This window comes from Salmo salar, chromosome 15, assembly GCF_965601325.2.
Source record: "Salmo salar chromosome 15, fSalSal1, whole genome shotgun sequence".
NCBI lineage: Eukaryota > Metazoa > Chordata > Actinopteri > Salmoniformes > Salmonidae > Salmo > Salmo salar.
In genome coordinates, this window is record NC_138305.1 from 74,855,877 (window position 1) to 74,984,690 (window position 128,814).

The 128,814-nt window shown below is 41.5% G+C and overlaps 2 protein-coding genes and 1 non-coding gene across 5 annotated transcripts; 1 reads left to right on the forward strand and 2 right to left on the reverse strand.

The window, feature by feature from the left end:
* The first annotated feature begins 319 nt into the window (after nucleotides 1-319).
* Nucleotides 320-374, forward strand: LOC123727460 (U7 small nuclear RNA). The gene has a single exon (XR_006759456.1). It is a non-coding gene; the product is annotated as a U7 small nuclear RNA (small nuclear RNA).
* A 1,508-nt stretch (nucleotides 375-1,882) lies between these two features.
* On the reverse strand, nucleotides 1,883-66,937 carry LOC106572214 (paired box protein Pax-7). 2 transcript variants are annotated; one of them, XM_014146200.3, is made up of 10 exons: nucleotides 66,698-66,937; nucleotides 66,403-66,497; nucleotides 64,956-65,191; nucleotides 64,229-64,358; nucleotides 63,804-63,932; nucleotides 37,697-37,896; nucleotides 26,895-27,060; nucleotides 26,332-26,531; nucleotides 7,129-7,384; nucleotides 1,883-4,913 (listed from the first exon to the last, which is right to left on the reverse strand). In XM_014146200.3, exons 1-10 carry the CDS (start codon nucleotides 66,721-66,723, stop codon nucleotides 4,798-4,800), a joined length of 1,554 nt encoding a protein of 517 aa, XP_014001675.1. In that variant the 5' UTR covers nucleotides 66,724-66,937; the 3' UTR covers nucleotides 1,883-4,797. The 2 variants fall into 2 exon arrangements, with proteins under 2 accessions (XP_014001675.1, XP_014001674.1); XM_014146199.3 differs by having other exon boundaries at nucleotides 64,214-64,358.
* Nucleotides 66,938-99,955: 33,018 nt separating this feature from the next.
* On the reverse strand, nucleotides 99,956-108,848 carry LOC106572213 (ERBB receptor feedback inhibitor 1). Of its 2 annotated transcripts, none has more exons than XM_014146197.3 (4): nucleotides 108,483-108,848; nucleotides 105,526-105,730; nucleotides 104,910-104,998; nucleotides 99,956-103,687 (listed from the first exon to the last, which is right to left on the reverse strand). In XM_014146197.3, exons 2-4 carry the CDS (start codon nucleotides 105,621-105,623, stop codon nucleotides 102,588-102,590), a joined length of 1,287 nt encoding a protein of 428 aa, XP_014001672.1. In that variant the 5' UTR covers nucleotides 105,624-105,730; nucleotides 108,483-108,848; the 3' UTR covers nucleotides 99,956-102,587. The 2 variants fall into 2 exon arrangements, with proteins under 2 accessions (XP_014001672.1, XP_014001673.1); XM_014146198.3 differs by lacking the exon at nucleotides 108,483-108,848 and adding an exon at nucleotides 106,051-107,391.
* Between the last annotated feature and the right edge of the window lie 19,966 nt (nucleotides 108,849-128,814).

Here is a 128,814-nt window from a genome sequence, read left to right on the forward strand (position 1 = left end):
TGTATAGAATTTTGAACTGTAGTGTACTGTAGAATACTATAGTAAATACTACAGGATTATCCACACAAAAAAAACACTGTAGTAAATACTACAGAAATGTCTGCAAAAGCACTACAGTCCAAAGAAACTCTAGTAAATACCACATTATTTAATTTGCATATATCCTGCCAATCCCCCTCCCCCATATCCCAATTTGTGCCACCGGTAAGTGAGAAACCTTCATGCCAAGTTTAGACAATATATTGTGTTCCCTATGGTTATAGGAAAGAGCAAAAGTGCTAAACTCTGTTCAGGAACCCAGTTATGCCTACAGGATAAGGAACATTTGCTCTTTTAGTATTTCTCCAGTAGGTATCCTCAAGGAGAATGCCCCGCACTTCTATATCAAAGATAAAAAAAATGTAATTCACCAAAAACACTACAGTAAATACTACAGTATACTATAGTTTGCAAAAACACTACAGTTATTGCTATACATATTGTACTATTTTTCTTACTACAGTATTTATACTATAGTCAAGTGTAAATACTACAGCATGCGCTGTAGTGTTTTTGCGGACTGAAGACTGCAAAAACACTTTAGTGAATACTACAGTAAAGTCCGCAAAAACACTACAGAGAACACTATAGTATTCCTATCATAGTATACACTATATAATTCAACCATCAAAAGTTGCAATGGTAAAATGTTTGAGATCATTTTCGCCTGATACGATCAATTTGTTGGTATGCTTAACCTTTTTTTAACAAATTCTGATAGTTGTTAAAAGTGGAATTTTGATAGTATTACCGTTATACTACACTCGTCACTCTCGTCACTTCAGTTTAACAACTCTAAATTGCTTTGGCACGGTAGGCATCAAGTCACAACCTATTTTTTTAACAATGTGATATTGTCCTCCAAAAGGATAACTTGAAATAACATGATGTGTGTTAAATAAATCATCGATAGAAAAATATTTGATTATTGATTAGCCTAGCTAGAGGTTATAAGTATTTAGGCATATCATGTGAATTGTCACAAGTGCAAAACATTATTTTAACAACTCCAAAGCAATTGCATGTGGCGCAAAACACACTGCCTTTTTCTATTATCAAGACACCTCCTGGTAACTCTCAACTGGTTTGGACAGCTCATGAGGTCTCCTAAATATCTGTTGACTAGGTGGGACTCATAACTAAAGAGGCTTTGTGCATAGGTTTTATTTTTACCCGTAACAGTAGGAGTAAAATGTTTCTATTCTCAGCCCCAATTTTCTACTCTAAGATGCTTTGTCTATATGGGCCCAGGTCTGAAAATTTGATTTGATTTATTAGGATCCCCATTAGCTGACGCCAATGGCGACAGCTAGTCTTACTGGGGACCGACACATAACGAGGGCCCCAATGCCCCGAGGGCCTAACATCCCCATACTGCCTCCTCTATGAGGTCACGAAGAAAGTCCCCGCTGTAGTGATGCCCCTGGTAACACTGGCTCATTCAACTCTGGATTGTACAAACGGGGATTCTTGGGATCTTAAATCACTGATCACTGTTACTTTATAGATGTACTTGACATCAAAGCTTTCTGGAATGTAGTAGAAAGGGGATATTATGATCGGGTATTTTGTCCTATGAGCTAATGTGAATTTCTGAATGTAAAATGCCTGAATTAAATTGCTATTCTATTCTGCCTATTATGATTACAGATTTGATTATAATGGGGAAAATAACAGTATATTTGAGAAGCAGAGGTCAACACTATTTGATCACAGTAAACCCCAACCAGATCCCATATGAAATATACAGCAGTACTTATACAAATGTATAGTACTTAGATACTGTATAAAGTACTAAATAAGTATAAAGGACACTGAAATAAAAGAGTCGACCAAGCAGTGGTCTTGGTCCAGTTTTAGAGCTTTAATTGATAACAGTTACGCCAGTGTTACAGTCAACACACCAACAGGCTGAGGGTAGTAAATGCCAATACAAGTTTCCCACTACTCTAATACTTCATACAGTAGAATAAATTATGCCATGGTAATATACACACATGCTGAACAGAAATCGAATAAAGCAAGAGTAAAAAAAACTACAGGTAGGCGGGGGAGCTGATGTAGAGGGGGAGGTCAGGGACGTGTGTTTTTTCTCTCTGTTTCTTTTCGTAGAAAATACACGAATTGGAAGGGTTGTGGCGAGCACTGATTGGCACAGCAGCCGTATAGTCTGTGTGGGTTTCCTGAAAATACTGATTGGACTGGTTTGGATGAGAGGGTGTGATACTTCAGGATTTTGGCAATGATCTACTTCCCAGGAGTCAGATGAACTCGTGGATACCATTTTTATGTTTCTGTGTGCTGTTTGAAGGAAGTTGCTAAATTGCTCTAGTGCAATTGCTAAGTAGCGTTAGTGCAATGGCTGGAAGTCATGCTAGCAGATACCCATAGACTCCCAGTCATTGTGCTAACGCTAGTTAGCATTAGTTCACAATACTACCTCTACCTTCCTTCATATTGGACACAGAAACATAAAAAATGGTATCCACAATTTCATCGGACTCTGGGGAAGTAAACAAAGGGCCTCATTGCCAAAATCTCTAAGTATCCCTTTAAGGTCCTGGAAAGTCAGATCATTCAGGTATGTGTGTGTCCAAAATGAGCATATGAGGCCATGTTACCCCACAGAAAGTTCAAGAGTCAGTGTCCGCGCCTCATGTTATGCCCCAGGAAGAGATAGGTAAGTGGGGGAACGTAAGATGTTGTCTGTGAGGGTTGACAGGAACAATCCATTGGTCCCAACAGGAGGGGAATGTCTGTTAAAATGGGGGAAGAATCAACTTCCAATAGGAATGTAAATGTGAATAATGACTTTTTTTCTCTCAGGTCTGAGTTCCAATTCAATATTCCTGCTCTGATACACTTTTTCATGTGAAAATGTTTCAGCTGTTCTCTTGATCAGTGGATATTGGATAACATCCATATTTTCCAGTTACAAAAATTGGTGAATTGAGTGGTATTGTTCATTTTCATCAATCATTTTTAAGAGCAAAAGCTAAAATACAATCTGTATTTTTTTTTTTTTACATCAATACAACATAGTAAAAGGAGCAAATGAAACAAACAAATATTTAGGAATGTAACACAAATATACATTGTAAGACTTCAAGAGATGCAGCATTCACTCAACCATCAATGTCTTCTCAACCATCATCCTCATCAACCTCATCATCATCATTGATATGTTTTAGTACAAAACATGTTTTCATATAAACAAACCATACACAATCAGATTTCGAATGTAATATTCACTGTTTTTTTACTTAACCAGAATACGGTTGGTTCCAATACACTCAGATTCTACAGCTTGAATATTTACGTTTTATTTTACATCTGTTATGTATTGGGGGGCTATTTCATATTATATCAGAGTGATGTGAATACTATACCTTTTAAGAGCTTAGAGTCATTTTCTGGGATGCACAATGTGAGATACAGATAATAAAACAGATTGTATGGCACAAATATTCAATACAAATTGTCATATTTTGGAATGGTTTTCAACAAAATAATGTAAAATAAAAAATACAATGAAATTCCATAGTTCAAGTACTTTGTGATTTTGGAATGCTGCACCACTCTTGTTTTAGAGAGAAATAATGCAAATATATTGGTCATAATTTTGTAAGACACACATACATTAAGTATGACACACTAAAACCGCCACTACCCATGAAAAGACCTCCAAACAACCTCAAAATGGTAATGGCAACTAATGATTGACCTAGCGTTAGCTAAACACATGGATGTCCTTGAACATTGAACATTTTCTTCCCCTCAAAACAATCCTCTGGTCCCTGTAGCCAATCAATGCCTGGGGGAGGCTGGGTGAAGCGGACCTCTGGAATTAGGAGTTTCCCATTGGCCGTTCATTCCCAGATGATTCTGAGGAGCTCGACGTCCCACAGAGTAGCCTTTAAGTTCCTTTAGAAATGTCGGGCATGAGATTAGAGTGGGAAGGTCAAAATCCATGACATTAGAGACTTCAGTAGCAAGCTGCTATCAGACCTTCTCAACCTTCTCCCTCTCTTTCTCCCCCTCCCTTCTTTCTCTGTAAGCCCCTCCTCCCTCTCTTTCTCTCTCTCTTTCTCCCCCCTCCCTTCTTTCTCTGTAAGCTCCTCTAAATCATCTGTTCAAATAATACCAGCAAACGCCAATGAAATCTTTGACAAAATGGAAAGTAAACAACATTGTAACAATAATTATAATTTTGAACAGCAATAGGAACAGCCACAGTTATAATGACAAATAGAATTATAACACCAGTAGCTAAGTACCGTAACAAATGACATGGTCCAAAAACTTGGGAATGAAAGATAAGCTACACTTGTTCGGCCTGCATGTGCTAACTTTTGGTAGCGTCGGTCGGGCAGGCCATTTCAATATGGGCCCAAGACAGTAGGAGCTCATTCCCCTCTAGCTCTCCATAGCCCTTTAAGGGTCTCTTGGTTGAGGATGAGAGGAGGAATTGTGGAATGGTTGAGCAGTGGAAAGAGACTGTAGCTACAGCTCCTCCTGGAATGGCTGCTTCAATTTCAGTCCATTTCTCTCTTCGAGACTACAAGTGCTTTCATCTTCTGTCTCTCTCCCACAAACACACACAAAAACAGAAATACTCCTGCACACACACACACACACTTCTGGCTCTCCCGTTGGTGATGGAGGTGGCGGTGAGAGAGATAGGGGTGAGGGAGAGGCGCCGGTGGCAGGTCAAGGGGCTAGTGTGGGGGAGATGGGGGACTGTAGAGTGCGACTAATCTAGTAGGCCTGTCCCGTCTCCACCTGGAGCAGTCCCAGGACGGCTGAGTGGTCTCCCAGCTTCATCCTCCGCTGGCTGGACAGGCTAACATTCTTCGCCAGGTAGTCCACAGCAGCTGCAGATGGAAGCACAGGACAAATACACACATACTTAGCCTACTGTGAAAAGACACCATCATAATGAATGAATACAATTAAATCAAGCGATCAATAATGTTTTATTTTATAGACATTTTTACAAATACATTTGGCACATGTACTGTATTTAGCAGCAACATGGGGCTTCCTTTGGTTCCCCGCCTGCAAATGGTTTCTCTATACTCACTACCCATTTGTGTGTACGTGTGTGTACGCGTGTGTTACAGAGACAAACATTTGTGTGTGTGTGCATGTGTGTGTCCCATTCAAAACACACATCCTGTTCAACACGGCCACGGTGTGACTAACTAACTAACCCAGCCCCCAGGGTTCGGCCAATCATCCAACCAGGCAGGGCTGTGACTGGACGGATCTCCGCTCTCCTGAATTGACTGACCGATTACTAGAATAGAACTTTATCAGGAACACGTGTATACTCTCACCTGCGGGCAGACACTGGGTCATGGGGTCAAACCCCAACTACCTACATTCCCCCATGACAACCCAGGGGTTGGGTATTGATCTAGCTCACACCTCACACTGTTTCAATTTCCCCACACAAGCTAAAAAGACATTAGGAGAGGCTGATTGGTTGGGGCAGAGGTGTAGCCAATGGGCCGCAGGGCTGGGCGTCAGGGGGGACAAACAGAGGACAGGAGAACTATGAAGGAACAAGGGGGCAAGACTAAGGAAGCCCTCCATTTAACCCTCTATCCTAGTGATGGGTCATGTAGGGAACAACGTTATGGAACGTTCAGGTAGAAATAGATTGCGTGTAGCTCTGTCTGTCTGTCTGTCTGTCTTTTCTGTGTGCACGTCTGCATTGATGTCTGCGTCTCTACCTGTCCGTCTACTATGTGCGTGCCTCAAATGGCTCTTTTGAGATTGTGTCCAATTCAAATGACTGATATTAGGAGAAAATGTGTCATCGCCGAACAAAGGAGCCAACCGGAGGCCAGCTTATACAGCCTTAGACATGGCACAGACAGGCTGCTGAAGGTGGATATTAGCATGCTGGCATTAGGGCTTATTGGCCCGTCTTCCCTTCTTTTTTACAAACATGTCTAGTCTGTCGCTCTTTCTGATGCTCCTCCCCGCTGCAGGTGATTTGAACCCCTTCTTTTGTCGAAAGAGGAGGAAGTGGAGAGGGTGTGACAGGAGAGGGGCACAGTATGTGTGTGTGTCTGTGTGCGCTTGTGTGCGTCTTACTGTAGACCGTGCCAGACTGCTGTCAGGGGGGCTGACGCGGCTGACGGTAAGTAGAGAAAGGAAGCTGTCAGGAGTAGAGGTGTAACGGTAGGAGAGGCACACCTGTGGGCGGGGAGGACGTCCGCCGACCTGTCCGTCACCCTGACGGCTGGGGAGGGGGATGTGTGTGCGTGCGAGTGTGTGTGGTGTGTGTGTGTGTGGGGCGGGGGGCGGGGGGGAGACCTACAGTGCCGTGAACAAGTATTTGCACCCTTCCTGATTTGAGGACAAGGGAACTGGAGGTTGCATAACTTTGTTAATTAAATAAATAAAATAAGTATACCATTTTTGTGTTGTTTGCAAACTCTGGTTCCCTTTATCTAATAATAGGTTTTGGTTGAAGATCTGATAACAAAAATAGAGAAAATCAGAAAGGGGGTAAATACTTGTTCACCCTCGAAGGGAAGCTCTTTTCTCCTGTCACCCAGGCTATACATCTTAAATAACATCCAGTCAAACACACACACACACTCCAAAACTCTTCCATTAGAAGGGTGTACCCACGGAGACGTACACAAACGCACACACAAACACATATTGCATTACTCAACTAATTTGAATATACTGTATTTTATACCATTATTGCATCTTGCCTATGCCGCACGGTCATCCATATATTTATATGTATATATTCCATCCCTTTACTTAGATTTGTGTGTATTAGGTAGTTGTTGTGGAATTGTTAGATTACTTGTTAGAACTTGTTACTGTCAGAACTAGAAGCACAAGCATTTCGCTACACTCGCAATAACATCTGCTAACCATGTGTATGTGACCAATACAATTTGATTTGATTTGATACACACCTAGCCATTTTAATGGCACAAGACTAAAGCTGTCAGGCACTTCATGTCTTGCGCTACAACAGAAGAGGTGACGGTGTCTCTCAAACGACACGTATCCTAAAGCCCTGCATGTCGTTACCCCTAGTAACCCACTACTCACTCTGTCCGTATTGGCTGTACTGGTAGCCGGCGGTAACAGGGTCCACACTGTAGCTGGTGGTGCTGTAGGTGGGAGGGCAGTAGGACTGGGAGGAGGCCATGCTGTCCACCGTCTTGATGGACTGGTCTGAGGAGCGCTGGCTACAGCTGGCCGAGATGGAGTTGGCCGACTCCAGGCTGCCGTGGAGGGGCGAGATGGAGAAGTCATGCTGGGACTGTGAGGGCACGCCGCTGGGGTTACTCAGGATGCTCATCACCTGGGGAGGGGGGGGGGGGGGGGGGGGGTACAGTATGGTACAGTATATATAGGCAAATTGTTCAACTATTGCATAACAAACTTGACAAAATATAGAGAGTTTCTCAGTCTATAATATTGGGAGTTATTAAGTGGATGACTGAACTAACGTTGAGGCAAGCAGTGTTCCTTTTGACACTAGCAAGAAGAGGATGGGCAGAGAAAGAGATGTAGAGATGAAGATAAAGATTGGGGGGGGTTCTCTTGGCAGAAGCAGACACCTCTCGTACCGGGGCCTGCTCCACAACAAGCGCTTGGGGAGCCCTCCTAATCTATAGTAGCCCCTGCAGCTCTCCCAGAGCAGCTCTGTCTCCCAGAGCTCATGAATGATTCACACCATTTAAATAAGAGCCTAAGGAGTCTCCATTAGATGCCTCTGGAGACTACAGCAGACAGACACAGCAGCTATGTCTTCCTTCAGCTTTGATCGGCACAGATAACACACTGTAGGTGATGACATGCCAAACTTCCAGTGCTGCCTGGTTTGGTGTCATGAAAATACATTCTGAAATGGCACCCTAATAAAAGTAGTATAGTATATAAGGAACATGGTGATCATCACAGTGAAAGTAAGAACGCAAGGGTCAGCTGGCTGAGAGAAACAACCTGTTTTTTGGGGATCAGGATTATGAAACACTCTGGTGTAATAAGAATGGTTCTACTGAACTGTACAAACAAGTGTACTGGCGATCAGAATATTTGTTTTCAATATGCAAAACATGATGAGGGGTAGAACACACACACACACACACACACACACACACACACACACACACACACACGCACACACATGCACATATATATATATATATATAACAACCCAGCTGTTTGAACTAAACTTGACATTAGAGTATGTTGACAAGCTAAGATGAGAATGGGAAGAAGTGCATGGATAAATGGAGGGAAAGGCACACAATACAAAATAAACACACACACACACACACACACACACACTGAGCCTCCTCTAGCTACAACATCAGGTTCCTGTTGAGTCTCTGCTACGCTCTAGTGCCCTTTGGCTCCTTTACACTCCTGCTGCTAAACCAATTAGCCAGTAATAGAGCGGGCCACACAATCAAGCCCACATGCAGCCTCAGCCCAACCCAGAACCTGTCTGTTTTAAATAAGGTCCACAGGAGGTCCCTGAAGGAGGGCGAGGTCACCAGCTACTGTACCAAGACCAGGACAGATGCATCAGCCCTTCAAAGTGCACACAAAGACACTCACACTTGCATGCATTTACGTGTGCACAAACAAGTGCATATGGTGTAGGGGAGAGGGGTACAAAACATAAGAGACATAAGAGACAATGGTACACACCGTAGGTATAGGGAACAAGGTTACACTACACGTAGGGTATAAGGGGACAAGGGTACACTACATACCCAGCTAGCACATTTGATTCATTGGATGGTGTGGGAACGTATGTTTTTGGTTTCCCATTGGAAAGGGAAAGGTAAAGGGGGATACCTAGTCAGTTGTCCACCTGAATGTATTCAACTGAAATGTGTCTTCCGCATTTTACCCAACCCCTCTGAATCAGAGAGGCGCGGGGGGCTGCCATAATCGACTTCCACGTCTTCAGTGCCCAGGGAACAGTGGGTTAACTGCCTTGCTCAAGTGCAGAACAACAGATTTTTACCTTTTCATTGGTTCTTGGAACGAAGCTATATGTTTCCTGACCGGTAAAACAGAACGTTTTTTAAACATTCTGAGAAAAAGAAGTGAACATTTCACCTATTCTGGGAACATACATTTTTAGATTGCAGGGGGGTTCTGAGAATGTTTTACTATGGTTCCCTGAAAGTTTTCCTGGGAGGCTTCATTAACGTTCTGAGAAGGGAAATTCTAGGTTATTTGAAGGTAATTAAATATCGTTCTGAAAACAATAAGACTTTTAATAACACTGCTAGCTTAGTTTGGGTTAACTTTTTGAACTCCAAGCACAGATAAGACAAGGAAATGTATTTGCTTAGGCATTAATCATGGAAGATAGAGGAGTTTTGTTGATGCTGAGAACGGAATGTATATGTTTTTAAATTACATTCTTAGAACGTTCTATGAACATTACTAATGTGTTCTTGTTGTTTTTATGGAAAGTTTTCTTAATGTTCTGAGAACATGACTTTAAAGAGAACCATGAGGAAACCTGTAAAAAATGTTATGCTGAAGTACAAAAATTGTTATAGAAGCGCTCTCCCAAGCTCTAAGAAGCAAATGGTTCTCAATACGTTATGTGCTAGCTGGGTAGGGTATAGGGAACATGAGTGTATGGGGACAGGGGACTCAGCGAGGGGCTCTAGGATAGGCAAGCGGCTGGAGGGCAGAGAGAGGGACTTAACAGGCGCTTCATTGCGGTTCCATTCTCCTCCACTCTTCTCTTATCTGTCCCTTAAATTAAACGCAATGCTATCAGCGCCATGCTAAATCTAGTGGTTCCAATTAGAATTCACGCCACATTCCACGCACACTTCCTCAACAGTCATGACCCTCCTTTTAAAAAAGGGGTAATTCTTTTAATGGTGTTATACTGTATTTATAGGCCGATATACATGTTTTTATCTCATAGTTTTTAGTCTTTCTGGAGAGAGGAAAAAGTCATTAATGATGGCCAAGTATGAAATTCTCCATTTTACATTTTAAATTTTCCAAGATGGACACATCGTAACGAAACGTTAAGAACTCTTTTAGTAAAGTACCTGTAATCCTCAATCCTCATTCTTCTGCCCGACCCAGGCCGTTATTTTCTCCTTCATTTGACAGAATTTCCCCCAGCGCCCGGTGAGGGCATTAGTGTGTGTCTGAGGAGCGTTTAAGGGGCTTGAGTCTCCCCAGGAAGGCGATTTAGAGCTCTACGTGGGGTAGAGGCGACCCAGGAGGTGTCAAAGCCTCCGTGTGGGGGACGAGGGGGATGAGGTAAGGGGGCCTGACACCTCTATTCAGGGCAGCGGGTAAGCGTTCTGTCACCATGGTGAGCCCATTGTGGCGCTGAAAGCCCAAATTATTCAAATCTTCATATTTAGCATAACCTTATTGACGTCAATTAAATCGGCGACTCATAGGGGAATATTTGGAGAGTGCGGCAAGAGCTATAGCCGAAGCCTTTATGTGCGACTCATGGAGAGATGTTGTGAGATATTGTCGGCTCGGTCTCTCCAGCTTCTTCCAGCACTGCAGCCAATGGAAGGCTGTCTCTGGCTCTCTCTACAGTTGTGGAAGCCACACAGTGTAGCGACACAATCTGCTGTGACCCTAGCCACACTGCCTGTGTTCATTCCATGTTTGTGTGTGTGTAAGAGAGAGACAGAGATGGTTGGTGGAGGGGAGTGTAGGCACAGTGAGGTCCAGACCTCGGCCATGGGTTGCAGTTGTAATCTATTATTTCCTGCACTTCCACTACCACCGTCACTAAGTAAAAATCTATATTCTTTCCACATGTTTGAGTGTAACCTCTTAGTATCTGATACGACTGCTGGGAGGAAGCAGGGAACGTTTGCCAATCAACCCGGCTGACAAACAATATCCCCAGGCTCTCTACTCTCCAACTCAAAGACCACGATCAGGCCAGAGAGAGGGAGAAGGGGAGAGAGAGATAGAAGGGGAGAGAGAGATGAAGGGAGGGGAGAGAGGGGGACAAAGCTTCTCTGAAGTGGTGCAAAAATACCCCCTGGTCGAAAAACACACTTAACTTTCCCTCTTCTCTTAACAATGTGCGCCTCTCCAACCCTCTCAATCCTCGCCACCCTTCTCACTTCTATTTCCCTCCCCCTTACTTACCCCTTCACCCCCCACCCCCCCCCCCCCCCCCCCCCCACCCCTCGCTCACTCTCTCTCTCATTTTGGGAAACATCCCCTTTACTAGCTCAGTTTTCATTTGTCTGCTGTCTGTGCCAGTTCTGGAAGGGGAGATAATGTAAGCCAGGACCTAGTTTAAAGGACACTGCCTCAGGGCATTCCCTGCCTCCCACTCTCTGTCTGTCTGTCTCTCACACACACACACACACACCCCAGATAGATTACTTTATAAATAATAATAAAACAAGTAATTAATTCTCTCAACTTCTGAGCCACCTAGCCTCCGGCCGTGTAAACGGAGAAGTGTAAATTGATACAATGTGCATCCTTTTAGATAAATAAATAGCACATTTGCAACACAAAAAAGCCGCCTTTCATGCAATCCTAATTTCCTGAACTGTTAAATTATATTTTTTGTCTCTGTGTGACTGTTCGACGAGAGCTCGCTATTTGTTGGGTTTCCGGCACCGAAACAGACAGACCCGGTTGCGGCAGTTTTTTTTTCTCTCAGCTGGAGCGAAGTGGAAATGCTACGGAGGCGGAGACAGAACCAATTTAATGGCCTTCTCTTTCTAATAGCCCCCCAAAATAGAGTGGTAGTCTCACACGACTGGAACTGATACATACTATTTGCATTGTAATGAGATGTCCTATTTCATCTGGAATGAACACGATGCCGGTTTCAGTATGACGCGCTGTCAAGCCGTGCCCTCACAACTTATACGACGGAATGTCTAAATACTGCATGTACACATTTCAAGGTTGATTGATAATAATTCAACAATTAGTATCTCTTTCTACTCTGTCTGCAATCTTCTGGCATTTGAACGTGTTCATTACCTGTACTGCAACATCGTGAATATTTCACTTTGTCATTGTGAATAAAGTTCCCCTCTTCAAAACAATGCAACAGACTACATTACCCAGAGTAAGGTTTCATAGCAGGAGCCCACCTACAGAGAGACACTGTAAACTGGCAAGGTACAAAACGCTGTCTTAATAAACCACACGTGGGAGTATAGATCACACTGTGCACTAAAGACCACTACATCCCCACACAACCAAAAAACACTCCACCTGGCCCATATCTCTTCCTCCCTCTTTCCCTCTCCCTCTCACAGCACAGGTCTGATGATGGAAAGGAATGGTGAGTGGTGTAGGAGGAAAGAGGGGAGAGAAAGACAGAGAGAAAGGGATGGATGGAGGAGGGATGAGTAACAAAGGCCCCTGTAGGCCTGCTGTGTAGGCCTGCGGGCCTGCCTGCCTGCAGAGCTGATAGGACCCTCTGTCTGTCTGTAGCCAACCCCAGTGCCATCAGCCCACTCCATGCTCCAAATACACACAAACACAAACACACACACACACACACACACACACACACACACACACACACACACACACACACACACACACACACACACACACACACACACACACACTGGAGGAGACTGGATAAGCCTCTCCTCTCACCCTGACTCAAACGCCCCCGAATGGTGCCTTCATGCCCCTCAGTGGTCGGCAGGTAGAGGGGTCGGGCGCAGAGTGGGAACGATTGAACCTTCCAAATGTCACCAGGTTATCTGAACGCCACAGAATGTCTCCCACTCGACATTAGATCTTCAACCCTGATGCCAGCTTATGGGGGTTAGCTAGAGTCTTTTTCCAGGCTTTTCAATGTAGGTTGATATTATGTTAGTCGTAGGTGGAACAAAGATGGACAACTCCAAATGTCACCAGGTTCAAGTCTACAGAATGACATCTCCCACTCACCACCAGATCTCCAACCGTGATACCAGCTTATGGTGGTTTGAGTTCTTTGTCGAAGGCTTCTCAGTGTAGGTTGTAGCCTTTTACAATGTACGTTGATATGTTGGTTGTAGGTTGAACAAAGGTTGAGCCCTCCAAATGTCAACCAGGTTATCTGTATGGCCACAGAATGACTGCCATTGCCAACCCTCATACTGAGTTATTTGTTGAAGGCTTTTCAATGTAGGTTGATATCTCATTAACGTAGCATAAATGTAGAGTATGTCGCCTATATGGAAATGAAGTCAGCGACCGGTGCAACTATATGAAGCAGAGATGAAAACAGCTAATTAAGAAGCATGACAGTATTGAATTGTGAATATCTGATGCAATCATCAGTAATTACAAGATCAGCTTATACCATTCTACGGCAAGCAGATGGGTTCATTGTCAAAGGCAATAATCCTGAAATCCCAACTCCCCCATCATTGAAAAAAATAAGATTTCAATGTCATGAAGCCTGGGTTGTACGCAAACAAATCAACCCCAAATGAAAAACAAATGTATTCGTCGAGCAATGCTGCTATTGAAAAAATAGATCATTTTGGCATATCTGATGTAATCGCATGCCAATTCAAGAGACAGATAATAGTGACCTCAGATTATATTGCTGTATTCAATTGTAATGTAAATGAAGTAGCTACTATTTGCTATTTAGGAGAATCAGTCACGGCCACCAGGTGAAAGTATGTTCGCGCATTGAAAAAATATAACTTTTTCTGCTCCGTATGAACAGTTGGAAATTCTATTAAAATATTGAAATGTAAAATCTGCAAAGAAGAGGTCCATGGCATGAAAGATAGAAAATAATAAAATGGGTGTCTTCAAAAACTGCACAACTCTAATACATACTGCAACCCAGTTACAAGTTAACACCCCTATTCTAATACTGTATCCCAGTCCCCCATCAAGGTGGGTAGTCTAGGTCTAGTCACTAAGTGTCTATTTCAAAGTAAAAGCCAATGCATAAATACAATTAGCAGGTTTTGTCACCGTGGAGACAGAGCTGGGTAATTAGCATCTCTGAGCAGCCAACAGAACGGGACCTCTCTCCCTCTATCGCTCACTCTTTATCTCCCTCTCTAACTAACTTTCCCTCTCTCTTTCTATCTCTCTCCATTTCTTTATGTTCTCTCTATCCGGCCTCTCACAATTTTCCCCTTCTTGTGCTCTCTCTATTTCTTTCTCCCTCTCCATCCATCTCTCTATCCATCTCTCTGTCAGACCCAAGGGTGGTGGCAGGGTGGCAGGGAGCAGATGACAGTGCTGATTGGGGCACCCGGTCGCATGTCAGCGCCTTAATTGGCCGCAGCACATTAATTGAAAGTGAAAAGCGGAGTCGGACAAAAAAACAACAAACGATGGGAGGCGGGGTTGAGGAATTTTGAAGGGTAGGAGCTAGAGCTGGAGCTGAGGCTGGAGCTGGGGCTGAGGCTGAGGCTGGGGCTGGAGCTGAGGCTGGAGCTGAGGCTGAGGCTGGAGCTGAGGCTGGAGCTGAGGCTGGAGCTGAGGCTGGAGCTGGAGCTGAGGCTGGAGCTGAGGCTGGAGCTGGAGCTGAGGCTGGAGCTGAGGCTGGAGCTGAGGCTGGAGCTGGGGCTGAGGCTGGAGCTGAGGCTGGAGCTTAGGTTGGGGCTGAGGCTGAGGCTGAGGCTGGAGCTGAGGCTGAGGCTGGGGCTGAGGCTGGAGCTGAGGCTGGAGCTGAGGCTGGAGCTTAGGTTGGGGCTGAGGCTGAGCCTGGGGCTGAGGCCGGAGCTGAGGCTGAGGCTGGGGCTGAGGCTGGGGCTGGGGCTGGGGAAGGGAGGAGGAGATAGCGATAGAGGGAGAAACGGAGGGAGGACGGGTGCTCCGTTGGAAGTCTTTAATTGATTCAAATTAGGCGTTTGATTGACAGTGACAGGAACTGGGCAGGGACAAGCCAGGCGCAGATGACAGCGATTAGCGTGTAGCCAAACAAGCTGTCATTTTACCACAACACGTTTAGCTATGGGAAACACTGGCCATATGGCTCCTTTAACCCTCAGTGATCTGCAACACACTTCCTACCACACACTGTGACATGGGCCATGGCCGGAATCTGTCTTGCCTACTACGTACTAAAACTACATACTATGGATTAATTACTACATACTATTTAGTACGTGCTCTTTAATAAAAATGTATGCAGTAAGCAACAAATATTAACACTCTAGGCTCACCCATACCGAGAATGCCCATATGTTTTTATTATGTAAATGAGCTACCACTAAAACCATATCAGTGTGATACTGTAGCGTTGTCAATATTCATCCTTTGCTTTGGTTTGCCATGGTTTTTTATTTTGAATGTGGCATTTCTTGCCTGCACTGCTAACTGCTTTGTATGTGTGTGCCTTGGCTTAGTAGAGTGAAGCCGTGGCATAGGAGAAACCCGTCAGCGCTTCCTAACCACTCCAAAGTGTTACAAGGCCCCTCACTAACCAAAGGTTAATGCTTTCTATGGGGCTCACATCGCAGAGAAGGTGTAGCAGCAATCCGCTCTCCCTCTCCGGGTAATATGACAGAGATGGAACCGGGATAGAATCAGGAACGCCAGGAACAAGGTAAGCTTTCCTCTATTGCACCCCTCTCCACTTCTCCGTCCCCTTTTGCTCCCTCCCCACCTCTTGCCTCTCCACTCCGCCGCCTCCGCCAAATTAAACGGCAGCCTTTAATGATTTCGCCAGAGTGGGCTTTTTCCCCCGACCAGCCCGCGAGAGCCAGTGCTGCTACTGGATGGTGGGAAGTGGGAACTCACTGAGGCGAGGGAGGAAGCGAGAGAGGGGGAAGGAGGGGGGAGTTTTGTTTGCTAAAAACAGCGGGGAGTTGGCCCAGTGAAGAATGTCAGGTCAAATTGTTCTTGACAGTGCTAATATTGGAACCTCATAGCCCATAATTACATGCAAATAAATTGTGAAATGGCTCTCAGCTGGAGACCGAGTGGGAGAGGGCTGCTGTTAGCACAAGCCAGCTGTGACCGTAGTGCAGAGAGAGAGCGAGAGGGAGAGAGAGAGAGAATCAATTTCAAATCATTGAAAAAATAGGTTATTTTCCGTGTCTGAAGTTTTGTATGTGTTTCTTAAAAGAGGAGCAACGGAAAGGCTGTTCATCAATGGTGAAAAGTAAGCCTACGGTACAGTAACATCGGACCAACACCAACATGGTCTGATTGACCGGAGTGACAGTCGCACCTTTTGCTATGCTAAGGTTTATCAATAACTTACTAGCCTGGTTAAACCAGACTAAACGCTACACTCACCATCCAGGCTAATCAATCACGGCTTCCCCACCTGTCAGAGTTGTATCTGTGACCAACAGGAAGCACATGCACCCTGCTGATCTTTCACCTCTGGGTGTCTGGTGCAGGTTCACATCAGTGGCCAGAGCCCCCCTACAGTCCAGACTCAATGACCTTGCAACCTTTTGACCTTTGAACTTTGACCGGATGCTGAACTTTGACCGGACAGTTCCACCTTGTGAAAGGCTGAGGCCCAACGAGTCACAAAAAAGACCCACAGAGATTATGGCACAATTAGAACACTGATCTGTACCCATAGTTTTTTTTCTGAAATTGTTTCTGATTGAAATTGAACCCTGTTACTGGTCAATGGGACAATTGAGGTAGTGTTGTTGTCCTACAGTAGCAGGAAGACTATAGGGAAAAAGGGTGATTTAGATTGAGAAAACCACTCTCCAAGGCTGTTAGTGTATGCTGTAGCCTGCCTGCATCCCTAAGATAGGGTTATGTTTCTATTCATATACAGCCTTCCCTGTAGCTCAGTTGGTAGAGCATGGTGTTTGCAACGCCAGGGTTGTGGGTTCGATTCCCACGGGGGGCCAGCACAGAAATGAAATGTGTGAAGTTGTATGAAATGTATGTATTCACTACTGTAAGTCGCTCTGGATAAGAGCGTCTGCTAAATGACTTAAATGTAATATTCTATATGATAGCCATTGTGTACTTACTGTCTGTGGCCTAGATAAAAGGCTGTTAAAATGAACTCAGAACCTCTATAATGAAGTCTCTTATGGAAATGTACATTATATACAATGAGTATACCTTCCTAATATGTCTATGTCATGGAAAAAGATGGTGTTCTTAAGGTTTTGTATACACAGTGTATATACTATATATATGCCTATATGATCAGTATTTAAGATCCTGTTAATGTCAAGCCCATAGAGTGTAATAAAGAAACACAGCTACTGATCTAACAGGCCTTTGCAACTGTGTGGGTCCCACAGTGTGCTTTTCGGTCTCCACCACTCCACTTAAATCCTCATCTTCTAGGACTTACTGAAATTCATATTGGCTGCCTCTGCAAGATAAATGTAAATCGCATTCCCTTATATTTGCTATTTATCAGGATGCAACAGCATCCTCACTTTCAGCAGGAAAAATATCTCTCACCCGCATACAAACAACCTTGCATTTAAATAGCATTTTTATTGTCCTCCCTAGCCTTTCACCTATGAGAGGGGGAATAATGTTGCCTCTCTGGGAGGAGAGAGAGAGAGGGAGAGAGAGAGAGAGAGAGAGAGAGAGAGAGAGAGAGAGAGAGAGAGAGAGAGAGAGAGGGGGATAGGGTATAGAGGGAGAGAGATGCAAATAGAAAGAAGGAGAGGAAGACAGAGGTGATGTCAGGCCTAAAGGGAGAGAGAAAGAGTGAATTGGAGAGAATGTGAAAAGAGTGAGAGAGATGTCCAATGGTCAACAGAGAAATCTAAATAAATAATATAATAGTATCTTGAGGTCAGGAATACAAAGAATAGATTTGATAATGTCCAATAATACCAAGTACCATTTGACAACAGAAAGCCAATCAAAGTAAATGAACGAGCAACCAAGTTAACCAATGAGTCCTTATAATATCAAATTTCACATGATGCATCTCACCATGTTGTAGGTCTATCTGTATTCTCAGTAATCACAAGGACATCCTATCATTTTGATAACCATGCACCTGTCATAACCCCTATGTCTGGTTTCTCAAATTCCCATTGTTCAGTACAGTACTGTATTGTATTCTGAATTATTTTACCTCCAGACAGTTTCGGCTAGCGATAGCCCTACCTAACCACCAGGAGGCACTGCGTGAGATAACTCAAACACCTTTTAAGGGGCTTAAGGGCTATTGAGTCCATTCTTCCAATGGAGCACCACAGAGAAAGAGAAGAGGAGGACGGAGGAGGGCTTTCCACTCATCTGAACCACTGAAACTCTACTACCTACAATTACTATTACCAGACCAGGAAGACTCGTATTTTCTTATTTCCACGCTTCCAGCGCTGGGAGAAGAAGAAGAAGAAGAAGTAGAAGAAGAAGAAGAAAAAGAAAACAGCAAGAAGAAGAACAAGAAATAGCAAGAACAAGAAGAAAATAGCAAGAAGAAGAAGAAAATAGCAAGAAGAGGAAGAAGACGAAGAAGAAAATAGCAAGAAGAAGAAGAAGAAGAAGAAGAAACAAAATGAATAAATAAGTAAATGTATGCTAAAAAAAACATTCCGCCAGTGGATATGATTTAAATTCGCCTGATTTTCTTGGCAGGTCTCATCTTTTTCTCTTCTAAAGCTTCTTACTTTTTTTTTGATTCTTGCCAAATTGAAACAGCATCTGTATTTAGGATGAGTTCTAATTAACAAGTATGTACCCCCTTCTCCCCTTCCCCCCGCTTTCCCTCTCTCTAAGTATGGAAGTGATGTAAATATATGCATTCATCCTTTTTGATATGTTGACACCGGAGCTTGCCAGCTGACACGGTGCCCAGTGAAGGAGCTTAATACCCCCAAGTTTTCATAATGTAGGAGACTAAGGAGGCACAAGTCTCTCTCTCTCTCTCTCTCTCTCTCTCTCTCTCTCTCTATATATATATATATATATATATATATATTTCTCTCTCATTGACATTCAGGTGCACAGTGTCTTGTCAAAAGCAAGAGGGGGCTGGGAGAGGGAGAGAGAGAGGGAGCCAAAAACATCTCCCCTGGTAAATGTTTTTTTTTTTGGCAACTCCTGTGCAGGCTTCTTAAATATTCATCCCCTTTTTAAAAAGTGGCTGCTGTGCTAATGGAAGTGCTGTGGTGAGGGGAGAGGGAGTGAGAGAGAGAGGGAGAAAGAGAGAGAAAGAGAGAGAGAACAGGAGGGAGGGAAAGAGGGAGAGGAGAGGGCCCCCTCCCCTTATCTCGGGCAGACAGTTGTCAGGAATCACTAGTGAGGCCTGAGTTAGTGCACGCGGCGCAGGCAGGCAGGCCTGGGGATATGGATCAAAGGGAGAGCCGGGGAGCGCTACAGTGGCTCTGATCCCCTAGTGCTGAAACCCCAGCCTTATTCGCTCACATACACACACCCAAACACACACACCCAAACACACACTCCCCGACATCAAATGCTAGCCAGAGCTCTTCCGCCATTCCAAAACACAAATCTTCCTCCACCACCACAGCAATTGAAATTAAGAAGGAAAAACCTTGACTTTTTTCTCAGTATTTTTGTGTTTGTGCTTTTGTTGACTTTTATGATGAATTTATGGGTTTAGTTGGGGTTTGTTTGTGGGTAATTGTTTGTTTATCTGTGACGGGTCAACAAGTTGTGTGTCCTGACAGCGAGGGATTAGGGGACCAACATTGTGCCTGTCATCTGACGTTTCAAATAGGAAACAGTCTGACAATGGGGTGACCGAAAATAGCCAAATAGATTTTTTTTAAACTTGGTTCAATAAGATCAGCTTTATTTCATCAAGAATCCAAGGCTGTAACAGAATGACTGGGAGCCAGGCTGCATACATATCAAATGCACTTTCCCATCACAAGGCTAGCATTTTCATATTGTAATTTTCTCACTCAATAATACTTGGAATTGGTCGCATTCTACTGCTAGTTTCCTACATGAAAGTCAGTAATTCTTTCGCATTCAATTTGAAAGGGGGGAGGCACAAAACGTATTGTGTGTGCATCAGATGCCAAAAGCAATATGCACTATCCAAATTGAAATTGAATTATTGCCTGTCAGAGAGCATGGACATTATGCTATTTTCAAGCTCATTATTTGGAAATACACCCGACGTTGTTATCTCATGTAAATGATTGGAAACATGACGGAGGGGTCAAGATGGTTGATCTCGCAATGAAAACGCTAATGCAGTGATATCATAAACTGCATTTTTTTTAAATGTATTTCTCATGCTATTCCTTTCAACCCCCCTTTGCTCAGAATGAGAGTGCATGTTGTCATGTCATCAAAAACAGACAAATTATTCCATTTCAAGTAAGTTTTATACAACTATTTTGTTGTTTATGGGCTTTCTAGAGGTTAAATCCCAGGGCTCATACTTAATTTAAAAAAATGCTACAAATTGTGGTGAGAAACCTGTCTTATAAGCCTTCCCTCATTACCCTGAGCTCAGACTGGACAGGCTCATGTATAAGATGATAGGCTGTCTAACACCTACTGAGATATGGAGAGTTAGAGACACATGTTCAAGACTGGAAAATCACTCCCTACCTCTGACTGGTAGGGACAAAAGGGGCTTAATGGAACTAGTCTAAGTCTTAGCCATACCAGCCATCAATTTTACCAGGACAAAGCTAGATATAACTACAATAGAGGGTGGGGGGAGAGAGAGGGAGATTACATTTTAAATAAATAACAAACAATTTGAGTTTGGTATAAGAGAGGTAATAGATGGCAGCCTCCTGTAACATTCAATGGATGGCAGCCTCCTGTAACATTCAATGGATGGCAGCCTCCTGTAACATTCAATGGATGGCAGCCTCCTGTAACATTCAATGGATGGCAGCCTCCAGCAACATTCAATGGATGGCAGCCTCCTGTAACATTCAAGGATGGCAGCCTCCTGTAACATTCAATGGATGGCAGCCTCCTGTATCATTCAATGGATGGCAGCCTCCTGTATCATTCAATGGATGGCAGCCTCCTGTAACATTCAATGGATGGCAGCCTCCTGTAACATTCAATGGATGACAGCCTCCTGTAACATTCAATGGATGGCAGCCTCCAGCAACATTCAATGGATGGCAGCCTCCTGTAACACTCAAGGATGGCAGCCTCCTGTAACATTCAATGGATGGCAGCCTCCTGTATCATTCAATGGATGGCAGCCTCCTGTATCATTCAATGGATGGCAGCCTCCTGTAACATTCAATGGATGGCAGTCTCCAGTAACATCCAATGGATGGCAGCTTCCTGTAACATTCAATGGATGGCAGCCTCCTGCAACATTCAATGGATGGCAGCCTCAAGCAACATTCAATGGATGGCAGCCTCCAGTGACATTCAATGGATGGCAGCCTCCAGTAACATTCAATGGATGGCAGCCTCCAGTGACATTCAATGGATGGCAGCCTCCAGTAACATTCCATGGATGGCAGCCTCCAGTAACATTCCATGGATGGCAGCCTCCAGTAACATTCAATGGATGGCAGCCTCCAGTATCGTTCAATGGATGGCAGCCTCCAGTAACATTCCATGGATGGCAGCCTCCAGTAACATTCCATGGATGGCAGCCTCCAGTAACATTCAATGGATGGCAGCCTCCAGTAACGTTCAATGGATGGTAGCCTCCTGTAACATTCAATGGATGGCAGCCTCCAGTGACATTCAATGGATGGCAGCCTCCTGTAACATTCAATGGATGGCAGCCTCCTGCAACATTCAAAGGATGGCAGACTCCAGCTACATTCAATGGATGGCCTCCAGCAACATTCAATGGATGGCAGACTCCAGTAACATTCAATGGATGGCAGCCTCCTGTAACATTCAATGGATGGCAGCCTCCAGTGACATTCAATGGATGGCAGCCTCCAGTAACATTCCATGGATGGCAGACTCCAGTAACATTCAATGGATGGCAGCCTCCAGTAACGTTCAATGGATGGCAGCCTCCTGTAACATTCAATGGATGGCAGCCTCCAGTAACATTCAAGGATGGCAGCCTCCTGTAACATTCAATGGATGGCAGCCTCCTGTAACATTCAATGGATGGCAGCCTCCTGCAACATTCAATGGATGGCAGACTCCAGCTACATTCAATGGATGGCAGCCTCCAGTAACATTCAATGGATGGCAGCCTCCTGTAACATTCAATGGATGGCAGCCTCCTGCAACATTCAATGGATGGCAGACTCCAGCTACATTCAATGGATGGCAGCCTCCAGTAACATTCAATGGATGGCAGCCTCCTGTAACATTCAATGGATGGCAGCCTCCAGTGACATTCAATGGATGGCAGCCTCCAGTGACATTCAATGGATGGCAGCCTCCAGTAACATTCAATGGATGGCAGCCTCCAGTGACATTCAATGGATGGCAGCCTCCAGTAACATTCAATGGATGGCAGCCTCCTGCAACATTCAATGGATTGCAGCCTCCTGCAACATTCAATGGATGGCAGCCTCCAGTAACATTCAATGGATGGCAGGTACGCAGTATGCAGATTGCTATTGTCTATAACAGGTTCTATCAGAATCGGGGAATTAAATAAGCAATAGAATGTGGTTGGAACAGGTTTTTCATGTAGTGCACAAAAGGGAGGGAAAAGAAGGTGCAGCTGGCTTGTGTTTACATCTACAGTACAGTACTTGGCAATTCTACGTGCTGCTTACTGGTGTTGACAACATAAATGCACTTTATTTAAAGTGCATTTAGAATCGCTGCACACTTTACATTAAAACAATAATAAAATAACATATAAAGCAACAAAAGAAAAATCGCCAGCTACAAAGGTGAGGTTTTAAAAGTTATTTAAAAACCTCAATAGTATGCATTTGTACACTAACACCAACCCACTAAAATAAAGTTGTGTGGGACAGTATGGAATATGTGCAAATACCAGTATTGCTTCAAGACAAAATGCTTGTCCTGGTACAAAAATTGGGGGAATAAATATTTTGTGGGGCTGATGTTAGTTGCATAAACCACAGTTGGATCAAAGTAAAGCTCTTCCCATTGCAAGCTTTGTCAAACCAATTACAACCAACAAGACACAAACTCCCTAAAACACCTTAGTCTTGTAACGAGGAAAGGAAATGAACAAACAACCGCTTTGGAACAGAAATGTTCCTTTGGGAAAGAAGAAGCTGTAAAGGCTGGATTGGCTGAAGAGTGTTCCTCTGCTCACACCCCCAATAACACACAACAACAAACTACAACAAAAGCATAGGGGAATAAAATCATTTTATTTACACACACACACACACTCTCACGTGCATTTCCATATAGATTCCCGTGCTTTGGCACTGTATGGGCTAATCATACTGGGGAAAGCTGCATCTCCTCCCATATGTTCCTGCCTGCTGTAAAGGAAATATTCTCTCTGCTGTGCGCATATAGAACGCTTTATTAAAGGCATACAGAAGGATTGGGGAAATAGTAGCCCACACTGAGGACAGAGAAAAATACTCCACAGAGAGAAAGAGAGAGATGGGAAAAGCAGAACATTTTAGGGAGAGAGTGAGGGAGATTTAAAAGAAAGAGAAGAAGAGGAGGAATTTCGATTTAGAAAAAAAAGAGGGGGGCAGCTTCTTCAGCATATGCTATGAGCCTTCCCTGCAGAAAAGGGGGGAGACGGGGAAGGAGAGAAGGGGAGGAGAGGATAATATTTGTGTCTGCAGGGGCATGGCCAGGGGTTGCTTGCGCAGAGCGCAGTGTGGTGGTCTGGAGGGCTGAACTGTGATAGTCCTGCTGTCAGGGAGGACATTAATTTCTCCCACAATGAGAGGTTGATGGGATTGCCACATGTCACATGGGGACCTGGGCGAAGGGGTAAGAGAGAGAGAAAGACAGCGAGAAAGAGAGAGGAGAGAGCAAGAGAGGGGAGTTGAGAAGAGCTAGATAGAGCTGCTAAGACTGGAGAAATGTACAACTTTTTTACACCCACACACACCTTTACAATAGCACCCATGTAGAGCAATGTATTAGAATGGATGGGTTGTGAATCGCTGACCCATCAACTCATTTCTCTGTTGCTGACACAACTTCCATTGTTACGGATTTCATGTCTTTTTCTGAGGTGCTGTGAATTAACATCACGTGATTGAAATGTTTCTGTCACTTCAAATGCAAATGAAACACGTCTTCTTAAATTCTTAGAGTAATGTTATTCGAAATGAATTTACAAAATACAAGAGTTCAGTTATTTACTATTAGAATAAAATGTAATAAAAAAAAATCACCTTCAAATGCCTTTGCTAATACATAAATGCATACGTATGCAAAATCAAAGTAAAGGCCTCTCTTAATAGAAAAATCTCTTCTTGCCCATACAGTAGGCTTGGGAACTATAGCGTCATAATCCCTAATGTAAAACAGGGAAGTCTTGTTATTTTATCTGTTCTACCGGCGAACAAGCAAGGGAGAGAGGGAGTCACGTTAATAATCATAAGGAAAAGCCAACCCATGTCCCTGATATTTATGCAGGTTTGCAGCGCTAAACATTAGCCTCCCAAAGCCCCACCACTACGATTAACAATCAGAAAACGCTGAGGAACGTGCCTGTTATCCCCCAACTCTCCAGTACAAGAGAAAATCTCTTTTTTGTCACCCAAATCCTTCATTCTTTCTTCTCTTCTCCGCCGAAAAAAAGAGAGGAAGTATTACCAGTTTTCTCAATCTGCTTTGAGAAATATTTCAGGGGGGGGGGGGGGGCTCGCAATAAAATATGTGTGAATGCGGGGGTAATTGCGGACAAATGTGGCATTGAATTAAATTTGAGACTCTTTAAACACCATTTCAATCTTATTTTCTGCTTGTTAGTCAGATCTTGTTGCTCCGGGTGGGCTGGACTGCCCAGTTTTGGTGAGTAATTGCATATAATTTCCTCCTCACCAGTGGTTTGCATCAACATCTGTCCTATTCTCTATTCTGTGGCCGTTAAAAATCAAACCCGATCAGAAATTCTAATTTTCAATGGTTATTGTTCAAGATGCCGTGAGAGAATAAAGTGGACAATTCCTATTTGCCTCCCACACGGACGCACACACACACACACACACACACAAGCACGCACGCACACACAACAATAGCATTGCGGACGATAGAGGGGAAAGGAAATATTAAAGGCCTCTGACACCAATTGATTACAGCGGTGTAACATTCCCTTATTGAGTCCACTGTCCTCTAATAAGAGATGACCAAGAAAAGAAAGACTCTTATGTAAAGACCCGATGGACCTCCCACAGAAGAGGCAGAACAGGCTTGTTAACATCAAGTTATCACTTAGAATCTGAGGAAGAAGCTCTATAACATTAAAACGGTATACCTGTCTCATTGAATAATGCTTTAACGTTCAATGATGAATTCATCTCTATTTTCTGAGTGAAAAATACATAATGCCTAGGTCATTTACCATGCAGTATTCATCTATGGAAGTTTGTCTTGGGTAGCTAAGGCTTATTTTGTTTTATCAGTTACAATGCATTAGGACAGAGCGCTTTGACAGCGACGTCTGTTAATTCCGAAAACGATGTCGGTAGACACAGCTCGACAATTGCGTGAAAAGACTCATTAGTTGAGTGTGATTACGTCTTTTCTTTTCTAGGATATCTTCGTATTAGTTGTTTCCCTGTAGTGCCTACTGAGTCGAGCGAAGGATTTGTCTAACATGGTTGTAGGTTTGAAGTTCAAACTCTAATTCATTTAGAATCCACGTGTCGAACAATCGTCCTCATTTGATTTGAGGCTCAGGGATGTGGGATGAAATTAATTGTCAAACATTATCATCCAAAATCCCCCTGTAGCAAGAGGATATTGGTATCTTCTGTACTTGACACGTTTACAGTCAAAGCCACGAGAGACCCTCTTAATCAGAGACAAGCCACTGGGCATTACTCTATCAAAAGCAGACACTGGGTTTCCGAGGTACGACAAAAACACAACTCTTCTCCTAGTTGCGAGAATGCATGATTTGGACTTATGCAATCAACAATCATAGCATTTGTCAGAGATCCTAATAAACAATAACAATAAACAGTGGGAGAAGAAAAAACCTATCAATTGAAATTCGTTTTCTGGCGCTGTAGAAAGAATAGTCCTTCTCTTTACAGCACAAGATTTAGATTTGAATTGAATGGGACGTGGAAAAGTATACTCTCTTCAGAGTGTTTTTTTTTATAGGTTGCAGGTACGGTTCTTAGTACGGAAGAATTTTCCTCACACACCAATGTGACTTGTACACACACGACTTGTACACACACCCTCAAGAGCAGTGGAATAATACCGCCACACAAACACACAGATCCACACACCCTGACATGCCACCATATGAACCCCAGCACCTACCTGTGGGGAGAGGCCGTTGCTGACGGGGTTCATGTGGTTACTGGGTGCCGAGGGGCTCATGAAGGAGTCGGAGTAGCTGGAGAAGCCATGACGGTTGGACGACAGGCCGTAGGCTGATCCGCCGTCCCCGCCCGACAGCCCTCCCTGGTGCATGGTGGACGGTGGTAATGGCTGAGGGCGGTGAACCGTGCCACTAACGTCTGGGGTTTATACAGAAGGAGGACCAGGGAGAAATCACATTTAAGGTCATGGGTGATGATCACATACATAGCACCATAGGAATGTAATATCATCTTAGCGCTACTGGGTGTTTTGTAACAGTTCGAATCAAGTACGTGACTCAGATGTCATCTATGCGCCACGAGACCGTTAGCTCACTGACCTAAATCCTATGCATTAGCTCAAGGAGCTACAGTAACATTCGCCTTCAGATCTCAGACAAGGTTAAAATACATTAGCATTAGCTCACACTAGCACTACGTGGCTAAACAACTTTGATAATGGTACCTCAACACTACATGTTAGGACCATGTGTTCGCAGGTGGTGGTAGAGATGTCTATACCTTGTGATAGTGTGGTTGTGGGGTAGCCGGAATCTTGGAGCTGGTAGGTGGGTAGCGTGGGCATGCCGCTGCCTGGGAATCCGCCCGGCAACAGGTGATTGAACGCCGCCAACTGATTGGCTCCCGCTTGCTTACGCCACCTGGCCCTTCGGTTGCTGAACCACACCTAGAGAGACAGAGGATTTTCATGAATGAATGAGAGACTGCACGGCAGGAAGGAGGAAAAGAAAAAGAGAAAAAAATAGAAAACAAAGACTTAAAAGGGAGGAAGGCAGACCAAGGCAAAGAACCTGCAATTAACAGTTTAACTGTTCATTCAAACTGGTTGACCCAGTGTTATTTTGAGGGTGATAATCGCTATCGCGTCAATCAAACACATTTAAATCTAAATTAACACCATCAGTGTGAGGGCCCCACACACCATTGGCAAAATTACTGCAAAAAAAAACCTGCTTCAATTAACAGCGGCTTGCTGATGACTAGTTTCAGATGTGCTGGTGTTGGAATACATCAAATAAAAAAATTATGGAACGGCTGGGTTGAAAGGCTGATTCACACCGTGTGCGTCCCAAATAAAATCAATTTTCCCTATAGTGCACTACCATTGAACAGAGATCTATGGGCCCTGGTCAAAGTAGTGCACTACCTTTAAACAGAGATCTACGGGCTCTGGTCAAAGTCGTGCACTATCTTTGAACAGAGATCTGTGGACACTAAAGGGAATAGGGTGCCATTTGGGACAAAGACAAAATGAGATGAATTTGATGTGAAAATAGGAAATAGGTTTGGGCTTAAGGTTTTGCCGGCATTATACACTAAGTGTACAAAACATTAAGAACTCGCTTTCCATGACAGACTGACCAGGTAAATCCAGGTGAAACCTATGATCCCTTATTGATGTCACTTGTTAAATCCACTTCAATCAAGTGTAGATGAAGGGGAGGAGACAGGTTAAAGAAGGATTTTTAAGCCTTGAGACAATTAAGACATGGATTGTGCATGTGTGCTATTCAGAGGGTGTATGGGCAAGACAAAAGATTTAAGTGCCTTTGAATGGGGTATGGTAGTAGGTGCCAGGTGCACTGGTTTGTGTCAAGAACTGCAACGCTGCTGGGTTTTTCACCCTGCACAGTTTCCTGTGTGTATCAAGTATGATCCACCACCCAAAGGACATCCAGCCAACTTGACACAACTGTGGGAAGCATTGGAGTCAGCATTGAAGTCAACATGGGCTAGCATCCCTGTGGAACGCCTTCGAGTCCATGCGTGACGAATTGAGGCTGTTCTGAGGGCAAAAGGGGGAGGTGCAACTCAGTATTAGGAAGTTGTTCCTGATAAACAAGCATTGTATGTGTCTTTGAGCATCTAGTCAACGCTGTCTCAAACTGCAGCCATCAAGACAAACACAGGTCAGACACTCAAGGTGAACATGAATCTTGTCATGCATCAAAAATGGGCAGTAAGGGATCTTTCCCCTCCCTAACCCACCTATGTGTGTTTAAACAACCAGTTAAAGGCTCTGGGCTTGTGTACAGATGTAGGATCTTAATTTGAGCCAGTTTGCTACAGAAGGAACATAATCCTGCACCAACAGGAAATGTGAATTATTTTGTGGATTATAACTCTTCGACATTTTTATAGGGGTTGATCCATCTTTCTTAAGGGAAAATCAAGTGAAAATTACAAACTTCAGGAGCCTTTTTAAACCTCAAATACACTACAAGTTTTAAACGTCCTGCATTGCGGGAAAGTTATCCTGCAACAGGGTGATCAAATTAAGATCCTAAATCTGTTGGTATGTTTCTACATATGCGGTAGTAGACTGTAGGCCTGTGTCATTGATCTATAGCTCTTGGGGCCGATTCATCAGCACTTAATACACTGTCTGTGCAGTTAATCTCCTGTTGTCTCCCAAATGGGCCCGGCCCATTGAGAGGGCCGCTGAAAGAAGGATACAATGGAGGCTTGGCTTGAATGGGCCACAAAGAGGCCTTTTTAAACAGGCTCTCTCTCAGCCCCAGCAACGCTACCTTTCAACTGGCTCGCATGGATGGATGGATGGCCTAGGACAGGGATGCACATTTGTGCTCCACTGCTCACACACACACACACACACGCGTCCATATGGCTTGGCCAGATCAGGTCCGAAAACACAGATGCTTCTCTTGCGTGATTGCTGAATAACATTACTGTGAGAGAATCTTAACTTCAGAGAAGTGTGTCAAACTCTACATTTACACACCATTCTCCCATAGACATCAATAAATTACTTCTTCTCGACAAAAAGTTTCATCTTAATTTAACCCTACAGTTTATGCAAAAGTGATAGGCCCAAACTGATATTCCAGGTGCTAACCCCCCCCCCCCCCCCCCCCCAGACTCAGCAGGACTTCGGCCTCACCCACTCCCCCAGCTAAAGCTCCCTCAGCCCCCCGTGCCCTCCTGTCCCTCTTGTATTGTCAGCCTCCCTCTCCACTCCAATAGGCCCAGATTAAGCAGATTGGTAAATGAAAGAGCAGTGCGTGGCTATAGGCACAAATTACCCATCTTTCAACTCCACAGGAAACTAATTGCCGGGTCTTAATTAATCGTGACAAATAAAAGAGAGAAACCTTGTACAAGTACGAGCCTACACGCAGATGGATAGCCTACACACCACACCCGAACACGCACGATTAGGCACAGAAACACACACACGTGCTCGCACTTACACGCTCACACGCACATGCACACACACACACAATATGAGAATAAAAGTGAGTGAAAGTACACACACACACACACACACCACCTATACTTTGCCCCGGGCTACCCACTTTCTTCCTCTCCTCACCGACTACATTTGCAGTTTTACATTTGTGCAAATGAAAAACATGCCTTTCAAGTGGAGAATATCATTTGGAGTTCTATTTTGGAAGGGTAGACTCTAATAATTACACGAGGCAGTGTTTGCCCTAGGTGCTAAGAGTGAGAGGAGTGAGCTAAGACACTTTCAATTCACAAACTTAGCAGCCTTTTCTCTGCTTCACTTCAGAATCACCGCCAACGGTGTACAAACGGTGTACAAAAGATTCATGACAACTGAATCTCATACATACAACTGCGTAAGATATTCACGACAGGTTTTACGTCCACTCCTTATGAATACAATCATTACTGAAAGCTCATTGCATTTAACGTACCAGTCACATTGTAGGTTTTATTTTGATTTTTCACTGTGTGTGTTTACAGTAAGTCTGCTCTGTGTGAGTGTGGCAGCAGGGCTCAGTGGATTTCCTAAGAGGCTTGCTCTGAGCACCACCAAGGACTTGATACTCTGCTCTGGAATCTGACTGCAATGTCACCTTGGAAGGATTCTCTCTCTCTCTCTCTCTCTCTCTCTCTCTCTCTCTCTCTCTCTCTCTCTCTCTCTCTCTCTCTCTCTCTCTCTCTCTCTCTCTCTCTCTCTCTCTCTCTCTCTCTCTCTCATACTCCCCAGCTCCTCCCCTAAATAAAGACTAGTAAATTACTTAGCTTAGCTCACAACAGAGCTAAAAACCATTCTGTTCTATTTTTGTGTGTATGTATACCTGCCTGTGTGAGTGCGTGCCTGTGCGTGTGTGCGTGCGTATCTTCTCCAGTTGGGGAGATATCGTCTGGGATTACTGTTGGGCTGGCTGGCGGGGGGAATGACTTGGAGACGGGCACGATGACGAGTAAAACCTGGATAACGTGATTGAATTTCACAGCCAAAAAGTCCAACATAACAGCGACTAAGAGGCATGAAAAAGCCCAACATCAATCTTTTCTCTCTCTTTTGCAGTAGCCTCTTCTCTATCTCTCTGTCTCTCTGTCGCTCTCTCTCTTTAGCTCTCTCTCTGTCGCTCTCTCTCTGTCGCTCTAGGTGGCAGGGTGAGGGCGAGAGAGCGGAGGGGTTTTAGAGAGTAAAGGGCTGAGGTTACATGACATAGGCATCCAGAGGTCAAGCCCTGATAGAGGGCCGCGGGCCTCTCTCTCTCTCTTTTTCCACTGGAGATGGAAAGACAGAGATATGCTGTTTTACTGCCCACAGATGGTCCACATGAACCAGGGCACACACATATATCCTCACACACACATGCAGACACACATGAACACACACACATATGCAGACATACACACACATACACAAACTCATACACGCACGCACGCACACACACACACACACACACATACTCAGATACACATGTAGACACACACAAACACACACATGCAGACACACACCACACACGGTCACGAAGATGCTCATGTTCTTCCTATTCATGGAACTCGTCCCATTTTTGTAGGGTATTCCCATTCTAAATTATCTTGTTAGAAAAGTATAGGCCTCGATTGTGTCCAGAGTTCGCTGGATTCCATAGGGTTTAATGAGACACCACTCTACAACAGAAGGAGTGACACCAGTAACCTGGCAACGATGGTCACAGATCAGAACAAAAGACCAAGAGAGAGGATTCTCCCAGTTAGCCCCAGACTGATCATAGTCAGTCTCTCTCTCTCTCTCTCTCTCTCTCTCACTCTCTCTCTCTCTCCTCTCTCTCTCTCCCTGTATCTCTCTCCCCCCTTGTTCGATCTCTCCGTCTGCTAGCCGGGTTGGCGCTATGCTAATTAAAGTAGCTGGGAGTGTGAATCGGAGAGTGGAGGGGCGGATTAGGCCGATAAGTATCAGGAGTAAAGAGAGACTGAAAGAAATTCATTTCAACTCTAATAATAAACCCCTCTGTTTGAACACCAGCGCGGGTACACTGCCACTGCTTCCAACTCCACCGTCGACACAAATCCCATTTGTTCTTTTGTGGCGCACAAAACAAATGACTTGGAGGAGCAGCTTTGACTCTGAATGGTAGCAGCAGGGCAAGTTGCACTACAAGGCTACAAGGCTTCAGGCCTAGAGCTCCGTTTTCAGCCAGCTCCACTGCCGAGGTGATCTAAGCGAGTCAAGGTATCGTGGTATCAAGGTATTATGATATACTTTGACACTGTGTATTGTTGATTTGATGTATTTATGTATGGAATTAATAAGTAATGGAGTGAAGTATGAGTTAGGCTAACACATATTACATGGAGGTGTAACGTGGAAGGATATGACAATTGTAATCATTGATATACATTCTCAATTTCCATGTCCTCTGTCAACAACCACCGCTCCAGCCTCACAAACCTGTCACTCCCATTGACAGAAAACATACATTTGCTGTGTGGCTGGGAATCATGTTCTTTATCACTGTCTGTGGGTTGGAGAGTGTGGTTATGTTGTCAGCAATGGAACATGTTTTAAGTAAGACAGGTAGCCATGGCTCAGTTCTAAAGATCTGGTAGTACTCATCCCTGTCGTTGGGCTAGATACATATCAGTGTCGTTCATTTGTCAAACAGCGGCTGTAAAAGTATTTGTGTGTGTGTGTGTGTGCGTGTGCGTGTGTGTGCGTATGTGTGTGTGTATGGAAAGGGATAAGCTATGGTGAGTTGGTTTGATGTAATTATGAAGTGGTGGTGGCTTATGAAGACAGATGGGCTGTTTCTCTCTCTCTCTCTGTGTATGTCTCTCTCTATGAGAACCACATTAAATGAGAAATCTGTTGATGCTGAAGACTCCTCCCCTCTCATAGAAGCCCCCCCCCCCCATGACACACACACACACCACAGCAGCCCTGTTTCTCACCCTCTCCCAGACATCTGGATACCATGTCAGGCAGGCAGGCAACAGCTGCACCAGCCAGGTCAAAAATCAGGCCATGGTGTGCTGCACAAGCTAAGAGGCTCAGGCCACCTTTGTCTACCCTCTCCTTTGGCTCCCCGGGTACCTGACTCTAGGCCCCCTAGGCCCCTGTCTGCCCTGTCTCTGGCACTGTCGAAGGCTAATGTAAAAACAATTACCCCAGAAGCACCAGGTGTCGGATTCCTTCATAACAGCCCCTCTCAGTGGCGCCCTGAAAGGAGCCATTTTTAACACGCACCGAGTCATGACTGGGAGTCAATGGAGCTCAGCTTCTGGTCCCGTTAATCGTCTCCCATGAACCGCTTTACTTTGAATGAGCACTAATTCTAATTGGCACATTTGGTGTCAGAAGTGGGATCCCAATTTGTACATCCAATTAGTTTCTAAGACATACAGTAAAGTACTAACTCAGGTGGGACCTTCTTCTTCAGTCTGTTGTGGATGGAGGACTGAAAGCCCTTTGTTACTGTAAAGAACCCACCTTGGAAGGGGAGTATGCTGTTATATTTGGCAGAGATGTGTTTTAACTTGGGGTCTAGTCAGTAGTTGACTGATGCCTCTTGCATGGTCAGTTGTATATTCAAGGGTGATGGAAAAGAGTACAGAAACGTGGAAGACTTTGTCCTGGGTATACCAATAATTGACTTCAGCTCAATGTGGACAAGACTTAGAAATATGACATTTGTGTCTCACCCCTCATCCATCCATCCATCCATCCATCCATCCACCCAGCCTCCCATCCATCCATAAACCCACCCATCAATCCATCCATCCCTCCATCCATCCTCGCAATAAGACATCTGACAAAGGAACAATTTGTCAATCTTTGGAATTACTTTGTCCATTGGCCAAACTGTAAACTACATTTGTCCACAATAACTGGTGTGAGCATTACACAAGCACACCATCTTTTTTATGTTCTTTTCATGTCCTGGACATTTTTTTCAGTGACCTTTTCAAAAATTTAATTTGGACTGACCTTTTTGAGATTTTTCAAAGCCTCCCAGAATTAGATTATAAGGAAAGTCGCCTAACGAAATTACTGCCACAATTCAGATACCTCAGGCTTTCACATGACATAATTTAGCCGCATTATTGACAAAAATAAATAAAAAAATGTCCCTTTTAGTCATGTTTTTACTTGAATCAGTCAGTGAGCTATAAATATGTATAATGGCCTAATTCCCCCGTGGGGGTTGTGCTAAGAGAATGGGACATTGAGCTGACCTACTAACATGGCTGAAAGCTAAACAGAGCCTCTGATATGGACTGCCAACAACAACCACATCACATGATCCGTGGCTGACCAATCCCACTGTCCCAATGATGTTTGCTTTTGAGACAGGAGAAATATGACACCGAATGCTGTTCCGTACGGAAGTCCAGAGAGGATCACGTCATAATAAAAGTTGTTTTGTCGAGATCACAAGATAAACTCTATAAATAAGAGTGGGTGCATTGATGATGATAGACCAGAGACGATAGATCAGCGCATCCGTTTTGATTTTGATCAGTGCAGAAACTGCATTCTGTCTGTCAGTTATAGATGGCTTCCAGTTTTGTCTCCAATACAATTTTAAAGACATGTAAAAGTGTGGTTGCACTACTATTTTAAATGGATTGAATGTGGAATGTTCAGTGCAAGAAGAGTTAACATTGAGATCTCTTGTTGCAGACTACCAACGAAGGTTTACCAAAGTTTACCAGACTATCACCAGACTGTTGTATTTGAATCTCTTGAATAGTTTTAACAGGGAGGTTGGTCTGTCAATAGCGGCTAAAACACAGTCACAAACAATAATTAATAATTTGTACAGAAAAATAAAACTAGTAAAACAGCTGAACTGGATCACATGTTGAGGTAGCTAAATACTCCAACATTTAATCTAGGCTACAGTCTATTTGTCATTTCAGCCACAAATGGTGGGCAAAATCTTGTGGTGCTTATTGGTTTATTCGGATCGCCGTTAGCTTTTGTCGAAGCAGCACGACAAGTAACAAAACATTAATCAGTGGTGTAAAGTACTTAAGTAAAAATACTTTAAAGTACTACTTTAGTCATTTTTTGGGGAATCTGTACTTTACTTCACTATTTATATTTTTGACAACTTTTACTTTGACTTCACTACATTCCTAATGAAAATGATGTACTTTTTACTCCATACATTTTCCCTGACACCCAAATGTACTTGTTACATTTTGAATGCTTAGCAGGACAGGAAAATGGTCCAATTCATGCAATTATCAAGATAACATACCTGGTCATCCCTACTGCCCCTGATCTGGCAGACTCACTAAACACACGTTTCGTTTGTAATAGATGTCTGAGTGTTGGAGTGTGCCCCTGGCTACCCGTAAATAAAATAAAATAATTAAAATGGTGTCGTCTGGTTTGCTTAATATAAGGAATTTGAAATGATTTATACGTTTACTTTTACTTTTGATATGTAAGTATATTTTAGCAATTACATTTCGTTTTGATAATATAGTCAATTTAAAACAAAATACTTTTAGACTTTTACTCAAGTAGTATTTTACTGGGTAATTTTCTATTAAGGTATCTTTGCTTTTACTCCAAGTATGACAATGATAGACAAGGACAGTCACACTAATTTTAAATACAACAATATACAAACAATATAACTAACGTAACTAATAATGTATGTGTAGATTGTGTGTGTTAGAGTGTGATATAGTTTGTATGTATGTGTGTGTGTGGGTTTGTGTGTGTCATTTCAGTCCCCATTGTGCCATGAGATGTTGTTTTATCCATTTTTTAAATGTAATTTTGCATTCTGCTTGAGTAATTGGAGATGGGAGTTCCATGCAATCATAGCTCTGTATAATACTGTGCGTTGCCGTGAATTTGTTTTGGACTTGGGGACTGTGAATAGACCTCTTGTGGCATGTCTTGTGGGGTATGTATGGGATGTTTTCTCAATGACATTCAATTTAGCATCGAAAAAAGGCGCAAGTTTAAGTTTGTTCCACCTGAGCGAGTCTGACCACAAGTCAGAGACCACTATGATGACACACCAAATGCATTTGATGGATCCATTTTGTTTTCTTCTAATGCCTCTTAAGGGGAAAGTAATCCAAAAGTAACTGGAAGTAATCAGATTAGTTACTGAGTTTGGGTAATCCAGAAGTTACATTACTAATAAACATTTTGGACAGGTAACTACTAACTGTAACATATTACATTTAGAAAGTAACCTACCCAACACTGCTTATATCCAACTGCAGCACAGAGGAGTGCTACCATGTCCAATGGGAATGAGGTGTCTAAAAACATGCATTGTTTACGATTGTTCACATTGGATGGTCAGAGACAATGACTATCTTGTCGTGCCGCAGTAGACTGGAGGTCCTGAAGTGAAACACTGGCTGCAGGGAGGGGTGAGAAGAGAGTGAGGACAGAACTCACGGCTAAAGGAAAGACACTCCTGGTCCATTCTTTTTCCTCTTCTTCTTCTTCTTCTTCTTTTTTTTCTTAAAACAAGCCCTTGATTGATTCATGTTTCTGGTGGTGGACTAGGGGCTCCCGAGAGAGGGTGAGAGATCCTCTCTAATATGCAGTGAATTTTACAAGGAGCGGTGGGCTTGAAAGTGGTGGGAAGAAACGATCCCAGCCAAGAGTATAAGGAGTGAGAAATCCATCAGGAATGCAACCCCAACTTGTCTCCACCAAGCCCCCTCCTCACTCGGACCCAACAGCTGTTGCTATAACTCCACTGTATTTTCCCTTCAGTGTTACTTAGAGAAGGAAAAAGGAACTTATAGAGAACAGAGGAGGTGTCAAAACTTTACTTAAGTGCGAAGAAAGAACTGCTCTCTGGCCGGCTTGGAACAGCTGAAGTCTTACGAGACACTTTACGTATGTCGGAATAAAAAAATTGGACGCATTTGATAAATATGAAATGGTGTGCGAAAACAATAGGCTTGAAAATATGTGGACGTGCGAGAAGAACGAGGATGGTGCCAGAAAATGCCAAAAGCGGTGGCAATCCAGGCTGAGAATCGCCCCTCTACTGAGAAGGGCATAGCTGCTATTGTGGATATCCACGGGAAGCAGCCCCCCGCCCCCCCCCCAAAAAAAAATACCCTACAAAAAAATGGTCTGTGCCAAAAGAATCCAGCAATAACACTCATCAACAACAACTGGGTGCCAAAGAAAGCCAAAAAACACTATAAAAACACCATTGACTACTAAAAACCTTAAACCCTGCATAAACATTCAGCATTTAGCATGGTGCATAGGCCCACTCCACAGGCTAGTCATACAGTAATATCAAATTAGCTACATTGTGAGCTTTAGTTCCAAGACATATGAAAAGCAAACTGTTTCCCAAATTGAAATTGAATAAATGTTCTATTAATTTTACAGCCCCCCCCCAACCCAATTAAAGAATTTGGAAGGAAGGCCACAATGATGAAACATTCCCAAATAAAATTGGCACAAGCACAGCTATTTTGCATTCCATACCCCTGCATTACAGTAGATCTGATGACATTGTGTTGTGCTCTCAGACATCTCCCCTTGTGGCTGACTCTCACACTGAAAACTATACTCACTCCCTACAGAGAGGACTAATCCTATAGGGTATCGTCATCCCCGCTGTGCTCTCTCTCTCTCTCAAGTGTTGAGGAGTAGGTGCTGGCTCTGACACACTCTTCTGTTCTTCTTGACCCATAGAATCTCAGACAAGAAAGTACCACATGTGGGACTTCTGAGCTTGTGATTAGTACTAGTATAGAGGTGTGTTGAATGTGTGCGTGTGTGTGTGTGTGTGAGTGTGTGTGTGTGTGTGTGTGTGTGTGTGTGTGTGTGTGTGTGTGTGTGTGTGTGTGTGTGTGTGTGTGTGTGTGTGTGTGCGTGCGTGCGTGCGTGCGTGCGTGCGTGCGTGTGCGCGCGCGTGCGTGCGTGCGTGCGTGTGCGTGTGTGTGTGTGTGTGTGCGTGCGTGCGCGTGCTTTGTGAGCAACTGGAGGAGCTGGAGAAGGCTTTTGAGAGGACACACTACCCGGACGTGTTGGTGTGCGTGCATGCATCTACAGCATGTCCTACCTGTACACGGGCCTCTGTGAGCTTGGTCCTCTGGGCCAGCTCTTCTCTGGTGTAGATGTCGGGATAGTGTGTCCTCTCAAAGGCCTTCTCCAGCTCCTCCAGCTGTTCGGCCGTGAAAGTGGTGCGACTGCGCCTCTGTTTCCTCTTCAGGGGAAGGTCCGGCTCCGACTCCACATCTGAGCCTTCGTCCATACGGCTACCTGCATCGGGGACAGAGACAGACAGTTGGTCTTCTTGTGTAATTCAGTCGACTGATGGACACCGTACCATACTGTTGAAGTGAAATGCAGTTCAGCAGTCCAAATTATTTTTACGTTGCTTATAACACATTTATGGCAGTACCACTCCATTGAAAATGCATTTGACTGTGTGATTTCTTTATTCGGCTGTACATTCTTGGTTCTTGGCTATGATGATGCAGATTGTTGACATGCATGACTGGTCATAGCAATCAACTGCCCAAATGACCTTTGTCATGTCATAGTATACAATGCCCCGTTTACATCATTGCACATCCTATGTCATACAACGAAGCAAACCTCTAATTAACCATTATAGCAGGTGGCATATCAAGGTTGTGAAAGCAAATGTACATAGTTTGAGAATCACCATATATGAATTTCAAGTACTATAATATATATATATATATATATATATATATATATATATATATATATATCGAAATATTACATTCAAATTGACATTTAGGTCATTTAGCAGACAAGCTTATCCAGACAGACTTGCAATCAGTGCGTTCAGGTATGTAAAACAACCACCTATCACAATCAAGTAAAACCTTCAAAAGACAATTAAAACGTTCCTTAAAATAGCAGTTTTCTACAGTTTCAAGTTGACATTTTAGTCATTCAGCAGACTCTCTTATCCAGAGCAATGTCAATGCGTTCAGCTGAAGCGGGTAAAACAACCACATATCACAGTCCTTCCAAGTAAAACCTTCTTTAAACCAGCTGCTATCTGCAAAACCAGGGCTAGCGGTTAAAAAGACAAGCGTGGGTTTGAGTGCAAGAAAGACGTGTTAGTAACAACCATGGAGAGATGTTGTTCACCGAGGGAGGCAGTGGTTGATACACAGGGAGGATGGCTGTGTCCTCCAGTGACATGCCCTCCTATGGCTCCTCTAAAGGGAATACGACTGTATTTTCTTCGCTGTGTGGTTATTTATATGAGAGCCTTTTCTGTCAACACAATCCGGCATCAGTACACAGAATGCCCTGGGGCGGGTAACTCAGATTGGAGGGGGGCGCTAATCTCTCCAGACCACCTTGGCGATCCGTGTAGCACTATTCTTCCACCATGGCCTGGGGCGCAACGCGACAACAAACTGGCAGTGTGTAAATATTGCCAATATATTATTGTGTGGCGGGGATTGAATGAAATCAGTGCCACACAATATATAATATACCCATGCTGGTGTTTTAAAATAACCACAGTGACAGATTATCGGGTAAGTACAGCCATCGGTTTTAATTATGGTTCATGGTCGGCGTTGTGCTGGGGTAGAGCATGCAAAGGATAAACTGCGAAGATACGACACCATTGTTTCTAATGAAATGTGTAAATCGGGGTGCAAATAGAGCAAGTGGCTACTGGTAATGTGATGCTGTATACATAGAATTACATACATCATTTAATAGGATCTCTGTGGCCGTATGTATGTACACCAGGGACAACATGTGACTTCACAGTGGTGAGGTTCCATACAGTCCCTTGTTTGTGACATATTTGTGACGAACAGGCTGTTTGAAATGAAATGTAGGCTATTTCACCAAACACATTCATTCAGGTTGGCCAGTTGGACGTTGAATGTCGACACACTACTCAACACACTGTGCTACTACCAAACCATAATAATAATAATGATTTTTTTTTAACTGTATCAAAAACACTCATGTTCGAAGTGGACACAGTGTACACTTGAGTACACATTGACAGTCAGGTCTGTCCGTCGCCCAGCCCTTGCGGACAGCAGACGGGGTCGACAAGGGTCCCTCTTTCTCATTTCCCTGGGTGTTTAAGGCTATATATATTTATTGACAGTGTTTGGGGGCAGTGAGTGTGCATGAGAGCTGATCCTTCTCCAAATGGCCCTCCACACCCCCGGCCGCCTGAAGAGGCTCAGCTCTCCAGACACAGGGCCCTAATCCTCCCCATTGCTTCTCCCTGCATTTAAGCCATTCCACATTAGGGATGGCTGCACAGCCGCCTCTTGCTGCTCTCATAGATATGCATGGAGCTAGGGATGGAGGAAGGAGAGGGGGAAAGAGGAGGATAGGATAGGAGAGGGGAGATGAGAAGCAGAGCCTGCCCGGGGAGGAGGGGAGATAGAGGAGGAGGGGTAGAGGGGAGGGGGATGAGAGGGGTGCAGGTCCCAGGCTGTCGCATCAGTGGCCAGGCGATTATGGGGGGAGTTGACTGGTAGCAATGCTGGCTCTGCAGTGGTGGGGAGAGTGGATGGAGAGAACGAGAGAGAGGAGTGAGGGAGGGAGGGGAGAGTGGGATAGATGAGGGAGGTCAGTGTCCCTGCTTCCTCCTTGCGTCCCTCTCAGCGCTGATACGCTTCAGTACCGTGCCTCTGACCCTGTTTGCCTCCACAGCCTTCCAGCCTACCAGGACTGGGTCTTGGTCTGGGTCTGGGCAGGGTCTGGTTGGGGTCCGGGTCTGACAGACATGCCTTCTCCCTTATGACAGACTCCTTTCTCTTTTCTCTGCTCTTTCATGGCCTCAGCAACGCAGGGCGGTGGCTGCCCAGAATAATGTTTCAACATTTGATTTATTTACCAATTTAAAAACAGAACTCAACCACACATGTGGATACGTTGCATTTCAAATCATCAAGTGTAACACAATTCCTGTGCTACAGGAAAGGATGGCTATGGAGGAACTGTGACGGGCGCTCAAATCAGACCTCTCTGATAACAGGAAGTGACAACAGTCAAATGTGGACTCAAACTGGCAGGGTGATTCTGGGCGATATTTCTATACGGATCTCGGAATGACAGCTGTGATTCTACATTTGAGTCACTGTCACTGATTCTAAACTCATTCAGAATCCTCAGATGATGAATGTGTGTGTTTGTGCGTGTGGGTGGATGGTTGGGCATACGGGGTGGGTGAGTATGCATGTATTTGTTTGTGCGTGTATATTTGTGTGTATGCATTTGTGTGTGTGTGTCTGTGTGTGCATGTGCGCGTACGGTGTGTGTGTGTGTGTGTGTGTGTGTGTGTGTGTGTGTGTGTGTGTGTGTGTGTGTGTGTGTGTGTGTGTGTGTGTGTGTGTGTGTGTGTGTGTGTACCATGTGAAACCTGGGAGGTTTTCGAGCGGCAGATATGATGAGAAGCGTTGAGGTACTTGAGAGGGTTAGCAGGGCTGTATAGTAATAATGTGTCAGCCTGTGCCTCCTGTCTGCTCCTTTCTAGTGTTCTGATGAAAGCCCTGGGGGGACAATTGAGACGTGCAGAACCTGGGTGTGGCATGCAACTCTTATAGCTCTAACGCCAACAGCACTAATAAACTTCAACCCTGTGAGAAAAACAACGCTGGTATGCATTTAAAGGCTTCAAAATACATAGGTAATGACACTTGACACTTGTAAATATAGTAGTCTTACTCTGAATACAACGGTCATCAAGACACATAGGACAGGAGTGATGCAAGCAACTCTGGGGATTAGTCATAGGAGTCTGTGGGTGGATGCACATTCATTCTATGCATTTGTTTGTCCATGTGACTGTATTCCTATGAAGTGAAGTGAAGCTCCACAAGAAAAATAACCAAACACACAAAAAATAAAGGGCTCATCAACCTGGTTTGGACTCTGGGCAGGCTCGGTGGTTTAATTAAACAAGGAATTATGGGATTAGATGGAGACTCTCATTACAGGCCACTGGAGGAGTCTCACGGTGGATGTCTTTTTGTCTCTCCCCCATCCTCACACCCCCTACACAGCCCCAAAAGCTCACGCTTGACAATTCTCAACAGATTACATGTGGCCGCAGGACATGAGGCCGCATTAATTAAATAAATTCCTAGTGCCAATTTCTCTTCACATAAAGATTATAATTTTTTTTAAGTGGCCCATAGATTTTCAAGTAAAGATCTATACATACATTGTATATCCCTTTGTTGTTGTTTTGGGGGTGTTGGTGCAAAGCGATTTGCCATTAACTCGCCATGACAACATTTGAGGCTGGTGCAGTGGGCCAGCAGATCACTTTCCAGAGTCACCTTGGAGTGCTCGGGTGGCTGGTGGCCGCAGCCTTTCGTTCCACAGACGGCATGGAATTTATTTGTTCTCTTCTGCATGATTTAGGGAGGATGGGGGAGGGGCAAAATGGCACAGTATCCATCCTCTCTTTGCATCACTTTGTTTACTCTCTCACCCTCTCTATTTCCCTCCCTCTCTCTCTCCTTTTCTCACTCTCTCTCTCTCTCTTCCCCCCTCTCTCTGTGTCCCTCTCTCTCTCTTCCCCCCTCTGCCCCTCTCCCTCTCTCTCTCTCTGTCATCCCACATGGTTATCTGTGAGAGGATTTGGCCCGATGTCAGAGACCGATCTTCTTCATGTTTGGAATCACCTTAAACCACATAAGACCCCCACTTCTCTCTCTCTCTCTGTCTCTCCAATTTATTTTTCTATGTTATTGTGTGTTTGACTAAACAGAAGCTAAGGCGACAAATCTAAACATGCAACGAAGAGGCTGGCAAGGTGTTCCACCACCACATCTCCACGTTGTGTTCTGATCTGACGATAACAACCTTAACGCCACTGTACGCCCAGTATCACATGACCGTGGCGAACAACGACCGCCGAATGAAACTAAATAAAGTTTGACAGCAGCCCACTGGAACTGGAAGGTCAGCGCCTCTCTGCCGATAATGGAAAGGGAGATTATGGTAATGAAGCAGACGCTGCTGGCCGATAGAGAGGCTCAACCTGGACCTCATCTTTGTCTCCGCCAGATCCCATGATTGGCATGCTAGGTCTTATCACACAAATAGGACCATGGCGAGGCAGACGAGCAGATCCCCCCACCCCCAATACAGGGGGACAACGGGCGAATGTGCCACGGCATAAATAAAAGACATGCTGCCTTCCCCAGTATTTTGGTTTCACTAAGAAGAGCCAGTCGGTTACAGACAGTGCTAGGGCTGATTATAATGGTGACAATTTTGCCTTTTGAATGGGATACATATAGTGCCTTCAGAAAGGATTCATACCCCTTGACTTATTCCACATTTTGCTGTATTACAGCCTGAATTCAAAATGTATTAAATTGATTTTTCCCTCACCCATCTACACACAATACCCCATAATGAGAACGTGAAAACATGCTTTTAGAAATGTTTCCAAATTTATTGAAAATGAAATACAGAAATATCTAATTTACATAAGTATTCACACCCCTGAGTCAATACATGTTAGAATCACCTTTGGCAGCGATTACAGCTGTGACTCTTTCTGGGTAAGTCTAAGAGCATTGCACACCTGGATTATACAATATTTGCACATTATTCTTTATCAAATTCTTCAAGCTCTGTCATCTTGGTTGCTGATCATTGCTAGACAGCCATTTTCAAGTCTTGTAATAGATGTTCATGCCGATTTAAGTCAAAACTGTAACTAGGCCACTCAGGAATATTCAATGTTGTCTTGGTAAGCAACTTCAGTGTATATTTGGGCTTGTGTCCTGCTGAAAGGTGAATTTGTCTCCCAGTGTCTGTTGGAAAGCAGATTGAACCAGATTTCCCGCTAGGATTTTGCCTGTGTTTAGCTTCTTTTTATCCGAACGAACTCCCTACACTTAGAAAAAGGATTCCAAAATGTTTTTTTGGGGGTTCCAGGTAGAACCCTTTTTAGTTCCAGGTAGAATTGTTTTGGGTTCCGTGTAGAAACCTCTGGGAAAGGATTCTACATAGAACCCAATAGGGTTTTACCTAGAACCAAAAAAGGGTTCTTCAAAGGGTTATCCTTTGGGAACCCTTTTAGGTTCCAGATAACACCTTTTTTTCTAGGAGTGTAGTCCTTGCCTATGACAAGCATACCCATAACATGATGCAGCCACCACCATGCTTGAAAATATTTTTTGCAGTTTTTAGTGCCTTATTGCAAACAGGATGCATGTTTTGGAATATTTGTATTCGGTACAGGCTTCCTTCTTTTCACGAGGTCATTTAGGTTGGTATTGTAGAGTAATTACAATGTTGTTGATCCATTCTCAGTTTTCTCTTATCACAGCCATTAAAATATGTTACTGTTTTAGAGTCACCATTGGCCTCATGGTGAAATCCCAAACTGATCTCATAGTTTCACTGAGATTTGACATAATTGGATGAATGCCGATTTTTTTACCCATTAATTCTGCGTGGTTACAGGGTTCATTCCGCGTGATTACATGGTTAAAACAGAAACAACTCAAAGGGTTAAGTTTAGGTATTCATTTCAAGTGGTTAAGGTTAGGGCTGTGGTTTGGGGAAAGCATAATTTGTTTTTAAATTAAAATAAAAAGAATGCACTGTTTCCATTTAGTATCCTCAAGTACTCTCCCTGCTTGCTAGACAATTATGAATTGCCATGGTGCAGTGGTCTAAGCAGCACTCTCTGGCTCTGAGCAATGTGAGTTTGAGCCCAGAGCAGGGCCATTGTTTTTGGTGAGCGCCGAGGATGGCATATATCAACGTCCTCAGGACCTTTTCAAACTTCTGAAATCAGCGTCTGTTCCTAGTGACCAGCCTGGAAATCCCTGGGCGGTTTCCTTCCTCTCCAGCAACTGAGTTCGGAAGGACGCCTGTATCTTTGTAGTGACTGGTTGTATTGATACACCATCCAAAGTGTAATTGATAACTTCGCCATGTTCAAAGGCATATTCAATGTCTGCTTTTACATTTTTTTTACACATCTACCAATAGATACCCTTGGAAAACCTCCCTGGACTTTGTGGTTGAATCTGTGTTTGAAATTCACTGCTTGACTTAGGGACCATACAAATAATTGTATGTGTGGGGTACAGAGAAGAGGTAGTCATTAAAAAATCATGTTAAACACTATTGTTGAACATAGAGTGAGTCCATGCAGCTTATTGCGTGACTTTGTACAAATTTGTACTTATTTAGACTTGCCATAACAAAGGGGTTGAATACTTATTGACTCAAGACATTTCAGGTTGTCATTTTTAATGAATTTGTAAAAATGTCGAAAAACATAATTCCACTTTGGCATTATGAAGTATTATGTGTAGGCCAGTGACACACAATTTATTTTTAATCCATTTTAAATTCAGGCTGTAACACAACAAAATGTGGAAAAAGTCAAGGGGTGTGAATACTTTCTAAAGGCAGTGTATAGCACATAAATATCACATTCTACATTCGTTATACACACATGCACATGCACACACAGAAACAACTCTCATTAACACTTAGGGTCGAAATTAAAGGCAGTTCTCCATTGTTGAAGTGATCTGGGACATTTGGATGATTAAATAACGATAGCTGTAATTCCATGTGAAAGTTCTGGGGAGAGTGATAAAATGTCAGGGAGGCTCTGCGTTTATCACCAAATTAGAGGCTAATTAAGTATCTGGGAGTGTGTACACCCCTCCAGGGTCCACGGCATTCTCCAATGCCATATGTTTGCACAAAAAAATACATTTGCAACCTTCCCTCTAATTGAGGAATCAATCTGAAACAGGAATCAAAATGAACATTAGCTAAATTCTCTCATTTGACTCTAATTAAATAAGCCTGTTAATTAGCTATATTGGAGGCTGGTGTTTCCCAATGGGATCTATTGTTGTGATAAGAGCAATCAATTGGAGATACTGCTGCCTGTTAGGAAGTAGCTAGCGCTAGCGCTTTGCTTCACCTCAGACCATACTGTATTTCGGTATTTCTAGATGAACAGTTCTATCACTTAGCTTCTGGTTTGTGAAGTCCAAAGGGATACAGAACATGACTGTCTTTCTTTTAGTCTCAGTGACGCAAACGCCATTGACACATTGTCTAGAAAGATAGCGTACAGTTACCCATGTAAAGTAAATGAACTATTACATATAATACATAGTTATCAATAGGGCTGTCAAACAATAAAACAAATGTTAATCAAGTCAATGGCATTGGTTTTCTGTAGGTAACTACGATTAATTGCAATTTAAAAAAAAAAACATTTCAAATTTGATCCTAATTAAAGATGTTTTTATTTTCAACTAATTCCATTGGTTTGTTGGTATAATATATTTTGATTATAAAAATGAAAAATGAACTGTATTCTAAGACAATTATAACATATTTTACTGTATTCTAAGACAATAACAGCCAGGTCTGATATAAAAGTCTATGTAAAATATCATACAGCTATTAGATCTAGCCTAAGCTACTTCTTATCAATGTTCAACGTGAAATAGTCACAAGCTGCTACCGTACTAGAATTGGAATCATTTGCTTTAATCTTTTGACCTGAGGAAGAACAACAACCAAAACAGTAGCTTAATGGAATGGAATGGAAGTTCTGTTCTGATAAAAATCATTGTGTTGAATTTTGAGGCATTCAGCCATTCTCGTTTGGTTAGCTAGCTAGCTAACGTTAGCATAACTGCCTAGTATACTTCTGTGTAAATACATTTTTTGCTGTTATCTAAAGAAACGCATGGGAAAGTGTTTAAGGTTCGAAGTTTTCCTTTAACTTTGTTGCTCAAAGCTGAGCGCATAGTGGTTGATTTCAGCACCACATGAGAGGAAGACAGCTCTACAGAAGCTGCTAGCTGTAGAGACCGACAGCACTGAGCGCTTTGTGTGATGCGTTCAAAAGGGTCCATGTGGAAACTCAGACTGGAAATGCATGTTATTAAATGGGAGAGAAAAAATGACGGCATGAAACATTCCAAAAGTTAACTACAATTAAAATGTTAACTTTGACAGTCCTAGTTGTAATACTACAGAATACATTTTTTACACACAGCATATCATGCCGTCATATTGTATTCCCCTACACGCCAGCTTATAATATGTTTCAATCACCCTCAAATGTCACTGAGACAATTTTATTATTATTATTGACATGTGTGTGGGTATTCTTAGCAGTGTATCATGAGTGTGTTGTCAACATGATGTAAATACCTTGTAAATAAACTTCTCTGCATTTATCACCTTAATTACTTTCATGGACTTCACATCAAGTGTGCATGTTTGTTCCCACAAGAGACACATCTAATGTAAAGTAAACGTAAACATTGGTGAAACATCCATGGTTTGTTGACTGTTGACATGAGTTTGTTCGTCCCGGACGTCGACCAAGACAGAGGGACAAAGAGCGACAGAGCTCTGGAGAGAGCAACATGCACTCATTATGGGTCATTCTGAAAATCATATTAGTTCCAGTATATTTACAATCAAGGCCTGCTTTCAGTTTTACACAAGCATTGACCAGTTTCAGCTAACGGAATAACTCCACGCCATGCGTCACTGTCTACAAAGTTTTTTTTTTATTTGATTACTTCCTCAAGAATAACTGTGTATTGTCGTTGTCTATTTCCTGAACAAGTTTATCCTTATGCGTGTGTGCATTTTGTTGCCATTGTGCAACCCTTCTCTTTGTCTGACAGTTTAAAGAGAGAGAGAGAAAAAACACTGTACAAACAGGCCATTATGCTGTGCTATCTCTGACATGCATCTGTTTCTCCACAGTCTCTCAGGCCTTGGGGCTAGATTTATCCAAACCTGCGCACCCCCCCCCCACCCCCCCCCCCCCCCCCTCTTAAGTTCACTGTACTCACTGTCTACAGAACACCACAGTGGATTGGATGGGATGCAAGAGAGGATGGATGGAGGGGATCAGGAGGATTCACTTGCTATGACATATAAATTAACTTAGTGGTCATTGCACCAAATTCATTCATGTAATAATAATGTTAATTCTCAAAGTTCTCTCTTTTGATTCACATTTGTCTCATTGTATGGTTGCGGTAATACTAAGAAGAAGAAGAAGAAAATAGCAAGAAGCAAGTGAACAAGGGAAGGAAAGGACGGAGGACGGTTCCTTAATCTCTTGCTTCCACAAGAAACAATTAGGCCCCTATTCTTTCTTTTTAAAATGAAAACAAAAAGTAACGAAGGAGAGATGATGAGTAATGGTCGTTTAGGGGTCTTGTCATGTGCCTGAAGCAGACCCCTTAAAGAAAAAAATGGTGTCCGCCGCGTCTGTGTGAGGGACTGAGGGCCTCCCAGTCCTTTCAGGCCCAATAGAGGCAGCACCTCAGGGGGCCGCTTGGCCCTGAAAAGACAGCCTGACAACCCACCGGAGCTCCGTGGGGCATCAATAAACGCTGACATATTGACTCTCCTTAGCCGAACAGCACACCTAAGTGCTGACTGCATATTAAACCATTAAAAGGTTGGGAAAGAGCATGGACTGCACCAAGTGGGTTGGAGGGCGGGTGGGGTAGGGTGGTGGAGGAGAGCTGCAGGAACGTAGGCCTGGTATATTGATGTGGGGGTGGGAATTTGGCAGCTGGAAGATTTATGTGTTGCCCAATGTGTGATGCATCTCTATATGGCTAATTTAATTTGAAACAAAGTATGGGAGACAAAAGAGGGAGCTAGTAATTTAACGACAACATGTAGGGCTTTGATAGATGTACTGTATTTGATTATAATACTACTAGAGACTTATGGGAGTACTGTGGTTTGCAACAAATCTTATCTCTGTATCTAAACCTCACATATAACACATACTGTACAGTCATCCTGACATGTACAGCTGTGTAACCACTCACACTTTCATTGAAGAAAAATGCCCCATTCCAACTGAATCATTTTCATTTGCTATTGAAACTGTGAACAATGACCACCCATTTTGAAAGGAAGTGCTGAGCTAACTTTGTCAACAGAAACTGGAAAGAGTGCTAATTTGACCTGCCAGAATTAGGAAGGCTGCTTGGCGTTTGAAGAGCAGGTGTCCATTTTCAACAGATCTCCCTCCTCTGTGCCCGACGGTGCTCTTTCATTTCCTGATATAAAGACCTCGCTAATTGAGGTCAAAGTGAAAGTAATAAAATTATGAAAGAGCCACAAAAGGGAAGCTGGCAAACTCTGCCAATTGGCATCGGAATCTGATCCCTCAACAAACACCCTCAAATCCAAGCGGCCAAAAAATAGGCTAAACTAAACTGAAGCAGAGAGTAGGACCATGAATAAAAACCACAGACACTCCAAACAGAGTAGCCTACAAAGCTGTATTCATCTAACTCATTCAATATCCAATAAATAAGCCATCATCCCACAGTGACTGCAACCAAATGGCCATAATTTAGTAAAAAAACACAAAAATGTATAGTTACATCAAAACATACAGTGAATGCTGGCATAGGTTGTAAGGTTTTGTTGAATATACAGTATTGTCAAAATGTGCGTGTTTTTTTTCTATTTTTGCCAAGTAGACTAATTCAGTAGTTTCGAACGAATATTCATGCATAGCTTAAAATTCACACACACACACTCCTAACACCAAATGAGTCCCCCATCCTAACACCAAGTTTTTCCATCCAAAATCCACAATATGCTGTTAACATTTCAGAAAATTCATTATATCATGGATATCATCTCTCTCACACACACACACACACACACACACACACACACACACACACACACACACACACACACACACACACACACACACCACACACACACACACACACACACACACACACACACACACACACACACACATACAAAACACTGTATAGGCTAGGACACAGCGCAGCCCGGCTCTGTCCTCTCAGTAGATGCCGTATAGAAGTGGTATTGAACTCAATCTAGCCCTCACAAATATGTTCGCCTTATCAAGGCATTACGTCTTAGCAAACGAGCGGTTATTAAATGCAAAGTCTTTATCTGCTCTCTCTCCCCCAGCTGTGGCGTGCATATGTCTCATTTACTGATAGAAAACGGCCTTATAAATAACAAAATGCTGACTGTCAATATAACCACAGAGTTAGATTATGACGGGGTGGAAATATAATACTCAAGACAAAGCTATATTAGAGATATACAAATGCAAGCCCTTAGTGGACAGCTCGGGGCTTAAAAAAGAAAATGCCAAAAGTTTTATAAGAGCAAAGAATAATCTTATTTTGAATAAAAGCAGATTAATAATCATAGAAGAGGGTTTCCTCCCCCTGCAAACAAAATAAGTGATTTCGACTTGTTGAGTCTATTTAAAGATTACAGTTAAAAGGTGCTTTGAAATGCAACCCATGTGTTTATGTGAGAGGGGGAGATAGCTGAGAGCTTGATCTGGTGCCTTTCTGTTGGGAGTGCATCCTTTTAAAACCAAGATAAAAAATCAACAGTGTGGCAGCTGTCCTTTTCAAGCAGATCTGATATCCACTTGGTGAAACATTGGTCAAATTTAGTCTGAAACAGGAACGAGAAACTTGTCTATCACTTAGGCGGCTCAAATTAAATCGCAGAAAAATGTGTAAATAAACGATGAATAAAAATGAACACACAATGACTTGTGGGAATCGCAAGAAAGAAAACTACTCCGTTTTGGCAGACAAACCATGATATAATGAATTCTCTAAAATGTCAACAGCATATTGTGGATTTTGGATGGAAAAATTGAGTTTGGTGTTAGGAGGGGGGAATCATTTGGTGTTAGGTGTGTGTGGGGGGGGGGGGGGGGGAATCAGCATGAAGGGAGAGTGCCAGTGGATGCATAAGTAAGCCCATTAGTTAAAACTGTAAGACAAGCACCCTGTTTGAAGCTGGGGTAGAACAGCCTCACCCTCTCCCTCCCTCCCTACCCCTCTCCTGCAGCTGGCCTGCCCTACTGTTCACATACTGGCCACCGCATTCACTATTCAGGTTGGTGGGGGAAAAAATCTGAGCAAATTTCTGATTTGCAACACTCTGGGAACATGTTTATTGTCTTTGTGTGAGGGCAAAACACATATATAAATAAAGCAAGGGCAGAGATTCCGGGGTGAAGCTGCTAAGGAGCAGAAAATGGGAGATTTTATGGCCGTAAGTGGCGTAGGCTAATGGTGATTTTTCAACTATTGGACCATGGTGTTAACTACTAATCAGTGCTGTGACACTGGCCAAATGCCTGTGTACTTAATTATATATGTCATGCCCCCATTGTCGTGGAATTAGCCCAAAAGGATTGTGGTTCATTTTAAACATACTTCTTGGACAGAATGGAATGTAGACATTTGACTAGCGACTCACTAATCAAGCACACACATTCGCTGCGAGCAACTTTTTTATATAAATAGGTGAACATTGTGAAGTAATACCAAATCATAAAATTGGTTGAAATTTTTGTCCTTCATAAAATGGTTAACATTGTATTACGCCATGAATGAAATGGGAGGGACTTACCAATTGAATCCATAAAAGTAAGCCCAATAAATATTTCAAGGAAGCAATTTTCTTAGGTTATAGAAAACCTCATCTCAGGTCACTGCTGTCTTGCAGACAGTTACGGTGGAGAAAAGTGAAGATGAGGAAGAGTTAGGTGGGGTGTTAATTAATGGACAGAGGATGGACCTGGCTGTAGCCTCAAGGCCAGGATAAGTCAGTACCACAGAGACCTGTGAACCCAGCCAACTGAATTAAGCTTTGCCACTAAATATGTTAGTGACAACCCATTTTGTGAAGTAGTCAGGGCTCTCAGGAACATTATTAAAACTAGTTGTTTGGATCCTAGATGCTGATTAGACGAGCAGTGCTCCAAGCCATGCTGTATTCACCGACACTGGCACGCCTATGCCTGCTAGAAGTTCCATCTGAATTATCACTGCGTCTCCATAAGAATATCGTCATGTTCACGTTGCTGTCCAAAGCCTCTCTTGTATTTATCTCAACTCGCACATTTCCCCTTGCTTCTAGCCTAGCATTTAGTTTGGTACAACAGGAGTTAATATAAGCCACACTGTCTGCCTGTCCGACCTCGGAAAGCATTTCACTCTTGAAATGCGATCTCCCCTGTACCGTAGAGAACGAACGTTGTCCAGACGAGACCGGGCGAAATTTCACATCAACATCATTATTATTTTTATCCAAGTAAATGCCAATAGAAAAAAAAGCTCAAATAAACAAAAAGGCAGCTAGTGTATTGTCATTCCTGGTGCAATGTTTGACGCGACTGAGTTACCTGAAGTTGACTAGCTAGCTAGCAAATGACAAGAACTTTAGTCAGCCTGTATAGCAACAAAGTTTTTTAGTACCAATCCTTTTTCAAAGCAGCTATGCAAAAATAATTAACGACTAGAGCGTCTGTAGCAACATGACCAAAATAACTAACGACCAGATGTTTGTCCGGATTATATCTTCTAGTGGAAGAATGTCATTTTATGAAAATTGTATCAAAATAACGTTTTTAATGAAGATATTTCATTCACTGTTATTTGAATATGTTGGCAACCTTTTTAAAACTGCAATAAGGCACACGAGTCCGTGCGATGTAATGAATATAGTCCAATGTAAATGGGTTGACTGTCCCACCACTTTGCCTCAGGCCAAACAATGCCATTTACCTGTGAGTATATTCATTACATAGTGCCTCTTGTGCCTTGTTGCTTAAAACAGTCATCTGTAAAAATGTTCAAATTCACTTAAAATGAGCCACAAGCAAAATGTAATATGCCTATTGGTTAGTGTCTGTTGTGGCAATCTTTGGATATCCTAGAATACAGACAGGTGTTGGTTACCTTAGTTTCATCGTCCTTTTATGACTGTCTAGTAAAGCAAGTGATCTACTCCATAAGCAAGCAGCAGGTTTTAAGGGACAGGTTTACGGTCAAATAAAAGCTTTTAATTTGAGACGCCTGTTTGCACTCCTATCTGATCAACCCACGCTCCTCCGCTGAGATGTAGAATCACACAAAACAGCACAAGAGGGAAATATATTAACGCAAGTGCTCACAAGTATCTTCAAATAAATATTGACAATCCAGATAATATACACAGAATATATTTTTGACGTATATGGGTATTTAAAGGGGTTTGACACCATCAACACTAAGTACACTATGTTTATATTACCAGAGAGCGGCACCAAACATATCAATCACATTGAGTAATACTCGAATTGTTTTTAATGCAACATTTGCTCGCTCTTAAAAAACTGCTTATAAAACACACTAGGAAGTACTCATCTTTTTTAAATAACCCCTTTTTGCGAGTGATCCCAAGGATTCAAAGAGAGCACTCTTGTGGTAGTGAAAAGAGAGGCCTCTTAAAAAAATACAAATGATCAGTTTGAACAGAAACTGACTCAAACCCAGCCACCAATAAGGCTGTCCCCAGGCTTCAACACCCAACAACACAGTACTGTCAGCTCTCCACATGACTATGGCAATATCTCTTCATAAAACAAACAGACAGGGGGTTGCCCAGTAAGCCAGACTGTAGCCTAATAAAGACATTTTCAGAGTACACAAAGATAACTTCCAATTCACTGCCAATATGTTCATAACAATAACAGCAACAGTTGACACTGACAGCCAATATAAACCACAAGTGATTGAGAAATGTGCGAGAGCGGAGTGTAACCGAGGGGGCTCTGTTTGGAAAACGAACAAAGTATTGATATTTCTTCTCCACTTTTGTTTGCTGAGACGTCATCCCCTCTAATAGCTGTTTCAGAGAGTAATCAGGCACTAGTCTTGTCCCTGCTCCACATGTACCCCCTTGTGTTGTCCCCCAAGTTCCAGCCCGCCTTACACGGCTTGGTTGAACAGACGCCCAATGACCACAGGGCATGGAGACTGATTGTGTTGCTAATTGTGACACCTGCTAGGGATGGCTGCTATAGGCTGTGTCCGCAGTGCATTCAGACACCCCCCAGGCTGTCCAGGGTCACCTCTCCCGGGTGGTGCCCACTTAGGGAGCATTGGGTCTGGGCTGGATACACTCACAAATCATAGTCCCCAATTAGGTTCTAGGCTGGGGTGGAGAGGGTTTAGAAACTTTAGTTGGTGCATTTCGTAAGAGCAGTGTTTCCTCAGGTTGTTGATTCTACAGTCACTGCTCAGCAAGGTTCTAGCTGGTAAACATAATTTAACATTTCAAGAGAAGTGGTTTCTTTGCGATTATGTTCAACGACTGAACCCAAAGCGAACCAACACACTCACTGACTGATCTGGCAAGCAGGAACTACTGCTTGGACTGAGAACAAAGTTGTTTCGGCTGAAAGGAATACCATCATCGCTAAAAGCCACTTATCACCCATTCAACCTGCATGTGGATGAGAAATGCTCCGGTTCATACCGTGAAAAAGCGAGGGAGCATAAGTAAAACGTTTCTCTCCCTCACTCTCTTTTTCATTGCGATTAGCATATTTCTCTCAGTGTCGTGACACCTGCTGTCCAGAGTGGGCGTGCGGAACACAAGGCTTTACTTCAAACACAAGCAAAAAGATCAGCAAAAACCAACGCTTTGACTCGACCAGACCAACCAACCAACCCCCAGATTGGAGCCTTCCCACTGCAGATGTACATTAATGCATGGAAATACCAATCGGCACCGCAGCAGCACCGAAGAGTAAAACCCCTCCTTTTTCAACATGGCTGTTGTCTAGCTCGATTGTGTCAGTTTGAGGGAGCCCATTCAAAGGTATTCATGCATCTGCTTTTGAGGCTCAATGGAAGCTAGTTTATAAACTGTCAGCCTGTTCGCTTGAAGCCTTTGGTTTGTATTGTTTCCTTCCCCTTAATAAACTTTTGGAGGAGTTCATCAACTCGCCTGAATAGCCAATGGTGCGGGGCCAAAGACACAAAATAACAGACGGTTCTCTATCCCCATTCACTTTTTTTTCTTTCTTTCCCTTTTTAAGTGACTGCTTGTATATCAATAGACTGAGTGGGTAGACACACATCAGGGGGATTTCAGGCCAAACCAAAAAAGCTGGTTTAGCTACAAAGAGGCTTCTAAAAGGCAAAACACAAACAGTTGACGTTTATCTCCTTGGTCACTTACACTAACAGAGGGAGTTATGAACTATAACAGATTCAACCTGGATAAAACCTACAATGAGTCTCTAACTTTAATGTGTGTTCTCCTGAAAGTACATTTATATAACGCAAACAGACACTAATGATTGGGCAGACAACACACTTAACATGGCCTAGAAAGATAGTTAGGGCTCTACATTGCATAACCTCAATCACTCCAGAACTGTAGCTTTGAGTGTACAATGATAACATTAGGGTGTAAAAATACATAATTTTAATTAAAGTGAATATAAATGATTTGATGTTAGTTGGTTAAATATATTCTCACGTATATTTTTTAGGATGGCATGTAAAATAAGTGGCACAAATTACATTCATGCAAAGACTTATATAGAACCATTAATCCACTTTCAAACCTTTCAACAGCTTGAAGGTTTATTTTAGAAGAAAATTTAGGGGCTTAATGGTTGCTTAATCTCTATATATTTAGGGTCATTTCATACCCAATTAGAATGGATTTGTGCATTTTGAACAGCGTTTGCGTTTAGGGAGTCGAATCCTAGACAAAAACACTTGTAGAATGACTTTCTTGTGCCTGTGTAGACAAACTAAGATATCATTATACCTCCAATTCCTTACAGGTCCACCTGGGCAAAAGTAGCGTGGTTCCCTTGGTGTGTGAGATCATTTCAATTTCAACATTTCATATTAACATTCCTCTCTGATTCAATCCTGTTTCTGTCACTTTGAACTTGATCTACGTTCTTGGAAATGGGCCACAGCAAACTCACAAATATTAACTTGCACAGAGTGAGCTAGGTAAACATCCCAATATAGCATTTCCCCAAAAAAATTCATTATCAATACATAATTAATATTCTATCATATGCAGTACCTTTGTATTATGATCCTTTTGGCAAACACTGTAATGAACCTCTTTCATAACAGTTTGATTTACATAATAATAATAATCAAATGTTATTTTAAAGATGTTATTGTAGGTGCAGCGAAATGCTTATTTTACAGATTTTTTAAAATACTAATAATAATGTTATTATAAATGATACTACGGTTATTAAATAAATATACCGTTATTATCATTCACCATATTATAGGCTACTGTAGGCTACTTTAAAAGAGTAGGCTATATGGGACGTTCTTAACAGCTATGTTAGGTAAACTCAGCAGTCTCGACCTTAATTAACCTTGTGCTGGAATGATCTCATGGTATGATGATATGGTTTCAACCTGAGCATTGAGAGCTTGTTATGGTCCAGTTATTATAGGCTGAGATGAAAGGGTTTAAGATACCTCTCCTACCGTGGGCCTTCTCCCTAGGTTCCCCAGATGAATTACATGAGAGAGCGAAATGAGTTGGATTTAACTGAAGGTATCCAGACCCCAGGAGCCGCTGTCAAATCCCCACACATGCGGTGTCTAATAAACCAGTCATGCACAAAATATCAAGTTAACACAGCAGACAGGCAAACGAAAAGGAAACCACTGGTCTTTATTGCGTGGTCGACACTCATAGGCTATTCTGTAGGTGGTTATTTGGTCTGCTTTTCTTTGTAGGATACATGCCTGGTCTTAATGGTGCAACTTGAAACCGAGGAAAAAATGTAGATTAGTAGAATCTGGCGATGTTAATTTAACATGTTTTCCTCAAAGATACGATCCAGACCTATTTTCTAAATTAAGTACACAGTCCAAAATCCTGATTCGATATTGAACCGTTACATCACACCTTCGAGCCCCGCCACATTCTGCACCATCAAGCGTTATTCGGTAGGCTATTATGAATGGCCTAGGTGTCATGTCATTTTCGATTACTTTATGTGTTTGGTGCAATATTTTACTGATTTAAATTTTATTGATAAATCCCCAAAATGCCCCATCAGTAAAGTAGGCTACTTCAAATTTGACAAAACACCCTCGATAACCCTGCACAATAAGACATCTCCAAAAATCACTATGCGTCTCACCAAGGGCTCAATTAACCATCAATACATTTGGTGACATTGTCAATCCATTTGTTTAGCCATATTTGTATAGCTTAAGATTTTTGTGTTTTCCTTTGTCCCATTGGCTATCATTTGCAAACGGAGCTTAATGGTTGCCCAAGGCTTCTGACTGCCCTGAACCTCGTTTTGCTCATTTCTGCTTTGTGAAATGCTTCCCTTTTGTTCACTGATCAGTCTCCCATTGGGTCGCCAAACAAGATTCTTGGCATTTGTCGGCAAAATGAAAGCAGGATTAAGGAATGGCTACTGAACACTCCATGGCAAAGAAGTGGGCTGCTATTCTCTCTTTCAAAACCGCTTCCCAGTTTAGTTGCCCCTCTTTATATATTGGTTTTCTCAAAGACGCCATTGATGCAGTTGGAAGTGGTGAAGAATAAAAGGAAAATCAACAAGTAGCCCAGGCTATATTTTTCTTACTACAATAGTGACAATATTTGTGCTTCTGTTTGGTCAAATGTATTTAAATGTTTTCAATCATAATGCGGTTAAAATTATACATTAAATAACATGTTTATTCAATTGGACATAATAACAGACTAGGCTTCATCTGAATTGAATTAAACATTCGATATCAGATATGAATATAGGCTATATTAACTAAGTTTCAAAGTTAAAAGGCATATAGGCCTGTATATTTCATGAACGACCATGCACGACTAAACATAAGCCCATTTCCTCATCAACTGATGAGCGGTCTTCATTTGGGGTCAACAATAGTTCCTTGGCCTTCCAATTTTATGGGCAGCGTACAACAATAGACTGATGGCGAGTCGTGTTATCAAAAACACTATTTGCGACACCACACAGGAAGCCCGGAGGCCAATACTTTTATTGGTGTCAGCAGGAGTTTTTCCTTGTCGTTTGTCCGATTTGTTCCTCAGATCTTGCAGGGCCATGTCCCCCATCAAGCTGCCCAGTACATCCCTGACCCCAACCAACTATAACTGTTTTTCAATGTAATTGATGTCAATGACAAATGGAAATGAAATGTAACATTATACATACATTTAAAGTAAATGTCCAGTGTTTCCAACCTATATGAAATATGACCTATAATTAATTAGAATATGAGCAAAATACTTTCCCTTAAAATAAATGGTAATTAGGTATGTTAAAAAGCAGCTTTGCTCTGTTGAAATTGTTTGGGCATACCCCAACAATAGAATGGTGTGGATGTATATTGGTCATTAAAAATATGAATGCCAGTAGACCACTGATTGGCTAGCTCAGCCAATGAGGCAGGATGACATCACTCTCCATGAGGAAATAGCAAGCATTTTTTTAAATGGTCTGTTTGAGATACAAATTTGAGATGGGGTTTTTGAAGTGTTTTATCTCCAATTTATGCTTTGACCACAAATACGAGTATAAGACAAGTCAACAACATTATTTGGGTATGAGTTAACAGAATATGAACTTTTAAAAGTGAGATTTTCACTGGACAGTTAAGCCTACTTTAAAGTAAAATGAATAACTCCGTGAAAGTTCTACACCTTGAGATTTGGTGAATGTTTGGGTAGGGGGGAGTTAATTCCTTTAAAGTTATTGAGCAGGAAAGGATTATGTACTTGCCTTTATATGAGGAGAAAAAAATCCCCATGTAGTCTACAGAAGACCTTGGAATTTTCCTAAGTCGCCCAAAAGGGGAGATTGTCCCTTTAAATAACCCACCAGAGATTCGAGAAGTATTCGCTGCTGGTAGCATGTGCACCCATATAGGCCCTGTCCCACATGGCAAAAGTGCTTTAATTAATAGACAGGCAGGCTTGAAAGCAGCACTGGCAGTCTGTAATATGATGAACTCCCATTGTGTTGGTGTCACCACAAATGTTTCTGATAAGCAAAAGCACCCAAGGATCAAAGACTATAAGCCTCTCAATTTCCTCTAGCCGCTTCTACTTTTCCTCACCTACTTTTTTCCTCCTCTCTTCTCTTAAAATGTCTGAAACACACAACACGAAATCCCCTTCATGAAAACCCCAGGGTCTGCCTCAGGTTAGCGGGTCACCCGAGCATTGGGGTATAATTGCACATTAATATTCGACGTGATGAAGAGGCTTACGCTAAGATCGTTCTTTCTCTATATGCCTTATGTCTTATGAATTGGCAGGACAAAATGTGTCATCAGTGTAAGATTTCCCCCTGTCCATTTTGAAGATGCGTTCAATCAGCTGCTGTGATGTTGCTGTAGACTATAGCCTAAGTCGCGGAAGGGAAAAATATATGTCGCCATCATAATATCATTTTCCTAATCTAATGAGTGTATACTAATTTAATGCAGTACCATGGTGTTTCTTGCTTAGTAACGACCATCTAAATACATTCTAAGGAATGCTCTTGGGGGGGAATGTGAAGGTGTTGGGCTGCCTGTAAGATGCACAAAAGCATGTAAACCATGACCCCTTATTCAATGAACGTATATAAATATTGTTTGATGTCAGGGAAGCAGGCTTAACAAAACTGATTTAAATAAATTACAGAAGAATTATGTTGCCTCTTAAATCTCGTTTGGGGAGTGAGTGATTTTGACATCTCTCCATGTTTATTTTTAGTATAGGTCCTATGTGGCCTAAAAAGCACTAGGCCCTAGTTCACCCGATGAATGGGGTATCTTATTATTCCATGCATTAAAGAGATGCAACATGCTTAACAAAGACTTTTAAATAGTAAATTATGGTCATTTGTTGCTGGTTTGGCTAATTTGATTTGTTCCACGAATTATGTCACTTGGTTTTATCGGGGTTCCGTGTAATAGAGTTCCGTCTGGTCGATGGGTTTATAGCCTACCCATGCACATTTGTTAAACCTCTAAAAAACACTACATTTCTTGCCCCAACAGTGGAATTAAATGGCATATAATTATTATTTCGGTCTTGAAACGTTTAAGGGAGAAACGCCATCAATATTAACTGCATTGGTCACCGATAGGCCTACCCAATCGAAAGGTTTTAAGTAGAAGTGTACATAATATCTTAATATCAGCATACTATTAGAATGAAATAACAGTTATAGGAATATATATAAAACCAGCATACATTAGTATTATCATTATCATTATTATTATCATTATTATGTCTATTGGGCTATCATTATTATTTGTGATTATTATGACAACTGATGCAACCCCCTCTGCTATTAAAATATTCCACGCAGCCTGTTGTTTTTTGCTTTTTATAGGCTATGTTTCTTAAAAATCTCGCCATGTAAATTCCAATGAAATTTGGAGAGGCAGCGAGGGGGAAAAGGGGAGGTTAATCCGAGTTGAATACATTGATGCTCAGCACAGGACCAAGCCTGTGATGATTGTGTTATCTCTACCCAACATTTGGGTCTCCCTCAATTTCAACCCAGCCAAATAGCTGCGAGAAAGTGCAGATGGAGTCACTCTCGATGCCTTAGGACATTTTTTTTTTTATTAATAGCTAAATAACTTCCCCATACTTTCACTAAATCTCTCCCACCATTCTAGATGGATTTGTTTGAAGTGGTCTTTCGACACATCCAGGCATCCTTTTTCTTTCAATGAAGCTTAGGCTATTTCGGACTCCTAAATATAATTTTCGATTTTCTACAACTGTCTCGGAGAAAAAGCAGCACGCATGCCAGATCATGCTCCGGAATATGTAATATGGCAGCCTTTTGTTTTTATTCAGTATTGCATGACTCCTCAATGTGATGCAATATCTCCTCTTATTTCTATAACCCTTTAAATAAGTAGACCATTTATATCATGGGTTTATGGGTACTTTCGGTCGCTCTTTGAGTTGTCGGTATAGCCTATCTATCATTTCCAAACGCGTTTTCTAGGTTATATGTCTCCTTTTAAGACGCGTATTAAACGTCGTTTGAAATTGAATACAGAGAACGGCCGTGTCTGGGGCCTGGGGTTGAGTGACATCTCGCTATCTCCTTGTGGCCTCTATCATTTCCTCTGATCCCACTCACAACAGTCACAAATCCCGCCTGGCCCCTAGTTGATTAGATTGAGAACCTCAGGTAATCCGACCGTTTGTTCAAGTGTCCATTTGCCCCTTCTATCACACATGAGGGCTGAAGATGGTGCGTGTTGGTTTAATCAAAACCAATTGTTCTTTATGAATTGACCGATACACTCCTTTCAGCCACCATTTAGGTGTGCAGTTTCTCAGCACCAATGCATCATTTGAAATTAGGTCAGTCATCGACCATAGACTATAGCTATGCCAATGGGATGATCAATGCATATATCCTTATATCGGTTGAATGCAATCTTTTAAACATTGATATGATAACATAATAAATCCTTGATCTCGATCATAATTACCTACAATCTATTTGTAAACATATATTGAGACTATTACCTTATAATTAGTCTACTCTAGTGTAACAAAACGTCATGTCATAAATCTTTACATCTCAACATAAGCTCTTTGGAAGGGGCAACCTATGCCACTATCAGCAGTCCCCTTCTAAACTTGGCAAACATGTCACTCACGCAGTGTTTAAATACGTTCTAATGCAATCTGTCAATATCAGCATCCATGGAAAACATTTGGCCTGCTATTTTACGGAGCATAACTGCAGCATTTTCTTCCCCAAAACCCAAAGCTTTCGCAGTCAACTTAAAATCAGAATGGACAGCAGCGGTTATTTTTGAAAAGCTCAGACTTCAAACACGATGCCCCCTTGTTTGGTGAAACCACCCCCGCTGTATTCTAATAAGCCAATGCATCTAGCAATTTGCTTGCAATATAAACTGTACAATTTACTTAAAATTGACATTTCCATCACCAGATTCGAGTTTGGCATGTTAAGAGTTATATGCTCCAATGCAATCCCAAAATAAAAATGACATAAAACAAAATAAATATATGAATACAATCTCGACAACTATAGCCTATAAAAGAAACCTAAAATCTCATGAATTTGTGCCTGCGGCTAGCTGCAGAGTGGGCCGTTTAGAGATGAAAGTGAAAAGAAATAAAAGGCTCAATTTAATCTGCTCTAAAACCCTTCAACATAACGTTTGTGCTTGAAACTCCAAGAGTGAGGGCTGATAGGGGATAAATACATTTCTTACCATGCCTGCGAGCTATTACACCCCTCTCCAACACAGACGCCTATTCAACAGACACCGGTTTCATTACGAGCTGTAATAAGTCTTAACATTATTAAATGCCAGCCGGATGATAGAATGAAACAAGCGCAGAGATGAGTCTTTTTAAGAAAAAAAAAAAAATGGGACAGTTGGTAGCCTGGTTTCAACATGTCACCATCAAAAGCCAAACGTGGGCAAAACATTTACAGAGGGTTTGCGAGACCATTTCATGTCCAAAAGAACACAGGATCTACAACGGGGCCTATGGGTTAATGTACATTACAGGCCATATATCCATAGCCTATATAGCCCCATCTTAGTCACTTTCACACGGTGTATGTATGGGCTAGGCTACTGACAAATAGGCCTATGACAACGTGGTTTGAAGCCAATCTGGCTAAAGATTTCTAACGAAGAATTGTGGTTTAATCAAAAGCGCTACAGCCCCCGCTGGGCCCTGAATCGGGTCAATTGTTGGCGGGTCAACTGTTGGCAGTGGAACCCGTTTCAACACGGCTGTCGAGCTATCATGGAGAGGCGTTCTGTCTGCAAACGTCATGATCATACAGCGATTCGTGAAATAAACAGTAGTCCATAATGAACTGGTGTCATGTCCCATAGGTCAGTTATGTGCAGATTTACTAACAAGGTGCAGGCACTTCATGCTCGAGATAAACCAACAACACAGGCCATTTCATGACACGAGTCCATAGACAACAAACGTTAAACATCTATCAATGAATCGGTTTGTGAAATAAATTAAGAATATGTTATAGGCTAGTCTACATTCACTTACAGGCCCATTTACCCCACCCCCTTCATTGAGAAAACATCAGTAAGGGTTCAGTTAGAACACAAAATAGCTCGATTCTAAAAAGCATACGCATTTCCAAACAACAATCGAAACACATTTTGCACTGCTTAATCTATTCCAACAGACGATTTTATAATATTACAAAACTATATACCAGCAGGGTGGATTGAATAATTCATTCGCCTTTCGTTCTCCTCTTGGCCTTTTGTCCAAAGTTTTCTCCCCCTTTCTTTGCGGGTTTTTAAGTGTGAAAAAACGTCCCACTTCTCCTTTCGCTGCCCTGCTTTTGAGGGGTTTGCCTTTGTACCTCAGAATCCTTGCCTTCAATGGAGTGGAAGTCTTGAGAACTGAAGTTCATCTTCAAGTTTAGAGAGGCTGTCGCATTAGAGAAAGGCTTTTTGTGCGACCGTTTAAACAACAGATAGGCTACAAAATGGTTGATCATTTCATTTGGAAATCCCTGTCTTTTTTCAGACACAGGATCTAATGTATTTTGACTAGATAATACCGAGGTCCCTTCAAAAAAGCGCCAGGACAAAAGATAAACCCGTTTCTTTGTAGCCTAAATATTTCACATAAAAAAATATATGTTTAAAACTGACCCAAAAAATGACAACTAAAAAAGTTTAACAAATAATAATAATAAGCCGTTTTCAAACAGACCTAGGCCTAAACACAAATGAATATATCCTAATAAAAAAATACGAATTAGGCTACAATTGGGGCACGTTTATCTTTTTAGCAAATCACTAGCTTCCGGTTTATTTTAGTCTACATATTATTTAGCCTATAGGACTATGATAATACCCAGCTATGAAGCAGTATACACGCGCTACCTAAATAGGCTAATGTCCAGGATCAAGAATCGCTGCAACCTGCTGGTCGTAATTGATATTGATTGTCACATCGGTCATCTGTCAGTTGCCGTTTCAAGGGACCATTTACCAGCACCAAAGGAGTCTGTTGTGCAAATGAATGCAGTCACAAATACCCTCCGTCAAGGCTCATATAAATAATTAAGCAGGTCTAGTTACGCTTGTATTGGCAAACAGCTTAACACCACGAAAAAATCACAAATGTGTGCAAAAGAGCATGAACAAAACAAACAAACAATGCTGAACAAAATATTGCAACATATTGAGCGCACAGGATGTTGTGTATAGGCCTGTAAGAGCCTGTTTTAAAACGCGAATGTAAATCCAATTGAATTAGCCTACCTTTATCGCCAAGAATGCCATCGATGCTGTGTTTGGTTTTCTTCTCTCCGTCTTCATCTTTTTTATCACAATCTTCTTCATCATCTTTCTTCCCAAATCGAGCTCTCAGAACACGACTAATGGAACTCACTACAAGAATAAAAAAAAAACAAGGTAGGCCTAGGGTAATTGCATAGTCATTACACACAGGCTAAAACAAATGTAAACAAATCGAAATAATAACCTAATACAATGAAGTCCAGGTGACACTATAGGCCTGTTTTTGGCCGACATAAAACTATGCTGGTAGTTCTAAATATGTCATCAACATAATGTTTGTGATGGTTTTATATCGACCACTATTATGGAGAACAAGTATAACAAAATATATATGAGCAAACATCACTTGTGTAGTAAAAAGGGTTGCTTACCAGATGAGGCCTCACCTGAAGGAACTGTGCTTCTGTCACACACCCCGTCCTTCAGCAGCTTGTCTCGGATCTCCCAGCTGAACATGCCGGGATTCTCGCGCTTGTACTCCTCAATCCGTTTCTCCACATCGGGCGTTGCTACCTGCTTTTGGGTTTAATTTACGCAGAACGATAGTAGAACAGAACGAGAGAAAGAAAGAGAGCGAGAAAGAAAATGAGAAGCAGGAACAATGCAGAAAATAGAAATCGAAGAATAGAAAAGAAAATACAAAAAGAGGAAATGAGAGGGAGAAAGAGCACGAGAAAAATATCTTCAGTACAGGTTGAATGTACTGAAAAATAAAATCTGAATTGACTAATTCCGTTTTTTTTAATATATATTAGTACACTTCAAAGTCTCAAGGCACCGGAAATATATGCTACTAAATTGCTCGTTTTTGTCAATTTCAATGGCAGGTTAATAAATAGGTAAGCAACAAACATGGAATGGAATACAATATCCACAATAAATACCTTGGATGTCCAGTTACAGTTTGAATATTTGGTGGTGTGAAAACTCAGGTCCATAACGGTAAACAGTCATGATAATAAGAATAATAACTATACGAATAATTATAAGAATAGGCTAATATTAATATCATTATTAATAATAATATTATTAAATGTATTTGGATATTTTTAGGATATTGGCGTGTAATAATAATGGTTGTTGTTTTGTGAGGTCGAACTTTCTCAAACTCACTCTGGGTTTGCTTCCTCCTATTGCCCCGGGTCGGATCGATCCTGTTTCTTGATACCGACAAAGAATTTTGGACACGCAACCATGGGAAACTCGTAGCTGTCGAGAGATCACGCAGGGACGGATACCGTGGTGGGCCATCTCCACTATCTTGTGTCGGATATGATTTGGCAGTGGTCTTCCGTTGATGAACACTCCACCGAGTTGGTTTACCCGACCTTGACCCAGGGGAGTTGACACTGTGCAGAAGAAAGAAGGCCTACTGTGAAAACATTTCGTGTACACACACCAAATGCAACATTGGCATTAACATTTTTTTTCGGAATGCATATTGTTTTACAGTGCAAATGATGACTGTTTGATCGTTAGGCCTATAGGCTACATGTCTGAATATTTAGCATATTTTTGTGGCGTTCGAAAGATTTTTTGATAGGCTAATATCATATGTGGATGTGGCATGTGGATGCCTAATGCAATCGTTATTAGGCTATACGATCTAGTGGAAGGCTATTGCACAATGTAGGCTAGGCCTATATTTATGTAGTCTATATATACACATAAATGAATGTAGCCTATAGGCTATTTTATTCAGAAATTAAATGTAGCCATAAAAACGTCAACATAAAGGCCTAAACGCACTGTTACTACATTCAAACTAATTGGACACATTTCCAATAATGCGTGAAGTGAATGAATCCGTAGCCTACAGAAATTGAAAATGACAAAAATAGGCATTTTACAACAGAATCGACAAGTTATTTTGTGTAAAAATATTTGACTTGAAGGTAGAATTTGTCATTAGCCAGATGGCACTTGAGTGTCCCATCCGGTATTGAAGTGGCTGTGAAGTGTGTTGCTTCGTCCGGATTCATTATTCACCGCCATGCCGTACAAATATTGATGTAATCCTTTGATTCGTCGTTTTGATGTGTATTTTACTTTTATTTCCAGCACCAGGACACTTCAATAAATCCCGGATCTAGGATAACTTGCAAGCTTCGTGTTCTCGGAGATTTTATTGGAGCTACTTGAGCACGAACCTTGTCTGGGAGACGCTCCCACGGACGATTAATCAATGCAAATAATTTGTCCCTTTACATTTTATTCACACGTTTGTCTATTTACATAAAAATTCACATAATCGAGCACCCAGACATGGCCATTGTGAAATTCTAATATAAGTTTGACTTTCGTAAAACCTATTGTAGTCTACAAAGTCTCTCCAGAGAGGGCAAACGTGTAGAAAATAATGACTAGCCTAACTTGTCCTTTCAATTTGTATAACTATAGACAACATTTTGCTGTTTCAAATGTGATTGAGGATAAAGGCCCAAATCAAATGCACATTTTGTTGATAAACAAAGTGCTTTAACCTAGTAATAAATGTTGCTTGGAATGATACAGTAATTTCGACCGTGATGGATGTTTGTAAATTGCATGCATCACCTACCTTCCAAAGGGAAGCCAGTGCGGGGATAGTTTTGTCCAGGCGCTGGTCGCATCATTCGAGGTACTGTTCCTGGCAAAGACGACTGCATTCTACAGCTAAAAGTAGCAGGCAAAACAAGGCCAATATTTCATCGGCTACACTAAGTCGAGACTTGTTTGTGGTAATTGTTTTGACGATGAAAAAACAAGTGCAGTCCACTCAACAACAAAAAAATGAAACGGACAAATAGGCCTATACTCATCCAAACGGATGAATCTCTGAAAACGAAACCCCCAAAACCGTAAAACACACTTACTTCTGATGTAGCACGGTGGGGAGCATGAGCGAAACAGGACTGCTGAGAAAAAGGTACACTGTGTGTGTACAGAGGGAGGAGGGTGTCCCTTAATTCTCAAGTGCGCAAAGGTTACTTAATTCTTTGCAGCGTTTTCCTAAAAGCTCTGGTAGTTTTTGATGACAAAGTCTGCATGGAGGTTGGGAGTAGTTTAAGTGATAACTTTGGCGCACGGCGTAGGGGGTTGTCGCGCGCGCGGATAGGCTCTTGGTCTGAGCTTTCTTTTATTCATGAGGGGAAGCGGAGTACAGCCAAGTTTTCTCCACCAATCACAAAAAACGGCATGCGACGTAAAACACATTTTGCGCCTTCCCATTCATTGCATGCCGCATCAAAACCAACCCAACCTTTTAGATGAAACTGCCACTGGGCCCTGGAGATTATTCTTCAGTGAAAGATAAAACAGTGTGTTTTGGACGCAGAAGTAAACTCAATTCAGGATTTAAGTATGTCGTTTGTTGTTTCATTTACGCATATGAAATATAGGCTTGCATATAAAGACGCAGGCTATGTGTACAGTCATCTCTAATCTAATCGCATGATAATATAGACAGGAAACGCGTTTTGTTCTAAACAACTAGAATACATGACTGACTCATTCATTACAAAAGGTTTCCAGTTCGCTCTGAACACACCAAGTCGAAGATGTGCCCTTTTGGAAAGTAAGACATTGTTATAATAGGCCTACATGAATTGCATTTGCTTGATGAACGACTTTGGACCAATAACATCAATGATGCTTTTAAATGGCAATTATGCAATAGATTCTACGGTCTTTGGTGCCATTTGGATGTGACAGGGAACACATTCGTACGACGAATAACAATACCTCATAATAAACTAATTTGGTTAGAGATACAAGTGGCAAAGTAAAATTCCTTATAGGTTATCAAATACTAAACCGTATATATTTTATTAGAGTAATTGGAATACACATGTTGTTGTTAATCATAATTTAAAAAGGTCTCTGTTCCGAGTTTTTGTTCTACTAAAAGATCTAGGGGCTATTGACATATATACTGAGTACACCAAACATTAGGAACACCTTCCTAATATTGAGTTGCCCCCCCTCCCCTTTTCCCCTTCAGAATAGCCTCAATTCGTCAGGGCATGGACTCTACAAGGTGTCGAAAGCGTTCCACTGGGATGCTGGCCCATGTTGACTCCAATGCTTGCCACAGTTGGGTGGTGGAACATTCTTGATACACACGGGGAAACTGTTGAGTGTGAAAAACCAAGCAGCGTTGCAGTTCTTGACCCAAACCGCCTGGTACCTACTACCATACCCCATTCAAAGGCACTTACATGTTTTGTCTTGCCCATTAACCCTCTGAATGGCACACATGCCCAATCCATGTCTCAGTTGTCTCAAGGCTTAAAGATCCTTCTTTAACCTGTCTCCTCCCCTTCATCTAAGCTGATTGAAGTGGATTTAAAAAGTGACATCAATAAGGGATCATAGCTTTCACCTGTACTCACCTGGTCAGTCTATGTCATGGAAAGAGCAGGTGTTCTTAATGTTTTATATACTCAGTGAATGAGTGTACCTGTGTTGAGTTGGAGATAGGATAGGCTACATTTAGCCTATTTGTACTTTAATGCTTAGGACACCAGCATAGTCTATACACCTATAGCCTGCCCTATTCTGTAAGTTTGACCTCGATCAATAAATAGTCTATTCATAAATAGACCTAGTGACGGGCTTATACAATAATGAACATGCAAGAAAATATAGGTAACTGACAAAATAAAGGAAACACCAACATTAAGGGTCTTAATATGTTGGGCCAATACGAGCCACTTCTACAAGTGTCTAGAAATGTAGTGGAACGCCCATTCTTCCACAAGAAATTCCATAATGTGGTGTTTTGTTGATGGTGGTGGGAAACACTTTCAGGCACCACTCCAGAATCTCCCATAAGTGTTCAGTTGGGTTAAGATCTGGTCACACACACACCCTTTAAACCCCTTATGCTCTTTTGAGACCTCTTTCACTGAGATACCTTGCCATGGTAGCCAAAATCCTGGGCCACAGGGCAGTTTTATACATGACCCTAAGCATGATGGGAACCACACCTGTGTGGAAGCATCTACTTTGAATGGATTTATACTTTGTCCCATTTACTCAAGAGTTTCCTTTATTTTGGCAGTTACCTGATTGAGCAGTCCTGAAATGGGTAGTAGGGGGTGGCGGATTTAGGTAAAGGCGATATGGGCAGAGTCTATCAAATAGCGCACCTCTATCAAATAGCGCACCTCTAACTTTGTACAGTACTAATGCAATTAGTCAAATCAGTCACACTACGAAATGCTACCAAATAAACCACAATTCATTCATAATACTGTGAATATATAGTTTCACAGACATATTGTTGCATTTTTTTCTGGTCTGTGCGAAATCGTTAAAAATGATATAAAACCAGTCTGCACACCACCACGGTGAATTGGTTTAGTGTTGACTCTTGGTTGACAGTGTTGGGGGATGGGTAATGTGTTGATGCTCGAGTGCCAAATCAACACAAATTAGTTTATATTTGTCTTTGTTACGTCATTGTGATATTTATGAGTCTTATTTTTGTATATATTTTATATTTATATAGTTTTAAGTGTTATGATTATTTATTTGTGTTGTTCTAAATGTCTGAATAAAAATTACAGTTAGTGCAGAATGGTGCTGTTTTTTTGTTGGGGGGGGCTGAAGTGGTGGTTCGCCCAGTGAGCCAAACAAGCTAGAACCGCCACTGGTAGTAGGCATTTAGTTAGGCCTGTTTGTTATGTTTTTATCATACCTTGCTCATAACATTTTCAAAAACATTAGCGAAAGTGTTAACTAGGCTAGTCGAATTCGTCTTCTTAGGTCTAGCATAACAAACTTGTTGATCCATCCTCATGATTTCGCGTGGCAGGGTTGAGGGAGCAGCGAGCCGCTTGACATGCAGTGGCGCGAAAGTAGCCTATTTACATTGACATTTTAGTCATTTAGCAGACGCTCTTATCCAGAGCCACTTACAGTAGTGAATGCACACATTTCATAATTTTTTTCTTTTTTCTGTATTGGTCCAACGTGGGAATCGAACCCACAACCCAGGCATGGCAAACACCATGCTCTACCAACTGAGCCACACGGGACCTATACCTGTCAGAGGGTTTTATGGCACCAGCACACCTGTTGCCCATCACACTTTGAATATGATCATCCTGGACATATACTATCTTCACCGATGCATAGAATTTTATCCATATGCCTACATTTATGATTTTGTAGGATTTAAATATCCATACTCTTTGAAACACTGAGAGTTGTTAATAATAACACATGGACATTCTTAATTGGTGGGCCTTTTTGCAAGTAATCCAATTCATGTAATTACAAACGGGTTAAAAAACTGACGTGCACTCTTGGTATCTGGATAATCGACGTCAGTTATTTGTATTTGTTTAAGCGCCATGTCATGAAGCAACCACTAGAGGGAGACTATGTTCCAAAATATGGAGGTACAGCCACGGAATTAATTTAAATTAAACCAAGCAATACTACATAATGTTTGAAACTGTAAATAAGTCTATCTCTCTCTATCTCTCTTTTTCTCTCTCCTTGTACACCTACCCCCAAAGCGTGTTAGGGTTAGACGATGTCAACCCAGCGTGGCATGCTCACATCTGCACAATATTATTTGAATGTGTTAGCGCTTCCTGAAGAGAATTGTTTGATCAGGCCTCTGAAAGAGTGAGTGTAGAATATCATGTAAAAGGAAGTGGTCGCTGTATTCCTATAGATTCCCAGCTTAGAATTCAAGGGAGAGAGAACGTTTTTATAATACTACCCATAATGTTCCCCTAATGTTTGAGTATCCTGTTTTCCCTTATGGGAACATTCTTTCTATGTTAGCAAAAAACTTCTAGCTTAGAGTTAGGAGAACATTCCCTTAATGTCAAACAGAACATACACAGAATGTGGATACCATGTTCTCAGAATATACAATATTAATGATCTACTACACTTGTGCTATCTAGAACTTAAAAGGGTTCTTTGGCTGTCACCATAAGTCTAGGAGAACCCTTTGCAGAACCGTCTTTGGTTTCAGGTAGAACCCTTTCGGTAACCCTAACCCTGTCTTTCCACAGAGGGTTCTACATGGAACCAAAAAGGCTATCCTATGAGGACAGGTGAAGAAACCATTCGGATCCTTTTTCTCTAAGCGTGTAGACACGTTACATGGGACATTGAAATGTCATTCAAGTAACCAGTTCTGTGGGTTAGGAGAATATTCCATCAACGTCTCACCAAACATACACAGAACATGGTTCCCATGTTCTCAGAACATAAGATATTAATGTTCTACACACGTTTCATGGGAACATTGCAAGAACATTTCTGTGTATCAGTTGTCAGGACATCGGCTGATGGAACCCAAAAAAGTGTTTCATTACAAATCACACCTTGTTAGTGTTGCCAAGACAGTCATGACCCTGATTGGTGAATCACTGATCCATTCATAGCTCTTCATCTGTTGGCAAGGTTAGGGATACTCACACAGTGCATTGAACATACATATTTTGACATGTTCAATTATACAGTAATTATAATACATAAGTCCTCAACTGGGAAGTGAACTCACAACCTCTTGGTTCATAGTAGACCAATCCTTCTGCTACACCACCATGTCTGTGTTATGTAAAGGTTAATCTGACTATTTATCAGGATAAGGTAAGACCCAGCTGCAGACTGTATCGAAGTAACAATGTCTATTACAGCAACAGAGGCAAAGGTACAGGACGGCAGGCAGGGTCAGGGTCAGGTCAGGCAGAGGTCGGTAATCCAGATAGGGGCAAATGTACAGGACGGCAGGCAGGCTCAGGGTCATGGGTAGGCAGAGTGGTCAGGCGGGCGGGTTCAGGGTCAGGACAGGCAAGGGTCAAAAACCAGGAGGGCAAGAAAAAGAGAAGCTGGGAAAAGACAGGTTCTGACAGGACAAACGCTGGTAAGCTTGACAAACAAGACGAACTGGCAACAGACAAACAGAGAACACGGGTATAAATACACAGGGGATAATGGGGAAGATGGGCGACACCTGGAGGGGGGTGGAGACAATCACAAACACAGGTGAAACAGATCAGGGCGTAACACTATTCTCATCATTGATTTGATTTACTTATTTCAGCAATTTAAGGGCTTTCAGTATAGTTGTCTAATATTGGTGGGGCATGTTAGTTTTTTGTGAGTAAACTTTTAACAGAGTTGAGATTAACTTCAAAGTGACTTCACCCTATTGTTTACATCCTTACCCCAATCAATTTGTTTCAGATCTACACAAGAGTCTTGGGATAAGGGAGTAGGGTTTCTTCTGGACAGGACAGGGCCTAACTATACTGACGCAATAAGCACATGTCTTAGAGGCAATCCTTATTGGGACAGCGGTTGGAGCCAAAAAAGGTCACATTACTTACTTCAGAAAGTATTCATACCCTTTGACTTATTCCACATTTTGTTGTGTTACAGTCTGAATTCAAAATTGATTACATTTATTTTTTTCTCACCCATCTACAAACAATACCCCATAATGACAAAGTGAAAACATGTTTTTAGAAAAATGTGCAAATGTATTGTGAATGAAATACAGAAGTACCTAATTTACATAAGTGTTCAAACTCCTGAGTCAATACTTATCACTGCCATAGCAACTTTGGCAGTGATAACAGCTATGAGTCTTTCTGGGTAAGTCTCTAAGAGCTTTCCACACCTGGATTGTGCAATATTTGCCCATTATTCTTTTCAAAATTCTTCCAGCTTTGTGAAATTTATTGTTGATTATTTCTAGGCAACCATTTTCTGACTGAACCAGGTTTTCCTCTAGGATATTGCCTGTGCTTAGCTCCATTCAATTTATTTTTTAACCTGAAAAACTCCTCAGTCCTTAACAATTACAAGCACACCATAATATGACGCAGCAACACCTAATGACACAATAACTCTTCCCCCATGTGACCGACTTGATATGTGTACAGTACAGGTCAAAAGTCTGGACACACCTACTCATTTTTACTATTTTATACATTGTAGAATACTAGTGAATACATCAAAACTATGAAATAACACATATGGAATCATGTCGTAACCAAAAAAGTGTTAAACAAATCAAATGTATTTTAGATTCTTCAAAGTAGCCACCCTTTGCCTTGATGACAGCTTTGCACACTCTTGGCATTCTCTCAACCAGATTCAGCTGGAATGCTTTTCCAACTGTCTTGAAGGAGTTCCCACATATGCTTAGCACTTGTTGGCTGATTCTCCTTCACCCTGCAGTCCAACTCATCCCAAACCATCTCAATTGGGTTGAGGTCGGGTGATTGTGGAGGCCAGGTCATCTGATGCAGCACTCCATCACTCTCCTTCTTGGTTAAATAGCCCTTACATAGCCTGGAGGTGTGTTGGGTCATTGTCCTGTTGAAAAACAAATGATAGTCCCACTAAGCGCAAGCCAGATGGGATGGCGTATCGCTGAAGAATGCTGTGGTAGCCATGCTGGTTAAGTGTGCCTTGAATTCTAATTACATTACTGACAGTGTCACCAGCATTGGACATACTTTCAAAATCTTAGCTAACAAGTTAGCAGTCATTATCATGAATCAAGTCGACAATCTACTGGCAAATCCTTTTTAATCCTTGTCATATGAAGATAATTAATGAAGAGAAATTATAGATAACATGTATAGGTGCTCATCAGCTATTGGACATAAACATTACACAACAAGTTGGAAATCGCAAATTCAACAATGAGTAGTTTGGAAGGAATCAGTGGCTAACTGCAAGCATTGCAAAGCAATCACTAGCCTGCTATTCAGTGGAGTGGGTATGTGGTTCAAAGTCTGGGTTTAAGGGTCTCTTTTCCTCTTTTCCAATGATAAACATTTTACATTGGCCATAGTGTCAATCCAGCATGACTTCTGCTGCGCTCAAAACAACTGGAAACTCAGAACTGGGAAATCTGATTTCATTGAGTTCAAGACAACTGGGAATCGGGAAAAACATTTGCTTAGACTGGAAAAATATGCTTTGAACAGCCATCCAACTCGGAATTGCAAGTCGGGAACTCGGGCCTCTTTCTTGAGCTCTGACCTGAAGACAACTGACGCCATCATGATTCGACATAGTTTTTTTTCTTCAGATTTCCCAGTTGTCTTGAAAGCACCATAAATCCAGAGAATGCCAGACTTTGATGACAAAGTTTGATGACAACATTTTCCGACGAAGGACCGCCGCGCAGCCTTCCTGAGTGTAGGGCAATCACCCTGCTCTCACATTCTTAGCAAAATATGTTAATGTCATTATTTGGCAACAGTTGCAACACACCTATCTGATCTAATGAAAATGTGTTTCACATTAACCACGTTTCAATCCACAGTATTTATGCAAGTAAAGTCATACCACATAAAAAAAATATCAGGACAACTGTGATGGAAACAGGAAGTTTTGGTACCATTTTATAAATGCCGACAGATAATTTGTTTGTTCGACATGGTGGGATCTTTTTGTGTCGGTCAAATTAATTATGCGAGAAATGGCGGTGGAAATGCCTTAATGCGCAAATATTGTTATAATACCCATCATATTGAGGTAAACTTGGAGTCACGCGATGATATGGTGTGTGGTCCTCCCATTACGACTCGGGAAACCATGAAGTTTATTAGGTTACAGATTAAATAAATTATTACAAGCTTCACAGGGTGGTGAAAGTGCACAGTGACTTGATGCTCCTTTCCAATAAATACTGTATCAAGGGTCTTATTCTGGTGACATGATGATCGATGCTTGACTGCCGTTGGTCAAATAAAAATATCAAGGGACTTATTCAGGTTATCCATAATAATCTCATCATGTGGACTAGCCTACCTGCACAGCCATACCCGTACTGTATCTGCGAGCTGTTGGCTAGAGCACACCTGCCAAGACCAGAGTAGGCACATTTGCTATTTTAGACAGTTTTTGTGAGAAAACTAAAGGTTGAGTTCAAAATGGGATGGAAACACATTAAACTTTACATTTTTACACAATACAACAAAAACTTACACAATGTTATGTCATCATGCACAAATTTGTATCTGCAACAAGTCCGTTTGGTGGAAAGGCCTACACATCATTGGTGGGGAAATTAGCATATTTTCTTTATTCGTATTTTTGAATATTCGCATTAAAACCTGTAGTAAATTGTTTGGGAACCTAACTATTGAAAGATGGGAATCTGTAGGATTTCCCCTTGAGCAGAATTACGACCACATTTTCACAACTTTATAATTGATCAGTATTTATTCATTCTATATAGCTGAGCATCTAAAACAAACGTTATCTTATTTTTGAAACCTACGCCATATATACAATGTAGAACAAAGGTGTCAATAGTTCACATCCAATTGGCAAAATATTTATATGCGCATATTCTAAAATCAATATAAAAACAATATGTGCATCTCCCACCAGAGATGTGTTTCCATCAAAATTACTTGTTGCGGATAGGAGGCTGTGTGTGATGACGTAGTGCACATAAAACTACCGTCTGTGTTTAAATTCCCTTGTACCGAACAAAAACTACAAATTAAATGGGTTTCCTTTGCATTTTCAACTCAACTGATGGTTTTCTCACAAAACAATGTTGTGTTATATAGCGAATGTGCCCCTAATTTTAAATAGATCAGATAGGTGTGTTGTAATAATGATATTAATATACAGTGCATTTGGGAAGTATTCAGAACCCTTTTCCACATTTTGTTAGGTTACAGCCATATTCTAAAATTGATTAAAGTAATGACAAAGCTAAAACAGGTTTTTAGACATTTTTGCAAATGTATTAAAAATATAAAACAGAAATACCTTCTTTATGTAAGTATTCAGACCCTTTGCTATGAGACTCGAAATTGAGCTCAGGTGCTTCCTATTTCCATTGATCATCCTTGAGATGTTTCTGCAACTTGATTGGAATCCACCTGTGGTAAATTCAATTGATTGGACATGATTTGGAAAGGTACACACCTGTCTAAATAAGGTCCCACAGTTGACAGTGGATGTCAGAGCAACAACCAAGCCATGAGGTCAAAGGAATTGCCGGTAGAGCTCAGAGACAGGATTTTGTCGAGGCACAGATCTTGGGAAGGGTACCAAAAAATGTCTGCAATATTGAATTTCTTCAAGAACACAGTGGCCTCCATCATTCTTAAATTGATGAAGTTTGGAACCACCAAGACTCTTCCTAGAGCTGGCCGAGGGGCCAAACTGAGCAATCTGGGGAGAAGGGCCTTGGTCAGGGAGGTGACCAATAACCCAATGGTCACTCTGACAGAGCTCCAGAGTTCCTCTGTGGAGATGGGAGAACCTTCCAGAAGCACAACCATCTCTGCAGCACTCCACCAATCAGGCCTTTATAGTAGAGGTGACAGACGGAAACCACTCCTCTGTAAAAGGCACATGACAGCCTGCTTGGAGTTTGCCAAAAGACCCCTAAAGGACTCTCAGACCATGAGAAACAAGATTCTCTGGTCTGATGAAACCAACATTGAATTATTTGGCCTGAATGCCAAAGCGTCACGTCTGGAGAAAACCTGGCACCATCCCTACGGTGAAGCATGGTGGTGGCAGTATCATGCTGTGAAGATGTTTTTCAGCAGCAGGGACTGGGAGACTAGTCAGGATCGAGGGTAAAATGAACGGAGCAAAGTACAGAGAGATCCCTGATGAAAACCTGCTCTAGAGTGCTCAGGACCTCAGACAGGGGCGAAGGTTCACCTTCGAACAGGACAACGACCCCTATGCACACAGACAAGACAACGCAGGAGTCTTTCATTTTTCATTGCTTTGGCACAAAATGCATTCAATGACTACATCTTTCAATTTTCATGAACTCTTTTCTCACTCAGACACAACCACCACCAAAACTCTATGTAACTACAGGCCAATTTGCACATGTTTGCATACTCTTTTCAAAACTGTTAAACTTAAGTTCACAACCTAAAATAACACAACATTTAATAAGACATAAATTTGCAACATTTCTACAGTAATACCGTATTGAAATATATTCCAAATCTAAAAAAGGAAATACTATCAAAACAATTAGACCAACCACAGCTGATTCCCTTTGTAGTTGAACACCTACACAGGTGTTAGTCTTTCAATTACATTACCATCAATACAAAAGGGGACATCTTAGGAATAATGCTGTACTGTAATGTAAACATGGACCCAGCCAGAGATAGAGAAGTGGCTGACAGAGGAAGAAGAGTGGCTGGGAGAGGGAGAGGGAGAGGAGAGGGAGAGGAGTACGTACGTGGTGGAAGAAGACTGAGAGGAAGATCAAGAGCTGTAGTCTCAGATGAGATTAGGGCTACTATAATTGATCATGTAATAAATCATGGTCTATCAATGAGAGAGGCTGGTCTGAGAGTGCAGCCAAATCTGCAACGCTCAACAGTGGCATCTATTCTGAGAAATTTCTGGCAAAACAACAGGTAATATGTGCATTCTGCAAGGGCATCTGACTGAACTGCACATTACAGAAGTAAATTGAGCAAAGCCTCCAAACCTACTTGTGTGTAATTGTAATTGTTTTTGTATTTCTGCATAGGACCCAACGGTTACCTCCTACAGGCGGGAGAGGTAGGATTTTCACTGCTGTGCAGGAAACTGCAATCGTTAATATGGTCATCAGAAACAATGGCATAAAACTCACAGAGATTCGGGACGAGTGTTGGCAGACAATGTAAGCATAACAAATATTAGAGTCCTGAAACAACATCAAGTCAGGATGAAGCAGTTGTACACTGTCCCCTTTGAGAGGAACTCTGAACAAGTCAAGCAACTCAGGAACCAATAAGTCCAGGTAAGATGACTATAAAATACAGAACTGGTTTTGAACTAAACCAAACAGGGCAGAGGCACACAATGGCATGTTTTTAGGTATAATGTAAACTACCATAATAGCCTAACTCTTATGTTGCCTTGTGGATTTATTTTAGAGAGTCATGGAGATTGAAGCCAGGCAAACACCCCACATATTCATCTTTGTAGATGAGGCTGGTTTCAACTTGGCCAAAACACGGCGGCGAGGAAGGAATGTTATTGGGAAAAGAGCCACAGTGGATGTCCCGGGCCAGAGGGGTGCCAACATCACAATGTGTGCAGCAGTATCCTCTGATGGATTGCTGTTACACAAACCGCTAATTGGGCCATACAACACCGATCGTCTCATTTCATTCCTGGATGACCTCTATGGAAGGGTTGTGCCAGGAGAGGAAAGGGTTTCAGTGAGGCGAAATCTGCCAACGTTTGTAATTGTATGGGACAATGTGGCATTTCACCACTCCCGTGCAGTCACAGAGTGGTTTGCAGCCCATCCCAGGATGATGTCACTTTTCCTCCTTCCTTACTCTCTATTCCTCAACCCCATAGAGGAATTATTTTCCTCATGGAGGTGGAAGGTTTATGACCACCATCCACATTATCAAATGTCCCTCCTGGACGCAATGAATGTTGGATGCCTGGACATATCTGCAGAAGATTGCCAGGGATGGACCAGGCATGCCAAAAGATTCTTTCCAAGGTGTATTGCCCAAGATGACATAAGATTTGACGTGGATGAGAACCTGTGGCCAAATGCATAAGACAGGGTTGACTAGTATTGCTACTCTATCTGTATCGGTAGATGGTGTATATACAAATTATTGTATTTTGGAATCACTCAATGCCATAAAATAACATAAAACATATTGAAGCATATTGCATCATGTCTGATACATTCCTGTAACATATACTGCAGTGAATTCTAAACAGTAGAGAGGTGTCATTCTTGTTTTGTAAAGAAAACATTGTGTAGCGCTACATGTTGTTAGTGTTGTTTAGGTCATTGTTTTATGAGTGACAACGTGTGCTTGTTGGGTAACAACCTTTGCTAGTGTTATGGAAGAACGAGTTGATTTGAGACATGTATGAAGTGTTTTGGTAGTTTTAGGGCATTTTGAACGTGAAATTAACTGCTGTGCCAAGCTGAAATTTTGTTAGGAGAACTGTGTGAAGAGTTTTGAAAAAGTGACCTAAGTATTGAGAAATGGGTCCTAGCAATTGTAAAAAAAATGTTTTTTTAAATGTAATACATGTGGCTTGAGACCTTAAAAGATAGACAGTGGAGTTGAAGACTCACTGAAAGAGAGGATGTAAGTGCTCTGAAAAACAAAGATGGAGGATGGAAGGAACAGCCAAGAGTGTGGAGAGAGCAGGTGCCCCGAAAATCTACCCCCACATCATTGGAACGAGAGTTGGAAGCCACATGACATATTTAGCATGGGGGCCAATGGGGGCCGAGCAGGGGCCCTCCATCTGGACGTGTTAAACGGTGTTAAATCACTGGGTTCTGCCATTACACCCTTTCACAATATATCATCACCAATGGGCTCCAGGAATGTAAGTGATGTAGAACCACTATGTAGAACACACACACACACGCTGGGGGGGTGTGTGTGTGTGTGTGTGTGTGTGTGTGTGTGTGTGTGTGTGTGTGTGTGTGTGTGTGTGTGTGTGTGCTGTCTGTCTGTCTGTCTGTCTGTCTGTCTGTCTGTCTGTCTGTCTGTCTGTCTGTCTGTCTGTCTGTCTGTCTGTCTGTCTGTCTGTCACAAACTCTGTCTCCATACTACATACAATCTGCTCTCCTATTGCATTACCTCAATGATTTACCATTGAGTATGTTGGTCCCCATCAAACATTCCACAGTGAGTGGTTCTCCTCAAGATGTCATACTAAGATCATTAGAGTAAAAGTACATCTGGGTATCTGTAAAAGACAGACAGAGCGCCCTGGCTCTCATATAATCAATGTATGAAAAGGAAAAGGTTAGAGGTTTTGTCGGAGGACTTTCCAATCCTTTCCACTGGTTGGACTTTGGTTCCTAATGGAAGCACTCTGACACCTCTGTAACCTTAATGACCAGGGCCTGAATCTGCAGGCTACAATGCTCTGTTTTTTGTTTTTTATCCGTTTTGGAAGACTAACTGTCCAAACAGCAAGTTACAAGTGACCAAATTGGATTTGTATGTGTTCAGACAGTAGTCATTGCTGATATGGCTACACTAGTTGTCATTGCTGATTGATGTTGGTGCTCCTGCTTCCTCTCACTCAGAAGTTGTTATGTAGCAAGCTAAGGAACTTCCTTCCATGGAAGTTTCCCAGTTGCTTTGAATGTTCTAAATCATAGTGTAAGTACACATTTAAAGCCTCAAAGGGTAAGATGAATCAAACTTTCAAAACAAGTGCTTTTTTCGCTAGACACAATAGTCAACAAGCTAGGTAGCTGTTTAGCTTGCTAGCACACATGAACTTATTTGTTTGTAAACAAATAAAAAGGTAGTTAACTACCACATGTTCTTGTCAAATTGTAAACAGAGTAGCTAGCAAGCAACAAGATATGCCAAGTAGAGCCCCACAGTATTTCCCTTAAAATCTAGCGGTAAAACACGTAAATGGTTTAAATAATTTTTTCACCATTCATTTTTATATCTCTCTCGTACAAGGTGACTTTTATCAATATATTTGGCTCTATTTACTCTCAGATTTGAAAAACCTAATTAGCATCAAATAGACCTCATGCAAGACTACAAATCCCTGCAAGTTCCTGCACGTCATAATCTCTGACACCTTTGCTGTTAGCTAGCTACTCGCAACCTTGATCCAAAACTAAAGATATATTGAACATTTTCATTTTCTGTTCAATATTTTATTTAACAAATAGTTGTTGGCATATTTATGCATATTTATGCATTTGGTATTGTGTCTTGTACAGAATACTATCCTAGTAGCAGTCAGATATTTACAATGTGCCATGAATTCTAGGCTCATTTTTTGCAAAGAAGCTAGCTAGCTAGCTATCTACCTGGATGATATTAGCAACATGCCCTTATTTTATCAGATTCTCTTCTCCTTCAGATGGTGGGAGGTCCATATTTAATCCCTTATAATTTATGACAACTATATCAACGAGGTGAAATATATTTCAATTCATGGTGTCAGAATGCAGTACTGTATTGAAGCAATTCAGAACTAACTTGTTGACATATTATGTTGCAGATTCAAAGCATGAATTAATAAGCATATTATTAGTCAAGAAAGCCCCTAGTCACCCATCAATTACATCAAACACTTGAATTCAAGAAATCAAAATAGTGAAAAAGGAATACATATGCCTTTCATACATAACATTTTAACATCTGACGAAGCAAAGATTAAATAATTTATTGATCAATGGCACAAACCTGAGACACTCAAGAGCACCATATTAATATTACTACTATCCTAGAGCGAACAGATTCTTCTGCGTTTCCATTTTAGGAATTAGACCAGCACAAATAAGACAATATGTAAAACAACGTATTTTACAAATTGAGAAAGTTACAAATTGAGAAACAACTGAATGTGTAAGGTGGGTTTAATATAAAATATCAAGTCAACTCTAGCAAAATTATAAACATACTCAAAATAAGGAAGCCATGCTAAATGCAGCTACAGTTGAAGTCGGAAGTTTACATACCCTTAGGTTGGAGTCATTAAAACTCGTTTTTCAACCACTCCACAAGTTTCTTGTTAACAAACTATAGTTTTGGCAAGTTGATTAGGACATCTACTTTGTGCATGACACAAGTAATTTTTCCAACAATTGTTTACATAAATCATTTTATAACATTTTTGACATGCGTTTTTCTGGATTTTTTGGTTGTTATTCTGTCTCTCACTGTTCAAATAAACCTACCATTAAAATTATAGACTGATCATTTCTTTGTCAGTGGGCAAACGTACAAAATCAACAGGGGATCAAATACTTTTTTCCCTCACTGTATAGATGAATGTACTTTGGTGCGAAAAATGCAAACCAATCCTAAAACAACAGCAAAGGACCTTGTGAAGATGCTGGAGGAAATACGTACAAAAGTATCTTTATCCACAGTAAAACAAGTCCTATATCGTCATAACCTGAAAGTCCGCTCAGCAAGGAAGAAGCCTCTGCTCCAAAACCGCCATAAGCATGGGGGTGGCAGCATCTTGTTGTGGGGGTGCTTTGCTGCAGGAGGGACTGGTGCACTTCACAAAATAGATGGCATCATGAGGTAGGAACATTATGTGGATATATTGAAGCAACATCTCAAGACATCAGTCAGGAAGCTAAAGCTTGGTCGCAAATGCATCTTCCAAATGGACAGTGACCCCAAGCATACTTCCAAAGTTGTGGCAAAATGGCTTAAGGACAACAATGTCAAGGTATTGGAGTGGCCATTACAAATCCCTGACCTCAATCCTATAGAAAATTTGTGTGCAGAACTGAAAAAGCATGTGAGAGCAAGGAGGCCTACAAACCTGACTCAGTTACACCAGCTCTGTCAGGAGGAATGGGCCAAAATTCACCCAACTTATTGTGGGAAGCTTGTGGAAGGCTACCCGAAACGTTCGACCCAAGTTAAACTATTTAAAGGCAATGCTACCAAATACTAATTGAGTGTATGTAAACTTCTGACCCACTGGGAATGTGATGAAATAAATAAAAGCTGAAATAAATCATTCTCTCTACTATTATTCTGACATTTCACATTCTTAAAATAAAGTGGCGATCCTAACTGACCTAAAACAGGGAATTTTTACCTAGATTAAATGTCAGGAATTGTGAAAATCTGAGTTTAAATGTATTTGGCTAAGGTGTATGTAAACTTCCGACTTCAACTGTAGGTATAATGACGCATACTGTAGTACTTTATAAAAGTTTTTAAAAAACACTTCAGGGCAACAAAAATCTAATTTAACCTTTCAGGCACACGTTGCATGGTCAGTGCTGTTCGGGATTCTTGGGACATTCCTACCCTAAACCCTAACCTTAAACCCTACCCTTACCCTAACCTTAACCATAACCATAACCCTTACTTAACCTTAACCCTTACCTAACCCATTTTAAATGTCAACTTCAATACGGTAGGGATGTCCCAAGGATAGCACAGAACCAAGTCACATGGCCAGGAATCAGAATTCTATCTGATTTCAAAACCCCTATGAATGTGGTTTTAATCTGCTTTGAAAATGTGTAATTCCATGTGCTTTTTGGCTGTTCAGACGGCAGGGAATATATCAGATTCAAATCTGATATGCAACATTTTTTGGGGGGGATTTGAGTCACTTCAAACTGCCAGTGTGAACAAGGCTAAAGAGTCACAGAGCTAGGATCAGTTTTGTTTTTAGATCATGATTAATAGGCATATATGGACGGGGACGGCGACTCCTACATATGGACGGGGACGGGTGGGGACGGGTGGGGGGACGGGTGGTGGTGAGATGACTCCTACCCTGTGATGCTTTATGAATACAGGCCCTGGTCATGTGGATGACTGTAAAAACTGTAACTCAGCCACTCTGAAACATTCACTATCTTCTTGGTAAGCAACTCCAGTGTAGATTTGGCCATGTGTTTTAGGTTATTGTCCTGCTGAAAGGTGAATTCATCTTTCAGTGTCTGGTGGAAAGCAGACTGAACCAGGTTTTCCTCTGATTTTAACTGTGCTTAGCTCCATTACATTTATTTTTTATCCTGAAAAACTCCCCAGTCCTTAACGATTACAAGCATACCCATAACATGATGCAGCCACCACTATGCTTGAAAATATGTAGAGTGGCACTCAGTGATGTGTTGTATTAGATTTGCCCCAAGAATAACACTTTGTATTCAGGACAAAATAAACATTTTAAGTATTACTTTAGTGCCTTGTTGCAAACAGGATGCATTTTTTTGAATATTTGTATTCTGTACAGGCTTCCTTATTTTTACTCTGTCAATTAGGTTAGTATTGTGGAGTAACTACAATGTTGTTGATCCATCCTCAGTTTTCTCCTATTACAGCCATTAAACTCTGTAACTGTTTTAAAGTCACAATTGGCCTCACGGTGAAATCCCTGAGCGGTTTCTTTCCTCTCCAGCAACTGAGTTAGGAAGGACGCCTATGTCTTTGTAGTGACTGGGTGAATTAATACACCATCCAAATTGTAATTAATAATTTCTCCATGCTCAAAGGGATATTCAATGTCTACTTTTTAAAGGTTTTCCAATATACCAATAGGAGCCCTTCTTTGTGAGGCATTGGGAAAACATCCCTCGTCTTTGTGGTTGAATTTGTTTTTGAAATTCACTGCTCGGCTGAGGGACCTTACAGATAATTGTATGTGTGGGGTATAGAAATGAAGTAGTCATTCAAAAATCATGTTAAACACTATTATTGCACAGAGTGATGAAGAACATTTTCACTCCTGAACTTATTTAGGCTTGCCATAACAAAGGGGTTGAATACTTTTTGACATGTTTTTATTAATTTGTAAAAATTTCTAAAAACATGATTCCACTGACATTTTGGGGTGTTGTGTGTAGGCCAGTGACCCAGAAAATCTAAATTTAATCTATTTTAAATTCAGGCTGTAACACAGCAAAATGTGGAAAAGGTAAAGGGGTGTGAATACATTCTGAAAGCACTGTAGATAACAGTGGGAAATGGTGTGAATTGGTGGGAAACTCAACATTTACAATCCTCACCCTCTGTATTTGGATGATACGATTTTATCAAATGGGGTGACTTTAGACATAAAATGCTTTAATGTCTAAATGGTAAAACATATACAGTATATATATATATATAAAAAATACCCCCAAATAAAAGGTGACATTGTCACTTCATATTTATCATTTGATCTTAAATCCAAAATGCTGGAGTTTAGAGCCAAATTAAACTGTTTCCTTCACTTCCCAAATATACTGAACAAAAATATAAACGCAACATGTAAAATGTTGGTCTCATGTTTCATGAGGTGAAATAAAACATCCCAGAAATGTTCCATACGCACAAAAACCTAATTTCTCTCAGATTTTGGGCACACAAAACATATCTCCTTTGCCAATATACAGTAATTAATCCACCTGACAGATATGGCATATGAAGAAGCTGATTAAGCAGCATGATCATCACACAGGTGCACCTTGTGTTGGGGACAATAAAAAGCCACTCTGAAATGTGCAGTTTTGTCACACAACACAATGGCACAGATGTCTCAAGTTTTTAGGGAGCGTGCAATTGGCATGCTGACTGCAGGAATGTCCAACAGAGCTGTTGCCAGAGATGGGAACGTCAATTTCTCTACTATAAGCCATCTCCAACGTCGTTTTAGAGAATTTGGCTGTACATCCAACCGGCCTCACAACCGCATACCACTTGTAACCACGCCAGCCCAGGACCTCCACATCTGGCTTCTTCACCTGTGGGATTGTCTGATGGGGGGGTTATATTTTTGTTCAGTGTATATATGGTGAGGAGGACTGTAGTGTCTTCTTTGTGTCAACACACAGGACGGCTGGGCATCCCTGTAAACTCATTTCTGTAAAACAAAGTTAAATGTTGCTAATGGGACACTGACAAGGCAAAATAATATTCATAATCCTCCTTACTGAGTACAGATTTATCTCAAGCAAATACTACATGTCTGATTATGATTAGCATTACTGAATATCTGAATTTGCATGAATACTCATGCCACTCAAATTAGGAACCCCAATTCAGAAAGAACATATATCTATGTCCTGGGATTTCAATGGGAATTTCTGTTGGGCCAACACCTATTGTATTTCATCTATTGAACTACACTCTTAATAAGACACAGCACACTCATGCATATCATAATTAATCATGAATAAAAATATTTTATTTATGGAGCGCTCTCAAAAGTGTCAACTATAAATGCAGGTGCAGTGACGAACACAGATATTTAACATGTACTATTCTTCATGTTTTTTCAACATTATATGAAATGTTAAGACATCCGAGTTCTTGCATGTCTCAAGACGAGAGCAAAGTTGAAGACCCCCTCTCCAACAAGCCGGTCCCTGGCATGTGATAGACTAGTTGGTTGTTTTTCTATAATCAGTTAGCACAGGCTGCCTTTGAAAATGTCAGAAAGAAAGGATTCTGTTTAACAAAGATGAAAGTTACAGCCTCAATTTTACATGCTGTCTCAATTGGTTTCACTAAATCAATCTGGGTGACCAACCCATGAAAAGTGAATCAGTTGATGCCCCATATGCCTCCCACTCACTCCCAACCCAACTTTCACTTCTGCTGTATAAGTGTGTGGGTGAGTGAGTGAACACGTGATGAAATATACAATTATTTGTGTACAATACACATTTTATTTGGTGGTCATTTTATATTTTACAATTCCATTTGTTTTCCAGGTTTAAGGGTTACTGGACAATTATCCTGAAAAGATGAGAAGTACAAGTAAAATGGCCCCCAAACATGTGAAATTGATACATTTATGGAGAACATATTTCATGAAACGTGTGAGAATAGGTTGAAACCTATTAGTATGTCTTAGGCTCTTCCTCATTTCTGCAATGAAATCTTAATGGACTATAGAGTGTGTGTTGAAAGTGAGTCCACTTGCCACAACTTACACCAATATGTATAAACATTATTGCAAAAATGTAACTTTTTCAACAACCAGTTCATGCTTAGTTTAAAATGACATGTTCTGGCACAATAGCCATGCTTGTTTGACTGTGAATTGAGAGTCTGGACATGGTCACATTGTAGTTCATTGTTTCCCGTCGAGGGTCCTAGATTGAGAAAGCTGGATAGTTTCCTTTATAGTGAGTATGGTAGGCCAGACTGACATTGCAATCACAACACTGGTTCAGCAAAGAGACCAAGCCGATTAGAGAGGCAAAACATTGATTTAAATCCCACTTTTCTCCCCCAATTTTCCAAATGCGTTGGAAGCCGATGGACAGGAAGTAATCCATTGAGTCTGACCAAATTACTCTGCAAAATCGCTCTTCTCAATCTTTCGGCTGTCTCGTCATGACCGTTTGGTTTCAGAGAGCATGGAGGTCTCAGTAAACGACCTGAAACACAAATGTTAGTGCAAACCGATAATCCGATTGAAAATGGAGAAAACGATTCCCCATACAATTAAATGAGGCGTTCGCTAGATTTAGGGGCCACTGTGTCTATGGTCACCATAGACAACCCCAGTAATCTCAATTAGGAGTGCGGTATTGGATACAGAGATGGTGCATAAACCCTGCCATACCCCCTTTTAAGCAATTTGGACATCAACTTCGACCTCAGTGACAGCCCAAACATTCTTTGTGTGTGATACATCTCAGTCATTTTGCAACCATGCTTTATGATGGAAGCACTCAATGCATGACCATGACTACTACTACTACTACTACTACTACTTCTTCTTCCGAAACTTCCATCTCCTCTACAGCCACTGTCATGTTCTCATTGTTGAGCTAGTAATCTGGTTCTACATGTGTATAAAAGTATGGAACCGACATTAGGCCTACAGTATGTGCAATCCTTAGAAGCACGTAATACCATTTAGATACTTTTTGAAAATCAATCAGTCTCTCAAACATAGAAAATACCTATTTTATATTCTGCCTTTAGACCTGGTAGATTCATGCAATGGCACAGGAGTAAAATTGCATTTCTGCACATTTCAGTTAGACACTCAACAAAAACATCCCATTGCCATATTGAGAGCACTCTAAACCCAACACAAAGTTCATGTTCGCAGGCCAGTATCGTAAACATAGCTAATTTCTTATGGTGGGGTATTTTTTACCATTCTCCGGCTTGTTATCGGCCCCATCCAAGCATCGCTAACTTGTTTTTCACAGGCGATTACTGCTGGAACAGGCTGTCTCAGAGTCCAGAAGAGCATGGGACCTCCATGAGGGGCGCGAGGCACCTCTGGGATCAATGGTAGCCATTTTGTTGATCAACCAACGCAGATCCACCATGCAAGATGCATTTCGTTTGCTAAGTAATTATCTGAAGTGCCTATTCATTGGGCGATTTTTCACAGGAAAAAGTGGACAGCGTGATGATGACGCTGATGGTTTGAATAACATTTCTAGTCTTTATTTGGCACAATGTTATATTATATTATTACTGTGGACGGACTGCTGTGGTATTCTTACTCTTCCTCAACTGATCTACTTTAAAGGGTGTGTCCAGTCAGTAGGCCCAAGTCTGCATGCATGGACAACACCAATTTGGTGTCATTGAGCAAGCAAGAAGGTTATTAAAGTTCTTTAGTCTATTGACTGCTATCGTTGTAGCACAAAAACAGATATTGCTTTTTGTGTACTTTGTTCTCTTAAACTAGACGATGAAGGCAATACTTCAATTTGTCCACCTAGAGAGCCTCCACATTTCTATTGGGAACCAAAGTTTGCTATGCAATGCTGTGGCCGACAATGTTAGACATACTTTGGGTTATGAAGTTTCAACCAGATCTGGGTAAAATATGCATTGTTTTTTCATTCACATTTTGAATGTAATTTTCTTAAAGTGTTTTCCGACTATGCCTCAATTTCAATCAATTGCATATAACTAACTGTAAGTCACTCAGGATAAGAGCATCTGCTAAATGACTAAAATGTAAAATAAAGGAAAGCCCACTACAGGTTCACTCTAAATGTTTAGGTTACCCTGTATCAGGGGTGTTAAGCAGTAGTGTAAAGTACTTAAGTAAAAATACTTTAAAGTACTACTTAAGTTGTTTTTGGGTATGTGTACATTATTTTACTATGTATATTTTTTGACTACTTTTACTTTTACTTCACTACATTCCTAAAGAAAATAATGTACTTTATACCAATGGTGTAAAGTACTTAAGTAACAATACTGGAAAGTACTACTGAAGTAGTTTATTGGGATATCTGTACTTTACTATTCATATTTTGACAACTTTTACTTTTACCCACAGTACAGAATAGTGACTTAAAAGGGTGGACATCTGCAGATCTGAATGTCAGGAGTGTATATACACTTTTGTTCCCACCCAGCTCATACCTGATTACAAAACAAAGTTTATCGCCATGATTCGTGATGTTGATATTTAAGTCAGGTGTTAGAGCTAGGACAAAACCCTTTACACATTCCAGCTCTTTAGGACTTCCTGCAATGACTGAAACAGACCAAAGCAGGAGAATAGTGTTCCCGGTTGAAACAACTTACTAGTAGCTATACTAATGACCTGCTGTCCAGAGGGTAACAGCAAAGAGATGAATATCTAAAGTAAGCACACTGTTGACACACAGTGGTGTAAAATACTTAAGTAAATATACTTTGATTTGTTTTTTGGGGTATCTGTACTTTACTAGTTATATTTTGACAACTTTTACATTTACTTCACTACATTCCTAAAGAAAATTATAAACTTTTTATTCCATACATTTTCCCTGACACCCAAAAGTACATGCTACTTTTTTTATGTTTAGCAGGACAGGAAAATGGTCCAATTTACACACTTATCAAGAAAACATCCCTGATCATCCCTAATGGCTCTAATCTGGCGGACTCACTAAACACATGCTTCATTTGTAAATGATGTCTGTATGTTGGAGTGTTCCCCTGGCTATCCGTTAATTTAAAAAACAAGAAAATGGTGCCGTCTGGTTTGCATAATATAAGGAATTTGAAATGATTTATACTATTACTTTTGATACTTAAATATATTTAAAACCAAATACTTTTACTCAAATAGTATTTTACTTTGTGACTTTCACTTGAGTCATTTTCTATCAAGGTATCTTTATTTTTAGTCAAGTATGACAATTGGGAACTTTTCAACCACTGGTGTTAAGCACATTACAACAGACAATCAATTCATTTTGTGGAAATTGGCACATTACCTGTGTGATCCAAGACAGGTCACCAAGTTTGACTGACCGGGTTTTGAACCTGGGTCGTCCAGACAGCTCAAGACTATGCTAGAGCACTGAGCTAAAGTTTAGGCATTAGAGCATATACCTAAACCCATCTCTGCTACACATGCATTGATCATCTATCATATTGAAGTGCATTTGGGGTGTTGACAGTGCATATAGAACCAAACTCCTGATCTTCTTGTCCCAAAACAAACACACTAACCAGTCACTCTCCTTACCAAAAATGTAAACCAAAATTGATTGCTGGCTCTGTGAAGTCATGTATTCATAATCTACACAGAAATGGTTACAACATAAGACCGCTGTGATATTATCCTTCTAACAAATGTAATGTTGTATTTCAAAATGATGCTGATCATAAATGCAACAGCTTTGGACTATTGTGACAGTTGGGACTGCTGGAACAGTATGTCAGTTAGGTATCAAGGTGCAAAGCAAAGGATGCTCATCTTTTGTGTTGATGGCAGTCTGGAACTCTTCACTTGTGTATATAGAGTTGGGAAGGTTGCAAAGCATTGGTAATGTTTATGCCAATGTCTCGTATTTTAAGGAAGATGGCATTACTTTTTACTTGGTTGACCTGCTACAAACAATTGCTACTTTGCGGCTTGAAGCTTTCTTACTGAAAATCTTTTCATGGACTCAATGTGAAAGCAATACATTTTAATTAGGACAAATATGTTTTTATACGTGATTTGAGAAAAACGGAGACATTGTTCATCTCTCAGCTGTGAAAGGGTATGTAAACAAAAATCTTTTTTTCCACTCATTTCATTAGTGACTAGTGATCTGAAATGGCATGCAATTGCAGTTGAGACTTGTTGGGCATGATACAATCTAAACTTTCATTGATTCTAAATATCCACTGGTTTCAGATAAGTAATCTCATAAGAAAGAGGTAAAAAGGAGGAAATCATGTAAGAATATTTGGATTCATCAGATAGATCCATTTAACTGGAGTGTTGCTTCTACTTCGATTTCTGATATTATACTGCCATCTGCTGTTCACAATTTGAAAGCATCTACTTGATTGAAGCAAGGATCTTTTATAGAACAAACGAAACGCGAACGAGCATGTACACGCTGGAATTAGTATGCACAGTATTGAATGACAGAAAACAGACGGGCCGTGAGCGTCAACGCCGTCAAAAGCGTCATGTGCTTCCAATTACATGCTGGCCACACCGGCATCGTTGCGTTCGCGAGCGTTGCAAAATAAATGTACACACATTATTGAATAATTTCATCCAAACTGCTCCCGCCCATCAACAAGCATCTGCGTATGGAGGCGCTAAATCGACGCTTGATGCACTGCAAGTCCTGCCTTTCCCATCTCCTCATTGGTTTTTAGGAGCATATACCCATGTGGTGATTGAAAGATGAAGAAGGTCCACACTCCAATCCAGCTGGTTGCAGTAATGCACCTTAAAAAGTTGGTTGCCAATGCCATATAACATCCACAGAAAAAGAAGACTGAACTGGGAGAGATTACTAGAAACTAACTAGGTTTCCCATTTTCTTATTTTAAAAGAAGCTGCAATGTGGACATTGGTGTAGTGCTATTTTTTTAGGTGAGAGAGCGCAAAAAAATAATTAATGAAATCATAATTTCTCAAAGTTTGTACCAACAGATGTACACTGACCAAAATTATAAACGCAACATGTAAAGTGTTTGTCCCATGTTTCATGAACTGAAATAAAAGATCCCAGAAAAAGTACAAAAAGCTTCTTTCTCTCAAATTTGGTGTGAAAATGTTGTTACATCCCTGTAAGTGAGCATTTCTCATTTGTCAAGATAATCTATGCACATTTTTTTTTTTTTTTTTTTTTTTTTCCACCTTTATTTAGTTCTCATTTACAACTGCGACCTGGTCAAGATAAAGCAAAGCAGTGCGACAAAAACAACAACACAGAGTTACACATAAACAAACGTACAGTCAATAACACAATAGAAAAATCTATGTACAGTGTGCAAATGTAGAAGAGTAGGGAGGTAAGGCAATAAATAGGCCATAGAGGCGAAATAATTACAATTTAGCATTAACACTGAAGTGATAGATGTGCAGATGATGATGTGCAAGTAGAGATAATGGGGTGCAAAAGAGCAAGAGGATAAATAACAATTTGGGGATGAGGTAGTTGGGTGTGCTATTTACAGATTGGCTGTGTACAGGTACAGTGATCGGTAAACTGCTCTGACAGCTGATACTTAAAGCTAGAGAGGGAGATATAAGACTCAGGCTTCAGTGATTTTTGCAATTCGTTTCAGTCATTGGCAGCAAAGAACTGGAAGGAAAGGTGGCCAAAGTAAGTGTTGGCTTTGGGAATGGCCAGTGAAATATACCTGCTGGAGCGCATGCTACGGGTGGGTGTTGCTATGGTGACCACATGACAGGTGTGGCATATCAATAAGCTGATTAAACATCATGATCATTACTCAGTTGCGCCTTGTGCTGGGGACAATAAAAGGCCACTCTAAAATTTGCATTTTTGTCACACAACACAATGCCACAGATGTCTCAAGTTTCGGGGAGCTTGCAATTGGCATGTTGATTGCAGGAATGTCCACCAGAGCTGTTGCTAGATAATTTAATGTTAATTTCTTTACCATAAGCCGCCTTCGTCATTTTAGAGAATTTGGCAATACGTCCAACCGGCCTCACAACCGCAGACCACGTGTGTGGCATTGTGTGGGCAAGTAGTTTGCTGATGTGAACCGTGGGGCTATGGTGGCCATGGGGCTATGGTATAGGCAGGCACAAGGAACACAATTCCATTTTATCGATGGCCATTTGAATGCACAGAGATACCGTGACGAGATCCTGAGGCCCATTGTCGTGCCATTCATCTGCCACCATCATGTATGGCCCCATGCAAGGATCTGTACACAATTCCTGGAAGCTGAAATGTCCCAGTTCTCTTTCATTGTCTGCATTCTCACCAGACATGACACCTCTTGAGCAAGTTTGGGATGCTCTGGATCGACATGTAGAACAACGTTCCAGTTCCCGCCAATATCCAGCAACTTCGCACAGCCATTGAAGAGGAGTGGGACAACATTCCACAGGCCACAATCAACAGCCTGATCAACTCTATGCAAAGGCGATGCCGCGCTGCATGAGGCAAATGGTGGACACACCAGATACTGACTGGTATCTGTGACCATCAGATGCATATCTGTACTCCATTGATTAGGGCCTTACTGATTTCCTTATGTGAACTGTAACTCAGTAATATCTTTGAAATTGTTGCATGTTGCGTTTATATTTTTGTTCAGTGTAGTTGAGCCAACCATGTTTGTTTTACCCCGTTGTGTTGCTAAACAACCAACCCGTCTATAAGGCTGAAATTAGATTTCATATGGAGATTACAAAGGTTTATGACAGCTCTAATGCACCAAAGCTTGTTTTAGACTTTTTTTCAGTAGTCAAGTGGATGGGACTTTCTATGGGTTAAGGAAGGATCACATAATTCCATCCAGGTCATAAGGAGAGATGTTTTTATTTTTTATTATTTAACCTTTATTTAACTAGGCAAGTCAATTAATTATACTCCTGAGCAAATATTCCATAACTGCAGGTGGCAGTAAATCAACAACCTTAGCTTTACACCTGTTCAGAAAACACAATCCATGTGGCAGTATGCGCCCTTTCAGTTTGTTTACCTAGTCAAGTATAAGAAGAAGAAATGTACTACTTTAAAGAGCAACTGAACGTAATAAGCAACTTCAACTTTGGAAAACGGCCTATTGACAGACAGGTTGGCTGACATTGTCACGAAAATTATGTAAATGATGTGCGAGCATCGATGTAGCCAGAAGGCGTGCGTTGTTATGATTCTGAATGGTCAGATAGCTAGGAACAATGACAAGGAGCTGCCGTGTGGGGACTCGTAGGTGGCTCGTTTCAGCTCATTGAATCTTGTTATTGATACCATTTCTTCTTTTTTAGGTGTTTTAGGTGACTCATGTCTATGCTAATATGATTAAAATAGCTAGCTATCTAACCAACGACTGTAACAATGTATTTGAGAGACAGCAAGTGCTCATTTTGCAAATGTATTTATGTTTTCAATCAAAATTGAGACTAAATCATATTTACATGTTGTCAACAGTCTAAGCCAACCCTGTCTGTTTTGCCCCATAGTTTTGTTGCTAAACAACCAACCTGTCTATGTGGCATCAATGAGTCAGAAACATTTATTCTAGTGTCAAAATTGACTACAAAGTGTAAATAGGATAAGATTTGCAAGATAATTAGGAAAAAATGGTATGTCACGGAATGAAGGGTACGTAACAGTTTCTTCTTCAAGTTTTATTGGCGAATCGCAACCAACTGCATACACCGCCACCTACTGTACTGGAGTGTGAGGCCTGTCAGAATTTATCTATACCACTATATTCTCTTAACTAACCCTGAATTTCATATAAAATAAAATAATTCCCTACAAACCTCACTACTCCTATCACCCCCACCAAAAATACCACCCACTCCCCATTCCCATCCAACCTCTCTGACCCTGTCAAGCCTCTCCATTTCTACATCATACATTTCACAAAATAATAATACATGTTAAAACCATTTCCTCTTCCATACATCCATTACACATTCCAGTACCATGTTTCCTTATCATTTTCAAAGATTAATTCAATCCCATATGCCCTAATCTCATCCTACACAATCTCCTCCTTTATGTTCCCATGATATGACACTATCTACCATGCAGATTTCTTTGTCTCTGCCAGCAATCTAACCCATTTTTCGGAATCAATGTTTTAATTTCTCCTCTACCCAACTGCACCTGTATATCCACAATATTACTTTTCACTGCTCTTTTTGCTATTATACAGTGCATTCGAAAAGGACTCAGACCCCTTGACTTTTTCCACAAGTTACAGCCTTATTCGAAAATTGAGCAAATTACTTGTTTTCCTCATCAATCTACACACAATACCCCATAATGACGAAGCGAAAACTTTTTTTTTTTAATTTGTGCAAATGTATAAAAAAGAAAAAAACAGAAGTATCTTATTTACATAGGTATTTAGACCCTTTGCAATGAGACTCGAAATTGAGCTCAGGTGCATCCTGTTTCCATTGATCATTATTTTTCCTCATCAATCTACACACAATACCCCATAATGACAAATAAAATAAAAAATTTAAACTGAAATATGACATTTACATAAGTATTCGGACCCTTTACTCAGTATTTTGTTGAACAACTTTTGGCAGCAATTACAGCCTTGAGTCTTTTTGGGTATGACGCTACAAGCTTGGGACACCAGTATTTGAGGAGTTTCTCCCATTCTTCTCTACAGATCCTCTCAAGGCTCTGTCAGGTTGGATGGGGTGCGTCACTGCACAGCTATTTTCAGGTGTCTCCAGAGATATTCTATCGGGTTCAAGTGAACCTACGCCCCAGTCTGAGATTCTAAGCGCTCTGGAGCAGGTTTTCATTGAGGATCTCTATGTACTTTGCTCCGTTCATCATTCTCTCGATACTGACTAGTCTCCTAGTCCCTGCCACTGAAAAACATCCCCACAGCATGATGCTGCGTAGGGATGGTGCCAGGTTTCCTCCAGACATGACGCTTGGTATTCAGCCGAAGAGTTCAATCTTGGTTTCATCAGACCAGAGAATCTTGTTTCTCGTGGTCTGAGAGTCCTTTAGGGCAAACTTCAAGAGGGCTGTCATGTGCCTTTTACTGACAAGTGGCTTCTGTCTGGCCACTCGACCATAAAGGCCTGATTGGTGGAGTGCTGCAGAGATGGTTGTCCTTCTGGAAGGTTCTCCCATCTCCACAGAGGAACTCTGGAGCTCTGTCAGAGTGACCATTGGGTTATTGGTCACCTCCCTGACCAAGGCCCTTCTCCCACGATTGCTCAGTTTGGCCGGTTGGCCAGCTCTAGGAAGAGTCTTAGTGGTTTCAAACTTTTTCCATTTAAGAATGATGGAGGCCACTGTGTTCTTGGGGATCTTCAATGCTGCAGACATTTTTTGGTACCCTTCCCCAGATCTGTGCCACGACACAATCCTGAGCTCTACAGGCAATTCCTTCAACCACATGGCTTGGTTTTTGCTCTGACATGTACTGTCAACTGTGGGACCTTATTTAGACAGGTGTGTACCTTTTCAAATCATGTCCAATCAACTGAATTTACCACAGGTGGACTCCAATCAAGTTGTAAAAACATCTCAAGGATGATCAATGGAAACAGGATGCACCTGAGCTCAATTTCGAGTCTCATTGCAAAGGGTCTAAATACCTATGTAAATAAGATATTTCTGTTTTTTAATATTTTTAATACATTTGCACAAATTTCAAAAATACTGTTTTCGCTTCGTCATTATGGGGTATTGTGTGTAGATTGATGAGTAAAACAAATAATTTGCTCAATTTTAGAATAAGGCTGTAACTTAACAAAATGTGGAAAAAGTCAAGGGGTCTGAATACTTTCCGATTGCACTGTACATTGTTTGTAATTTTGTACCTTTGCGCTTCCATGGCTTTCTGTTGTACTTCACATCCTTCATATGCTGCACTGTTCTCCGTCAGTTACAACATTTAACTTTAGCATCAGGCCCACATTTCCCATACTCGTGATCCCCACCACACTTTGCTCATCTCATTTTACCTTTGCACCCATTAGCAACATGCCCCATCCATTGGCACTTAAAGCACCGAAGTGGAGTCAGCACATATTCTCTAACCGGATAACTGAGTAGTTATCCTAGCTGCACCCTATTCGGCAGGTTCCCTTCAAATTGTAACAATGCAGTTGTAGTGTCCATTCAACTCTTTTTGCTTTTCATACTTTTCGCATCAATAACTTTTCCTCCTTTCAGGGAAGCCTTAACTTCTTCCATGGTAATTTCCAATGGCATCCCAGCAATTACTCCTCCTCAATTAATAATTTTAGACATAGCACCAGGAATGTGACATTTCACTCAACCCCCATTGAGTGAGTTCAATTTTAAAACTTTCTCCTGCTGAATTTTACTATTTGCAATGATCAGGACCTTCCCGTAACCCATCGGTTTGGCATCCTTAATCACCCCAATCTCTTCCCTAATTGCCTTTGTCAATCAAATGCAAAGGATGGAAGTACTTACCTGCTGGTTCTGGGAACACTACCATAACTTTATCTGCGCTTTACAGCTCTACTCTCAACACTACTCATTGTTTCCCCAGCAGTATTCATCCCTCTATCACCCTCATTGAGATTTATCTTACTCCTGTTCCTCCTATTTACAAAAAAGGTGTAAATAACTGATCATCACTGGTTTTATCATCATTATTAATTACCCTAATGCTACCGTCTGAACTATCTGCCATGCCGACCACAGTCACAGTACAATTACACCAAACCAAGATAGCTCTTGTTTGCTCTTTTCGACCACAGGCACTTGTCAATCTGTGTCACATAACAGTTTTCCTTGGGTTGGGTTTATTTCAACCCTGCCCACAGCTGGCAGCACCCAAGTAATTATCACTTTGGAGCCCAGCTGCACGTGATATAACCATAATGCCAATGGTCAATTCAGTTTGACATCTCTATGAGGCTAGTTAGGGACCATCAGTAACTTACACAACATACATAACTAGACAAGTCAGTTAAGAACAAATTCTTATTTACAATGACAGCCTACCGGGGAAGTGTGAGTTAACTGCCTTTTTCAGGAGCAGAACGATAGATTTTTACCTTGTCAGCTCAGGGATTCGATCCAGCAACCTTTCAGTTACTGGCCCAACGCTGTAACCACTAGGCTACCTGCCACCCCATACATGGGACAAACCAACTATATTATAGAAATGAATATACAAATATTGAAAGCGTTTAATAAGACAACTAAAAGGTGTGCAACATGAAAATATTTTCCCATTTACATTGTGTCATTTTTTGACGGTCCCTAACGAGCCCCACAGATATGCTATCCAAAGTCAATCCAATTTTGCCAAGGTGGCACACCAGCTGACTGAAGCTAAATGGTGAAAGAAGTCGGCAAGCTAGCTTGCTAGATAGTCTAGGCTTCTTCCAGATACAAGACCTGGTTAGAATGTTTCAAGTTATTTAGAAGGGTGAGTGACTGTAACTGTGTACTGTTTTGGCAGGGTGAAAGTACAAACGCTTTCCACATTCGAACACACATGCGAGAGACACCCCACATCAAAGCACGCCTCCAAAATCCAAATCTCATTCTCAGTCGCATTTCCTACTAAGGGTAATTGAAACTGAGGCTAAATCAGGAAGTTCAGCCGCCCCGGAGGGTAAATCTCTCCTTATTTGCAGTCTTTTTACTCAATGTCTTTAGCTTGCTGGTGGTTAGATTTTTGGGCCAGTATCCAAAAGGTTGCTGGATCGAATCCCTGAGCTGACAAAGTAAAAATCTGTTGTTCTGTCCCTGAGCAAGGCGGTTAACCCACTGTTCTCTGGGCGCTGAAGATGTGGATGTTGTTTATGGCAGCCCCCCACACCTCTCTGATTCAGAGGGATTGGGTTAAATGCAGAAGACACATTTCAGTTGTACAACTGATTAGCTATCTCCCTTATTTCAAAATTGGCTTGCTCCGAGTTTGGTGTTTGGAACACAACAAAGGTTTTAATGACGTTCCAAAGTCACTTTACTTGCCTTATCAGAAATGTACACTAGGGGGAATCCAGAGACGTCCGTGTACATGCGCCACCTCAGTAGCATCACAGTTTTGTCACCATAGAAATATAATCTAACAAGATAATTCTTCTATGGTTGTCACTGCAAACTATTGTCCACTAGATGGTGCCTAAGACCTTGATGTGGACAGAATTTAAAAGAACTGTGTGCAACCCCTCAACCCTGCTTTTTCCCTGTAAGGGAACTGTAGCCATTAGCCTGTTAAATATCAAGTGCAGTTAGCGTAATATGGTTTTGTTATGTCTCATGTTGTTGAACTGCACATGTTTAGAAGTTGTAGTAACTCTTGATAAAACAGTAGAACCTTTAGGTTGGAATGTATTATAGTATGGATTATGGATGACCTATATTATGGATTGTGTGTAACCTACTGCAACTTTTTTTTCATATTTTTCGGATCCCTATTAGCCGATGCCAATGGCAACAGCTCATCTTACTGGGGTCCGACACATCACGAAAAAGACATAACAGACAAAAGACTTTACCATTTACATACATTTAAAAACATTAACATGTAGTGTGCGTGTGTGTGCATCTATAAGTTACACACACATGTCAGTACACACAACAAGTAGATCACATGGGGGAGAGGTGTTGTGCCGTGAGGTGTTGCTTTATTTGTTTTTTGAAACCTGATATCTACCTTGACATTTTGTATGGCTAGTTGCCTTAGTGCCAAAAGGAAGTGATGCTCTCTTACAAAACACACTTTCATAATATTCACTATCACTTGACTTAGCCAGATTAGGCTACAGCTAGTAATAACAACAACGATAGGAGATGTGTTCTTACACTAAATAATGATAACCCTATGAGAACTAGTTATGTTGATACATCAACACAAAAATGTAACACTGTGTCTCTTTTTTGGACAATGGTGTCTCTGTTTCGTTTAGTGCCATAATCAGTGGTATAAAGCACTTAAGTAAAAGTACTTTAAAGTACTACTTAAGTTTTCTTGAGGGTACCTGTACTTTACTATTTATATTTTTGACAACTTTTACTTTTACTTCACTACATTCCTAAAGAAAATTATGTACTTTTTACTCCATACATTTTCCCTGACACCCAAAAGTTCTCTTTACATTTTGAATGCTCAGCAGGACAAACATTTTTTCAAATTCACGAGAATCAAGAGAACATCCCTGGTCATTCATACTGCCTAGTGTGGAGTGTGCCCCTGGCTATCCGTGAATAAAAAAATAATTGTGCCATCTGATTTGCTTAATGAAAGCAATTTGAAATGATTTATACTTTTACTTTTGATACTTAAGTATATTTTTGCAATTACATTTACTTTTGATACTTAAGTATATTTAAAACCAAATACTTTTAGACTTTTACTCAAGTAGTATTTTACTGGGTGACTTACACTTTTAATTGAGTCATTTTTTATTAAGGTATCTTTACTTTTACTCAAGTCTGACAATTTAGTACTTTTTCCACCACTGGCCGTGATAAAATATTCTCGTTCCTTTCAGCTCATACTGAAACTAATAAAAAGTATAGATTGAAAAGAGTGTCCTGTGACAATCCAGTTGTTTAGCAATGTTCAACACTGGTAAGTTGAACCATTACTATACTACAAATGTTAGCAAAATGTGTTTGTAATAAATATCTGTGTATGTATGGGGTTAACCACTGTGCATGTTATGATGATTGTAATGGGTTAATTAACTAATTTACCATAAAGCATTATTGTATTGAATACCATATGATAGCCTGAAAATGAAACACACAAAAAACATTTAATAAATAAGATATTTATTTAAATAGATTAAGAATACATCGTTCAACATTTTTGTCCAACACAAGCACTTTTAAATACTGTAGAGAACTACCCATGAAATGACAACACTTTTTAAAGCAGAATCTAACCATGTCTGCTATGGGACAAACTTCAACGTCCGTTGATGTAACAAGTATCATATCATGTAAACAGTTTTCTGAACTTCAGAATAAAAGGTAACACTCTCATTTACAGCACCTCCATAGCCCCCCCCCCCCCCCCCAAAAAAAAACTTGGTAAATACCCCATATCCATTTGAAATAATATAGTTTGGTAATTGAAGTCATGAAATTGGCTAATCAAAATGGTTATCAATCTCATGCTCTATCCCTTAAAATAAATGTATGCTGCAATACACAATTGTACAAACTACAAAGTCACCATACATACAGTCCTTAAAAAATACTATAATGAATTATATTCCATGTTAATTGCATTGATCATATTAAGTATCCCTACCAACTCATAACAATTTAAGTACAGATTTAAATCCATAGTATTTACCTGGTTATCATTGGGTGGGAAATCACTGTATAGGGAAGTGTAACCAACACAACTAATATCACACCCTCATTCTATCTCCCTTTAATATAGGCACTTTTCAAATACATTTACAAAGAAAATACTGTGAGGTGAAATCAAGAGTTAAACTTGGCCAAATTATGATAATATAAATAATGTTAAATGAAAAAAGTAGATACAATTATGAGAGAGAGACTTATTTATAGAACCAAAAAATCCACAACATTCACTTTGTGTAATACTTGAAAACAGACCAGCTGTTCGAAATGGAGGAGCGACCCAATCTCCATAAATTGTTAAAGGCCCTGTGTTTTATATCATATTGTACAACAGCTGATGAAACTAACACTGTAAAAGTAAAAAAAAAAAAATGTGATCAGTGTTCTTTCCTGATAGTTGCTGGTTGAAAATACATTCTACACAGGAGCTTCTAATCAGCAGGTTTGCATGGCTGGGAGTTCCCACTGGGTGAAAACCTGTTGAATCAAAGTTATTTGTAAAACATTCAATGTGATGACGTTGAATCAACTCAAAAAACTGATTGGGTTTTTAAAGTCATCAATGTAAAGGATTTGTATTTATTTTTTTACCCACCTTTTAACCTAAACCCATGACACAGTGAAATGTTTAGTTGATTTCACGTTGAATTCACGTTAGTTGACAACTCAACAAAATGTAAATCAAAACTAGACATTGAACTGATGTCAGTACCCAGTGGGTTTCAGCTTTCCGAAAGAGTTCCAAACCTCTCTGCCAATAACAGCTAGTTTTCGATTTTCCCCTCCCCACTCGCGCCAGCTAAATTCTTGCTTGAGAAATAGTTTTTCGCTAAGAAGCAATTTTTGCCCATTTAAATGGAAATCTATCACAGTGAGGTACTTAATTGTTACCCAGAAATGATTTGATATTGATATAAAAACAGCTGCATTGGGCCTTTTAATGTAATCACATAGATTGTGGGGTAACTTTGATGTACAGCAAAGGCCAACAAAACAACACCCAAAAAATGCCTTTCGTGAACTAACATTCGCACTTGACCTTTTCCCCTCTTACTAGCTCTGACTTTGCTGATAGCTACTTTGTTTAGGAAACATTTACTTACTGGGATAAGTGGTTGTCCCACATAGCTATCTTAAGATGTATCTATAAGTTGCTCTGGATAAGAGCATCTGCTAAATGAATAAAATATAAAATGTCTGAGTCAAGGCCATCCACTGTAAAAATCTGTTATTGGCAGATGCCTATTAGGGGGGAAATCTTTGTGACATCCAACTCTGGTCATACTGGGTCATATTCATCAGTGCACACACTAGCAAATCATTTACCAACAGAAAACAAAAATGAATGTTTCTTATTGGACAAGTTCAGGTAGTCCCTCCCTGTTTCAGTCGGTTTTCTTCCATTTGGTGACTAGTTAATACGACTCTGGCTGAAAAGGGACGATTTCTATACATATTATTTGTGAACAGCTAATTAGTGGGCACATACTCCCTAGATTTGGAATATTATAAATAGACCTTTCCCCACATTGAGTAGAATATTTTACAGTAGTTTACACATAACCATGAACAGTAGGGACCAACTAGACCTAGATCGATTAGTTTAACACTAAACATGTCTAGTAAACCGATACCTTCAAATGAATCCCTCAACAGATTGGTCTTTCAACTGCAAAATAATGTACAACAAATGTTCCACATGCATGTCTTCAGTTAACCCATACCATTTAACAAACCACTACTCACAGAGCACAACAAAGACCACCTTATACCAATCCATTACACTGTTTTCTGCTTGAATGCAGTGACAGTACAGATCTGACACTTGAAGCCTCCAGGCATCTATGGTTTATCTTTGCGAAAATTCTGTTTGTTGCATCAAGTGAGGTGGCAAAAGTTTTAGTGGTACCACCCTAGACTGAATGACTAAGGGTTCGTCCCGAAATGGCACCCTATTTTCACTATATAGGGAATAGGGTGCAATTAAAGATGCACATTAGTGTGTGGGGGGGTCAGTCTTCAAGCTTCCCGCAATGCTGAAGCTCTATATGATGACAGGGAGTTTCTGCCTATTCTGGCAACCCCACTCTGAGCTGGGAGTGTTGCTGGACACCGTCTGCCTCCTTCTCCTTCAAGAACCTTTCTAACCTGTCCATGTAGGATGGCCGCCGGGGTAGGAGGAAATAGTGCGTGGCGCTGACTTTCCTCCCATCCTCTATGATGGGCACGATACAGGGGGAGCGTGGGCCCACCAAGGGCCCAGTGGACCACTCCCTATGCTGCTGTTGTGGCCTCTGGAGGCCCTTGCTGACATATTTGGGGTTGGGGGCAAAACTCTGCGTAGGGGGCATCACCCCATTCACGTATATAGGGAGGCTCTTGGGACTAGGGGTGCAACAGGAGCCACAAGGGGACGCTATCGGTTCCCTGGGAGGGACTTTGGGAGGCTTGTCCTTGTCTTGGTCCTCGGCAACAGACCAACGGTGGCAATTGGCAGTCTTGGAGGGGCGTGGGGGGATGGGTATGCGGGGAGGAACTTCAGGTTTGTCCAGCTGGGGGTGGCCCCTGTAGCTGCCATGGTGGTGGTGGTGAAGGTGAAGGTGGCACGACTGGCGCAGGCCGGAGGCCTTGAAGGAGCTTGCAGGGCCCGAGTGGGAGCGCCGCAGCTTGGACCATTGGGGCCGATCGGGTTGCTTGCTAGAGATGTCCCTCGTCGTTACCACCACGGCCCCTGGCCCTCTCTGTCCCCCAAACTGGGCCTGCTGCTCCTGGATTCCACTTTGGGCTCCACCCTTAGCCGAGCCGCTAGCCCCGGGGGGCCCCTCAAGGTAGGCATAGTTGACCTGGCCACAGCCCCTGAAGCTGCGTCGTCCGGTGGCTCCATAGTGGAGGGCCAGGGCCTTCGTGGAGCAGCGCTGGGGGAGTAGGTGCCGCCTCTCGTCGATGAAGAATTCCACCTCGCTGTCCGCCGCCTCATCTGAGGAGTTATCCTCTGGGTCAGGGAGAGGGGGCAGGGGCTTGGGGCCGCAAGACGGACCCTGCTCGTAAACTGATAGTCTCTGGAAGGAGGGGACCACCTGGTCCCCCTCAGGAGGTCGGGGCATAGTGGACTGAGAGGTCAAGGGATGGCTGCTAGAGTACAGTGGATGGTGGGGCTGGGGAATCTTCTCTGTAAAGACAGCAAATAGAGAGAACATTCAACATAACTTGAATGAAAGGGTCATATTTGCTAAACAGCATGAATCTGATAATGTTTTTAATACTCACAATTTACAGTCAAATTAAAAGAGAATGAGCAAAGGAGAAACATTAAATTATTGAATATGGAAAATAGAAAACAGAAACATTTTAGCCTTAGGATTATATTATCTTCACTCTTATCTCCTCCCACAAAACAACAGATTTGAGCCAAATTTCTTCAACAATAGTGTACAATACACAACCACACTACATATAAATGATACAGAGAGCATCAATTTCCATCACAAGGAAGGAGTGTCCTCCACAGACAGACCACTTTCTGAGAGGAAGCTCTGCTCTCTGTAAAACATCAGCCACAACAACACCCAGATTAGTTGACGAATAATTTATCAGCGACGCAAGTGACAATCTTTAAGAAGCTTCCCATAACCTTCTGGAGCTTCCTGAACAACATCCTCCAATGAAAACATCCGATTCTGATTCCGCCACAGAGCTCAGGGACAGCCAGTGACCAGACAGCGAGAGATAGCCTTCTTCCTTTCTCTCTGCTCCAGCCCTCCCTCTCTCCCATCCCTGAGCCCAGTGTAGACTACAGCAGACCTGGGTCCAAGCAGTATTTATTTTCTTTCAAATACTTTAGGTGAACTTGATTTAGCTTTTAGCTGACCAGGCATAATGGAACCAAACCCCTCCTACATTTCCGCTTTTGGGACTATTCCATTGTTGCCATTATACTTGGCAAAGCTCAAAAAAACAAACTACTATTTCAATCTAGGTCTGATCAGACTCAATTCAACTCTAGGCTCAATCAAATCTACAATCTAGTATTAACGCAGTGGCAAATAAAATTTAAATTCCATTTGTCGAAAAACACAACAGAACAGCTTTGGATCAGAAACAATCCTAGGTAGACACTGCCACAAGTGGAAGGTTCACTTTTCTAAATAAGACACATGGCATGTCCACAGTAGGAAGTACTTTGTAAACAAAGACACTGGGGAAATGTGTGTTTACACACGCAGCCCAATTCTGATCTTTTGCCCAATTATTGGCAAAATAACTGATCTGATTGATGGAAAAATATCAGAATTGGGATGCCTGTGTAAATGCAGCCTCAGACTGGTTGAATTGAATTGTTTTTGCTAGTGCAAAAATATTGCAAATGTCTGCCGCAAAAGTATTTCACTCACTGTCAAAGCCCTGGGACACTGTGTGGTGTTGGTGATGATCTCTCAAGTTGTGTTCCATCGCGTCGTCAGCATCCAGGCTAAAGCACAGGCTGAAACACAATGACACACAGAAGAATGCTTGAATTTAACACTTGGCCATGTAGATAGTAGATACAGTATGTAGACTGGTCCTACACTTGTCATTGTGGCTGTAATGTCATGCATTATGTATGCATTAAGCTTGAGTCCGAATTCTAACTTCAGACAACCGCACGTAATTCAAATGAACTCAAAGAGAAGTCAATGCAGGATTTTTGTGAGAGTTGGACGCTAGCTAGGATTCGTCCTTCAGTAACATGATTACACTAAACCCATTCTCATTTTTGCAATAACCATACTATGTGTGTCAATATTTGACAAGCATCAATATAACAATATCGATTACACAATTTGAATGATTAAAAAAAATATATATATTATTGCAACAGTAATAACAATATTACACATCAATACAGGGACATTCCTGTGAATACAATGACGTTACAACTGATTATCAAGTATTTCTCAACTACATGTTAAAAAAAAACTACTAATAATTCCTTAAAGTGTACCTTAATGTAAAGTGTTACCCACTCACCTGTTTGTGCCATGTGGCTGTCCCCAGTAAGCTTTGTTTCGGGCCATGCTGTGACAGAGACTGGGGGAAGGCAGGCTGCTCCTAACGGACAAGTACATGTAGATCCATAGAGCACCCAGTCCTCACAGAGACACTGTCCATCTGCTTACTGCAGTCCAGCCAACCAGTAGTAGTCATCCTGTCTCCTTGTTAGGAGCTGGCATACCTGAATAAGAGAGTGAGAGAGAGAGGAAAAGAGAGAGGGTGAGAGAAAGATAGTGAGAAGAAATAAGCAAACATTCAAGTGTTCATCAACTATGTTGCTAACCATTTTGCTAACCATTTATTTCACAGGTCTGTTTCAGCTTCCGTTTGCCTGGTATTTTTGCAGGTAAGCTACCTGGTACTAAATACATAGTGTGCCTTGTTATAATAAATCCAGTCAACAACAAAGTAATTATTAAACTATGTACTTTCCATTTGACAACGTAATTTCTCTGAAAACACCAAATAAATTACCAATAAAATGTAATCATAACCTCTTACCCCTTTAACCATAACCTAACCACTACACTCCTTGTACCAGCGGTTGCTTTGCCTTGCTTTACTGAGCTAAGCCTGTCATGTGTGTCTCTCCTTTGTAGATCCAGCTCAAAGAGCCTGACTGAGTCTGACTGAGGCATGGAGTTGCATTGCACAACCTCTGGGTCAACAGTGGGCAGGCCTAAGGACTTTCTCCACTCCTTCTTCTCCTCCCAGGCCTGTGAGGCTGTGCTCTGCTCTCTGTACTCTGAAGTCATTCTTATTGCAGCGCTGCAGCGTAGGCCCACACCAAGGGGCCACAACAGAGCCCTTTCAACAGAGGCCATTGTGCAACAAGCTCCTGTGACGCTGGAATGACAAACACTCCCAGTGTGACAGTGCGCCAACACTAACACACACGCTTTACCATGTGTGTGCGTGCGTGTAGCCGAATGTGCGCAAAGTTCCTCAAACATTTACATACAAGCGTGCACACACACACACACACACACAGTAAATACCTACTTGGTTAGGAGGAGAGCGCCACTGGCAAACAGTTCAAGTACTTTCCATGTGTCATATGAAAAAAGTGAATGTCTCCGATACCACAGAGATCAACATGTTTTTTTCAGAGCTGTACAGCCAGGTGTTCTTGTCAACTTTTTTCTTTGAACATAGTCTTCATAGTATCCAGGAAAAAAAAGGTTCAATTCCAAGTTCAAAACACTGACAGCTGACAACAGTATCGATAATGACAAGTCCACTGGGGAGGAAGACCGGACAAAGTGTCACCACATGCTACACAACCTCCTAGGCCCTTTCCTTGCGCCACGAACGGGTCATGGTCTTACGAAAAGCTGCTCTTTATGTAAACAAGTGTCAGTGTGAGAAAGGGGGATTTGAACTATAATTGTAATGGTGAAAAGTCGGTTAACGTGTGGTGTGGGAAGCGTATGCATATACCATCCATGGAACGCTCTCTAGACAAGACATAACATTTATGTACCTTTAAGTACAAGAAACAACCTTCTGTGTAATTTATGTCAAGAGAGAGCTCAGAGATGCAAGAAACCAAACAATAAGGAATTCTACCGGCAAATAACTCAGTGGTCATGAATGGGGCCACTCTGGGCCATGAATGGCCCTTTGTGTTTTGGCTGTGCGGAGAGAGGCCTGCGAATCCCAGCAAACTCTCCCATGAGGTCAGGCCAGAGACATGCCATGGAGACATCCAGGGATGGCAGAGGTGTGTGAGAGAGAGAGATTCCTGGTGAGATTATGACCCGCCATTGGCATCTAGAGATCCGTTTGAGGAAGGGGAAACTAGCCTAAAACACGGTTAGCACTAAGCCCATTAGAAGAGATATGTGTTTATCGTTTATCAGGGGCTGTAGGATAAGGGGGGGGGGGGGGGGGGTTGTAAACATTACACCATTGATAGGCCTTTCACTCTTCCTCCTTGAAACAGGTGTAAATGATGCTATCCATCACATATCAAGCTTCTCTGGCGTTCAGCCATTTGTGGACTATTGCCCAAATTAAGGTTGGCAGCAAAGAGAAAAGTGGAGAACGGTGATCGCTTGTGCAATATTACACCAATATAAACTATATTTTAAGATGGAGTAACTCACTTCTGATAGTTCTTAAGGGGTGTTATTCGTATTCAAGCCTAAAACTATCTCAATTTCATCAGACTACGTCATACTATTTTCTCTTTTCATTGAGCCCATATTGCAATTAGGCCTACAATACTGTGATTTGTTTTATAAAGTGGCAAAAGAGCAAAGCAAAGAAAATTCAAGGTAATATAGATAAAAATATATATATATTTAAACAAGACCAGAATATGGCACTTTAATATTATATTTGGCCTGGCCTAGCCTAATATAATAGGCGTGTTATTATCATGGCGTATTACAGGTCAATAGCAACATTCCTATTATACATTTCTGTCAAACGTATACTGTGACGAAATAAAATGTATTTTGTCACTGTCAAATGTTCCCAAACCTGCTCTACCTATGCAACAGGTAAAGAAGCACGAACAGAATAACACACCCTGTCCGGCAGACTCTCCCAGCTGACCGGTGACTCAGGTGCAAATTATTTCCCAAATAGAGGCCCTCTACATTATACCATTACTGTGTTCAAGTCAAGTTTATTTGTCATTTGCACAGGATACACATGGTATGCGACACAGTAGGCTACAACTAAATGCCTAATCGCTTATTTCCGACAATAGTATTAAGATATAACTTTAAAAAAAAAAAATAATAAACCTGTTGGTCTAATAATCTTCTCATTCACAAACAGGCTAGTGTCTGTTATTGACACAATACTTTCATTTCAATCGCAGCAGGCTATAGCATAGTAGCCTACTAGGTTAAAACAGCCTATTTGATTGTAATATTGTGCTACTATACTGTCATTGTAAATGAATTTAGTAGGGTACTTACCATCAAAGTAGGCTGCTGTGTAGTAGAGGTTTCGTAGTATAATAGCTCCTTCGATTTCTAGCAGGTCGATCCAGTTATTAGCCGACTGCTGACGACAACAAAACGTGCACGTGCTATATATTTTCCGACAACATTCGCTCGGGAAATTAATTTGCTCGCAGCAACGCGGTTTCTCTATCTTTTTATAAGCATGGGTCAACGCTTGAACATTTGCTCCACCCGCGCCTTGCTCTTAAAGTGACCAGTTCTTATTTCCAGTTACTTGTATCTATCCTCTCTCTTTGATATATCTCCAATACAGCACTGTTCCGAGGTGTAAAGACAGGCTACCACCCAGAATAGTCTCATATAGTAACCTGTCCGACTTCTGACACCAATTGGACACTTCTGACACCAGCATAGCAAAGGAGGGCGGGGATTCTTGGAACAAACTTTTCAACCCAACAGGAGAGGCCCGATTATCTTGTGAGGACACTACAGTAAATACTGGTCAACTGGACATGACATGTTAATAACACTGACGTGTTAAACAGTTCCAGAGTAATTAGGCTACAGTTTAATAAGTAGTTTTCGATTGTACCAATTTATATTAACATTTATTTCAGTCAGTGGGGGACGAGGTGTTGATGACTGTAGGTACTATCACCATTCACCAACTTTGTTTACCACCACATGAGGTCTAGATTTAGATTTTATTGGGATCCCCATTAGCCAACGCCAAAGGCAGCATTCGGGAAGTAGGGGTGCTGAGGGTGCTGCTTCATTTGAAAGAAATTGGCAAAATTATGTAAATGAGGTATTTCTGTATTTTAGTCACAATACATTTTTATAAAAACATGTTTTCACTTTGTCATTATGGTGTATTGTCTGTAGATGGGTGAGAAAAAAAAAATAATTTAATCAATTTTGAATGTAGACTGTAACACAACAAAATGTGGAATAAGTCAAAGGGTATGAATAGTTTCTGAAGGCACGTTACCTATACATATTCCTTATCTAGGTTTACTAGGTCAGATGTGGAGAGGCGTTGTGTTGTGAGGTGTTGTTTTATTTGTTTTTTAAAGCAAATGTTGCTGTTTGCTTGGATAATTTGAGATGGAAGGGAGTTCCAAATGATCATAGCTCTATATCAGGGTTCGCTAACTGCCGCCTGCAGGCTGAATTTGGCCCATGGGTGATTTTATTTGGTCCCCCCAAGTTTTCTGGACATAAATGACTGCAAGAACACCAGCATATCAGCATATCAAGTGATTTTAATTTCGGAAATCGGTTCCAAAGTATTCCCATGCATTATAGAGAGATATATGTGATCGTTTGGAATTCTTGTTTTAGTCAAATATTACATCTGTTTGTGCTTCTTGTGGACTACAAATGATTTGTAATTATGTTCCGGCGCCCTGACCATCCGCTCAAGAAAGAATCGGCCTGCGGCTGAATCTAGTTGATGATCCCTATTCTATATAATACTGTGCATTGCGTTGCCTTGAATTTGTTCTGGATTTGGGGACTGTGAAGAGACCCCTTGACTAAAGTACTTCCATCAGAAATCCTCATCATCACAAATACAGTATGGACATTGATTAAGTGAAGTTCTATTGCAAGTCAAATAACAATGTAGGAGTGAGGGTGTGGGGACCCAAGAGTGTGTGGGTGGAAGTTCATGGTCGAGTGTGTGGGTGGCTTTGGGCGAGTGTGTGTGAGTAAGTGTTTACAAGACAAGTACAGTACAATGTGTGTGATCCATAAAGATACAGTGGAAGGGCCATGTGAGCAGGTTGGAAACCTCTGTGTGAACTAACTTGTCTGTTGTTGTGACCAATATAATATCCATGAACTTTGTTCTACCAAACTAAACACACACACACATACTACCCACCTAACCCTTCACCCTTCCTTTTGGCCAGGAGTTTGATGTGTTGACATCATAGAGACAGGAACTGCCATATAAGGACATTTCTTACTGCACCTGCAGCCAGGCTGCAGAGGAACAGAGTGACTATACAGATCCACTGCAAATGCTCCAGCAGCACAACAGCTTAACAGCAGAATCATCTGGTGGTTTGACAGTTTGAAGTGTGAAATAGACATGTCATGTCTATCTGTGTCAGTTCTTCTCACTAATGTCACACAGTATTTAGTTAATAAATTGATCACTAGTCACTTTAAATAATACCACTTTAATAATGTGTTCATATCTTATATTACTCATCTCATATTTTATACCATCTATTGCATCTTGCTTATGCCGCTCGGCCATCGCTCATCCATATATTTATATGTACATATTCTTATTCCATCCCTTTACATATGTGCGTATAAGGTAGTTGTTGTGGAATTACTGCACTGTCGGAACTAGAAGCACAAGCATTTCGCTACACTAACCATGTGTGTGTTGCCAATAACATTTGATTTGATTTGAGTAACTGAACAGCTCACATCTGCAGTGTCATCAAAGCATCTTTGCGACCTCCACGTCAATTGGGCTTCTTTCTGCCAAGCTTTCTGCTAGGATAATGATTATTTTCCTAATAAAACAACCAGTACTTTGGTTATTACCCAGCGGGTGATGTTTGGCAGTTTTGTTTATGTATTTTTAGCAACCAGTAAAAAATATTTTTGGGACTTGTAAACTGGTTTTGTGGTTGAGAAGACATCATATAACAGATTACAAACAACTGATCTCTGTTATAACCAGGTATCTTGTCTTTTTTCATTACAAGATAAAGATGTTATTGGAAAGACGTTATATTTTGGTTGTTATCAGTCAAATAACCATATAAAAACCAGATAAGTTAATAACAAACATTTCTTATACAACCCTTACACAACCTGACCATAAAAAGATGTCATAATGACATCATCATTGCAACCGTTTTTGCCCACTGGCTGGAGCACTCAACGCCTAAACACAACATAACTATTCTCTAAGGCTTGGCTGGATTCAATCAATCAAACTGGCACTGATGTCAAACTGCACTCTGGAAAAATGCCTGTTTTCATGTCATGTGCCATTAAAATGTAAGATTATATCAAGGTAACTATTGGCAAATATAAATTGTTGGAAGTAATATGAAGTCACTTTGATTTTAATCAACAATTTTTTGCAGAACATTTTTCCATGCAGTTTTGATTGAATTTTAGCCTAAGTCTTTAATCATCTCATGGATCTTGAGGTCCACTTAGTGAGAGGACATTAACAGACATGCATGATATATGGCTTGGTCCTCTCCCCCTGTTCCCCCCTACTGCAGTTTCTAACAATGGGCCATTCCACTGAGAGCTCTGTGGGTTGTAGCTACGGTATGGGGTGGGCCCAACTGAACTCCCACAGGGGGAGGTCGAGTCACTTCCTGCTTTGAGACCTCTGTCCCTCACATCTGTTTGTGCCATGCAGATCCCCCATTTGCAACTTCCTCGACTCCATCAAAGTCTTATGATGGATAGATTGCCGTGAAGAAATCTTCAAGCACTTTGACTTCAAACAGTTGGTCTGAACTGTTTGAAGTCAAAGAGACGTTTTTTAGGTTTTTTAGCAATAAAGCTCAACATGAAATCAAGAATCTGCACATTGTAGGAATGTTGAATGTTCATTCTCTTACTGGCTGGCAGTTAGCCATGCTGACATGTGTAGGAGGTGAAATATCCCAGCTGTCTTGATTAAAGGTGTTCAACTGTACACATCCATTCTGGTAAATACATTGTGTAGGCTTGGCTTCATTACATCATGTCAAGAGGAGTTTCCTTATAGAGAAACCACCTATGAACAAACATGACACATAACAATTACATTTCCAGGACCGGACTTTATATGACTGGGATGAACTTTGAATTTAACTATAAGTGATATTTAAATAATGTCCTTGAATCTGATTGTAAAAGTTCTAATGCAGTGATTAAGAATTAATACAGTTAGTGCTGTTAAGAGAAATACATTATGAGAAAACAACATGTAGGGTGTCACGGGTGCTATCTTCGTATTCCCTGTCATAAATTAGCCAAGGCGCAGCGTGCTGGTAGTTCCACATATTTTATTTGTGAACTCGAACAAAACAAGGAAACAGGTGAAAACTGAAACAAACGTGACGTTCTGGGGCTGCTCACATACAGCTGCACAAAAACAAGATCCCACGAAAACAAAGGGAAAAACAGGCTGCCTAAGTATGGCTTCCAATCAGAGACAACGATAGACAGCTGCCTCTGATTGGAAACCATACCCGGCCAAAACATAGAAAACAAAACATAGAATGCCCACCCACCTATCACACCCTGACCTAACTAAACAGAGAAAACACAGCTCTCCTAGGTCAGAGCGTGACATAGGGAAAACGTTCATTTTGCAACATTAAATCCAACTTGATCTCAATACACTTACCAGTCAAATAGACTCCTAAAGTACGTTCAAATCAATTAAAACGTTTATTTCCAAAACACTATATCCACCAATTTTTCACATTTGTGTTTCTTCATCAGAAATGATTGCCTATGGGTACCTTCATGTATGTGTAAAATATTACTGTTCTCAGATTTTCAATTCATAGATTCAAGGTGTGTATTAAAATCTGTTTGTTTTTTTGCAAAATGCTGTATATCCATTGTTGAGCTTGAATGGAAAGGTCATATCCTGTATATTTGACTGTGGTATTTGATTTGTCTCACCTAGCCATCTTAAGATGAATGCATTATCTGTAATGTCATGTGTGTGTGTGTAGGTGGCAGGGAAGTCAGGCGCAGGAGAATCGAACTTGGTATAAATGGAGTAGTTTAATAGCGTTTAACAAAACTCCAAAACCAAAGTACATAAAAAATAAAAGTGGGTACAAGAACCTGCCGCGCACCAATCCATAATTCACGAGCATACAAACAAAACAATATCTGACAAGGACATGAGGGGGAAACAGAGGGTTAAATACACAACATGTAATTCATGGGATTGTAACCAGGTGTGTAGGAAGACTAGACAAAACCAATGGAAAATGAAAAATGGATCAATGATGGCTAGAAGACCGGTGACGTCGACCGCCGAGCACCGCCCGAATAAGGAGAGGCATCGACTTCAGCAGAAGTCGTGACATTATCTGTAAGTCACTCTGGATAAGAGCATCTGCTAAATTACTAAAATGTCAAATGTAAATGTTTTACATACAGATCTCATATTACTGTACTGATTCATAAAAAATAAAAAATAAAAATATATATATAGATGTCACATGTATCATTTGTACAGTTCTTTATAAAAATGTAGTTATTTGTTTCATTTGCTGTGTAAAACCTAGCAGTACTACTTACTTCTCTTAGAGTGAGGCGGCTATACAGTATAGCATTTAGGAAAAAATCATGATTATTTGTCTCTGTGATAGATTTCAAAGAAACACATGTCTGTCATTCAACAACCCCATGCTATGATTAGATAGTTTAAAAAAAACACCTATCCCTTCCATAAGTTCTTTAAACAATAACAACTAACCATGTAACATTTCTGAAAATGGATATATAGCGTTTTGGAAAGAAACTCTTCAATTATTGAAATATGTTTGAAAAATAATAAAATTAAAAACCTAAAAGTAAAATTCATTCACCAGCAAAAAGTAGGTCACATGTTGTGGGAAACATGACAATGAACCTTTATAGGATTAAGATAGGATGAGACAGATAGGAGTTTATGGTCATTGTCACACCCTGATCTTTTTCACCTGTCTTTGTGCTTGTCTCCACCCCCCTCCAGGTGTCGCCCATCTTCCCCATTATCCCCAGTGTACTTATACCTGTGTCCTCTGTTTGTCTGTTGCCAGTTCGTTTTGTTTCATTAAGCCTACCAGCAATTTTCCCGTGCTCCTGTCTTTCTCTAGTTCCAGGTTTCTAGCTTTCCCGGTTTTGACCATTCTGCCTGCCCTGAGCCTGCCGTTCTGTACCTTTCAGACTCTGCTCTGGACTACTGACCTCTGCCTGCCCTTGACCTGTCGTTTGCCTGTCCCCCTGTTTTTGTAATAAACTTTTGTTACTTCAAAACTGTCTGCATCTTCTCCTGAGCCTTGATAGTCGTAACTGTATGCTCCTAAGCAAACAATGTCCACACAGCCTTGCATTCCAACTCCACTACACTCAAACCTCTCCTTTGCGATATCAAATGGTATTGTGTAAAGTAGGTGTATAGTATGCAATGGGCATTTCACTATTTCATGACCACTTGAAGTGATCCGCCTCATTCTCAATGGGCGATGTCACAATCAGAATCCAGGAAATGTGCCACAAAGGTTGTGACTAAACTGTGTGATGAGGGCCATGACTAATGTCCATATTACGTTCTTACTTACTCACTTATCAATTTATTCCAGTGTTCGTATTATCCCTTTCCTGGTATGTGTTTATAATGTACTGCTTTTTTCTCTCATAAAGCCTCCTCTTGAGCACAAGATGAATCATTGTCCTTCGCAAAATTGAGGTCTATATGGGTCAGTTTCCCTATATGGATCAGTTTTCCTTACCCAGAGATTAAATGTAGCCCTGGATGAAATATCATTGTTGATATATCATTTTTTTTGTCCAGGCCAGGACTAGGCTTAAGGTCCTAGAACCCTGCCCTATGTGTGTTATATATACAGTACCAGTCAAACGTTTGGACACTGTCACGTCCTGACCAGTAAAGGGGTCATTTGTCATTGTAGTATGGTCAGGGCGTGGCAGGGGGGTGTTGTTTCTGTGTGTTTTGGGGTTTGTTTGTTTCCAGGGGATATGTTCTAGTTTTCTTTTTCTATGTTAATTTTCTATGTGTGGCCGAGTATGGTTTCCAATCAGAGGCAGGTGTCTTTCGTTGTCTCTGATTGGAAGCCATACTTAGGCAGCCTGTGTTTTCCTTTGGGTTTGTGGGTGGTTGTTTTCGGTATAGCATATGTGCCTTATGGAACTGTTGATTGTCGGTTTGTTATTTTTGTTTAAGTGTTCACTTTATTAAATAATAAAAGAAGATGAGCACTTTACCCGCTGCGCTTTGGTCCCCTTTCATCGACGCTTGTGACAGACACACCTACTCATTCAAGGGTTTTTATTTATTTTTACTATTTTCTACGTTGTAGAATAATAGTGAAGACATCAAAGCTATGAAATAACACATATAAAATCATGTAGTAACCAAAAAAGTGTTAAACAAATCAAAATAATATTAATATTTTATATTTGAGATTCTTCAAAGTAGCCACCATTTGCCTTGATGATGGCTTTCCACACTCTTGGCATTCTCTCAACCAGATTCACCTGGAATGCTTTTCCAACAGTCTTGAAGGAGTTCCCACATATGCTGAGCACTTGTTGGCTGCTTTACCTTCACTCATCCCAAACCATCTCAATTGGATTGAGGTGTGGTGATTGTGGAGACCAGGTCATCTAATGCAGCACTCCATTACCCTCCTTCTTGGTCAACTAGCCCTTGAAAAACAAATTATAGTCCCACTAAACGCAAACCAGATGGGATGGCGTATCGCTGCAGAATGCTGTGGTAGCCATGCTGGTTAAGTGTGCCTTGAATTCTAAATAAATCACAGACAGTGGGTCTTTCTTTCCTGTGGCAGTCCTCATGAGAGCCAGTTTCATCATAGCGCTTGAAGGTTTTTGCAACTACACTTGAAGAAACTTTCAAAGTTATTGCATTGACTGACCTTCATGTCTTAAAGTAATGATGGACTGTCGTTTCTCTTTGCTTATTTCAGCTGTCCTTGCCATAATATGGACTTGGTCTTTTACCAAATAGAGCTATCTTCTGTATACCACCCCTACCTTGTCACAACACAAATGCATTAAGAAGGAAAGAAATTCCACAAATTAACTAAAAGTTCACAAGGCACACCTGTTCATTTAAATGCATTCCAGGTGACTACCTCACGAAGCTGGTTGAGAGAATGCCAAGAGTGTGTAAAGCTGTCATCAAGGGAAAGGGTGGCTACTTTGAAGAATCTCAAATATAAAATATATTTAGATTTGTTTAACACTTTTTTGGTTACTACATGAATACGTATGTGTTATTTCATAGTGTTGATGTCTTCCCTATTATTCTACAATGTAGAAAACAAAAAATTAAGAAAAACCCTTGAATGAGTAGGTGGGTCCAAATGTTTGACTTGTACTGTATGTTTATTTGAAATAAAGTAAGCTTAAGAACAAATCATTCCAGGAGTGCTACCAATATGGCAACCCAGTCATTGAATGAATAACTGCTCTATTCCTCAGTGTGCTGTAAACTGAATATCCTGATAGTCTTTCCCTCTACTCACAAGTCACTTCCTTCTCTCTCAGATGTTCCTTATTGAGTTCTCCTTTATGTGTTTACTGATGTCTGCCCGTAGGCCTACATCCTCGGGTTACGCTCTGGGGAGGATGCTAGCCAGAGTAGCCAGGTGACTGTAACTTGTTCTTCCGTTCTGTGAGCTCTGGAGGGTGGGCTGCTGTAGGGATGGTCTAGCGTGGTGGTGTGGTAATGACATTACCGCGCCAGAGAGCTTCTCTGCTAAATGGTTTTGGCTTATCAGTCTTAATTTCCTCTCACCAACACTATCACCACTTACATTTCCTAATCGTTGTAGCTAACATCCAATAGTGCCACTTTTGTGGGATTTTTTTAGTTAGAATTGATATGCTGATGAAATATGTAATTAATTATGGAAATTATTTGTCTTATGCCAATTCATAGCTATATTTCCTGTATCGTATCTATTCATTGTGCATTTTCTTTAAATTAACATTATACACACCAGTATCTGACTGGGAGATCTAGGGAGATCCAACCAATCACAGCCATGTCACACCTGCAGTATGACTCAAATAATAACATGTATACCAGGGCAATATCATAGAGCCCAATCTTGTTTAAGCAGTGGAACCTGACTGGACAGCTGGATAACTTGTACTTCCTGTTGTTGTACTAAAGAAGAATTGGTACATTTGAGTCATATCCAATCAGTGAGCACCTTTTTACATGTGGCGAACCATCCAATGATCAAGCGGTCAGCTGGAGGGAGTGGTTTGTCACCCCATGGTAACACACACACATACAGTACACAATGTCAAAATACACACATACACACAATGTCAAAATGCAGACACATGCACTAATTAACGGTGTGATTTCAATAACAGAGGCTTGAACAATCGGATGCTTGTTTATCAATGTGTCATTCACATGAACGTATCTGTCCCTATCCAACTAAACTATTCATGAAATAAGCCTGGCTGAATGAAAGCTTGGCATATCTGCTTTGGTCCAACATGAAAAGGAACTGGACTCCTTAGATGTATGCGTGGGCTATACCATGACCTTTGACCTTTGACCTTGACCCAGAAGAGAACAGCTGTCACAGCAGGGTGGCGGGCTGAGACATCAACCACGGGGAGGAAGAGGAGGATGGACAGAGGATGGATGATGTTTGTTTTTCTTCTGCGAGTCAACTAGGAGGTGGGAGAAGAGCTCCGGTAGCCCACAGATGTGGAATAGGGTTGATATACCTGAACCAATGAAAGTTGTGAATAAGCACTTTATGCTGTATGCATTAGGGCTGTAACAATATCGAGTCTTTAAAGTTGATGACACAAGTGTACCAATATTCTGTGTCTGTGTTGTGTATATGCATTGGTCATTTCAACCGGATAACCTAATCAGAACACTGCACTCTATCATATTGAGGGAACTTTAATGAAGATGGGAAAACCCACTAGGCACAGACGTCGTCAGTTCAACGTCTAGTTTTGATTTACATTTGGTTGAGTTGTCAACTAACGTGAATACAAAATGAAAACCTAAAAAATATCGACATGTTATTGGATTTAGGTTAAAAGTTGGGTGAAAAAAATATGAAATTCCCTTATGTTGATGACTTTTTGCAAACCCAATCAGTTTTCCACATTGATTCAATGTCTTCACATATATTATTTTGTTGTTGAAATGTTGTGGAAACAACGTTGATTCAACCAGTATAAATGGCATTGTACTGCATATACAGCATTTCAGTTACACACATTTGTTTGCAATCATGGCCAGCTGTGGTTAGAAATGTTGAAATATGGTTCTATATCATTTTGTTGTGTTGTGTGAGTGTATACAGGGATGTATTCATTACGCCGATTCTGTTGCAAAACGTTTTGTCTGTTACAAATGTTTAGCAACATAAATCGTTTACTCCAAACGGAAACCGGTTTGCAACAAAAATGAGAGTTTCTGTTGGACAAATTCAGATAGGTCCCTCTACGTTTCGTTCTGTTTGCTTCTGTTTGGTTCATAAACGATAAACGGTTTCCATTGCAAGACGTAATGAATACACCACTGGATTCCATGGCTGGTATAAAAAGTTGGTAGTTAAACCCTAGTGAAAAGTATAGAGTATTCAGTCCGTATCGTAATCCTGGGATTCCAATAGAACAGAGTATGTTTTTTAATAAAGGATAATTGTTTTAATTGCCAGCAGGAGATTGGAAATGAAAAGATTAGCACTAGACTACATACACAAACACACACACATACACATACTTTCACAGGATGCTGAGAGAGGGTGAAACAAAGTGAGTCAGTGACTAAACAACTGGGCAAGGAAGTGGGCATGGATTAAAGTGATTTTAACACAACACAAATTATTTCATGGTGACGGCCAACTGTGAAAAGCGAGTTTAAGTAGGATCTCCTAAATGAAAGGGGTGATTCTTTGCTGTTTGCCCAGGATACAGCACTGGAGGCCTGGGCAGCTTCCCTACCCGTAGTTCCAGGCCATGGCCAGGGCAGAAGGTTTGCAGGCCCAGCAGGAGGCCTTCCGCAGCCCATTGTGAGAGAAAGGCCCAGTGCATTAATTTACCAGTGAAAGACTGGGAAAAAGAAACTCCAGCACACTGGCATTCTTGTATGATCCACAATGTTTTTAATGGGGCTACTACTACTGAAGTACTCCCAATTAAAAAGAGGAAGAGAGGGCGAGTGGGGAGACAGAGAGACATAGATAGGCTTATTTGGGATTAATTCAAGAGAGATATGTAGGCTTATGATGAGTGAGTTGGAAAGTAAAAATGTATTTCCACACCAACACTGAAAATATGATGAGCACATTCATGTTATGTTCTACCTCATTTACCTGTATACAGAAAGTACTTTGTAAAATGTCAAATGCTTATATTCATCATACTATGACATTTTTATATTTACTTGTTTTCTTTTCCTTCAGGGACGCTGTGAGTGGAAAAGGGTGACAGTGTGTACACAGCGTGTGAAATCACCTCCTGGTGAATGTGATAGTGGTGGTGCTTGTGTGTGTGCGTGTGTGTTTGTGTATGAGTGTTTGTGAAGTTCTGTTGTATGTATTCATCTGATAAAGTTAGGGGAGCAGTGACTGGGACGTCTATGTATTTTCGGCCCACAAATTTCCTCTGAGGTCCTCTGGCCTCTCTCTCTGGCAGGAACTTGTTTTGGAATCCAGAGGCATTACAAAATATAGCCGCACCCCCTCCTCCCTCCTTTCCTTCTCCCACCTACTCACTCCCACCCTCTCTTTCCATCCACCTCACACTCCACTTCCTGTTGAGTCACAGAACAAGACAGAACCATGTTTTACACTTTTACAGCTCCCCTCATCCCTTTCTCCCTCCCTTCTTTCTGCTCTGTCTTTCGTTTTGTTCAATCCCTTACAGAGGGAGAATGAGTTGGAAATATCTTTCCCTTGGCAGAAAGCTAAATCAATGAATAGCAGATGGTATGAGTGTACAGTATGTATCCATTCCTGGCAATTGAAGTTCAGCAGAGTTCATTGGTACAGTGCATGACAAAGTGGATCATTGAATTATGAGCTTTGCAGAGAATATTCAACGGCAATATTATACCGTAAAGAGAGGATAGAGGGGAATCTGTGAATTGTAACCATCCTAAGTGCTGGTATGTATCAACATAAACACATTCAAAGGCACACACACACCCTGATACATAGTTAGTGTGGAGGCACAGCAGGCAACTGAGTCAGCAGCAGTATTTTAAATGAGTCAACCAGGCAACCACTGAGCCCTTAGTGTTTCCAAGTCCTCCCACACGCATACAAGCACGTAGCCTACATTACACAGTGCCCTCCCTTTGCCTCACCATAGACCTTTCCCTCTGTCTGCCAAATTTGTTACCACCTGGATTTTATTAAATGTAATGATGCTTGTATAACGTCTAAGTATGCAATATTTTTATAGCGAGGAAAAATGTTTGAGGCAACAAAATTGGACAGAATTGGACAATGTTGTAATGACATTTCTCGCAAATGGGCTCTCTAGTATTTACTTTACCATATATGTAGCCTACATAATGTTAGGGAACGAGAAACACTGAGATAGGATGCAAACAATTTAAGGGTTTTATTTCTCAAATTTGCAAAATACAAATTAAAAGTAGAACAAAGTGCTTTAAAGTGTTTAAAAAAATGAAAAAATATATAAACGATTTATATATATTTTTTTAAACAGACCGTCCCAAAAGCCTCAATTTAAAAAATAACTGAGGATAAGGTTCAGGAACAGAGCGTAACATACAACTCACCAGAGGGGACTACACACAGAGAATTTGGGAGTAGCCAGTTCCATTCTCAGATTGAAGGGGGAAGTCTGCAAACATCGATTTTAAATACAGACTAACATTATATAAAAATGTTATGTACTGATCAGATTTGAAATACAGACATTATTTTAGCATTAGTACACAACATCAATGTGTCAAACTACTTAGCTATTTTAAACTCTTTAAGGGAAATTAATTCCCCCGTGGTGAATAGAGGGGTGGCATTTCCCAACATTTCTCCAGATCCCTTCTTCAGTATTCGTACTTCAGTATTCCTTTACCAGAACACAACCGGCATTCATGCTGCGGGTACATGTTGCCGGTGTGGTGATACTGATGGTTTGTTGACAGCAGTAGCATTTTAGCTAAGCCTAACCTACTACGGACAGAAGTGACTTTTCGCTGCAGTTTATGAGAACAACGCAGCAGGTTAGGGGAATTAGCGTAGCAGATTAGGAAAAATATAAGGGTTAGGTTTAGCAAAAATTATTATCCCGGACGTGACAACTAGATAGAGCTGTACTGGTAGCCACAACCGTACAAACCTGAGTCTCGACAAACCATCAGTATCATAACACTGGTAACTCTGAAGAGACATGGAGGTGAAGACATTATGGGTAACTTTTACTGTTTATTGATAATGATAATGTTTAAATGATAAAGTTAGATGATTAAGTTAAATTATAACAGTGACTGTTAACGTAAAACTATGAAGCAGGCATTCAAGAAAAGCTGTTAACAAATGTCAAGATTGCGTTTTCGAATTTCTGCGATAAAGTTATGTGATATAAGAAACAAAATATATTTGTCACGTTGCTATTCATATATTATGTGTTAGTGTATCGCCATGTGGACAGTGCAAAGTGAGTGTTGTGTATAAATTATAAATAATATCTGTTTGGCAGTTTTTTACTGTGCAGTGCAGCCGTCACACATACAGACCTGGGTCAATAGGTACTTGATTTAGCTTGCCTGGCGTGACAGTTTGACTGATTTTGCACTTTTGGGAATATTCCATTGGCTCCATTTTGCTGGGCAAGCTAAATCAAACAAATCTATAATATTTGAATGACAACAAATACTATTTTGACCCAAAGAAGCCCCTGACTTGAGCCAGGCTAGAGTATTTCCTCTGATTCTATCCCTCTTTAGTGACTTAATCTGTTTACACTATACCCACCCACGTATATTGTCACAGCCATGTAGGAATTGTGTCAATTGCTTCAAGAAATGAAATGTGGTTCTACTGGTAATGTAGACATTGTGACGTAGCTAGGATTACTCACACTAGAAGTGTGATCACTCACATCGACATTCCCAGCACTGTAGACAATGACATTAGGTCATGACATGAGCAAATAATCAGTGGTATGTACAGTACCAGTCAAGTTTGGACACACCTACTCATTCAAGGGTTTTTCTTTATGTGTACTGTTTTCTAATGAACTTATCCTCAGCAGCAGAGTTAACTCTGGGTCTTCCTTTCCTGTGGCGGTCCTCATGAGAGCCAGTTTCATCATAGCGCTTGATGGTTTTTGCGACAGTACGCATTGACTGACCTTCATGTCTTAAAGTAATGATGGACTGTCATTGCTCTTTGCTTATTTCAGCAGTTCTTGCCATAATATGGACTTAGTTTTTTACCAAATAGGACTATCTTCTGTATACCAACCCTACAACTGTTAATTCAAATGCATTCCAGGTGACTACCTCATGAAGCTGGTTGAGAGAATGCCAAGAGTGTGCAAAGCTGTCATCAAGGCATAGGGTGGCAACTTTGAAGAATCTCAAATATAAAATATATTTTGATTTGTTTAACACTTTTTTTGGTTACTACATGATTCCAAATGTGTTATTTCATAGTTTTGATGTCTTTACTATTATTCTACAATGTAGAAAACAGTACAAATGAAGAAAAACCCTTGAAAGAGTAGGCGTGTCCAAACTTTTGACTGGTACTGTATATAGTCCCTCCATTTGAGGAAGTCATAAGTATTTGGACAAATTCACTTATAGTGTATTAAAGTTGTCAAAAGTTGAGTATTTGGTCCCATATTCCTAGCAAGCAATGACTACATCAGGCTTATGACTATAAAATTGTTGGATGCATTTGCAGTTTGTTATTGATAGTGGTATCAATGTACTCACAGGTTCATAAGAATATTGTTTTCTCATAAACATGTATACTTAGTGCCTTCACGTTAGTGAAGAAACAATGGTGATGCGAATTCATGGTTGTAACATATTGTTGACGAGTCATATTGTGTTCCTACAATAAATCTATATCAAGCGTCATACACATTGTTAGTCATGAAGGCTCTGCCATAGGGGAATATGTACTGTCACTCTCTTTGCATATCAATTCACTGGTTGGCAGTTGGGGTGGGCGGGAGCGTGTTCTGTGCACACACACACACACACACACACGTCACGCCTATTCCCGCTCCTGCGCTCGACGTCGCCGGTCTACTAACCACCGGCCGTGGCAACCTTCATTATGCACACCTGCTCCCCGTCATTACCTTACCTTATCCAACCCTTCAGTTCCACCACCCACACATGCGATGACCACCTGGTTTCAATGATGTTTCTAGAGACAATATCTCTTTCATCATCACTCAACGCCTAGGTTTACCTCCCCTGTATTCACATCCTACCATACCTTTGTCTGTACACTATACCTTGAATCTATTTTATCGCCTCCAGAAACCTGCTCCTTTTACTCTCTGTTCCGGATGTCCTAGACGTCCAATTCTCATGGCCTTTAGCCGTACCCTTATCCTACTCCTCCTCTGTTCCTCTGGCAATGTAGAGGTGATTCCAGGCCCTGCAGTGCCTACCTCCACTCCTATTCCCCAGGCGCTTTCTTTTGATGACTTCTGTAATCGTAAAAGCCTTGGTTTCATGCATGTTAACATTAGAAGCCTCCTCCCTAAGTTTGTTTTATTCACTGCTTTAGCACATTCTGCCAACCCGGATGTCTTAGCTGTGTCTGAATCCTGGCTTAGGAAGACCACCAATAACTCTGAAATCTCCATCCCTAACTACAACATTTTCAGACAAGATAGAACGGCCAAAGGGGGCGGTGTTGCAATCTACTCCAGAGATAGCCTGCAGAGTTCTGTCCTACTATCCAGGTCTGCACCCAAACAATTTGAACTTATACTTTTAAAAATCCACCTCTCTAAAAACAAGTCTCTCACCGTTGCCGCCTGCTATAGACCATCCTCTGCCCCCAGCTGTGCTCTGGATACCATATGTGAACTGATTGCCCTCCATCTATCTTCAGAGCTCGTGCTGCTAGGTGACCTAAACTGTGACATACTTAACACACCGGCCATCCTACAATCTAAGCTTGATGCCCTCAATCTCACACAAATTATCAATGAACCTACCAGAACCTACCACAACCCCAATGCTGTAAACACGAGCACCCTCATAGATATCATCCTAACCAACTTGCCCTCTAAATACACCTCTGCTGTTTTCAACCAAGATCTCAGCGATCACTACCTCATTGCCTGCATCCGTAATGGGTCAGCGGTCAAACGACCTCCACTCATCACTATCAAACGCTCCCTGAAACACTTCAGCGAGCAGGCCTTTCTAATCGACCTGGCCCGGGTATCCTGGAAGGATATCGACCTCATCCCGTCAGTAGAGGATGCCTGGTTATTTTTTTTAAATGCCTTCCTCACCATCTTAAATAAGCATGCCCCATTCAAGAAATTTAGAACCAGGAACAGATATAGCCCTTGGTTCTCTCCAGACCTGACTGCCCTTAACCAACACAAAAACATCCTGTGGCGTTCTGCATTAGCATCGAACAGCCCCTGTGAAATGCAACTTTTTTGGGAAGTTAGAAACCAATATACACAGGCAGTTAGAAAAGCCAAGGCTAGATTTTTCAAGCAGAAATTTGCTTCCTGCAACACAAACTCAAAAAAGTTCTGGGACACTGTAAAGTCCATGGAGAATAAGAACACCTCCTCCCAGCTGCCCACTGCACTGAGGATAGGAAACTCTTGTCACAACCGATAAATCCACTTTAATTGAGAATTTCAATAAGCATTTTACTACGGCTGGCCATGCTTTCCACCTGGCCACCCCTACCCCGGTCAACAGCACTGCACCCCCCACAGCAACTCGCCCAAGCCTTTCCCATTTCTCCTCCCAAATCCAGTCAGCTGATGTTCTGAAAGAGCTGCAAAATCTGGACCCCCACAAATCAGCCGGGCTAGACAATCTGGACCCTTTCTTTCTAAAATGATCTGCCGAAATTGTTGCAACCCCTATTACTAGCCTGTTCAACCTCTCTTTCATGTCGTCTGAGATTCCCAAAGATTGGAAAGCAGCTGCGGTCATCCCCCTCTTTAAAGGGGGGGGACAATCTTGACCCAAAATGCTACAGACCTATATCTATCCTACCCTGCCTTTCTAAGGTCTTCGAAAGCCAAGTTAACAAACAGATCACCGACCATTTCGAATCCCACCGTACCTTCTCCGCTATGCAATCTGGTTTCAGAGCTGGTCATGGGTGCACCTCAGCCAAGGTCCTAAATGATGTCTTAACTGCCATCGATAAGAAACAGTACTGTGCAGCCGTATTCATTGACCTGGCCAAGGCTTTCGACTCTGTCAATCACCACATCCTCATCGGCAGACTCAATAGCCTTGGTTTTTCAAATGATATCCTCGACTGGTTCACCAACTACTTCTCCGACAGAGTTCAGTGTGTCAAATCTGAGGGCCTGTTGTCCGGGCCTCTGGCAGTCTCTATGGGGGTGCCACAGGGTTCAATTATTGGGCCGACTCTCTTCTCTGTATATATCAATGATGTCGCTCTTGCTGCTGGTGAGTCTCTGATCCACCTCTACGCAGACGACACCATTCTGTATACTTCTGGCCCTTTTTTGGATACTGTGTTAACAACCCTCCAGACAAGCTTCAATGCTACAACTCTCCTTCCGTGGCCTCCAACTGCTCTTAAATACAAGTAAAACTAAATGCATGCTCTTCAACCGATCGCTGCCTGCACCTGCCCGCCCATCCAGCATCACTACTCTGGACGGTTCTGACTTAGAATATGTGGACAACTACAAATACCTTGGTGTCTGGTTAGACTGTAAACTTTCCTTCCAGACTCACATAAAACATCTCCAATCCAAAGTTAAATCTAGAATTGGCTTCCTATTTCGCAACAAAGCATCCGTCACTCATGCTGCCAAACATACCCTCGTAAAACTGACCATCTTACCGATCCTCGACTTTGGCGATGTCATTTACAAAACAGCCTCCAACACCCTACTCAACAAATTGGATGCAGTCTATCACAGTGCCATCCGTTTTGTCACCAAAGCCCCATATACTACCCACCACTGCGACCTGTACACTCTCGTTGGCTGGCCCTCGCTTCATACTCGTCGCCAAACCCACTGGCTCCAGGTCATCTACAAGACCCTGCTAGGTTAAGTCCCGCCTTATCTCTGCTCGCTGGTCACCATAGCTGCACCCACCCGTAGCACACGTTCCAGCGGGTATATCTCACTTGTCACCCCCAAAGCCAATTCCTCCTTTGGCTGCCTCTCCTTCCAGTTCTCTGCTGCCAATGACTGGAACGAACTACAAAAATCTCTGAAACTGGAAACACTTATCTCCCTCACTAGCTTTAAGCACCAGCTGTCAGAGCAGGTCACAGAACACTGCACCTGTACATAAACCCGTCTATAAATAGCCCAAACAACTACCTCTTCCCCTACTGTATTCATTTATTTATTTATTTATTTTGCTCCTTTGCACCCCAGTATTTCTACTTTGCACAGTCATCTACTGTCAAATCTACCATTCCAGTGTTTTAATTGCTATATTGTATTTACTTCGCCACCATGGCCTATTTATTGCCTTTACCTCCCTTATCTCACCTCATTTGTTCACATTGTATATAGACTTATTTTTCTACTGTATTATTGACTGTATGTTTGTTTTACTCCATGTGTAACTCTGTATTGTTATATGTGTCGAACTGCTTTGCTTTATATTGGCCAAGTCACAGTTGTAAATGAGAACTTGTTCTCAACTTGCCTACCTGGTTAAATAATGGTGAATGTTTTTTTATTTTTTATTACGCACACCTGGACTTCATCATCACCTTGATTTCCTTCCCTTTATTTAGCCCTCAGTAGCCTCAGGCAATATTGGTTTGTTTTCATTCATGGTCTGTATGCTTCTCATGTTTTGTTTATCTGCAGTCTTCATTATTAAACTCACCTTCTGCACCTGCTTCCTGGGCTCCCGGCGCATACGTGTCAGAATACTGCCTCACAAATTTTGGAAGCAGCAGAAGATAAAGACATCTCCCAGACGGTCGGTGAACAGGGACAGCTACTCCGTCAACAGTTGGCTCAACTGGGTGCGGCTATGGATGAGGTCCTCTGCGTCCTCCACTGCCTCGACACCACCCGAGAGGATTCACCTACAACTAGCGGAGGGCCTTGTACCTCGAGTCGTCCCGGTGAGCCAGCCCCCCAGCCTACCCAGCAGTCTGCTCAGGGAGGTGATGCCCGACTGTCCCTCCTGGACACGTAGGATGGGACTCCATCCAAATGCCTTGGCTTCCTACTCCAGTGCTCCCTCTATTTCGCCCATCAGACAGGAGCCCCACCACCGAGAGGTCCAAGGTTGCCACGGTCACTTCCCTACTGACCGGGCGGGCGTTGGAGTGGGCTACAGCTGTCTAGGGGAGAGGAAGAGTTCCCACGAGAGGTTCATGGCTCTGTTTCCGGCGGTCTTCAACCATCCAGCAGAGGGAGGTGAGTGACTATTCCAACTCCGGCAGGGTGCACAGACAGCTGAGGAGTACCTCACCTTCCGGACCATGGCAGCCTCCATCGGATGGAACGAACCGGCGCTCTGAACCCTATTCCATAGAGGACTGCGGAGGAGGTCAAGATGGAGTTGGCGTGCCTGGATGACAACCTTTCCTTGGATGTGCTCATCGCGATGGCCATCCGTCTGGACAACCTCCTTCAGGAGTGCCGGCACCTTCCTCACCCCTTGCCCTCCTCCTTTGGCCATCCTGAGGCAGAGCCTGAACCCATGGAGTTAGGGGTCACACACCTCTTCGCGGCAGAGCGGCATCACCAGAGACAGCTGGGGCTGTGTCCCTATTGCGGCCAGGAGGGGCACCAACTCCAGCGGTGTCTGGTGCATCCCAAACCGAGGTCCACTAGGGCAGAGGGACGGCCCCGTGATCATCCGTCTCCCAGGGTAGGTGTGAGTATTTACATCAATGGGCAACTATATCGGGACTCTAGAGTAACTCCCTGGCTATTTTAAGCCAATGTTCAAATCTGAGTTTGTGTGTTGTAGTGTATAATGACAACTTCAACTATAACCAATACATGCGCTATTGATCTTCACTTGCCAAGGAAAGGGTTGCATATTGCTCAGGTTAATGTATGTAGCCTTCCTCACAAAATACATTAGGTTTTTAACTTGGTCAACATAAATAATATTCATATTTTAGCTTTGACCGAAACGCATTTGGATGAATCTCTAAAGGATGGGCAAATTAACTTTCATGGATATAGTCTACTTAGAAGAGATAGGAATGGTGGGGGTGTAACACTGTACATTCAGAATCATATACCTTTTAAGAGGAGGGTCGACCTTAATGTATGTCAAATAGAGGCACTATGGGCTCAAGTACATCTGCCTCACCAGGCACCCATATTGGTAGGATGTGTGTAGGCCACCTAGCTCTAAGGTGTCCTATCTAGA

Coding starts and splice junctions, on each gene's coding strand:
- LOC106572214 (XM_014146199.3), bottom strand. CDS start 66,723: ATGCTCCCCACCGTGCTACATCAGAA. Junction 65,192..66,402: donor CACTGGCTTCCCTTTGGAAG/GTAGGTGATGCA, acceptor TCTTCTGCACAG/TGTCAACTCCCCTGGGTCAA. Junction 26,532..26,894: donor CACAACCACACTATCACAAG/GTATAGACATCT, acceptor TATAAACCCCAG/ACGTTAGTGGCACGGTTCAC.
- LOC106572213 (XM_014146197.3), bottom strand. CDS start 105,623: ATGTACTTGTCCGTTAGGAGCAGCCTGCCTTCCCCCAGTCTCTGTCAC. Junction 104,999..105,525: donor CAGCCACATGGCACAAACAG/GTGAGTGGGTAA, acceptor ATTGTGTTTCAG/CCTGTGCTTTAGCCTGGATG. Junction 103,688..104,909: donor AGTGTCCCAGGGCTTTGACA/GTGAGTGAAATA, acceptor CTGTCTTTACAG/AGAAGATTCCCCAGCCCCAC.